The following is a 134,280-nucleotide window of genomic DNA, read 5'->3' as shown; positions in this document are numbered from 1 at the left end:
TCTGAACACTTATGAACAACAACCTACTCGACTCCTTTCAGTCTGGTTTCAGATGTGACCACTCCACTGAGACTGCACTCCTGTCAGTCACTGAGTCACTGAGACTGGCTCGGTCAATCCTCTGTCCTACTGCTGCTGGACCTGTCTGCTGCCTTTGACGCGGTGAACCATCAAATCCTCCTCTCCACACTCTCTGAGCTCGGCATCTCAGGTTCTGTCCTATTGTGGTTCAAGTCCTACCTCACAGGCAGATCCTTCAGAGTGTCATGGCGAGGAGAGGTGTCTAGGTCACATGGCCTATCGACAGGGGTTCCTCAGGGGTCGGTGCTTGGTCCCCTACTCTTCTCTCTGTACACCACCTCACTCGGTGCAGTGATCCGCTCCCACGGTTTCTCCTACCACTGCTATGCTGATGACACTCAGCTCTTCCTCTCCTTTCCACCTGATGACAGAACGGTCTCAGCTCGGATATCAGCGTGTCTGGCTGATATCTCCACATGAATGAAGGAAGGCCACCTTCAGCTAAATCTGTCTAAGACCGAACTCATGGTCTTTCCAGCTTGTCCATCTGTTCAGCCTCGGATCAGTGTCCAACTAGACTCGAGCCTACTTGTGCCCACAAACTCAGCCAGAAACCTGGGTGTCGTGATCGATGACCAGCTGACCTTTAAGGTTCATGTGGCCTCAGTTTCTCGGTCCTGCCGTTATGCCCTCTACAACATCAGGAAGATCAGACCCTTCCTGACCCAACGGGCCACACAGCTTCTGGTTCAGGCTCTTGTGATCTCACGCATTGACTACTGCAACTCTCTTCTGGCAGGCCTCCCTGCATGCTCATTCAAACCTCTTCAGATGATCCAGAATGCAGCAGCACGTCTGGTCTTCAACCAGCCCAAAACAGCACATGTCACCCCGCTGCTAATTTCTCTTCACTGGCTTCCAGTGGCAGCCAGGATCAAATTCAAAGCACTTCTCTTGGCTTCAAAACAATCACAAGAACTGCTCCAGCCTACCTGGAATCCCCGATCCAGGTCTACTCTCCTTCTCGCCCACTACGCTCTGCATGCGAAAGACGCCCGGTGCTTCCAGCCCAGCACGGCTCTAAATCTCTAGCCAGACTCTTCTCTTCTGTTGTTCCCAAATGGTGGAACAAACTTCCAAACTCTGTGCGATCTGCTGAGTCCCTTTCTACTTTTAAGAGACAACCGAAAACTCAATTGTTCCGAGAACACCTCGGCACTTAACCCGACTCTTCTCCTCTTCGACCTTTGGGGTAAATTAAGTCAGAAGGTCCAAAACCCAGCACCTAATGATTATCTAGCACTGACAAAGTTGTGTGATGTTGTATGTTGACTGTCATCGTAAGTAGTGATACTGAGATTGTTGAATCTCAGATGCTGAGATCGCTACTGGTTATTACTTTGGTTTCAACAAAAAGGGGGCGGCACTTCTTCTGCGACTAGACAGCAATACCTGTGACCAATCACACCTGAAGCACTTTTTGCACTTACTAAGGGTTTTTTTCCTTAAGTCTAAATTCTTGCTTGTGTTGTACGTCGCTTTGGATAAAAGCGTCTGCTAAATGAAACTGTAGAATTGTAGAATTGTAGACTCTGTGATGATGTTGTAGGTGATGATAAGAGTCTCGTGCACATGTTGATACGGAGGCGTCCAAAGGCAGGATCGCAGCATTGGCGCAGCTATCGCCACGGTCAGGCGCGGCCGAGGTTACGGCCAGGATCCGGGAAAACTAGGAAACAGGAATCAGGAGCCCAGGTAGTGACAGTACCACATGACTATCACAGGTGTAAGGCTAAGCTAAACTACTGAGGCTAAACTACTGAGGCTAAGCTAAACTTGTTTCTGAGGTATTTGGGGCCAAAAACAATAACTTCAGTTTTGACTGAATTTAACATCATTCAATCACACACTCACACACACACTCACACACACTCACACACACACACACACACACACACACACACACACACACACACACACACACACACACACACACACACACACACACACACACACACACACACACACACACACACTCACACACACACACACACACACACACACACACACACACACACACACACACACACACACACACACACACACACACACACACACACTCACACTCGCTCATACACTCACACACACACACATACACACATTCGCTCATACACACACACACACACACACACACACTCACGCACACACACACACTCACACACACACACTCGCTCATACACACACACTCGCTCATACACACACACTCGCTCATACACACACACACACTCACACGCTCATACACACACACGCACACACACACACACACACACACTCGCTCATACACACACACTCACACGCTCATACACACACACACACTCACGCACACACACACTCGCTCATACACACACACACACACACACTCACTCATACACACGCACACACACACTCACACGCTCATACACACACACTCACACACACACACACACTTGCTCATACACACACACTCACACACACACACTCGCTCATACACACACACTCACACTCACACACTCGCTCATACACACACACTCACACTCACACACACACGCTGAGGTTGTGTTCTGCCGCGTCATCACTTCCGTCTTCCTGTTGAGTCAGCATAAACTCGGGAACTGTCTTTGCTGATTCAGCTGAAAAACACAGATTGAAGTTTCTGGAACTGAAGACGTTTTTCATAAAAACCTTCAAACGGTCGTTCAGGTCAAATATAACGCTGAAATAACGCTCATGTAACGTCTGCTGACGTCGCTTAATGTCACACACATTCGTATCGCTCTGCACACACCTTTCAAAAACGAGCTTTAAATTAAATTTTACATTAATATTATTTTCTGCTTTCATTGAGTTTATTTTTAACCAACATCAGTCCTAATCATAAATATCAAATATTCATTCATTTTCAGAATTTTAACCCTTAAATGTCAGGTTTTTGTCATGATGCCGCTATGTAATACTTTTCTATGTTTTGCACCAAATCACTGATTCCTGTGTGAAACCAGCATACAGGATCCAGGTGACCCTTTTTTGTCAAATTAAATGAATTCACTTTTTTCTTTTTTTTGCACCAATCAGATGTTTGTGAAATGTCAGTGACATATTTGTGTTGTTGTTGTTGTTGTTGTTGTTTAGAGGTGGAGGCCAAAGCGCTGATCAAAGAGAGACAAAAGAAAGACAACCACAACCTGAGTGAGTACGGCAGGATGTCAAACACTCAGAGACACACTGAGACATACTGAGACACACAGAGACATACTGGGACACTCAGAGACATACTGGGACATACCAAGACACACAGAGACATACTGGGACACACAGAGACACACTGAGTTGTATAATAATAATGATAAGAATAATAATGGTAATGTTTCCGTTGTGTTTCAGTCGAGAGGAGGAGGAGATTCAACATCAACGACCGCATCAAAGAGCTCGGAGCTCTCATCCCCAAATCCTCCGACCCGTCAGTAAACACACCATCACCTACCGCACTACTGCAGTACTAATACTGCACTATCACGGCACTGTAGTACTTATACTGCACTGTACTATCATAGCACTGCAGTGCTAATACTGCACCATCACAGTGATGCTCATTGAGATATTATTGATTATTATCAGTTATTATAAACAGAATATCAGCTCACATCACACTGGAGGCTTTTCATGTGAAACATCCTGCAGGAAGTGGTTAGTTAAACCTCGTTAGTGCTGTGTGTGTTAACGAGGCGCTGCCTGTGATTGGTCGATCAGGGAGTCGCGGTGGAATAAAGGGACCATCCTGAAGGCGTCGGTGGATTACATCCGAAAACTGCAGAAGGAGCAACAGAGAGCTCGAGAGATGGAGGAGAGACAGAAGAGGCTGGAGAGCACCAACCACTCCCTGCTGCTCCGCATACAGGTGAGGCCAGGTGATGCTGGATCCTGATTGGTGCAGGATGTCTGTGTCTTTTTAAACTCTGACCTTGTGTGTGTGTGTGTGCGTGCGTGTGTGTGCATGCATGTGTGTGTGTGTGCATGCATGTGTGTGTGCGCGCATGCATGCGTGTGTGTTGCAGGAGTTGGAGCTTCAGGCTCGTCTCAACGGCCTGTCTGCCTCCCCCTCCTCCTCCTGCTCCTCCTCTGTGGACCCCCGGACCCTGCTGTCCCCCCCGCTGCCTCCCCCGTCCTCCCCCCTGCCCTCTACCTCCCTGGGCCTGGACGCTCTGAACTTCGTGGATCTGGACGAGCCTCAGGGAGCGTCGGCCGTCTTCTCCCCGGACCTGATGACTGACGTTGTGCTGACGGAGCTGCATGTCCTCGGGGACATCCTGATGGACGAGGGGGGAGGAAGAGGGGGGAGGTCAGACCCCCTGCTGTCCTGCGGAGCGTCAAAGACGAGTAGCAGGAGGAGCAGCTTCAGCATGGACGAGGACCTCTGATGACATCATCTAACGCCTGGACCCTTTGTGTCAGACGGTGACATCATCCAAACAAACCCCCATACAGGTGATGTCACAGGGAGTAACCATGGCAACCACTGTGAGTCTACAGCGTTGCCATGTCAACCAGTGTCTTCCAGAGTAACCACGGTAACTGCTGTGTTTCATAGTGTGATGTCAGAGTTCAGTGTCGTCAACTAATCGTTTACGACAGCAGACTGTAAGATTATTGGCTGATAAAGATCAGAGTCACGGCTGATTGGCTGATAAAGATCAGAGTCACGGCTGATTGGCTGATAAAGATCAGAGTCACGGCTGATTGGCTGATAAAGATCAGAGTCACGGCTGATTGGCTGATAAAGATCAGAGTCACGGCTGATTGGCTGGTAGAGACTTTTTTGTAATAATTAGAAAATATGAGACAGTTATTCAGAAATCTGAATTCTTGTTTCAGAAGAGTTTTCTTCTCTTCCTGTCGTCGACGACACTAAAGTTATATTTCTGTAAAATGTCCCAGAAAAACGTCTGTCTACAAAATGTCTTTAAATCAGTGAATCAGTCTGTTCACCTGCGGCTGGCCACGCTCCCAGCAGTGACGTCACAGCAGGTGTATCTCCCGCAGCAGCGTCATCTTAGTCAGAAACCCGGCCGCCTTCACGAACATCCTGAGCGTCCAATCAGAGAGCTCCAAATCCCCCGAAAGCTTCTTTAGGAGACTCACAGCCACGGAGAGATTCACTGAGGCGTTTTTGGCACGCCGCTCGGAGTGAAGCCTCCCACAGATGTGATTGGTTGGTCATCGGTCTCAGTTAACAGCTTTAAAATAAAATACCCACATCAGCCTGAAATGGACATTTCAGTCGATATGACGACCGACAAGAAGAAAAATTATTTAAATTTTGATGCTTGCGGGTTTGGAAGGCATGTTTTCCTAAAAAATCACTAAAAAAAACATTTTCCAAATTGCCCAAAAGGAAGCCAGATTTTTTTCTTTAAAAATCACAAAAAGAAAAAAATCTGCCAAAACCTTTTTCTTTATAAATTACCTTTTTTTAAAAAAAAATTGAAATCATAATTTTTCAGAGAATGAAACAGAACTGGAAAAGTCCTGGAAAGTTAAAAATGTGTATGAACAGAGGAGTATCTCTAATGATGACATTTTGTCCTCCACTTCAGAGACTCTTCAGTCGTCCCTGAGGACAGTTTGTCTCAGTCAGAGCTCTCTGAGGTTGCTCTGAACTTTAAGAGGGAATTCTCAGAAATCGCCACATTTCTCAATTTTCTTCGGATTTTATCACTTGGAGCAGCTCTCTGTGCAATGAAGCGTGGTGAATGCGGCCCCGGTGAAGCGCGGTGAATGCGGCCCCGGTGAAGCGCGGTGAATGCAGCCCCGGTGTTTTATCTTTTCTGGTGGGAGCAGCAGGTGGCAGCAGGACTCTAATCTGTTCATGAATCTATAATCTATAATCACTATGTGCTGGAAACAAACTGATTGATCTGATCAGGTTCATTATTGATCGTTAGTATTGATCTGTGTGTGTGAGCCTCAGAGGAAACAGAAGGGAAACTCATTTAAAGGACTATTACACTGTTTACTCAAATCTTAACTAATTGAATGATCCATCAGTTTTGTATCAATTTCCTTCCTTCAGCCAACTTTATTAATTTGTCATAATTTTAATATCTCAGAGTCCGTTTGTTTGATGGTAAACTCACAGGTCATAAACAGCTGCTGAGTTCGCTGTTAGCTGTTAGCTGTCATCTCCAGGTCATACAGTGAGCTAGTTAAAAGCTAACTGTTAGCCATGTTGTCGTTCTGTATGAATAGAGGTGTGGAACCAGCGCTATGTTAGCTAACAATTGGCTATAACTGGCTTCTATCTCTGGACTCTATTAATTATTAGCTAAAGTTAGCTTTGGATTAATAGCTAGGTTAGCTAGTCAAAAACTGAAAAGTTAGTTAGCTGTTAGCTGTAAATCTGTTATCTACAAATTCTTGCGTTAACAGGTTAACTGCTTGCTAGCTAACTAACTTCTGGCTCATGTCGTGTCAACTCATTTTTATCTACAAACATTCATGCAGTCAGCTTTAGTTACGGCTAACTGTTAGCTGTGGTTGCACAGTATGAATAGTGGTGCGAAGTTAGCTAACAATTAACTGGCTTTTATTTCTGCACTGTACAATTCCATTGCTAACAGCTAACTCACGTCACTGCTAACTCATTATTATGTATACACATGCATACAGTCAGTCATAGTTTTATAGAGCGAGCTAACTGTTAGCTGTAGTCGCTTTTTTTTAAGACTCTATTAGTTCATCGCTAAGAGCTAGCTGATTAGTTTAGTGGCAACTGCTGAGTCAGCTAACAATTAGCTATAGATGGCTTTATCTCTGTGCTCTTTTAGTTTATAGTTAACTGCTAAGTTATCAAATTATTAGCCATAGCTCGCTTTGGCCCTGGACTCTACTAGTTCATAGCTAACAGCTAGGTTAGCTGGCCAAAATCGTACAAGCTCAGTGTTAGCTGTTGCGCTGTTAAACTCTAGAGTTTGTGGGGTTAACCGCTAGCTAAGGTTAGGTATGAACTAATAGCCAAGTAAACTCTCAAACAAAGGCCAGCTAGCCAAATACTGACAAGCAAACTCATAGCTGTAGCTCTGTTATCTACATCTCTCAAGTTCAACAATTTAACTGCTAGCTAGCTGCTAGCTACTGTCATCTCACTGCTAACAAAGTTTTCATTATGAACATTCGTACAGTTATAGTTCTGTAAAAAAAAGCTAACTGTTAGCTAAGGCTGGCTTTTATGTGTTCACCCTACTGTATTAGTCCACAGCTAACAGTTAGGTGAGCTAGCCAAAAACTGACGCTCACTGTTAGCGAGAGTCATTTGTTAACTTTAGACTCTGTTCATAGCTAACAGCTCAGTGAGCTAGTGTAGTTTAGTGCCAACTGCTAACTTAACTAGCTGTTAGCTGTTTGACAAACTGTGGTTGATACCAGATACTAGTTAACTAGCTAACAAGTGAACGTTAGTTTGGATCCAGCAGTTAGCCAGTTAGCGTAGCTTCATACGCTACAGTTCATGTTAGCATCAGTTAGCTTTGTCCAGTCTGACAGATTGAATGAAGTCCGATAAAAAAGAATCAGGTCAGAAGTAATCAGATTACTCATAAAGGGAACTCTGTTTTCATTCATGTTGTTTATTGTTTACGTGGAGCTTTTTGTCTGAAAATGATATGTATGTTTGTTTTAGCATCATGTTTGTTTTTTTAGATTTAAACTTTTATATAGAAATAAAGTCATTAAACAGAAACAGATTTCATGTGTTTTGTTTCCTCACAAACAAAATCAAAACAAACAAAAATCAGTTTCCCCGCAGAGTAGTGACAGGTGAGTGACAGGCGAGTGAAAGGTGAGTGACTGGTGAGTGAAAGGTGAGTGACAGGTGAGTGACAGGTGAGTGAAAGGTGAGTGACAGGTGAGTGAAAGGTGAGTGACAGGTGAGTGACAGGTGAGTGAAAGGTGAGTGACTGGTGAGTGATAGGTGAGTGACAGGTGAGTGAAAGGTGAGTGACAGGTGAGTGACAAGTGAGTGAAAGGTGAGTGACAGGTGAGTGACAGGTGAGTGAAAGGTGAGTGACTGGTGAGTGAAAGGTGAGTGACAGGTGAGTGACAGGTGAGTGAAAGGTGAGTGAAGGGTGAGTGACAGGTGAGTGAAAGGTGAGTGACTGGTGAGTGAAAGGTGAGTGACAGGTGAGTGACGGGTGAGTGAGAGGTGAGTGACAGGTGAGTGAAAGGTGAGTGACAGGTGAGTGAGAGGTGAGTGACAGGTGAGTGACAGGTGAGTGAAAGGTGAGTGACTGGTGAGTGAAAGGTGAGTGACAGGTGAGTGACGGGTGAGTGAGAGGTAAGTGACAGGTGAATGAAAGGTGAGTGACTGGTGAGTGAGAGGTAAGTGACAGGTGAGTGAAAGGTGAGTGACGGGTGAGTGAGAGGTAAGTGACAGGTGAGTGAAAGGTGAGTGACTGGTGAGTGACAGGTGAGTGACGGGTGAGTGACAGGTGAGTGACAGGTGAGTGAGGGGTGAGTGACAGGTGAGTGAAAGGTGAGTGACGGGTGAGTGACAGGTGAGTGAAAGGTGAGTGACAGGTGAGTGACAGGTGAGTGACTGGTGAGTGACAGGTGAGTGACAGGTGAGTGAGTGGTGAGTGAAGGGTGAGGGAAGGGTGAGTGACAGGTGAGTGACAGGTGAGTGAAAGGTGAGTGACAGGAGAGTGAGAGGTGAGTGACAGGTGAGTGAAAGGTGAGTGAATGGTGAGTGACAGGTGAGTGATAGGTGAGTGAAGGTGAGTGAAGGGTGAGGGACAGGTGAGTGACAGGTGAGTGAAAGGTGAGTGACAGGTGAGTGAAAGGTGAGTGACTGGTGAGTGACTGGTGAGTGACAGGTGAGTGACTGGTGAGTGAGAGGTGAGTGAAAGGGGAGAGATAGGGGAGTGACAGGTGAGTGGAAAGTGAGTGAGAGGTGAGAGATGGGTGAGTGGTAGGTGAGTGGTAGGTGAGTGAGTGGTGGGTGACAGGTGAGTGACTGGTGAGTGAAAGGTGAGTGACAGGTGAGTGAAAGGTGAGTGACAGGTGAGTGAAAGGTGAGTGGAGGGTGACAGGTGAGTGACGGGTGAGTGAAAGGTGAGTGACAGGTGAGTGAAAGGTGAGTGAAGGGTGAGTGATGGGTGAGTGACAGGTGAGTGACAGGTGAGTGACGGGTGAGTGACAGGTGAGTGACAGGTGAGTGAAAGGTGAGTGACGGGTGAGTGAGAGGTAAGTGACAGGTGAGTGACTGGTGAGTGACAGGTGAGTGACTGGTGGATAACAGGTGAGGGACAGGTGAGTGACGGGTGATGGAGAGGTAAGTGACAGGTGAGTGAAAGGTGAGTGACGGGTGAGTGAGAGGTGAGTGACAGGTGAGTGAAAGGTGAGTGACAGGTGAGTGGCAGGTGAGTGACAGGTGGATGACAGGTGAGTGAAAGGTGAGTGACTGGTGAGTGACAGGTGAGTGAAGGTGAGTGACAGGTGAGTGACAGGTGAGTGAAAGGTGAGTGACTGGTGAGTGAAAGGTGAGTGACAGGTGAGTGACAGGTGAGTGAAAGGTGAGTGAAGGGTGAGTGACAGGTGAGTGAAAGGTGAGTGACTGGTGAGTGAAGGTGAGTGACAGGTGAGTGTGGGTGAGTGAGGAGGTAAGTGACAGGTGAGTGAAAGGTGAGTGTGGTGAGTGACGGGTGAGTGACTGGTGAGTGACAGGTGAGTGACAGGTGAGTGACGGGTGAGTGAGAGGTGAGTGACAGGTGAGTGACGGGTGAGTGAGAGGTAAGTGACAGGTGAGTGAAAGGTGAGTGTGGTGAGTGAGAGGTAAGTGACAGGTGAGTGAAAGGTGAGTGTGGTGAGTGAGAGGTAAGTGACAGGTGAGTGAAAGGTGAGTGACTGGTGAGTGTCAGGTGAGTGACAGGTGGATAACAGGTGAGTGACAGGTGAGTGAGAGGTAAGTGACAGGTGAGTGAAAGGTGAGTGACGGGTGAGTGACAGGTGAGTGAAAGGTGAGTGACAGGTGAGTGACAGGTGAGTGGCAGGTGAGTGACTGGTGAGTGACAGGTGAGTGATTGGTGAGTGAAAGGTGAGTGAAGGGTGAGTGACAGGTGAGTGACAGGCGAGTGAAAGGTGAGTGACAGGTGAGTGACAGGTGAGTGAAGGGTGAGTGACAGGTGAGTGAAAGGTGAGTGACTGGTGAGTGAAAGGTGAGTGACAGGAGAGTGACGGGTGGTGAGTGAGAGGTAAGTGACAGGTGAGTGAAAGGTGAGTGTGGTGAGTGACTGGTGAGTGAAAGGTGAGTGACAGGTGAGTGAAAGGTGAGTGACAGGTGAGTGAAAGGTGAGTGACAGGTGAGTGACGGTGAGTGAGAGGTAAGTGACAGGTGAGTGAAAGGTGAGTGACGGGTGAGTGAGAGGTAAGTGACAGGTGAGTGAAAGGTGAGTGTGACGGTGAGTGAGAGGTAAGTGACAGGTGAGTGAAAGGTGAGTGACTGGTGAGTGACAGGTGAGTGACTGGTGGATAACAGGTGAGTGACAGGTGAGTGAGAGGTAAGTGACAGGTGAGTGAAAGGTGAGGACGGGTGAGTGACAGGTGAGTGAAAGGTGAGTGACAGGTGAGTGACAGGTGAGTGGCTGGTGAGTGACTGGTGAGTGACAGGTGAGTGACTGGTGAGTGAAAGGTGAGTGAAGGGTGGGTGACAGGAGAGCGACAGGGGAGTGAAGGGTGAGTGACAGTTGAGTGACAGGTGAGTGACTGGTGAGTGACAGGTGAGTGAAAGGTGAGTGACTGGTGAGTGAAAGGTGAGTGACAGGTGAGTGACGGGTGAGTGAGAGGTAAGTGACAGGTGAGTGAAAGGTGAGTGACGGGTGAGTGAGAGGTGAGTGACAGGTGAGTGACAGGTGAGTGAAAGGTGAGTGACTGGTGAGTGAAAGGTGAGTGACAGGTGAGTGACGGGTGAGTGAGAGGTAAGTGACAGGTGAGTGACGGGTGAGTGACGGGTGAGTGAGAGGTAAGTGACAGGTGAGTGAAAGGTGAGTGACGGGTGAGTGAGAGGTAAGTGATAGGTGAGTGAAAGGTGAGTGACTGGTGAGTGACAGGTGAGTGACTGGTGGATAACAGGTGAGTGACAGGTGAGTGAGAGGTAAGTGACAGGTGAGTGAAAGGTGGTGTGACGGGTGAGTGACAGGTGAGTGAAAGGTGAGTGACAGGTGAGTGACAGGTGAGTGGCTGGTGAGTGACTGGTGAGTGACAGGTGAGTGACGGGTGAGTGAAAGGTGAGTGACGGGTGAGTGACAGGTGAGTGACAGGTGAGTGAAAGGTGAGTGGCAGGTGAGTGACAGGTGAGTGAGAGGTGAGTGACAGGTGAGTGACAGGTGAGTGACTGGTGAGTGACAGGTGAGTGATTGGTGAGTGAAAGGTTAGTGATGGGTGAGTTACAGGTGAGTGACAGGCGAGTGAAGGGTGAGTGTCAGGTGAGTAAAAAGTGAGATACTGGGGAGTGACTGGTGAGTGACAGGTGAGTGACTGGTGAGTGAAAGGTGAGTGAAGGGTGAGTGACAGGTGAGTGACAGGTGAGTGAAAGGTGAGTGACAGGTGAGTGAAAGGTGAGTGACAGGTGAGTGACTGGTGAGTGAAAGGTGAGTGACAGGTGAGTGAAAGGTGAGTGACAGGTGAGTGAAAGGTGAGTGAAGGGTGAGAGATGAGTGAGTGATGGGTGAGAGGTGAGTGACAGGTGAGTGAAAGGTGAGTGACGGGTGAGTGATGGGTGAGTGACAGGTGAGTGACAGGTGAGTGACCGGTGAGGGAGAGGTGAGTGACAGGTGAGTGAAAGGTGAGTGTGTGGTGAGTGAGAGGTAAGTGACAGGTGAGTGACTGGTGAGTGACAGGTGAGTGACAGGTGGGTGACAGGTGAGTGACAGGTGAGTGACGGGTGAGTGAGAGGTAAGTGACAGGTGAGTGAAAGGTGAGTGACGGGTGAGTGACAGGTGAGTGACAGGTGAGTGAAAGGTGAGTGACAGGTGAGTGACTGGTGAGTGACAGGTGAGTGACAGGTGAGTGACAGGTGAGTGACAGGTGAGTGACAGGTGAGTGAAAGGTGAGTGACAGGTGAGTGACAGGTGAGTGAAAGGTGAGTGACTGGTGAGTGAAAGGTGAGTGACAGGTGAGTGACAGGTGAGTGAAAGGTGAGTGAAAGGTGAGTGACAGGTGAGTGAAAGGTGAGTGAAGGATGACAGGTGAGTGACAGGTGAGTGAAAGGTGAGTGACAGGTGAGTGACAGGTGAGTGACTGGTGGATAACAGGTGAGTGACAGGTGAGTGACGGGTGAGTGAGAGGTAAGTGACAGGTGAGTGACGGGTGAGTGAGAGGTAAGTGACAGGTGAGTGAAAGGTGAGTGACTGGTGAGTGACAGGTGAGTGACTGGTGGATAACAGGTGAGTGACAGGTGAGTGACGGGTGAGTGAGAGGTAAGTGACAGGTGAGTGAAAGGTGAGTGACGGGTGAGTAAGCGGTAAGTGACAGGTGAGTGACAGGTGAGTGAAAGGTGAGTGACTGGTGAGTGACAGGTGAGTGACTGGTGGATAACAGGTGCGTGACAGGTGAGTGACAGGTGAGTGAGAGGTAAGTGACAGGTGAGTGAAAGGTGAGTGACGGGTGAGTGAGAGGTAAGTGACAGGTGAGTGACAGGCGAGTGAAAGGTGAGTGACTGGTGAGTGACAGGTGAGTGACAGGTGGATAACAGGTGAGTGACAGGTGAGTGGCGGGTGAGTGAGAGGTAAGTGACAGGTGAGTGAAAGAAATGGTCTGTCTCAGTCATCTGTCTCTCAGTTGTCTGTCTCTCAGCTTTCTATCAGTCGTCTCTCAGCTGATAGACAGTTGTCTTTTTGTCCAGCAGGTGTCAGTATCTGATGAGGATCTGTCTTCTGTCCTCTGTCTGAATGTTAATCAGCTGTCTGACTTGTTTTTCTGATCAGATTTAATCAAATTTTAGAAATACAGAAAAATATTTTTAATCATTTTAGGCGCATGAAACTACACACGCACATAAATTGACCCACACACACACATACTGACACACACGCACACAGACACATACTGACCCCCCCCCACACACACACACACACACACACACACACACACACACACACACACACACACACACACACACACACACACACACACACACACACACACACACACACACACACATACTGACACACACACACACACACATACTGACCCACACACACACACACACACACACACACACACACACACACACACACACACACACACACACACACACACACACACACACACACATACTGACACACACACACACACACACATACTGACCCACACACACACACACACACACATACTGACCCACACTCACACTGACATACAGTGTGTGTGTATGGGTGTGTGTGTGTGTGTGTGTCAGTATGTGTGTTTGTGTGTGTGTCAGTATATGTGTGTGTGTCAGTATGTGTGTGTGTGAGTGGGTCAGTATGTGTGTGTGTGTGTCAGTATGTGTGTGTGTGAGTGGGTTAGTATATGTGTGTGTGTGAGTGGGTCAGTGTGTGTGTGTGTGTGTGTGTGTGTGTGTCAGTATATGTGTGTATGTGTGTGTGTGTGTGTCTCTCTGTGTTTGATGTCGGCGTCCCGGGGGGTCAGAGGTCAGGTCGAGTTGTCTTTTCAGTGCTTTCCTGTTTCCTGTTTGGACGTCCTGGCATGTCTCTTCCACAAACACACACTTCCTGTCCCAGCAGGACGCACCCCTCCCAAGCTGTCAATCACATACACACACACACACACACACACACACACACAGTCTCACTCAGAGTCTCACTGTCTCTTTACATGAACTTTAGTGTCCTCTTTGGACGAGTGGACAGAAACTCACTGAGACTCCATGAATGTGTCCTTTAATATCTCACAGCTGGACATCAGACTGATGGACACTGAGACGGACAGGTGGACTGATGGACAGGTAGGCAGACAGTGTTCATGTGTCTTAACTGAAAGCTTCATCAGGTCAGAACTTGAACTCTTTTGGGACAGATGTTGGACGCTGTAATGATGTTGGACGCCTCGCAGAGACGTTGATTAAAAGCTGAACTTTAACTGTCCCTCTGTGACAGGAAGTGAACCCGTCCCCGCCCTCCACAGACAGGAAACACTGCTCCCTGAACGTCCATCTGTTTGTCCAGCTGAGAGACAGATCTGTGGACAGACGAGCAGAAAGACAAAAACAATCCAAACATTTCAAATGAAAAAGAAAAAGCAAAAAAAATATTGATTTTTTAAAAATGTTTTCTGAATAAAATTTTTAAAAAAATAGAGACAACAACACAGTTTTTATTTTTCATGCTGCCATCGCCACTTTACTGCTTCCTGTTTACCTATCACAATAAAAGACCAACAGAAATGACTGAACATTTTGAAGCTCAACAGAAAATCGGACAGAGACACAGAGTTTTTCAGACGTGTCCACGTCATCCTGTCCAGTTTGTCTCTGGACATCACGGAGCTCCGGACGCCACAGACGGCAATTTGTCTCCACTTGTGATGCCAACTCGGCGCCACTTTAAACTTTTCAGCTCATGCAGACACGATTTCACCTTTTTTACGATTTTATGTTTTCATGTTTTCACGATTTCACGCTCTCACGTTTTGTGTGGCGGGAACGTTTGGGTGTGAGCTCGCCTGGAGGACCCGTGATCAGCTGATCAGGGTCTCCGTGTCGTCAGCTCGTCGTTAAAATTAGAGAAGTGTTACGGGACACGGAGCGCTGCGTGCCGCTCCCGTGACATCGTCCGATCGTCCCTCTGTGATCGGGCGCTCTACGCGGGGAAGCAGATGGAGCAGCACTCCAGGCAGATCTCCAGGCAGTCGGACGAGCCGCAGCAGTCCTCCAGGATCCCGCAGTCCAGCGCGGCCTGACACGCCTCCTCCGTGCACGCCGCCTCCACGCAGCAGCAGCAGCCCGCCGCCGCCTCGCAACAGCCGGCCCCGCCCACGCCGCACGCCAGACACTCCCCAACCGCCGAACACATGGACAGCAGCTCACAGAAGAGACACGCCAGGAGACAGTGGACACAGCAGTCTGTGGGGACAGAGACAGTCAGGACAAAGAGAGACAATCGGGACAAAAATTGCCAACAAAAACCCAAATATTTTCTTTGAAAACTGCCAAGAAAATCAAAAAATAGAAAAAGAAAAACACTAAAAATGTTTAAAGAAAAAAAAAGCCTAAATGTTTCTTTCAAACTCGCAAAACCAAATTTGAAGGAAAAAAAAGCCTCCGCATGTTTTTAAAGAAGAAAAAGTTTGAATAAAAAATTTGTTTAAGAACAAAATAAAATCAAAAACTTTTCAAGAAAACCTTTTTGTCTTTAAAAACAAAAGATTTTTTCAGGAAAGAAAAAATGCTTGAAATTAAAAAAAAAAACAAAAAACAATTTTTAAAAAAAATAAAAATCAAACCGCGGGACACGTTTTCTTACAAAATCCTCAGTAACATCAAAACATCCTTTGAAAGTCGAGTGGCAAAATAAAAACCACAGTGATCCGGTCCAGCGCCTAAACCGAGTCCACACGCCCCCATTTTTACACCCCCCCTCATAAATAACTAACAGTCCCTAAATGTTTCATCTGACAGACTGAAACTGGACTGTAACTTTATTAACAAACTGGACTGTAACTTTATTAACAAACTCAACTGTAACTTTATTAACAAACTGGACTGTAACTTTATTAACAAACTCAACTGTAACTTTATTAACAAACTGGACTGTAACTTTATTAACAAACTCAACTGTAACTTTATTAACAAACTCAACTGTAACTTTATTAACAAACTCAACTGTAACTTTATTAACAAACTCAACTGTAACTTTATTAACAAACTCAACTGTAACTTTATTAACAAACTCAACTGTAACTTTATTAACAAACTGGACTGTAACTTTATTAACAAACTCAACTGTAACTTTATTAACAAACTCAACTGTAACTTTATTAACAAACTGGACTGTAACTTTATTAACAAACTCAACTGTAACTTTATTAACAAACTCAACTGTAACTTTATTAACAAACTGGACTGTAACTTTATTAACAAACTGGACTGTAACTTTATTAACAAACTCAACTGTAACTTTATTAACAAACTGGACTGTAACTTTATTAACAAACTCAACTGTAACTTTATTAACAAACTCGACTGTAACTTTATTAACAAACTGGACTGTAACTTTATTAACAAACTCAACTGTAACTTTATTAACAAACTCAACTGTAACTTTATTAACAAACTCAACTGTAACTTTATTAACAAACTGGACTGTAACTTTATTAACAAACTCAACTGTAACTTTATTAACAAACTCAACTGTAACTTTATTAACAAACTGGACTGTAACTTTATTAACAAACTCGACTGTAACTTTATTAACCAACTTCACTGTAACTTTATTAACAAACTCAACTGTAACTTTATTAACAAACTCAACTGTAACTTTATTAACAAACTGGACTGTAACTTTATTAACAAACTCGACTGTAACTTTATTAACAAACTTGACTGTAACTTTATTGATAAACTCGACTGTAACTTTATTGATAAACGCGACTGTAACTTTATTAACAAACTCGACTGTAACTTTATTAACAAACTCAACTGTAACTTTATTAACAAACTGGACTGTAACTTTATTGACAAACTCGACTGTAACTTTATTGACAAACTGGACTGTAACTTTATTAACAAACTCAACTGTAACTTTATTAACAAACTCAACTGTAACTTTATTAACAAATTCGACTGTAACTTTATTAACAAACTTGACTGTAACTTTAGTGATCAATAAAACTGAATCTTGAATTTTAACTGATGCTGCTGGGAACCAGGGAGGGGTTAACTCTGTGTGTGTGTGTGTGTGTGTGTGTGTCTGTGTGTGTGTGTGTGTGTGTGTGTGTGTGTCTATGTGTCTGTGTGTGTGTCTGTGTGTCTGTGTGTGTGTGTGTGTGTGTGTGTGTCTGTGTGTGTGTGCATAGCAGTGATAAGCAGAGCTGTGTGTGTCTGTGTGTGTGTGTCTGTGTGTGTGTGTGTGTGTGTGTGTGTGTGTGTCTGTGTGTGTGTCTGTGTGTGTCTGTGTGTGTGTGTGTCTGTGTGTGTGTGTGCACAGCAGAGATAAGCAGAGCTGTGTGTGTCTGTGTGTGTGTGTGTGTGTGTGTCTGTGTGTGTGTGTGTGTGTGTGTCTATGTGTCTGTGTGTGTGTCTGTGTGTCTGTGTGTGTGTGTGTGTGTGTGTGTGTGTGTGTCTGTGTGTGTGTGTGTGTGTGTGTGTGTGTCTGTGTGTGTGTGCACAGCAGTGATAAGCAGAGCTGTGTGTTTGTGTGTGTGTGCGTGTGTGTGTGTGTGTGCTGATAAACAGTCGGTTGGGACTGAACTCGTCTTTCTGCTTCCTGTCAGACTGAAACACAGTATTTCAGTAAAATGCTTAACGAGTCGAGTCGAGTCAGGACGAGTCGAGTCAGGTCGAGTCAGGACGACTCAGGACGAGTCGAGTCAGGACGACTCAGGACGAGTTGAGTCAGGACGAGTCAGGTCAAGTCAGGACGAGTCAGGACGACTCAGGACGAGTCGAGTCAGGACGAGTCAGGTCAAGTCAGGACGAGTCAGGACGACTCAGGACGAGTCGAGTCAGGACGAGTCGAGTCAGGTCGAGTCAGGACGAGTCGAGTCTCCATGTTTTGATGAAATTTTAATTAATCCATTGGAGTCACATTTGGTGTAGCCCCGCCCCCCCCCAGGTCAAACTCACCATCTCCGGCGACCTCCTTAATGTGGGAGGCGTCTGTCTTAATGGAGGCGTGGCTTTTAGAGGAGGAGCGACGCTTCTGATTGGTTCTGCAGGTGTGTCTGTTACAGTTGGACGAGCGAAGCGCAAGAGGAGGAGGAGGAGGAGGGGTGATGGAGGAGGAGGGAGGAGCACAGACAGGAGGAGGAGACGCCGCTGACGTGTCCACATCTGAGGAGCAGAGAGATGATAAGAGGTGACATCACAGGTGACATCACACTCAGGTGTTCAGCAGGTACCTTTGTGTTTTCGGAGAGCGGAGGCGGGCTGAGCAGGCAGGAGGCGAGCGATGTCACTGGTGGAGGAGCTGTCTGTCACCGAGTCATTGCCGCTGTCCTCTGACCTATCAGAGAGAGGGGGCGGGGCCTCTGCAGGATCTGAAACATCAGAGAAACTCAGCCGTCATCAGGAGGCGGAGTCACTGAGGTCACAGGTGAGGCTTTCATGACCACAACATGTTTGTGTTTTTACTTTTTCTATAAAAAACAAACAAACAAACAAACAAACAAACAAACAAACAAACGGCTCGTGGACAGAAAATCAGAAATCTGAAAATCAAACGATCATTCTGAAATGGGGTCATTTTGACGTTTCTTATTTTGACGGGGAAAGCATGTTTTCTTTTTAAAATCACCAAAAGATTTCAAACTTTTTTCAAGAAAAAAACCCTGAAGACATTGTAATTTTTTGATATGACAAAAACAGTTCAAAGAAAGAAAAATGTTTTAAAAGAAAATCAAATTTAAAATTTTAGAACAAAATAACTTTATTTAAATCACCAAACATAAAAAAAACAAATATGTTTTTAAAGAAGAAAAATGCGAAAAAGTTATTATGAATCATATTGACACTTTGATCCATGACGTCTTTTTGAAGCTCATTTCTGCGTCTCTCAGGCGTCTCTGAGGAAGCCTGTCAGTCTGAGCTCGGGGTAAAAACACCTCAACTGTCCCTGAGAGACTTCCTGAAACAGGAAGTGGCCTCACAGCGTCCTCCAGTCCACAGGAAGTCCAGATGTGAGACGTGACATCATCAGTCACAGAAAAACAACAACAACAACAACAACAACAACAACACAGAGACGAATCCTCTTATGTCATTGTGTTATGTCATTAAACCAGCTGATCACACAGGAAGTGAAAACGTGGTTTCTGTCTCACCTGGGTTGTGATGCGGGAGCGTCCCATTGGCTGTCGGCTGAGTCATGATGCATTCTGATTGGACCACGTTCTTGTTGACTCCGCCCTCCGTGATGTCACAGGCAGTGCAGTGTGATGTCACATCCATCCTGCTGACGTCATGACATCGTTACAACCGTTAAAAACCGCCACCGCCATGACCCGTGAACTTTTTTAAACAACAATAACAATAATAATAATAACTATTATTGTAATTCTATTAATGCTGATAATACAATTTATTCATAGATCAACTTGACATGAAACAAAAAATAAAAGAGGAAAAATGTTTTAAAAATTGCTCAAATATAAAAACATTCAAAAATATAAAGAGAAGGAAAATCTGTTCTGACTCAGTGACGTAATTATTTTTCACTGAAGCCTCTGCAGAGACGTCAGAAGTTTTAAAGACAAAAACTGCCCAAACAAATAAAGGAAAACAGAGCATTTTTTTTAGATTTTCTTTGAAAAAAAATGCCAAAAATTATGAAAGAAAAATTAAATCCCGTCTTTGTCCCTCATTTCCTGTCAGTCTGTCGCTGTGCTGTCATCAGAGGGAGAAATCCCCCTAAAAAATCTTTTAAAAAAACATAAAAGAAAAAAAAAGAAAAAACTGCTAAAATGTTTGTTTAAAAATTGCCAAAAAAAAGAAAGAAAATACACTAACATAAAATATACACTAAAATAAAAATATACACTGTAAAATACACAAACTATTTTGAAAAAAAAAGCGTTTCTTTGAAAATTGCCCAAAAAATTAAAGAAAAAAAATCACCTAAAATGTTTAAAACTGCAGTGAAATAAAAATGAGATCCAGCCGTTTAAAGTGAGTGTTTCTGTGAAAACGACTTCAGTTCAACAGTTATGGTAAAAAGTGGGAAAAGAGTGAAAATAAACGACTCTAAAGAATAAAAGTCATCAATAAAAGACGGAAACAAAAAGCTGAGGGCTCATTTCTGTTTATGACTCAAACTGCTTTCATTATTATATTGTTTTTATAAAAATCATCAGAAACAGAAATAAGGTGTGACTCACCTGCACACGCACGCACACGCACACAGTCCTCTTCTTCTTCTTCTTCTTCTTCTTCTTCTTCTTCTTTCTCTCTTCTGTCGGTTTCTGCTTTGAAACTTTTCTCGTCACGTTTCTCAAAAAACAGGTTGCCGCTGTGTCGGGAGCGCGCGCATGAGTGTGACCGCCTCCCTCTCCGTCACACGCGCGCGCGCGCGCGCACACACACACACACACACACACAGAGCATCAGTAATAATTTTCCCATCATTTGAAATCTATAATAATTATCTACTGTTGTTTGAACTCTTAAAGTTTATTTTACTGTCAGTACTTTAATACTTTTACTTCAGAGAGCTGTTGACTGTAGTGTTTTCTCAGAGCAGTGTGTGTTCTTTTACTGCAGTAAACATCAGAGTCACTGCTGCCACCTGCTGGATAATTTATTTATTTCTTCATTTATTTGAAGTTATTCATCTTTATTGATGTTTGTGTATTTTAATCGTGTTTTTTTGTATATTTATTTAGCGATCTAAGTATTTATTAATCTTTATTAATATATTTATCTATATGCATTTAGCTATATATTTATTTATTTATTTGTGTTATTATATTTGAGGTTTTATCTATTTTCATCACTGTGTTTATGTATTTCATTTGTGTATTTCTTTTTTCTCTATGCATTTCTATGTGTATTTATTCATTTCTTTGTCTATTTATTATTCTATGTATTTGTTCATTTATCTATATATTTGTTTGTGTATTTATATATTTGTGTTTTTTAATTTATTTGTTGTTGTCCGTTTGTATTTATTTGTTTGTGTATTTTATTCATGTATTTATTTTTGTCATTTATTTTATTTATTTATTTATCTGTCCATTAATTGACCTATTTATTAATCTATTCATTCATTTATTTATTTGCCTATTTATTTATAGATTTATGGACTGAATATCCCGGATGTAGTGGTGTCTCCGGCCTGCAGGTGTCGCTGCTGCAGCTTTGTATCTCCGCACTGAAGAAGAAGAGAGAGCAGCAGGAGCAGCAGGAGGAGGAGGTGCAGGAGGAGGTGCAGGAGGTGACTTAGGAGGAAACAAAGGGACTGTGCAGATTTAGGAGAAAATGAAAAACCAATAAAGTATAAACGGAGCTCCGTTTCTTCTTCTGTGGTGGAAGCAGCAGCTGCATCATGGTGAGCCCGACTCTTCTTCGACTCTTAAATGACCCGCAGCATCACAGACAGACAGAGACACACAGAGACAGAGACACACTGAGACACCCAGAGACACACTGAGACACACAGAGATGTACAGAGACACAAACACACACTGAGACACAGAGATGCACAGAGACACACTGAGAGAGAGGCACAGACACTGAGACACAGACACACAGAGATGCACAGAGACATTCAGACACACAGAGACACACTGAGACATTCAGACACACAGAGACACACTGAGACAAACAGAGTCAAACAGCAGCAGTGTGAGAATCAGCAGAAAAGTGAACCGGGTTTGGTTTGTCTATGGAGAAATGAACTGACTGACCAGAGTCAAGCTGAAAAACAAACTAATATAAAAACTGAACACAGGAAGCATCGATCTCTGTTCTCCAGCAAGACACACTGACAGTCTGCAGGTCTATCGAGTCTGGGTCCATCAGGGACCCAGGACTACAATGTGGACCTGATCTGATGGGGTCTGATGGGTCTGATATGGTCTGGTGTGGTTTGATGCAGGGCTAGGGCGACGCGTCGACGTAATCGATTACGTGAATACGTCGATTCACGTAACGCGCGTCGACGCGTCGCACCGTTTCACACTGCGCGCGTCATGAGAGCGTGAGCGGCGCCGAGTGTGTTGTTTTTGTTTCAGCGCTCATGTCATCAGGTTAAAGCGCGCACGCTGCACCCCTGAGCAGCGCCTGTCAGGCGCGTCTGAGCCGCGCGTCAGCTGCAGAACATCCACAGAAACGGTGGCTCGCCGTTTTTTTCGCGTTAGTTGACTCTGTACCGCTTTATACTGCAGTTTAGTCTCTCTGTCACAGAGATGAGGAAAAACTAAGATGTTTGTTTTACCTCGACTTCCTTGCTTCCCTTTCAGAACAAAAGCCCCCTGACTGCGTCTCTGTGGACAGAAGGCCATCAGCTCCTAATACATAATGCATTTTATTTTGAAACATTGACAGGATGCGGTTGTCAGCTGTGCAGGAGCTTGTATAACTTCATAAATGAGAGGAACGTGCTTATAAATATGAAAACACAGCAGTCACATCAGCAGGCAGCGGCGCCTTAAGGCAGTTCAGGCTGGACTGTTGTGATGCAGAAAGAACGGACGAGTTATAATTATTTCTGTTAGAGAAAAGTTTGAGTGTTATTCAAACTGCAGTAATTTTACTGTCAGATGTTTTGTTGTGCTGCTAGATTTGAGGTTTGTAACTGAAAGAGGAACTTTTGTTACTCCTGTTGGATTGTTAAATGTAGATTACACTACATTCCTTTGACTTGAGTGGAACAAGCTCGCATTAGTTTTATTTTGGAGAGACTTTATATCAGACTGTCAAACACAGATTAGCAGTTAAGTCTGGGCTGGTTTTTGTTGGGGAATAATGCCCTGCAGTGTGTAACAAGTTTTAAAATGTTATTTTCAGTAAATTCGTTGTTATATTAATTGAGTAATAAAAAAATAATAGGTCAATAAAAAAAATCAACAGATTAAGACATTAATCGAAAAAATAATGAATAGATTAATTGATTAAAAGGTGCAGGTGCAAGTTAGGTGCAACCCTAGTTTGATGTGGTCTTATATGATCTGGTGTGGTCTGATGGGGTCTGCTGTGATTTGATGTACTCTGATATGGTCTGATGGAGTCTGATGGGGTCTGGTGTGGTCTGGTGTAGTCTGATGTGGTCTGGTGTGGTCTGGTGTAGTCTGATGTGGTCTGGTGTGGTCTGGTGTGGTCTGATGGGATCTGGTGAAATTTGATGTGCTCTGATATGGTCTAATGGAGTCTGATGGGATCTGGTTCAGTTTAAGTCAATTTATGTATAAAGCCCATTATCACAAATCACAGTTTGCCTCAGAGGCCTTTACAGCAGGCACCATCCCTCTGTCCTTAGATCCTCACATCACTTAAGGAACCCCCCCCCCCCCCCAAAAAAAAACCCTGTAGATGGTAGAAACCTCAGGAAGAGCGGCTGAGGAGGGATCCCTCTTCAGGATGGACAGACGTGCAATAGTATGTAATGTAAATAACAATTAAATTACCATAACGACAAGAAGGAAAGAGAAAGAGAGAGGGGGAGAGAAGCACAGCAATGATGGTAACAATAACGTGTCATATAACAATAGTGATAGACGTAAAATTAATAAATGCTATTTATTTTAGCATGTGATGTTACATGTAAATATAAGTGTTGATAAGAGTCACGTGTATATCGATAGCGGAGGCATGACTCATAATAATGGCAGTAGAAGGTTGCGTCCAGCACGATTTCGGTATTGGCGCAACCAAGGCCATGACATAGGCACAGCCACGGACAGGACCACAGCAACGGCAAAACCAAGACCACGATCCAGGTTGAGCTGGAGGTGAAGCCACAGCACAAGCACGACCAAAGGCAGGGTCACAGCATCAGCACAGCCATCGCCACGATCAGGCGCAGCCAAGATTGCAGCTAGGATCCGGGAAAATTAGGAAGCAAGGGAGCAGGAACGCTTCGGAGAGCCAACAGAGTTAGTGTAATGCAGTAAAAAGACATGAGCGTTTGCAGATGGAGGGAGCAAGAGAAGGAAAGAGGAGCTCAGTATATCTTGGAAAGTCCCCCAAATGTTTAAACCTATGTCAGCCTTACTAGGGGCTGGTCCAGGCATCCTGAGCCAGCCCTATTTATAAGCTATGTCTAATTTTTGCAATGGTACGCAAGTGAAAGAAAGCAGTTTATTTTTTTTATGGGAGGTAAAAGATAAAGCTTGATCAAATAGATCTTTGATGTTCCTTACAGTTGTGCTAGAGGCCGAGGTAATGCCATCTAGAGAAATTACATTGTTCGAGAGGGAGTTTCTGACGTGTTTGGAGCCAAGAACAACAACTTCAGTTTTGTCTGAATGTAACATCAAGAAATTATGGCTCATCCAGGCTTTTACGTCCTTAAGACATGTTTGAAGTCTAGATAGCTGACCAGTTTCATCTGGTTTCATAGATAGATATAATTGTGTATCGTCAGCATAACAATGGAAATTTGTGTTTTCTAATTACGTTGCCTCGGGGAAGCATATATAAAGTAAAAAGGATTGGTCCAAGCACAGAACCCTGTGGAACTCCGAAGCAGACCTTAGTATGTGCGGAGGGTTGATCACTGATGTGAACAAACTGTGGTGGGGACTGGGGGGGTCTGATGTGGTCTTTAAAGTGTTTTTGCTTGTTGTTTGTTTGTTTGTTTGTTTCAGTCGGAGGAGGCTGCAGGAGGAGTAGAGCCAGGTCCAGAGGAGGAAGAAGGAGGAGGAGGAGGTGAAGAGGGAGGAGGAGATAAGGCTGCCATAGAGACGCACAGATGTCCCGTCTACTGTGTCTGCAGGAAACCAGACATCAACTGTTTCATGATGTAAACAAACAAATAAACAAACAAAAACCTCAGAAATAATTTAAGAGCCAAGATTCAACAACTGACACTGACCTGTCTGTCTCTGTCTCCTGTCTGTCTCCTGTCTGTCTCCCTGCCTCCTGTCTGTCTCCTGTCTGTCTCTCTGCCTCCTGTCTGTCTCTCTGCCTCCTGTCTGTCTCCTGTCTGTCTCTCTGCCTCTTGTCTGTCTCCTGTCTGTCTCTCTGTCTCCTGTCTGTCTCTCTGCCTCCTGTCTGTCTCCTGTCTGTCTCTCTGCCTCCTGTCTGCCTCCTGTCTGTCTCCCCGCCTCCTGTCTGCCTCCTGTCTGTCTCTCTGTCTCCTGTCTGTCTCTCTGTCTCCTGTCTGTCTCCTGTCTGTCTCCTGTCTGTCTCCCTGCCTCCTGTCTGTCTCCTGTCTGTCTCTCTGCCTCCTGTCTGTCTCCTGTCTGTCTCTCTGCCTCCTGTCTGTCTCTCTGCCTCCTGTCTGTCTCCTGTCTGTCTCTCTGTCTCCTGTCTGTCTCTCTGCCTCCTGTCTGCCTCCTGTCTGTCTCCCCGCCTCCTGTCTGTCTCCTGTCTGTCTCTCTGCCTCCTGTCTGCCTCCTGTCTGTCTCTCTGTCTCCTGTCTGTCTCTCTGTCTCCTGTCTGTCTCCTGTCTGTCTCCCTGCCTCCTGTCTGTCTCCTGTCTGTCTCTCTGCCTCCTGTTTGTCTCCTGTCTGTCTCTCTGCCTCCTGTCTGTCTCTCTGCCTCCTGTCTGCCTCCTGTCTGTCTCTCTGTCTCCTGTCTGTCTCCTGTCTGTCTCTCTGCCTCCTGTCTGTCTCCTGTCTGTCTCCCTGCCTCCTGTCTGTCTCCTGTCTGTCTCTCTGCCTCCTGTCTGTCTCCTGTCTGTCTCTCTGTCTCCTGTCTGTCTCTCTGCCTCCTGTCTGTCTCCTGTCTGTCTCTCTGCCTCCTGTCTGTCTCCTGTCTGTCTCTCTGCCTCCTGTCTGTCTCCTGTCTGTCTCTCTGCCTCCTGTCTGTCTCTCAGAGGGTGTGACAGCTGCACTGAGTGGTTTCATGGAAACTGTGTTGGAGTTTCAGAAAAAGCAGCTAAAGCCATCAGAGTTTGGTTCTGTCCGTCCTGCCGAGGTCAGTCTGATCACATGATGACATCATCACATGATTTCATCGTCACATGATGACACGGACAAATGTATCACATACAACTGTTAGTTGTTAGCTCTGGGTTAGATGTTAGCTGTGTATTAGCTGTTAGGTGTTTGTAAGCTGTTAGCTGTGTTGTTGCAGACAAAGACTTGTCTCTGGAGATTAAATACCGTCCTAAGAAGAAGGAGGACAAAGAATCGGACCCTGACGGAGATGGTAGCTCCACTCCTCAGCCCAAGACTGACAGGAGGCGGGGCTCACAGGTAACTTAGCAACAAGATCGACAGGAGGCTGGGCTAACAGTTAACCTGGCAACCAGACTGACAGGAGGCGGGGCTCAAAGGTTACCTAGCAACCAGACTGACCAGAGGCGGGGCTCAAAGGTTACCTAGCAACTTGAATGACAGGATGTATGAATGTTTTGTTTTATGATATTAGTATATGAATACTTTATTTTTTTAGGATTTTAATGTATGAATACTTTCTGTGAATACTTTCGTGTTTGAGATCAAGCGTTCAGCACGGATGTGTGGCGAGTGCGACGCCTGTCTGCGGACAGAGGACTGCGCTCAGTGCGACTTCTGCAAAGACATGAAGAAGTTTGGAGGTCCAAACAAAATCCGTCAGAAGTGTCGTCTGAGGCAGTGCGAGGTCCGAGCACGGGTGAGTCTCAGCGAAGAGAACCAGAGAACCAGAGAACCACAGAACCACAGAACCACAGAACCACAGAACAGGAGAACAGATTCAAACATTCTCTAACTTTGTTCTGCTGATCTGAGCTCTGTCACAACAAACAGACGGTTGGGACGGACGTTTTCAGCAGAACATTTTCTTTTAGTTTTCAGAACGTTGTTCTTACAGTTCTGGTAACATTCTCTATAAACATTAAAAAATGTTTCTTTGTGAACATTTTACGTCACATTTTCATTATAAACAGATGATGATGTCACTGATGATGTCATTGTTATGGATTTATTGATCTGCAAGTAGAAGATGATGTCGCTGATGCTGTCATTATTAATTTATTTATCCGTGAGCAGAAGATGCTTCGTGTCAAAGACGAGGAGGTGAGCCACAGCGGCAGCAGAGGGCGGGGCCTGTCTCGCAGAGGGGCGGAGCATCAGACGGAGGAGGAGGACGAGGAGGACGAGGAGGAGCTGTTCAGTGAGAGCGAGCTGGAGCTGTTCGAGCAGTACAGAGCCGCCGGATTCAGAGACCTGGTCAGTATCATTCAACGGTTCTGACCAATAAGCTGCCAAACAGCTACTTCCTGTGCTGTGATGCATCTTCCTGTTGCAGGTGTGGCACAGCGAGGAGGAGGACGCTCAGTCGGACTCTCTGAGGAAGAAGGCGGTGAAGGTGAAACACGTCAAGAGACGAGAGAAGAAGCCGGAGAAGAAGGTGAGGATGGAGGAAACCACTGATGATGTCACTGGTGATGTCACTGACACACCTGTGCTGTCACCAGCACACCTGTGTTGTCACTGATGATGTCACCAGCACACCTGTGTTGTCACTGATGATGTCATCAGCACACCTGTGATGTCACGGATGATGTCACCAACACACCTGTGCTCCTCTGCAGAAGTCCGTCTCCACTCCTAAAGAGGAGGTGAAGCCTCGCCGCCACAAAGCCAAGCAGCGCCACCGGGAGCGAGGGGGCGGGGGCGGAGCTAAAGATTTGGGCGGGGCTCTTAGGCAGTGTCTGGGACCAGGATGTGTCCAGCCGGCAAGGACCAACTCCAAGTACTGCTCTGACGACTGCGGCATGAAGCTCGCCGCCAAGTGAGTCCCACGAGTCAACGCACAGGGGTCGATACCGTACTGTCAATACTGTAATACTGTAATACTACAATACTGTATAATATTGTGCTGCAGGGTCAGTTTAATACTGTTTGTTTTAAGTGCGATCAGCGACGCTCTCCAGCGTGTGGCGCTCTAGGCGACCTCCTATATCTCCTCTGCCAAGAGCCTGGACAGTATATTTCCTCCGTATTCACTGATGATCTAAATAAGTCGCTGAATGTTTCTCCTTTTCGTTTTTTTGTGAAACATCGCCGCTGAGAGGCTCCGAAAAGCCGCTAAATAGCGATAAAGTCGGCACGTTAGCAGTCCTCTCCTCCGTCACCCTGGGACCTTAGATCGTCTTGTTCCTTTGTTTTTGGACGTGGAAATGTTGTTTTATTGCGTAACATCCGTAACAGTGTCCTGTCCCCTACACTACAGAGAAAACACCAACTGACGGAAAACCTTGTCACTGGCAGGGAAAGAGTTAAAAAAAGAGAAAGAAACAATGGGTTAAACCCTGCTGCTGACTGATCGAGCAGCAGCAGTTTGACACGCAGCGTAATGCAGTGTGTGCAGGACTGACGGAGTGAAACCATGGCAACACGGGACAAATCAACGCAGTTTATGCTCATTATTATCGTTTCTATTTATCGGCCAAAAAATGTATTTTGGAATTATTGATATGACATCATAAGTCCCATTATCGGGCCAATAATTATCGTGCATCCTTAATTTTATGCACTCTGGCACCTTATGGACACTGAAAGGACAAAAACTATTCCCGGTGTCGATCACTTTATTTTCATTGTGACTCAGATAACGGTTCGGGGGCCACGTGGGGCCCTGTCAGGGGCCAGATTTGGCCCGTGGGCTGCAGGCTGTGTATCAGAGGTCTATACTCTGAGTTTATCTTTAGAGACCTTTACAGGTAAGCATGGACACACACCTGTCAATGTGTCTGTCTCTGTGTGTCCCTCTGTGTCCTCAGTCGTATCTATGAGATCCTGCCTCAGAGGATCCAGCAGTGGCAGCAGAGTCCCTGCGTTGCCGAGGAGATGGGACGGAGACAGCTGGAGCGAATCAGGAAGGAGCAGCAGGCGGCGAGACTCCGCCTCACGCTGATGGAGAAACGCTTCCACGAGCTCGAAGGCATCATCGCCAACGCCAAGCAGCAGCAGGTCCAACACCACGAGGAGGTGAGACTGAGGGACGGACAGACAGAGAGACTGAGGGACAGATGGTTAGCTTTTACTTTGATTTGTCTATTTTCTGATTTTTCTCTGTCTTTCTGTCCCTCTGTCCCTCTGTCTCTGTCTCTGTCTCTGTCTCTCTCTATCTCTGTCTCTGTCTCTCTCTATCTCTGTCTCTGTCTCTCTGTCTCGGTCTCTGTCTCGGTCTCTGTCTCTCTCTCTCTCCGTCCCTCTCTGTCTCTGTGTCCCACAGCTACTAGGGGGGTTAGAGTGGAGTAGGGAGGGACTGAAGGTGTTAGGGGTGTACCTGGGCTCGGAGGACTGGGTCTGCAGGAACTGGGAGGGACCTTGTCTCTCATGACCACCTGGTTGGTGAGGTGGAGGTGGATCAGGTCTCCTACAGAGGCCGGACTCTGATCTTCAAGTTGGGTGGTGTCTTCACGGTGGCACAAGCTGGCAGGTCTTAACCCACCTGGGGGCCTTTTGGAAAAGCCACAGAGGACTCTGGTGGATTTCTTCTGGTCCGGTTGATGAGGTTGGCCAAGAACTGGTTGATTTGGGGAGCAGAGTGGTGGTCTTCAGGTTCCAGGCAGCCCGGCTGCTGTACCGTGCTGATGCTTGCTGGGGAGACCCAGCACGGGCGCTGCTGCAAAGGGCTCGCGGTACTGGGCTGGACCGTCAGCTCTTCCTGTTGAGGCCGGGGGCTGTGGACATCATGAGACCGCTGCCGTTCTACGGTACAGTCCTAAAGTACTGGTGGACACTCGGACACTCTCGAGATGGGGGAGTGGGGCCTGGACCGTGGGTGTGGGAAAAAAACATCTTCTGCTACCCTTTGATCTGGCTCGGCAGCAGCTCCTCTGGGACCCTGCAGAGCTGCTTCGTGAGGGCTGGCACTGTGAAGCTGCGGCACCTGAGACGGGCGGACGGACGGGCTGGACTGGAAGACGCCGCGGCGACTGTCAGAGGAGTCAGGTGTCAAATCTCTGAGATGTCTGGAGAGGTTTAGAGGACAGGGCTCGCTGTGTCCGTCAGACCGGGCTCCCTCAGTAGGATTAGGGGGGAGGAGCCTCCACTTTTCCCGGCTCTGAGGTTGGCGGCAGGTCCAGAGGACGGCAGGAGGAAGGAAGCTGCTGTCCTTTGCTTCTCCGAGCCCGGGTCGCTCTGAGGGTGTCAGGGGGAGACCTGTACGCAGCACTGAAGGGGGTCAGGGACCATCGGCGGCAGCGCTGCTCTAAGGGACAGACGATGACAGGGTTCGGGGGGGGGGGGGTATAAGCTCCCTCTACCTAAGAGGTCAGGACATCTGGACTGGAGATCTGTCTGTCTGTTTTTGTGACGGGAATATTTTATTTTATTTAAATAAACAGGTACAGGACCGGGTTTATACAGGTACAGGACCGGGTTTATACAGGTACAGGACCGGGTTTATACAGGTACAGGACCGGGTTTATATTGTACAGGTACAGGACTTGGTTTATACAGGTACAGGACCGGGTTTATACAGGTACAGGACCGGGTTTATACTGTACAGGTACAGGACTTGGTTTATACAGGTACAGGACCGGGTTTATACAGGTACAGGACCGGGTTTATACAGGTACAGGACCGGGTTTATACTGTACAGGTACAGGACTTGGTTTATACAGGTACAGGACCGGGTTTATACAGGTACAGGACCGGGTTTATACAGGTACAGGACCGGGTTTATACAGATACAGGACGGGGTTTATACAGATACAGGACTGGGTTTATACTGTACAGGTACAGGACCGGGTTTATACAGGTACAGGACCGGGTTTATACAGTTACAGGACCGGGTTTATACAGGTACAGGACCGGGTTTATACAGATACAGGACGGGGTTTATATAGATACAGGACTGGGTTTATACTGTACAGGTACAGGACCGGGTTTATACAGGTACAGGACCGGGTTTATACAGGTACAGGACCGGGTTTATACAGATACAGGACTGGGTTTATACTGTACAGGTACAGGACCGGGTTTATACAGGTACAGGACCGGGTTTATACAGGTACAGGACCGGGTTTATACAGGTACAGGACTGGGTTTATACTGTACAGGTACAGGACCGGGTTTATACAGGTACAGGACCGGGTTTGTACAGGTACAGGACCGGGTTTATACAGGTACAGGACTGGGTTTGTACAGGTACAGGACTGTGTTTATACAGGTACAGGACTGGGTTTGTACAGGTACAGGACCGGGTTTATACAGGTACAGGACTGGGTTTGTACAGGTACAGGACTGTGTTTATACAGGTACAGGACTGGGTTTGTACAGGTACAGGACTGGGTTTGTACAGATACAGGACCGGGTTTATACAGGTACAGGACCGGGTTTATACAGGTACAGGACTGGGTTTGTACAGGTATAGGACTGGGTTCTGGCCATCTGGAGAACAAGGAGGAGTTGTGTGAGAGGTGAGGGGTCACAGGACATGGGTCAGGTGCTAAAGGGGACGCTGGCAGCTCGGCTCAGGGAGAAATTTGGTTTTTACAGCTGGACTAACAGGACTGAGACTTTGGTTGACATCTGGGGGTGCAGGAGGTTCAGGAGAACTCATTATAGGTCAGCTTCTGATGTCTTTTGGTGTCTTTCTGATGTCTTTCTGATGTCTTTTGGCTTTGTGTGTCTTTGCTGGACTTTGCTGCTGTGGTTTTTAATCTCTTTCTGGTTTGTAACTTTTCTTGAGACGATAACGATGTAAGCAGGAGGCACCTTGAAATGAAGGTCCTTTTAAAAAACAAAATATCTGTCCCTCTCTCTCTGTCCCTCTTTCTCTCTATCTGTCCCTCTGTGTGTCCCTCTACAGGTGACTGAAGGGGACGGGGACGACACAGACCTTCAGATCTTCTGTGTGTCCTGCAGTCATCCTGTGAACCCGAAGGTGGCGCTGAGACACATGGAGCGATGCTACGCTAAAGTCAGTGTGTCTCTGTCAACAGGAAGTCTCTGTTTACTCTGAGAGAGGAAGCTACAGTGGCCCCGAGGGTCAAAACACTTCACACAAAACAAAACAACATTTCACAAACAAACAAAACAACATTTCACAAACAAAACAACATTTCACAAACAAAACAACATTTCACAAACAAAACAACATTTCACAAACAAAACAACATTTCACAAACAAACAAAACAACATTTCACAAACAAAACAACATTTCAAAACAAAATATTTAACAAAACAAAACAACATTAAACAAAAAACATTTCACAAACACAGCAGCATTCCACAAAACTAAGCAACATTTCAGAAAAAAGCGATATTTATAGATATTTATAGATATTTATAAAACATTTGACGACACAAAGCCACATTTCAGAAAACACAGAAATATTTGAGAACATTTTCTCTGAAGTGTTGTTGTGTTTTGACCCACAGGGCCACCGTAGAAAAAATTTAATTTGTTTTTCTAACCAGATCCTCAGCTGATGGTTTCTTTTAAAAACACGTGGAAACGCTGCGAGACGCTCTTTAACCAGTTTTTCTCTCTGTGCCTCTGTCCCTCTGTCTCTGTCTCTCTGTCTCTGTCCCTCTGTCTCTGTCTCTGTCTCTCTGTCTCTGTCTCTCTGTCTCTGTCCCTCTGTCTCTGTCCCTCTGTCTCTGTCTCTCTGTCTCTGTCTCTGTCCCTCTGTCTCTGTCTCTCTGTCTCTGTCTCTCTGTCTCTGTCCCTCTGTCTCTGTCTCTCTGTCTCTGTCTCTCTGTCTCTGTCTCTCTGTTCAACAGTATGAGAGTCAGACATCATTTGGTTCCATGTACCCAACACGAATAGAGGGGTAAGATCACCTGTCTGTCTCTCATGTGTCTCTGTCTGTCTCTCATGTGTCTCTGTCTGTCTCTCATGTGTCTCTGTTTGTCTCTCATGTGTCTCTGTCTCTCATGTCTCTGTCTGTCTCTCAAACCTCTGTCTGTCTCTGTCTGTCTCTTATCTTCCTGTCTCTCATGTGTCTGTGTGTCTCTCATGTCTGTCTGTCTTTCACGTGTCTCTGTCTGTCTCGCATGTCTTTTTCTGTCTCGCATGTGTCTCTATCTGTCTCTCATCTCCCTGTCTCTCATGTGTCTCTGTCTGTCTCGCATGTGTCTCTGTCTGTCTCGCATGTGTCTCTGTGTGTCTCTCATGTCTGTCTCTGGTGTTTCAGGGCGACCCGGTTGTTCTGTGACGTGTATAATCCTCAGAGTAAGACGTACTGTAAGAGACTGCAGGTTCTCTGTCCAGAACACTCCAGAGATCCAAAGGTACCACAGAACAGAACCACATGGAACCACAACACAACAATAACAGAACAGAACCACATGGAACCACAACACAACAATAACAGAACAGAACCACATGGAACCACAACACAACAACAACAGAACAGAACCACATGGAACCACAACACAACAATAACAGAACAGAACCACATGGAACCACAACAATAACAGAACAGAACCACATGGAACCACAACAATAACAGAACAGAACCACATGGAACCACAACACAACAATAACAGAACAGAACCACATGGAACCACAACAATAACAGAACAGAACCACATGGAACCACAACAATAACAGAACAGAACCACATGGAACCACAACACAACAATAACAGAACAGAACCACATGGAACCACAACACAACAACAACAGAACAGAACCACATGGAACCACAACAATAACAGAACAGAACCACATGGAACCACAACAATAACAGAACAGAACCACATGGAACCACAACAATAACAGAACAGAACCACATGGAACCACAACACAACAATAACAGAACAGAACCACATGGAACCACAACACAACAATAACAGAACAGAACCACATGGAACCACAACACAACAACAACAGAACAGAACCACATGGAACCACAACAATAACAGAACAGAACCACATGGAACCACAACAATAACAGAACAGAACCACATGGAACCACAACACAACAATAACAGAACAGAACCACATGGAACCACAACACAACAATAACAGAACAGAACCACATGGAACCACAACAATAACACAACAGAACAGAACCACATGGAACCACAACAATAACAGAACAGAACCACATGGAACCACAACACAACAATAACAGAACAGAACCACATGGAACCACAACAATAACAGAACAGAACCACATGGAACCACAACACAACAATAACAGAACAGAACCACATGGAACCACAACAATAACAGAACAGAACCACATGGAACCACAACACAACAATAACAGAACAGAACAGAACCACATGGAACCACAACAATAACAGAACAGAACCACATGGAACCACAACAATAACAGAACAGAACCACATGGAACCACAACACAACAATAACAGAACAGAACCACATGGAACCACAACAATAACAGAACAGAACCACATGGAACCACAACACAACAATAACAGAACAGAACCACATGGAACCACAACAATAACAGAACAGAACCACATGGAACCACAACAATAACAGAACAGAACCACATGGAACCACAACACAACAATAACAGAACAGAACCACATGGAACCACAACACAACAACAACAGAACAGAACCACATGGAACCACAACAATAACAGAACAGAACCACATGGAACCACAACACAACAATAACAGAACAGAACCACATGGAACCACAACAATAACAGAACAGAACCACATGGAACCACAACAATAACAGAACAGAACCACATGGAACCACAACACAACAATAACAGAACAGAACCACATGGAACCACAACAATAACAGAACAGAACCACATGGAACCACAACAATAACAGAACATAACCACATGGAACCACAACACAACAATAACAGAACAGAACCACATGGAACCACAACACAACAACAACAGAACAGAACCACATGGAACCACAACACAACAATAACAGAACAGAACCACATGGAACCACAACACAACAACAACAGAACATATAAACATAAAAATGTTCCACAGTGCAAAACGTGCACTTATGATTTAAACTGTCATCAAGAGTTCATGTCTTTGTCCCTGTGTGTCTCCCTTGGTGTCTCTGTGTCTCCCTGTCTGTCTCTATGTGTCTCCTTGTCTGTCTCTGTGTGTCCCTGTGTGTCTCCCTGTCGGTCTCTGTGTGTCTCCCTGACGGTCCCTGTCTGTCTCCCTGTCCGTCTCTGTGTGTCTTCCTGTGTGTCTCCCTGTCTGTCTCTGTCTGTCTCCCTGTCTGTCTCTGTGTGTCTTCCTGTGTGTCTCCCTGTTTGTCTCTGTGTCTCCCTGTCTGTCTCTGTGTCTCCGTGTCGGTCTCTGCGTGTCTCCCTGTCTGTCTCTGTGTGTCCCTGTGTGTCTCCCTGTCTGTCTCTGTGTGTCCCTGTGTGTGTCCCTGTCTGTCTCTGTGTGTCCCTGTGTGTGTCCCTGTCTGTCTCTGTGTGTCCCTGTGTGTCTCCCTGTCTGTCTCTGTGTGTCCCTGTGTGTGTCCCTGTCTGTCTCTGTGTGTCCCTGTGTGTGTCCCTGTCTGTCTCTGTGTGTCCCTGTGTGTGTCCCTGTCTGTCTCTGTATCTCCCTGTACCCGTCAGGTCCCTGCAGACGAGGTGTGCGGTTGTCCTCTGGTGAAGGACGTCTTTGAGCCGACAGGAGAGTTCTGTCGAGTGTCCAAGAGGAAGTGCAACAAACATTACTGCTGGGAGAAACTGCGCCGCGCCGAGGTCGACCTGGAGAGAGTCCGAGTGGTAAAGAACTACAAAAAACTTTATTCACCAAATAACAAAAAAAACTTGAACTTGAGCTGGAGAGAGTCCGAGTGGTAAAGAACTACAAAAAACTTTATTCACTGAACTACAAAAAAAAGTAATTGAATAATAAACTTTATTTACTAAACTATAAAAACTTCATTCTGTCAAGAAAACTCACAAGAGCTTTACTGGACTACAAAACTGAACTACAAAAAAACTTTATGCACTGTTGACAAATCTTTACTAACTGAGCTACAAAACTTTATCGACAACAGCTTTCATTAACATTGCAGCTATGACTGTAGTCCAGATCATCACGCCGTCTGTCTCTGTCTCTCTGTCCCTGTCTGTCTCTCTCTCTCTCTCCATCTGTCTCTCTGTCCCTGTCTGTCTCTCTCTATCTCTGTCTTTCTGTCCCTGTGTGTCTCTTTCTCTCTCTGTCTCTGTCTCTCTGTCCCTGTCTGTCTCTCTCTCTCTCTCCATCTGTCTCTCTGTCCCTGTCTGTCTCTCTCTATCTCTGTCTTTCTGTCCCTGTGTGTCTCTTTCTCTCTCTGTCTATGTCTCTCTGTCCCTGTCTGTCCCTCAGTGGTATAAGCTGGACGAGCTGTTTGAGCAGGAGAGGAACTTGAGGACGGCGATGACGAATCGAGCCGGTTTATTGGCTCTGATGCTGCACCAGACCATCCAGCACGACCCAATCACAACAGACCTGCGCTCCGCCAAGGACAGGTAGACAGACAGGGAGACAGAGAGACAGGGAGACTTGCGACGGTCAGCTCGTCATTTTCAGCTCAGAAACCGTTTTGCGTCAGTTTTGTCGTGAATCGTTTTCTCATCATTTTAACGTAAAAATCTTCGTCACGTGACGGAGAATCACAGATGTTGTTTTCTGACAGTTTCTGTGGAGGTGATCGGATCATTGATAATAACGATATTGATGACGGTCATCTTTCGTGTTTTATACAGTTTTATTCCCAAAGTGCGACACTACCACTGTTGCTATGGAAACGTATGTCACGTGAAGTGTATGATGTTTCGGAAATGTAAGAAATATATGATCGCACGGATGAATACAGACAGAATATGGAATGTTGATTCGATGCAATACGTGTTTCAAAGTTTCATTTAACAAATCGTTTCACGATACCAGCAAAAGAAAAAAAGACAAAATGTTTTGTATAAAAATCAACAAAAAATGTCTTGAAAAAAAGAATAGCAAAATTCGAAATGAATTTAAAAAAAAACAAAATTGGCAAAATAATTTCTTTCAAAACTGGCGAAAATTGTATAGAAATAAAAACCCCAAATGTTTTCTTGAAAAATCGTCAAAAGATTTATGGAAATTTTTAAATTCCATTAAAGGTTTTCTTGGAAAATCGATTTTACTGAAATTTATTTTAAAATTGGCAAGAGTTTTAAAAGAAATAAAAAAGGGAAATGTTTTCTTTTAAGATTGAAAATTTTAATAAAGTAAAAAAAAAATCTGCAAAATGTTTTCGTTAAAAATGTATTTTTAAAGAAATAAAAAAGGTCACATTTTTCTTTAAAAATAAATCAAATAAATCCATAATGCAACCATTAAAAGTTGTAAGTTTCTCCCTTTTTTGATCCAAAAATAAAAAAAAACATCCCTTTTATTGTGAAGAGCAGCTGAACAAAATTTCATTTTATATTTCTTCTGTATTCATTCATATGATTATGTATTTATTTAATACTGAACACTGTGTTTTATGAATGTGTGTAAAAAGAACTCGACATGCAGCTAAACTTTAAACTTTTTATCCTGATGTTGTTTTTGTGTCATTTTATATCTCAGTATTTAACTACAGTCGATATTTTATATTCTTTCTTCATATTGTTTCATATTGTTGTATCAAACTGATGTTTCATTAAAAACACTCTTCTTTTGTTATTTTGCTTTTGCTTTTTTAATTCAAATATTATTTTGTGAAGATGAAATTTTGCTTAAATGATTTCAAACATGTTTTCATGGATTTAAACACTGTGTCTTTAAATATTCACAAAATATTCACAGAAATATCACTTTTTGTTTTCACGTCTTTGAGTTTTAGTTTGTAAATAGTAACTTTCATATCTGAGACAAATCTCCATTATTGCTTATTAAATATGAAATCTTTTGCTCCAGATGTTTAAAAATAAAAACAAAAATATTCAGTCTGAAACATTCAAAACTTTATATGACATTAATAAAAGGCTTCTGTTAGGACTATAGACGAAATCATAGCATATGTTTTTATTAATATTAATATTAATATTTTAAAAAATGACACTTTATATGAATAAATAAATAATAATATTTCATTACAGAATAAAAATCCTGCATCAGCTTCACTGTTTCATCTTCAGAGTTCAGAGCTGATTTCATGAATATTTTCAGATTTTTTAAAGAATAATTAAAGCAGATTTATTAAGTTTGATTACAAATTGAATCAAATTGATGATAAATATTGATGTTTTTTTTCGAAGAGAAACTAAAAAAAGCCAAACAAATAAGAAAGAGAAAAAATAAAAATCAATATATCGGAAAACAGAAGAACAATCAATAATTCAATCAGTTTATTGGTTAACCGTTTTAGGTCCGGGCGCGCGCGCCGACGCCCGCGATGACGTCACATGTATGCGACAGCGTTCAGTTGGCGCTCAGAGAAAAACAGAAGAAGAAGAAACAGAAACTGCGGTGAGTTTATCCTTTAATATCGATTATTATCGATTATTAATCATTGATTATCACATACCGTCATCATGATAATGTGACAGAGAAGACAACTCGACCGACAGACAATATTTATACACACAGAGACACTAATACTGCAGTATTAATACATAGACATACACACGCACACACACACAGACACAAATACTGCAGTACTAATACACAGTGAAGTAATGATAAATGGGAAGAAGTCAATGAGCCACAAACAGTTAAATGTGAGATCTGAGCTGGTGTTAAAATATATAATAAAATGATGATGATGATGATTTTTTAATCGCTGTCCAAAAAATCAACAAACGTTTCGTCAAAATGTTTTTTTCACCAAAAAAACGAAAATTAAAGAAAATGTCTTTGAAGTCATTCAGATTAATTATTGATTTTATCGCCCACTCAGCGTCCCCCACTGTCCCCCGCTGTCCCCTGCTGTCCCCCGCTGTCCCCTGCTGTCCCCCACTGTCCCCTGCTGTCCCCAGCTGTCCCCTGCTGTCCCCCACTGACCGCCGCTGTCCCCTGCTGTCCCCTTCTCTACCCTGCTCTACTCTGCTGTCCTCTGCTGTCCCCTGCTGTCCTCAGCTGTCCCCTGCCTCAGTGAACTGTTTGGACTCATTGATGATTTATCAGTTGATTAAAGAAGCGATCAGCTGATTGATGAATGATGTAAACAGCTGTTGTTGTTGTTGTTGTTGTTGTTGTTGTTGATGATGATGTTGATGTTTTTGTTGTTGTTGTTGATGTTGATGTTGATGTTGATGTTGTTGTTGTTATTGTTGATGTTTTTGTTATTGTTGATGATGTTGATGTTGTTTTTGTTATTGTTGATGTTGTTGATGTTGATGTTGTTTTTGTTGTTGTTGATGTTGTTGATGTTTTTGTTATTGTTGATGTTGTTGATGTTGATGTTGTTGATGTTGTTTTTGTTATTGTTGATGTTGTTGATGTTGATGTTGTTGATGTTGTTTTTGTTATTGTTGATGTTGTTTTTGTTGTTGTTGATGTTGATGATGTTGTTGTTATTGTTGATGTTGCTGTTGTTGATGTTGATGTTGTTTTTGTTGTTGTTGTTGTTGTTGATGTTGTTGATGATGATGTTGCTGTTGTTGTTGTTGCTGTTGTTGTTGATGTTGTTTTTGATGTTGTTGATGTTTTTGTTGTTTTTGTTGTTGTTGATGTTGATGTTTTTGTTGTTGTTGTTGATGTTGTTTTTGTTATTGTTGATGTTGTTGTTGTTGTTGATGTTGTTTTTGTTATTGTTGATGTTGATGTTTTTGTTATTGTTGATGTTGATGTTGACGTTGTTGCTGTTGTTGTTTTTGTTATTGTTGGTGTTGTTGTTGTTGATGTTGATGTTGTTTTTGTTATTGTTGATGTTGTTTTTGTTGATGTTGATGTTGTTGATGTTGTTTTTGTTGTTGTTGATGTTGATGTTGTTTTTGTTGTTTTTGTTGATGTTGTCGTTGTTGTTGTTGTTGATGTTGTTTTTGTTATTGTTGATGTTGTTGATGTTGATGTTGTTTTTGTTGTTATTGTTGATGTTGATGTTGTTTTTGTTATTGTTGATGTTGTTGATGTTGATGTTGATGTTTTTGTTATTGTTTATGTTGATGTTGATGTTTTTGTTATTGTTGTTGATGTTGTTGTTTTTGTTATTGTTGATGTTGATGTTGTTGTTGATGTTGATGTTTTTGTTATTGCTGATGTTGTTGATGTTGTTTTTGTTGTTGTTGATGTTGATGTTTTTGTTATTGTTGATGTTGTTGATGTTGATGTTTTTGTTATTGTTGATGTTGACGTTGCTGTTGTTGATGTTGTTTTTGTTATTGTTGATGTTGATGATGTTGTTGATGTTGTTGTTGATGTTGTTTTTTGTTATTGTTGATGATGTTGATGTTGATGATGTTGTTTTTGTTATTGTTGATGTTGTTGATGTTGATGTTTTTGTTATTGTTGATGTTGATGTTGATGTTGTTGTTGCTGTTGTTGATGTTGTTGTTTTTGTTATTGTTGGTGTTTTTGTTGTTGATGTTGATGTTGTTTTTGTTATTGTTGATGTTGATGTTGTCGTTGTTGTTGTTGTTGATGTTGTTTTTGTTATTGTTGATGTTGTTGATGTTGATGTTGTTTTTGTTGTTATTGTTGATGTTGTTGATGTTGTTGATGTTGATGTTGTTTTTGTTATTGTTGATGTTGTTGATGTTGATGTTGATGTTGATGTTTTTGTTATTGTTGATGTTGATGTTGATGTTTTTGTTATTGTTGTTGATGTTGTTTTTGTTATTGTTGATGTTGTTGATGTTGATGTTTTTGTTATTGTTGATGTTGTTGATGTTGTTTTTGTTGTTGTTGATGTTTTTGTTATTGTTGATGTTGTTGATGTTGATGTTTTTGTTATTGTTGATGTTGACGTTGTTGCTGTTGTTTTTGTTATTGTTGATGTTGATGATGTTGATGTTTTTGTTATTGTTGATGTTGACGTTGTTGCTGTTGTTTTTGTTATTGTTGATGTTGATGATGTTGTTGATGTTGTTTTTTGTTATTGTTAATGTTGATGATGTTGTTTTTGTTATTGTTGATGTTGTTGATGTTGATGTTGATGTTGATGTTTTTGTTATTGTTGATGTTGATGTTGACGTTGTTGTTGCTGTTGTTGATGTTGTTGTTTTTGTTATTGTTGGTGTTGTTGTTGTTGTTGATGTTGATGTTGTTTTTGTTATTGTTGATGTTGTTGATGTTGATGTTTTTGTTATTGTTGATGTTGATGTTGACGTTGTTGTTGCTGTTGTTGATGTTGTTGTTTTTGTTATTGTTGGTGTTGTTGTTGTTGTTGATGTTGATGTTGTTTTTGTTATTGTTGATGTTGTTGTTGTTGATGTTGTTTTTGTTGATGTTGTTGTTGATGATGTTGTTTTTGTTGTTGTTGATGTTGTTGATGTTGTTGATGTTGATGTTGTTGATGTTGTTTTTGTTATTGTTGATGTTGTTGTTGTTGTTGATGTTGTTTTTGTTATTGTTGATGTTGATGTTGATGTTGATCAGGTCGGTCAGAGATGTCGTCTGGATCAGACTCTTCAGGATCTGGACTGAAGTCCATCAGGAGGTCCCCTCGTCTGTCTCCTCGTCCGTCCCCTCGTCCGTCCCCTCAGGTCAGTCAGCCGACTGCAGGACTGGAGTGATCAGACAGGAAATGACTCATTTACAAACTTTATTCATTATTTTGTTTTAATTATTATTATTTATGTAGAAATGTGATCATTTTGTTGTTGGTCAGAGTGACTGAGCCTGATACTTGAGCACAGATTACAGATTTATCAGAATTAGGAGATTTGAGGACGATACTTTCAAAACTGATGTTTTGTCCTTTTTCTCATCAAATCATCCTGAATTATTAACTCCGCCTTTTATCACCAACGTTTGAAAACACTCCGATTATTTTCCTGTTTTTAACTTTAATATTTCACAGACCAGAGATTAATTCATAAAATAACAGATAACACACACACACACACACTGAACACACACACACACACACACACTCTGAACACACACACACACACACACACACACTCTGAACACACACACACTGTTCATCAGGAGCAGAGAGGAGTAAAGAGGAGCAGAGGAGTAAGGAGGAGCAGAGAGGAGTAAAGAGGAGCAGAGGAGAAAAAAGAAGAGCAGAGAGGAGTAAAGAGGAGCAGAGGAGTAAGGAGGAGCAGAGAGGAGTAAAGAGGAGCAGAGGAGTAAAGAGGAGCAGAGAGGAGTAAAGAGGAGCAGAGGAGTGAAGAGGAGCAGAGAGGAGTAGAAAGGAGCTTTAAATGTTCCTGTTTGTGCTTTCAGAGCAGCGGCAGCAGTAAAGAGAAGGAGGAGAGGAGAGGAGGAGGTGCTCTGCAGGAGGTGAAGAGAAGAGGGAGGATGGAGAGGAGCAGAGAGGAGGAGCAGCTGAGCGACAGACTGAACACGCTGGTGAGAAAACAGTGACACACTTTCATTGATTGTTGGGAGGTTTGAGGTTTGTCCGTCGCTCTGATGCTGCAGACCGAAGTATAATTGTAATATAAAGTAAATGTGTGTGTGTGTGTGTGTGTGTGTGTGTGTGTGTGTGCGTGTGTCTGTGTGTGTCTGTGTGTGTGTGTGTGTGTGTGTGTGTGTGTGTGTGTGTGTGTGTGTGTTAGGATCTGAGCAGCAGGTCCTGGGTCAGTGGAACAGGTCTGGTTTACTCAGAAATCTTCACTCGTCATAAGAACCTGTGGGACGACAGGTAACCAGCTGACACCTGTCTGTCTGTCTCACACACACACACACACACACACACACACACACACACACACACACCTGTTTGATGATCACAGACTAGGCAACGACACCTGACACCTGTCTGTTGTTGTTGTTGTTGTTTCAGTCATGCAGAGAGTCCTGACAGAGTGACGTCCATCATGGAGGAGCTGCAGAGACAGGAGCTGCTGTCTCACTGCGTCACAGTGGAGGTCTGTCCACCTGTCTGTCTCTGTCCACCTGTCTGTCTGTCCTCATTTTCTTGTGCACATGTTGAAGTGTGTGATGATGTGAAGAACAGATGAACCAGTCGAACAGTAACTGTGAGGCTGAAGCCGGACGTGTTGTTTCCACCAGGTGAAGGTCTCCGTCAGTGCCTCTGATCACTGACACACCACAGACTGTCAGCAGCAAAGGAACATCTACCGAGCATGGAGGATATTTAAAATAGTTCTCCTTTTTTTCCATATGAAAACATAGTGGCATCATCACAAAAACCTGACATTTAAAGGGTTAAAATTCTGAAAAATAATGAATATTTGATATTTATGATTAGGACTGATGTTAGTTAAAACATAAACTCAATGAAAGTAGAAATCATGTAAATGTATAATATTTTTTAAAGCTTGATTTTGAAAAGTGCATTTTTTGTGCAGAGTGAAAGGAATGTGTGTGACATTAAAGCGGGCAGTAAAGGGTTAAATATCATTATTACTGTAGATTTATTTGTTCTCTCCGTTCGGCTTCACACAGCAGTTTGTTTCTGAGACAGAAATCTTAAAAGTGTCTGAAAACCTGATGAGACTTTGCTGTGTTTCAGCCTCGAGACGCTGCAGAGGAAGAGCTGCTGCTCGCTCACACGTATGTCTCTACTGTCCTCTAACACTCTCACATTATTCTACTGCACTCTGCTGCACTCTACTGCACTCTGCTGCACTCTACTGCACTCTACTGCACTCTGCTGCGCTCTGCTGCACTCTACTGCGCTCTACTGCGCTCTGCTGCACTCTACTGCACTCTGCTGTGCTCTACTGCACTCTACTGCGCTCTATTGCTCTCTACTGCAGTCTGCTGCGCTCTACTGCACTCTGCTGCACTCTGCTGTGCTCTACTGCACTCTACTGCATTCTGCTGCGCTCTACTGCACTCTACTGCATTCTGCTGCGCTCTACTGCACTCTACTGCACTCTGCTGCACTCTGCTGCACTCTGCTGGGTTCTACTCTGATGTTCTGTGTGTGTTTGTAGGAAACAGTATGTGGATCTGATGAGGTCAACTCAGACAATGACACAAAGTGAACTTCAGGCTCTCTCTGAGAAATACGACTCTGTTTACCTCCATCCTGTAAGAACACGCACTCACGCACACAGACAGACAGACACACACACACACACACACACACACTCACGCACACAGACAGACACACACACATACTTGCTGACCAAAAGGAGGGACCAGTCAGTTCAAACACAAGACAACATCTGTTAATGTTTCTGTGTGTGTGTGTGTGTGTGTGTGTGTGTGTGTGTGCGCGTGTGTGTCAGGAGTCCTTCCAGGTGTGTGTGTCAGCGGTGGGTTCAGTCCTCCAGCTCGTGGATCAGGTGATGACCTACGACCTCAGGAACGGGTTCGCTGTTGTCAGGTAACTGCAGCCTCTGGTGGTGTGCTCAGACGCTGCTCGTAAAAACATCATGCTGGAACAAACAGGGTTAAACTGGGACCAGCCACACATACACACACGCACACACACACACACACACACACAGAGCGTCCCATTAATCTGCGCGTTTACCCCAGCTGTTAAATCATTTCCTGCTGCTCCTGTTCACATTAAAAGCATTTTTAGGGAAATTGAATGAAGACTGTTATTGTTGTTGAACTAATAGTTTCTGTCTCTGTCTCTCTGTCCATCTGTCTCTGTCCCTCTGTCTCTGTCTCTGTCCCTCTGTCTCTGTCCCTCTGTCCCTCTGTCTCTGTCACTCTGTCTGTCTCTCAGACCTCCGGGTCATCACGCTCAGTCTAACGAGTCTAACGGTTTCTGTGTTTTCAACAACGTGGCGATCGCAGCTCGATACGCTCAGAAGAGACACTCAGTCAGCAGGTAGGTGTGACCGTACGCTGCTCTGATTGGCTGACGGCCACTCCGACACCCAATACTAATCTGTGTGTGTGTGTGTGTGTGTGTGTGTGTGTGTGTGTGTGTGTGTGTGTGTGTGTGTGTGTGTGTGTGTGTGTGTGTCAGGGTGTTGATAGTGGACTGGGATGTCCATCATGGTCAGGGGATCCAGTACCTGTTCCAAGACGACCCCAGGTGACCTCCTGATCCTCCATCCTGCTCACACATTCTGCTCTCTGTGTCCCAAATACACCCAGTTAAAACTCTGTGTGTGTATGTGTGTGTGTGTGTGTGTGTGTGTGTGTGTGTGTGTGTTACCTGTGTGTGTGTCAGTGTGCTGTACTTTAGTGTCCACAGGTACGAGCAAGGGTCGTTCTGGCCTCACCTGTCGGAGTCAGACAGTCAGTTTATTGGCAGCGGCCGTGCTGAAGGCAAAAACATCAACCTGCCCTGGAACAAGGTCACCGTTCACACTGTTTACACCATTCACAGTGATAACACTCTCTCTTCTCACACTGTTAACACCATTCACACTGTTTACACCATTCACACTGATAACACTCTCTCTTCTCACACTGTTAACACCATTCACACTGTTTACACCATTCACACTGATAACACTCTCTCTTCTCACACTGTTAACACCATTCACACTGTTTACACCATTCACACTGATAACACTCTCTCTTCTCACACTTAACACCATTCACATTGTTTACACCATTCACACTGATAACACTCTCTTCTCACAGTTAACACCATTCACACTGTTTACACCATTCACACTGATAACACTCTCTCTTCTCACACTTTAACACTGTTCACACTGTTAACACTCTCTTCTCATACTGTTTACACCATTCACACTGTTAACACTGTTCACACTGTTAACACTCTCTTCTCATACTGTTTACACCATTCACACTGTTAACACTGTTCACACTGTTTACACTCTTTCTTCTCATACTGTTCAGGCTGTTCACACTTTTCACACTTTTCACACTTGTAACTTTTCACACTGTTTAGACTGTTCACACTTCTCACAGTTGGCACTACTCACACTTCATTTTTTTACACTGTTTATGCTGGTCAGGCTTTTCACACTTTTTTCCGTTAACAATGCTCACATTTTTTCACACTTTTTAAGTTCTTTCACACACGCAGCAGAACGTCAGACGCATTCAAAGTGAAAATGTGAAACTTTGCTTTCACTTACAAACACCATTGAACTGATCTGATCAGCTGTGAACAGATCGACAGATCAATAATCCACCCTGCCAGTGACAAACTGCTGCTGAGGAAAAAAAATGAGCTCATGCTGCGTTCAGGGACCTACAAAAACCTCTGACCTCAAAGCGAGTCCACAGAATGATACGATCACACCATCCGGCACACCGACACTGTTCAGAGGGAGAGTTCACAGTTTTGTCTGTTGGTTGAAAATCAAATTCATCATATATTGATCCAGAACAGATCACTGATTGGTTTGATGTGTTATTGATCCCTCAGACGGGGATGACGGACGCTGATTACATCGCAGCTTTTCAACAGCTGCTGCTGCCTGTAGCCTACGAGGTAATACACGCACACACACACACACAGAGTGACTGCTGTCAGATGATGATGTAATGATATAAGTGTGTGTGTGTGTGTGTGTGTGTGTGTGTGTGTGTGTCAGTTTGGGCCTCAGCTGGTTCTGGTCTCTGCTGGATTTGATGCTGCAGTCGGAGATCCGAAGGTAAAAATCTGCAGACCTCAGATCAGATACAGAGAGTTCAGTATGTTTATCTATGTTCAGATATCTGACGCCGTGTGTGTGTGTGTGTGTGTGTGTGTGTGTGTCAGGGGGAGATGTGTGTGAGTCCTCAGTGTTTCCATGTTCTGACTCACATGTTGATGAGTTTGGCTGAAGGTCGACTCGTTCTGGCTCTGGAGGTAAAAACCTGTTTCAAGACGTTTTATGAAGAATAACAGTTTAAATTTATATTTTTTGGGTGTTGAATTGTGATTCCTTTGGCATGTTATCTAATCAATGAAGCAATTATTTTTTCGTCACATGATTTCTTTGCTTCTGTCATTACACGGAGACATTTCACTGAGGTGCTATTCTCTGAATCCTGTTAAAAACATCTAATAGCTTTTTTAAATTCCAAAATAAATTTCACATGATAAACAAAAGTAAAATGTTAAAATGTATTTCACTTTTAAGTTTTGAGTGCTTAAAAACCTGTTTTACATCTTTCACACACACACACACACGCACGCACGCAGTATATGTACATGAGTGTAAATACTAAATACTTTGTAAATATATATATATATATATATATATATATATATATATATATATATATTTATAATTTTTATTTTAAATATATATATATATACACGTATATATATATATATATACATATATATAAGTGTACACGTACAGGTACAGACTTCGGCAGTGTTTTATGTAAAGTAAATAACTACGCACACATGCAGTATATGTACATGAGTGTAAATACTGTATATATCCTGTATGTATATGAGTATGGCCTGTGTGCTGGTACAGGGAGGTTATAACCTGCAGTCGACAGCAGAGGGCGCTGCAGCCTGTGTCAGAGCTCTGCTAGGAGGAGCCTGTCCTCCTCTGACTCCGCCCACCGCTCCATCTGACAGGTAACAGGTGAAACACACCTGAGACACACCTGAAACACCCGAGACACTCCTAAGACAACCTTGAGACACTCCTGAAACACCTAAGACACACCTGAAACATGTGAGACACACCTGAAACACCTGAGACACTCCTGAAACACGTGAGACACTCCTGAAACACCTGAGACACACCTGAAACACACCTGAAACACGTGAGACACACCTGAAACACCTGAGACACACCTGAGACACACCTAAAACACCTGAGACACACCTGAGACACACCTGAAACACACCTGAAACACGTGAGACACACCTGAAACACCTGAGACACACCTGAGACACACCTAAAACACCTGAGACACACCTGAAACACACCTGAAACACGTGAGACACACCTGAAACACCTGAGACACTCCTAAGACAACCTTGAGACACTCCTGAAACACCTAAGACACACCTGAAACACCTGAGACACTCCTGAAACACGTGAGACACTCCTGAAACACCTGAGACACACCTGAAACACACCTGAAACACGTGAGACACACCTGAAACACCTGAGACACACCTGAGACACACCTGAAACACACCTGAAACACGTGAGACACACCTGAAACACCTGAGACACACCTGAGACACACCTAAAACACCTGAGACACACCTGAAACACACCTGAAACACGTGAGACACACCTGAAACACCTGAGACACTCCTAAGACAACCTTGAGACACTCCTGAAACACCTAAGACACACCTGAAACACCTGAGACACTCCTGAAACACGTGAGACACTCCTGAAACACCTGAGACACACCTGAAACACGTGAGACACACCTGAAACACCTGAGACATACCTGAAACACACCTGAAACACGTGAGACACACCTGAAACACCTGAGACACACCTGAGACACACCTAAAACACCTGAGACACACCTGAAACACGTGAGACACACCTGAAACACCTGAGACACTCCTGAAACACGTGAGACACTCCTGAAACACCTGAGACATACCTGAAACACACCTGAAACATGTGAGACACACCTGAAACACCTGAGACATACCTGAGACACACCTAAAACACCTGAGACACACCTGAAACACACCTGAAACACGTGAGACACACCTGAAACACCTGAGACACACCTGAGACACACCTAAAACACCTGAGACACACCTGAAACACGTGAGACACACCTGAAACACCTGAGACACACCTGAAACACACCAAACACACCTGAGACACACCTGAAACACCTGAGACACACCTGAAACACGTGAGACACACCTGAAACACCTGAGACACACCTGAGACACACCTAAAACACCTGAGACACACCTGAAACACACCTGAAACACGTGAGACACACCTGAAACACCTGAGACACTCCTAAGACAACCTTGAGACACTCCTGAAACACCTAAGACACACCTGAAACACCTGAGACACTCCTGAAACACGTGAGACACTCCTGAAACACCTGAGACACACCTGAAACACACCTGAAACACGTGAGACACACCTGAAACACCTGAGACACACCTAAAACACCTGAGACACACCTGAGACACACCTGAAACACACCTGAAACACGTGAGACACACCTGAAACACCTGAGACACACCTGAGACACACCTAAAACACCTGAGACACACCTGAAACACACCTGAAACACGTGAGACACACCTGAAACACCTGAGACACTCCTAAGACAACCTTGAGACACTCCTGAAACACCTAAGACACACCTGAAACACCTGAGACACTCCTGAAACACGTGAGACACTCCTGAAACACCTGAGACACACCTGAAACATGTGAGACACACCTGAAACACCTGAGACATACCTGAAACACACCTGAAACACGTGAGACACACCTGAAACACCTGAGACACACCTGAGACACACCTAAAACACCTGAGACGCACCTGAAACACGTGAGACACACCTGAAACACCTGAGACACTCCTGAAACACGTGAGACACTCCTGAAACACCTGAGACACACCTGAAACACACCTGAAACATGTGAGACACACCTGAAACACCTGAGACATACCTGAGACACACCTAAAACACCTGAGACACACCTGAAACACACCTGAAACACGTGAGACACACCTGAAACACCTGAGACACACCTGAGACACACCTGAAACACCTGAGACACACCTGAAACACGTGAGACACACCTGAAACACCTGAGACACACCTGACACACACCTAAAACACCTGAGACACACCTTAAACACCTGAGACACACCTGAAACACGTGAGACACACCTGAAACACCTGAGACACACCTGAGACACACCTAAAACACCTGAGACACACCTGAAACACCTGAGACACTCCTAAGACAACCTTGAGACACTCCTGAAACACCTAAGACACACCTGAAACACCTGAGACACTCCTGAAACACGTGAGACACTCCTGAAACACCTGAGACACACCTGAAACACACCTGAAACACGTGAGACACACCTGAAACACCTGAGACACACCTAAAACACCTGAGACACACCTGAGACACACCTGAAACACACCTGAAACACGTGAGACACACCTGAAACACCTGAGACACACCTGAGACACACCTGAAACACACCTGAAACACGTGAGACACACCTGAAACACCTGAGACACTCCTAAGACAACCTTGAGACACTCCTGAAACACCTAAGACACACCTGAAACACCTGAGACACTCCTGAAACACGTGAGACACTCCTGAAACACCTGAGACACACCTGAAACATGTGAGACACACCTGAAACACCTGAGACATACCTGAAACACACCTGAAACACGTGAGACACACCTGAAACACCTGAGACACACCTGAGACACACCTAAAACACCTGAGACACACCTGAAACACGTGAGACACACCTGAGACACCTGAGACACTCCTGAAACACGTGAGACACTCCTGAAACACCTGAGACATACCTGAAACACACCTGAAACACGTGAGACACACCTGAAACACCTGAGACACACCTAAAACACCTGAGACACACCTGAAACACGTGAGACACACCTGAAACACCTGAGACACTCCTGAAACACGTGAGACACTCCTGAAACACCTGAGACACACCTGAAACACACCTGAAACATGTGAGACACACCTGAAACACCTGAGACATACCTGAGACACACCTAAAACACCTGAGACACACCTGAAACACACCTGAAACACGTGAGACACACCTGAAACACCTGAGACACACCTGAGACACACCTAAAACACCTGAGACACACCTGAAACACGTGAGACACACCTAAAACACCTGAGACACACCTAAAACACCTGAGACACACCTGAAACATGTGAGACACACCTGAAACACCTGAGACACACCTGAGACACACCTAAAACACCTGAGACACACCTGAAACACGTGAGACACACCTGAAACACCTGAGACACACCTGAGACACATCTAACCCTAATGACAGATGGAACCAGAATAAACACTCGACAGTTGTCGAGCAAAATTCAGACTCAACTAACACACATACAGCATACACTAAAAATACTTACACCAAATACACCAAACTAATTTAATACATGGGAAATTCCAGTAATGATATAGTAAAAGCACATCACAGGCTGTGGTGTGGAGAGTACAGTGTGTGTGTGTGTGTGTGTGTGTGTGTGTGTGTGTGTGTGTGTGTGTGTGTGTGTGTGTGTGTTGTCCAGCAGGTGGCAGCAGTGATATTTACTGCTGTACAAGTACTCACACTGATCACTGATCACTGATGCTGTGTGTGTGTGTGTGTGTGTGTGTGTGTGTGTGTGTGTGTGTGTGTGTGTGTGTGTGTGTGTTTTAGCGCCCTGCAATCAATCTCTCAGGCGCTCTCTGCTCTGTATCCTCACTGGGCCGCTCTGCAGACACTCGGTGAGACTTCAGTTACAGCTTTTATTGTGAAAGGTCCAACACACAACATAACAATGCTCAACATTAACTTCCTGTTTTCCTCCTGTTTACTTCCTGTTTCCTGTGCAGAGGGCGGCCTCTTGGCTGAGGGGCGTGTCAACAGAGCAACAACCAATAAGCACAGCGCAAAACAGAGCGACCCCGCCCCCTCTGTTTCCACGACAACAGGTCTGGTTTATGATGAGAGGATGATGGAGCACTTGAACCTGTGGGACAGGTGAGAGACAAACTGTGTGTCATGCCGTGTGTATTTCCTCTGTGTGTGTGTGTGATAACACAGCGTGACTGTGTGTGTGTGTGTGTGTGTGTGTGTGTGTGTGTGTGTGTGTTTGTGCAGACATCACCCTGAGCAGCCTCAGAGGATCTTTAAAATCTTCTCCAAACATCAGCAGCTGGGCTTGGTCGATCGTTGCAAACGGATACCGGTGCGCTTAGCAACAGAGGAGGAGCTGTCCAGGTGTCACAGGTACGTCGGCGTGGTGCGTTGGCGTGTTCTCAGATCGTCCTGCTTCACTGGTTAGGAAGTCGTGATGTGGAAACTAAAGAGTAGATGTGCTTGTTTTCTCTAGCGTTTAAACATGTTATTAATTTTCTGTTTAATTATTTATTATTGTTAATTATTTTTATTTCTTTTTTTTTCTATCACAGAGACTTTTTCAGATGTTTTTTTATTCTGAAAAGGAAACAGGAAACATCCCATTTATCAAATTTAGGGGAAAAATTATTAAACATTAAGAAACAGCCCAAAATGTTAAAGAAAAAAATGGTCCATTGTAAACCCCCCCCCCCCGCCTCATAAATAACCAACAGTCCCTTAACAACCATCATGTGTTCCTGTTTAAAGAGTGAAGCATGCACCTGCTACATATCTATATATAATATATCACTCTGAGCAGATTGTGTGTGTGTGTGCGTGCGTGTGTGTGTATGTGTGTGTGCGCGTGTGCAGTGTGCAGCACATAGAGCAGATAAAGGCCACAGCAGGGATGAAGCCCAGAGATCTGCACAAACTGGGAAACGAGTTCAACTCCATCTACATCAACAACCAGAGCTTCCAGTGCGCCAAGCTGGCTGCAGGGTGCTGCTTCAGCGCCGTGGAGACCATCCTGTCGGGACAGGTAACACGCACAGAAACACACAGGTAACATACAGAGAAACACACAGGTAACATACAGAGAAACACACAGAGAAACACACAGGTAACACACAGAGAAACACACAGGTAACACACAGAGAAACACACAGGTAACACGCAGGTAACACACAGAAAAACACACAGGTAACATACAGAGAAACACACAGGTAACACACAGGTAACATACAGAGAAACACACAGGTAACATACAGAGAAACACACAGGTAACATACAGAGAAACACACAGGTAACACACAGGTAACATACAGAGAAACACACAGGTAACATACAGAGAAACACAGGTACCATACAGAGAAACACACAGGTAACATACAGGTAACATACAGAGAAACACACAGGTAACATACAGAGAAACACACAGGTAACACACAGGTAACATACAGAGAAACACACAGAGAAACACACAGGTAACATACAGAGAAACACAGGTACCATACAGAGAAACACACAGGTAACATACAGGTAACATACAGAGAAACACACAGGTAACATACAGAGAAACACACAGGTAACACACAGGTAACATACAGAGAAACACACAGGTAACACACAGGTAACATACAGAGAAACACACAGGTAACACACAGGTAACATACAGAGAAACACACAGGTAACATACAGAGATACACACAGGTAACACAAAGAGAAACACACAGGTAACACGCAGGTAACACACAGAGAAACACACAGGTAACACACAGAGAAACACACAGGTAACACGCAGGTAACACACAGAGAAACACACAAGTAACACACAGAGAAACACACAGGTAACATACAGAGAAACACACAGAGAAACACACAGGTAACATACAGAGAAACACAGGTAACATACAGAGAAACACACAGAGAAACACACAGGTAACATACAGAAAAACACACAGGTAACATACAGAGAAACACACAGGTAACATACAGAGAAACACACAGGTAACATACAGAGAAACACAGGTACCATACAGAGAAACACACAGGTAACATACAGGTAACATACAGAGAAACACACAGGTAACATACAGAGAAACACACAGAGAAACATACAGAGAAACACACAGGTAACACACAGGTAACATACAGAGAAACACACAGGTAACACACAGGTAACATACAGAGAAACACACAGGTAACACACAGGTAACATACAGAGAAACACACAGGTAACATACAGAGAAACACACAGAGAAACACACAGGTAACACACAGAGAAACACACAAGTAACACACAGAGAAACACACAGGTAACATACAGAGAAACACACACAGAAACACACAGGTAACATACAGAGATACACACAGGTAACACACAGAGAAACACACAGAGAAACACACAGGTAACACACAGAGAAACACACACAGAAACACACAGGTAACATACAGAGAAACACACAGGTAACACACAGAGAAACACACAGGTAACACACAGAGAAACACACAGGTAACATACAGAGAAACACACAGAGAAACACACAGGTAACACACAGAGAAACACACAGGAAACACGCAGAGAAACACACAGGTAACACGCAGAGAAACACACAGGTAACACACAGAGAAACACACAGGTAACACACAGAGAAACACACAGAGAAACACACAGGTAACACACAGAGAAACACACAAGTAACACACAGAGAAACACACAGGTAACATACAGAGAAACACACAGAGAAACACACAGGTAACATACAGAGAAACACAGGTAACATACAGAGAAACACACAGAGAAACACACAGGTAACATACAGAAAAACACACAGGTAACATACAGAGAAACACACAGGTAACATACAGAGAAACACACAGGTAACATACAGAGAAACACAGGTACCATACAGAGAAACACACAGGTAACATACAGGTAACATACAGAGAAACACACAGGTAACATACAGAGAAACACACAGAGAAACACACAGGTAACATACAGAGAAACACACAGGTAACACACAGGTAACATACAGAGAAACACACAGGTAACACACAGGTAACATACAGAGAAACACACAGGTAACACACAGGTAACATACAGAGAAACACACAGGTAACATACAGAGAAACACACAGAGAAACACACAGGTAACACACAGAGAAACACACAAGTAACACACAGAGAAACACACAGGTAACATACAGAGAAACACACACAGAAACACACAGGTAACATACAGAGATACACACAGGTAACACACAGAGAAACACACAGAGAAACACACAGGTAACACACAGAGAAACACACACAGAAACACACAGGTAACATACAGAGATACACACAGGTAACACACAGAGAAACACACAGAGAAACACACAGGTAACACACAGAGAAACACACACAGAAACACACAGGTAACATACAGAGATACACACAGGTAACACACAGAGAAACACACAGGTAACACACAGAGAAACACACAGGTAACATACAGAGAAACACACAGAGAAACACACAGGTAACACACAGAGAAACACACAGGTAACACGCAGAGAAACACACAGGTAACACGCAGAGAAACACACAGGTAACACACAGAGAAACACACAGGTAACACACAGAGAAACACACAGAGAAACACACAGGTACTTTGTTTTGCTGTTTTATGTCTCTGACACCTTCTGGGCACTAAAAGGACAAAAACTATTCACAGTCACTTTATTTTCATGGTCAGTTAACCAGGGGCCTATCAGGGGCCAGATGTGGCCCGCGGGCCGTCTGTTGGGCGTCAGTGTCCTGTATGATGGCACGTGTCCCTGTGCGTCTCTGCAGGTGAGTAACGGCGTGGCGATCGTGCGCCCGCCGGGTCATCACGCAGAGAGAGATTCTCCGTGCGGTTTCTGTTTCTTCAACACGGCAGCGCTCGCTGCTCGCCACGCTCAGAAAATCTCCCAAGATGCACCGCTGCGAGTCCTCATCCTGGACTGGGACGTTCACCACGGCAACGGGACGCAGCACATATTTGAAGACGATGAAAGGTGAGGAGGAACGTCATGTGACAGGAAGTATGTTACAGTGAACTGAACTGATGGTGTTTCTCTCCGTCTGCAGCGTCCTCTACGTCTCACTCCATCGCTATGACAACGGGACGTTCTTCCCGTCTTCAGAGGACGCTGCCCCCGACAGGGTGGGCGTGTCCAAGGGGGTGGGCTTTAATGTGAACGTGGCGTGGAGTGGCGGGCGAATGGGCGACTCCGACTACCTGGCTGCCTTTCACAGGGTCGTCATGCCAATTGCCACTGAGGTGACACACACACACACACACACACTCACACTCACAATCACACACACACACACAAACACAATCATACACAAACACACACATACACACACACAATCATACACAAACACACACACACAATCATAGACATACACACACACACACACACACAATCATAGACAAACACATACACACACAATGACACAAACACACACACAATCACATACACACAATCATACACAAACACACACACACACACAATCATACACAAACACACACACAATCATAGACAAGCACACACATACACACACAATCACACTGAGAAACACACTTACACACTCACACTGAAACACAAACACACACTTAAACACACACCCACACCTATACACTGAAACGCACACGGTTGGTGTCCTCTCCTCTGATTGGTCGGTGTCCTCTCCTCTGATTGGTGGACGTCCTCTCCTCTGATTTGGTGGACGTCCTCACCTCTGATTGGTCGGTGTCCTCTCCTCTGATTGGTGGACGTCCTCTCCTCTGATTGGTGGACGTCCTCTCCTCTGATTGGTGGACGTCCTCTCCTCTGATTGGTCGGTGTTGCAGTTTAACCCTGGGCTCGTTCTGGTGTCGGCCGGGTTCGATGCAGCTCGAGGGGATCCTCTGGGTGGATATCATGTGACCCCAGAGGGATACGCCCACCTTACACACCTGCTGATGTCACTGGCCGGGGGGCGGGTCCTTCTCATACTGGAGGTACAAACACACACACACACACACACACACACACACAATCACACACAAACACTGTGTGTGAACTGATGTGTAGAAATGTGTGAAACTGAGAGTTTGTGTGAATTCAACTGAAGTGAGTTAAAGTGAAGTGAATGGACATCAAGTGAAGTGAATGGTTGTGAGATTATGTGAATGTCAGAAATACAGAAGAGTGACCTGACATGAAGTCAATAGATATGAAGTGAAGTGAATAGATGTGAAGTGAATTCAAGTAAAGTGAAGTGAATAGATGTGAAGTGAAGTGAATTTAATATAAGTGAAGTGAACAGATGTGAAGTGAAGTGAATTTAGGTAAAGTGAAGTGAATAGATGTGAAGTGAAGTGAACAGATGTGAAGTGAATAGATGTGAAGTGAATTTAATATAAGTGAAGTGAATAGATGTGAAGTTAAGTGAATTTAAGTAAAGTGAAGTGAACAGATGTGAAGTGAAGTGAATTTAGGTAAAGTGAAGTGAATAGATATGAAGTGAAGTGAATTTAGGTAAAGTGAAGTGAACAGATGTGAAGTGAAGTGAGTTTAAGTAAAGTGAAGTGAACAGATGTGAAGTGAATAGATGTGAAGTGAATTTAGGTAAAGCGAAGTGAACAGATGTGAAGTGAGTTTAAGTAAAGTGAAGTGAACAGATGTGAAGTGAAGTGAATTTAGGTAAAGTGAAGTGAACAGATGTGAAGTGAAGTGAATTTAGGTAAAGTGAAGTGGACAGATGTGAAGTGAAGTGAATAGATGTGAAGTGAGTTTAGGTAAAGTGAAGTTAACAGATGTGAAGTGAAGTGAATTCAATAGAAGTGAATAGTGGTGTCATGGTTCCTGCATTCTCCTCCTCCCCCTCACTGCCAGTGTTTTTCCACTCACCTCACTCTGACCTGCTCTACCTGCCAGCCACGCCCACTGCTGCAGCCCGCTCTCCCTCAGCTGCAGCTCATCATCAATCAGTCCAGTATTTAAGACACTCCAACACGTTCACTCACTGCCAGATTGTTCCTCTGCTACTGTGCACGACTCTCCAGCGTTTTTCTGCCTGATTTCCTGTTGCCGACCCAGCCTGTTCCCGACCAGCTCTCTTCGCCTGCCTCCCCGTGTACCTACCTGCCTTCTGTCCCCGACCATGTGTTCCGATTCGGCGTTCCGGAAATCTGACGGCTCCACTGGCAAAGACCTCCCCGCTCGACCACGACGATCCTCCTGCCTGCTCCTCGACGGTACCGTTATTCTTTCGGACTGTTTTCCCGGCTACGGATCCTCTGCCTGTCCCCGACCACGACTCAGCGCTATCCCCGACAACGTTCCCACATGTGTTGTCGGCTCGTCGAGCTACGGGGTTTCCTGCTCTCCAGCCACAGTAGGTTCATGCTTCGTGTCTTCGCTTCGTGGGATTCCCAGAGACATTGTTTGGGCTAACCGCCAGAAGAACGAACTGAATATCTGTGAGCTGATCTTCGTTTGTGTTGGTCTTAATAAAAGTCATTACCAACTGACTCTGAGTTTTGGCGTACTGCATCTGGGTTCAAACACACCCCGTTTCAAGTGGTGAGATGAAGTGCATCATTCTAAACTGAAGTTAACGGAAGCGATCTCTCTCTCTCTCAGGGAGGTTATAACTTGACGTCGATATCCGATTCCATGGCGATGTGCACCAGCGTGTTGCTAGGTGACCCCCCTCCCTCCTTGGTGACGCCCCTCCCCCCTCCGCATCACTGCGCCGTGGCAACAATCAACGGGGTCATCCGACACCACGCCCCCTTCTGGAGGTCGCTGAGGATACACAGTGAGTGCAGCACTTCCTGTTTTATCTGATTTTGTTTTTGTTTTGAATATGTTTTTGTTTCATCTGATTTTATTTTGTTGTTGATAACTTCCTGTCTCCTTGTTCAGTCCCAGAGTCTGTGCGGGCGTCTCTTCCCTCCCCGAGGCATCGTGGGAAACGTAGTTCTAAAGGCAAAGGCAGGAAGTCAGAGCCGAGCAGCAGGGACAGACCGCCGCTGCCCCATGCAGGACCGGAGGACGCAGCGGTAAATTATTTCAAATTAAAATCTGGGTGGAGACAGATGACAAAATCTGAATCTCATGTTTCCTATTGGTCGATTTTCCTCCAATCAGACGGAGAGCGGGCTGGAGCAGCTCACACAGGGATTGGCCAGTTTGGACATCAGTGAAATCTCAGCCAATCACTCTCCTGCTACGTCCACGTGGGTGGGCGGGGCCAGGCCGAAGGTCCGCCTCAGTTCGGAGAAGGTCATCTGTGAAGGTGACGTGGCGGCGGAGTCAGGTGAAGTCAGACCTGAGCAGAGCCAATCAGAGAGGAGCACTCAGCCTCAGGTGAGCAGGAAGTCAATCAGCAATCTGCAGTCATCTATTTATTTATAGATATAAGATATGTAGATTCATCATGTATAGATCATAGATATATAGATTTTTATGTATAGATCATAGATATATAGATTTTTATGTATAGATCATAGATATATAGATTTTTATGTATAGGTCATAGATATATAGATTTTTATGTATAGATCATAGATATATAGATTTTTATGTATAGATCATAGATATATAGATTTTTATGTATATGTCATAGATATATAGATTTTTATGTATAGATCATAGATATATAGATTTTTATGTATAGGTCATAGATATATAGATTTTTATGTATAGGTCATAGATATATAGATTTTTATGTATAGGTCATAGATATATAGATTTTTATGTATAGGTCATAGATATATAGATTTTTATGTATAGGTCATAGATATATAGATTTTTATGTATAGATTATAGATATATAGACTCACTATGTCTAGCATGATCATGGTTATTTCATTATAGATAGATATGTAGATTTATATATAGATTATAGCCACATTAATTAAGTATTGATTATTTTATTTATACTGTAGATGTTTACATTAGATTATATATAGATTATGGATACATAGAATAATTAAATCAAGATTATATCCTTAGATAAAGATTATTAACCCTTCACAGGCTGTTGCCGTGGCAGCCACAGAGTCTGTTGCCCATGGAGACAAGGCTGCAGGGGGAGCAGGGGCGGAGTCAGAGACAGAGGGAGCGTGTGGTTGGTCGAAGCCTGAGACGTCTCTGGAGCTGATCTGTGGAGGACAGACTGACGTGGGACAATAATTTAGCTATCATAAAGTCTGTTTGTCTGTCTCTGTGTGTCCCCATGTCTCTGACCTGTCCCTCTGTCTCTGTCCTCAGACTCTGTACATGGTTGACCCCCTGTCCTGGTGTCCTCACCTGGACGCTGTCAAGCCCCCCCCCCCCTCAGGTATAGATGTCCTCCAGTCATGTCAGGACTGCGGCTCGGATGCTGAGAACTGGACCTGTCTCACCTGCTACCAGGTGACCTGTCCCACCTGTCCATCACACTCTGTCCCACCTGTTAATGATGTGTCTCACCTATTGATGTATCTTTTCACCTGTTGTTCCAGCTGTCTCACCTGTTGTCCTTGCTGTCTCACCTGTTGTGTCTGCCCTATTGTCCCTGCTCTCTCACCTGTTGTCCCTGCCGTCTCACCTGTCGTCCCTGCTGTCTCAGGTGTGCTGCGGTCGTTATGTTAATGAGCACATGGTGTGTCACGGTGTTGTGTCTGAACACCCGCTGGTGCTGAGCTTCAGTGACCTGTCCGTGTGGTGTTACCTGTGTGAGGCCTACGTCCACCACCAGGTGAGACCTTGTAGTAATTATTATTATTATTATTATTATTACGTCATGTATTTATTATCAATAACACTTACGTCCACCAGCAAGTGATCATCAGAATCATCATTATTATTATTATTATTATTATGAAAATCACGTCTTTAAACGTCAAACTGAAACTTTCTCCTCCTTCAGATTCTGTTTGAAGCCAAAAATGCTGCTCACTGCGCCAAGTTTGGAGAGGAGATCCCCCCATGGAGCTGAGAGGAGGAGGAGGAGGAGGAGCAGGAGGAGCTGAGAGGAGGAGGAGCAGGAGCTGAGAGGAGGGGGAGCAGGAGCTGAGAGGAGGGGGAGCAGGAGGAGCTGAGAGGAGGAGGAGCAGGAGCTGAGAGGAGGAGCAGGAGGAGCTGAGAGGAGGAGGAGCAGGAGGAGGAGAGAGGAGGAGGAGGAGGAGGAGGAGGAGGAGGAGCTGAGAGGAGGAGCAGGAGGAGCAGGAGGAGCTGAGAGGAGGAGGAGGAGGAGGAGCAGGAGGAGCAGAGAGGAGGAGGAGGAGGAGGAGGAGCAGGAGGAGCTGAGAGGAGGAGGAGCAGGAGCTGAGAGGAGGAGCAGGAGGAGGAGGAGGAGGAGCAGGAGGAGGAGGAGGAGGAGGAGGAGGAGGAGCAGTGTGACGGTGAAGAAGCCTGACAGCTGTTCTCGTCTCTTCTGATCGATGTGATTGGACCGCTGCGTTGCCGTGGAGTCCAACAGCAGCTTCGGTGCTTCCTGTCTGTCAGCTGCCAAAAAACAAACAAAAGATGTGTTTTTATTTTTTTAATGCAGATCGGTGCTCTTCATCATCATCTTCATCATCAGCAGGTCGTCGGTTCGATTCCCTGAAAATGTGAACGAAATCACCAGCGACTCTGGGTGCTTTTATTTTGAAAATCCTGCACAGAAACAAGAAGACTCGTTGATTTTTGAGAAGAGAAGAGGAAGAGGCGCAGGGATGATGTCACCAGGAAGCCCTGCCCACAAACAACAACACAGAAATCTGCAGATTTTTTTATTTGTTTGTTTATTTTTCATAAATTCTTCTTCGGTGGCTGCAGGAAGTGTCACATGTGATCAGCTGGAGCCAGGACAGGAAGTGTTAAAATAAGAGTTTGTTCATTCAGCTCCCTCCTTCACTTGTTAAAAAAAAAAGCAAAAACAAACAAACAAACACAGCGGCGGAGGAAGAGGGGGAGCGTTTGTGCCACTGAACGTCGCTCTGATGGCTTTAAAAACAAAAAGTAAAAAGTTTGTTTGCAGCAGAAAGAAAAGAATGAAAATGAGATTTGACTGAAACAGATTGACACTTTTGTCTTGTGATTTCCACAGTTTGAACGTCTGAAAGGTTCCTGCAGACACCTTTGACTTTTTATTCTTTAATTGAAAAGTTGTGTCGGTTTTATTATTCAGCTTTAATTTGAAAAGTCTGAAGCTGTGGTTTCCTGGGTGCGTTTGATCGTGAACGCTGCAGACGGAGGTTTGAGAGTCAGCGGGCGGGTTTGATCTGAGGCGCGTTCGTTTTGTGGACTGTCGGTGTTCAGGTGGAGATTAGAGGTCTGAGTGCAATATTGTGTTTGTAAATGTTTTATTACCAATAAAATGTTTGTTTGTATTTGTGTTTCCTGGATCTTTAAGAGTTAATTAACAATAAGGAGAATGATAGTTAATAATCAGTTTCATCAAACAGATCAATGACTGAAAACTCAAACTGATTATTTCTCCTTTAGTTTGATTGTTTAGGATTTAACTTTTATTTTTATTATGATTTTCCCACTGCAGGAAGTTCATCCTCAGGTCTGGATCTGGTCTGGTCCGATCTGATCTGATCTGAGATCTGGTCTGGTCTGATATCTGGTCTGGTCTGAGATCTGATCTAATCTGGTCTGGTCTGAGATCTGATCTAATCTGGTCTGATCTGATCTGAGATCTGAAAGCTCCAGAAACAGGAAATTGAAAGTCTTCCTGTCCGTCTGTCCAGCGGTGGGACGCAGGACATTTATGCGAGACATGTAGAGTATTTTCTCTTCAGTTGTACTTCACCTGGTAGTGTAGAAGTATTTATCACGGAACATTAAAATGTTTCCTCTATCTGTCTATCTGTTTATATATGTCTGTGTATTATATATATATATATATATATATATATATATATATATATATATATATATATATATATATATATATATAATACAGTTTTATTGAATATATACTATATTTTACTGTATTACTGTATTAAAAATAAATCAATGATTATATATACTGTGTATATATATATATATATATATATATACAGTATATACACACACACACAGTACATGATTCTGTATCAGTCTGTTTACTCCCAGTACTTTGGTATACTTTAATGCTGATACTTTTGTAAAGACAGAGAGATCCGGTGTGTGTGTGTGTGTGTGTGTGTGTGTGTGTGTGTGTGTGTGTGTGTGTGTGATCTCATGTAACTGTTGTTGCTGTTGCTGTTGCTGTTGTTACTGTTGTTGTTGCTGTTGTTGTTGTTGCTGTTGTTACTGTTGTTGTTGCTGTTGTTGTTGTTGCTGTTGTTACTGTTGTTGTTGCTGTTGTTGTTGTTGCTGTTGTTACTGTTGTTGTTGCTGTTGTTGTTGTTGCTGTTGTTACTGTTGTTGTTGCTGTTGTTGTTGCTGTTGTTACTGTTGTTGTTGCTGTTGTTGTTGCTGTTGTTGTTGTTGCTGTTGTTACTGTTGTTGTTGCTGTTGCTGTTGTTGTTGCTGCTGTTGTTGTTGCTGTTGTTGCTGCTGTTGTTGTTGTCCAGCTGCTGTCTGATCCCGGGTCAGCCTGCAGGCGGCGCTGTGACGGAACTGTGACGTCATGTGAAGGTGCCCCCCCCCGCAGAGACAGACGGTCGGTCCTTCTGTAGCTCATCATCAGCTGATCGATCTGCGTCGCAGTCAGGTATAGATTATCGATCGGCGCAGCTGCACACAGAGACACATCCGGGGACGTAGCGCTGCACCTCCCCCTCCTCCTCTCTCCATCCTCCTCCTCCTCCTGCATCCTCTCATCATCCTGCAGACAAACACGGGCAGGTCAGTTTCCGGGTTTCATCTTTTATCTGATCATGTTTCAGATTACTGCTGATTGTAAATCACGACGGACTGTGGTGGTGCGTGTGCGCGTGCGTGTATGTGTCGATTAATAACGGGAGGTGATGATGTAACCGTCGGACTGTGCGCATGTTGATCTTGACGCTGATTGGCCGTCAGGCTCAGATTGACGCTGCTGCTGATGAAACCTGAACATTAATGAACCTGAAAAACGTGTCAGTGTTTACAGAACGTCACGTTAGAGCATTACGTCATGTTTGTCGTCATGTGTATCGTCACCTTAGATCATCACGTCATGTTTGTCGTCATGTTTGTCGTCACCTGTTGGATTGAAAGCGTTCCATCTTGGCGTACAGTCTCTAGTTATTATTACACATCTATGATTTCAAACTCCCATGTTTATCATAAATTATACATATAAAATAATAATTGTGTGTGTGTGTGTGTGTGTGTGTGTGTGTGTGTGTGTAGTACATACATATATGTACGTACCCTAATATTCATTTTCACTGTCTCTTTAAATCTGTCTGTCAGTGATGTCAGTGTCTCCCGCCCTCGCCGACCTCTCCCGACTCTATCAGACGGAGTTCGTGCGAAGTGCCCGGGCGGTCGGCGTCCTCTGGGCCGTCTGCACGCTGTGCTTCGCCATCATCCAAGTGGTCGTCCTGGTGCAGCCGTCCTGGATCGGCACCGCAGACACCCGCCACCAGGGGGCGGGGCCTGTCCCGCCTAGCGGCACCCTGGGGCTGTTTGAGGTGAGACTGTGGCTGTCCAATCACAGCTCAGCAACAGTTACTGTCCAATCACAGCTTAAAAAATATTGTCTCTTTGTGTCCTTGTGCGTTCCCCGTGTTTCTGTGTGTCCCCTCGTGTCCTCAGGTGTGTGTGGAGTCGGACTGGCCCGTCCCAGACTGTCGTGGCGGTCTGTCCACGCTGTCCCCTCTGCCGTCCTTCCAGTCGGTGGCGGTGTTGGTGGGAGTGTCTCTGTGGGCTGTGTGGACCAGCGTCCTCTGTCTCTGTCTCTTCAGGTTCTGCAGTGCCACCACTGTCTACAAGATCTGCGCCTGGCTGCAGCTCACCGCAGGTCAGGACCTGGCTTTACTGGTTCTACTGGTTCTACTGGTTCTACTGGTTCTACTGGTCCTCTGCTGGTCTCAGTATGATTGCACTGGATGTGATGGACTGAGCTGTCTCTGTCTGTCCCTGTGTGTCCCTGTCTGTCCCTCAGGTTTCTGCCTGGCGTTGGCTTGTCTTCTGTTTCCAGACTCGTGGGAGAGTCCAGAGATGAGAGCTCTGTGTGGAGACTCTGTGAGTGCACAAAAATATTTTTATTTTTTACAGTGAATATCAAAATGTTTCTTTAAAAAAATAATCTTTGATCATCACAGAAAATTAAATTAAATGAAAAGTTATTTCTGTATATATTTATTTTAATTGATCTATTTGCCAAATTCATTTATTTGATTTATTACATTTATTTATTTTGTTACATTTATTTATTTATTTATTTTATTTATATATGTTTTCTTTTTATTTATTTATTTTAAAATTTAACCCATGTTTAACCAGGTTAGTAAGAATTTGCAAAAAGTAATTTCAAGACCTGGAAAAGTTTTGGAAAACACAAAAGGTTTTCAAGGACTGTTGAAAAAATTTAAAATCAAACAATAATTTCAATTTTTACACTAACTGGCTAATAAATGGGTAATTTTATTGGAAAAATCACCTAAAAATTTAAAGGAAACATAAAACTGTCCTTTTTGCCATTTTTTAAATAAAATAAAATCGCCTTTTTTTCCTTTAAAAATCGCCAACATTTTAGTAAATGGATGTGACTCTGTGTCCTGACTCTGACTCCTGTATCTGAGTCCTGACTCTGAGTCCTGCGGTGTGTTGTCAGGTGGGCAGCTTCTCTCCAGGTAACTGTTCGGTACACTGGGCCTACATCCTCGCCATCCTGGGCATTCTGGATGCCGCCATCTTGGCCACACTGGCCTTCGTCCTCGCCAACAGACAGGACGCCCTGCTGCCGCCGGACGCCAAGGACGGTGAGCAGGGGGGTTGTTAACGTAGCATTAGCACAGCTTTAATAAGACAGGTCAATAATGACAGTGTGTGTGTGTGTGTGTGTGTGTGTGTGTGTGTGTGTGTGCGTGCAGTGACCACAGGTCTGCTGATGTCAGCGTAGAGTCACCAGGTGAGTCTCGTCTTCTTCTGTGTTTATTATTATTATTGTGTTTTTGGAGGAAATGGAAACATGTTGCTGAGGTTTCTAAAGGGTTAATGATGTCTGACTCTCTTCAGGGTCGGCGGCTCTTCCTCCTGATCTCTCCATCATCATCATCATCTCCATCATCGTCAGCTGCTTTCAGTCAGAGTCCGGCGCCGTGTGAGGCGCGTGTGTGCAGAGAGGTTGGCCATCTTTGACAGCAAGCTACGGCAACACCGCGTGGTCAAACCCCACGGTTACCGTGGCAACAGGAGGCCACAAAGAGATGCAGATGTCACACAGACTCATTTTCATCACGTTTGGTTTGGTATAAACAGAGAAAGTTAAACGTGACAATGGTGACATGAAGGAGTTAAATTCAGTCAGAGCAAATCACATCGTCTCCATGGCAACAGAGTTTAACCCCAAACACTGTTTCACACTCTGATAACGACCGTGTTTATCTGAGGGTTAACTTTCCACGAGACGTCAAACTGCAGTTAACAGCTGAAATCATCAGCCGGCTTTTAATCTCTGTGACGTCAGACTGTGTATTTAACCCTTTGAGACCTGGGCAGGTTGGTTTCGTTTTATTCAAAAAGCAACAAAAGAAGAAATGAGCCACAGGTCATCGGGATATCTGTGAAAAGGACAAACAAAATATATACTAAAAAGAAATTAAGAAAGAAAGTAAAACAAAAATATAAAGCAAGAAGCAATAATAATTATACATTTTATTTAAAGAGTGCTTTTCACAATATTCAAAGATGCTTAACAAAGAAAACAAAAGTCAATTAAAGTCAATAAAACATGCTCGAAAATGATAATAATTCTGTAAAATAATTTCAAATAGATAATTATGAATATAGTTCAATGGACTTTTTTGCTTTGCTTTTGTAAATAGTCTCATATGTCCACTAATCTGCGGTTACCGCCTCTCGTTTACTCCACAGTATAATCACGTCTTCGTCTTTGGTGTTTGTGGTTTCAGTAAAATAAAGTGATGATGAATTATCTCACCGAGCTGACAATGTGAGTCCATCGCCATAAAAGTTTAAACATATAAACATCTCAGCAGCTAACTAATGTTATCTCCAGCAGGTCGCCAACAATTCATCATTTATTCATCCAAACAACTTGTACAGAAATACTGCATGGTAACCATGGTAACCAGAGCCGGTCTCTAATAGAGTGGTGGAGGGTTGACGTATTTTTGTAGGCCAACCGGGAAGTAAGCACGCTAAAACACGATCGAAAAATATTATAAACAGATAAATGTACAAGTCTGAGTGCGACTCTGTGGCGCTGTGAAAGCGTAAGAGTGTGTTTACTGAGTTTCTGTCCGCTGTGAGGACGTCCGACGTCCCTGACAAACACTGTCGTCCCATTTAGCCACTTGTTAGTAACTGCCTTTTTTAAGACGAGTAAAACCTTAAAAGTTCAAAAATCGGGTTTTAGCGGACGTATTTTATGTTGCAGAACAAAACATCTTCAAATATCTTTAGCCTGCGTTAACCACGGACCTTATTTAAGGCATTTTACCGAAAACCCATTCAGGCCTTTATCAGTCAGAGTGGAGCCACAGCGGGGCAGTGAAAGGGGCCATTATTTGGGACCAGGCTTAATTTGAAGTTTAACGATAGAAATATATTTTTTATATCATTATATTTTGGGGGGCATTTTGAGAATATGAGCATGTATGTATTCTAACATGTATTATATATTATAACGTATTATCAGCTCTGTCTGTGGTCATTTTGTGTTTTATTTAGAGCTAATGCTGCATCAGACAGACAGTTTGAAGCATGAAGACAACAGAACAGAGGTACTTTTACTCAAGTACAAACTCCAGGTACTTTATTCAAGTTTTCTTTTGAGGATAAAACTCATTTTTACAGCTCCGAGATGCTCGGAGGCCGTTTTAGAAATTTGTGCTTTAAATCAAATATTGAATCTATAAAATGACGTAACTGTGAAGACATTAAACGTCCTGTTCAGCAGGGACACATGTTGCCATGGTTTCAGTGGACATCATGGGACTTTGTTTATCAGACTTGATCTGATCAGTGAAAATTGTCCCTCATGTGTCTCCGTATGGTTCAGCCTCAAAATCATAAAACCAGGATTTTATTAAGTCGATTATTAAATAAAAATAAAAGTCTGTTGTTTATTGTACAAGACCTCAAAATCCGTTTGTTCATGTTTTTATCCTCATCAATAAACGATCGATTTGATCAGTTTTCTCTCTATCGCTGAAGGATGACATCATTTGTTGACAGCCAATCAGAGGCTGCTGCTCAGCTCATGTGACTGCTATGTTTCCTGGTTGCTGCTGCAGAGAACATGAGGACGACAAACTGCAGAGCAGGTGAGTGACCTGCACAGGTGAGAAAGTGACCTGCACAGGTGAGAAAGTGACCTGCACAGGTGACACAGAGGCAGGTGGACAGGCAGTTTGACAGAGGGACAGAGGTCAGGTTGTGGTGTATACTGACTTTATTTCAGATTGTGAGATAAATAAAGGTTTGTTTGAACCGCAGATGGACGCCGCTGCACACGAGCTGAAGAACATAAACACAACAGAACCAACCAATCACAGAGCTGCTGAGCTGTCGCCACGGTTACCATCACCTGTCTGGAGGGAGGGCGGAGTCAGAGCAATTGTGTTTGTAAAGGTAAAAATTTCAAATTTCACTACAAATCCCAGAATGCACTGCTGTCTGAAACAACCAATCAGAGACCTGCGGGCGAAGATGTCACAGGTGGAACCATGCAGACGTTCAAAAGGATTATTTTTGGAACTACTAAGGATTGTGGGTAGTGTAGTGTTTGAGACCGAGGCCAACTTTTCATTTCTGACAAATTAATCAATAAACCAATAAATGAGTAATTTCAAATTTCAAATTAGAGTTCAAATTAGTAAACTCTGCTCTCTGATTGGTCGTCACAGGCGGTTTCAGGTTTCATCATCCTGAATGATGACTCAGCTATTTCTGTTTTTGAAATAATGAGGTCATGATTCTGTCACGCAGGAAATGACATCATTCATAAATTAAATAAACCTCCTTCAGTTTTCATCTAAAAATAAACAAACAAACAAACAAACAGACAGTCAGAGACGAGATCACCAGAAGCTGCTGGACACCAAAATACACCAAAGACAAGCTAAATACACCTGCTCCTCTCCTCCTCCTCCTCCTTTCCTCTCCTCTCCTTCTTTCCTCTCCTCTACTCCTCCTCCTCCTCCTTCTCCTCTCCTCCTCCTTTTCTTCTTTACTCTCCTCTACTCCTCCTCCTCCTCCTTTCCTCCTTTCCTCTTCCTCTTCCTCCTCCTCTTCCTCCTCCTTCTTCTCTTCCTGCTCCTCCTGCTCCTCCTCCTACTCCCTCATGTACTCCAGGATCTGATCAAGGAGTATTTGGGGGTCATAATTTAGGGCGGCTCTCCTTCGGCGCCTACGACTCCCATGATTCAGTTCCTCCAGGCCGGCAGTTGCCATGGCGTTGATGCGTTTCATTCTCTGTAGCACGGTGGCTGGTGGGTGGAGCTTCTCGTCCTCCTGCTCCTCCTCCTCCAGCCTCTTGACTCGCAGCAGAGGGGGGTCGCTGCTTGGAGGAGGAGCCTCGTCATCCAAGGAGCGGCGGGTTCTCCTGTGGGCGGAGCTGACAGGTTCAGGTGCAGCGGCGGACAGGTCCCACCTCACGTGGCGACCAGAGGAGATCACCGGGGCATTTTCAGGGCCGATGCTGGACAGTAACCTAGCAACCAGGCGTCTGAGGAGGAGGACACGGTGTTGTTAGAAAACGCCAAAAGTATCAAAAGAAAAAAAAAATCCCCAAAACACTTTAAAAACTACCCCAAAATTTTAAAGAGAAGAAAAATCACAAATAAAATTTAAAAAAAAAAAAAAATCAAAAAAATCTTTGAAGAAAAAAAATCCCTTTAAAGATTTAAAGAAAAAATGCCTTTTTTAATCACCAAAAAAAATTAAAAGATAAAGATAATGCAGAAAACTTTTAGGAAAAAAATATTTTTTAATCATCAAAAAACTTAAAAGTGCGAAAAGAAATCACCACAAAGCTTTGATGAAAAAGGCCATTATTTAACTTTAAGAAAAGAAAAAAAAATCAGAAGAACAATCCCCAACAATTTAAAAAGGAAAATAAAGCATTTTTTAAATAAATAAAATTACTATAAAGTCTTAAAGAAATGTTTTTTAGCCTATTTCAAATCACTAAAACTTTTAAAAGAAAAAGAATTGCCAAACATTTTAAAAGAAACGAAAAAGAATCAGCATTTTTAATAGATAACATGCATGTTATATTTTAATATGCACCTGCTGTACCTTACACAATCACTCACAGTGATAGTGAAGCTCCAGCATCGTGTGAATGATGATGATCGATAAAATGATATATTTTATGGAGTCTGGTGGTTTTCAGATAACAGCTTCAGCTGCGCGTCACCGAAAACACCTGAAACAACTGAAACTAATGTTTGGCGGCTCAGAGGTTTCCTGCCCTGTGACAGTGTTTTTTTATTGTATATATATAGACATATATGGATATATATGTCTATATATATATATGTGTAAATATACATGTGTTGATGCGTGCGGCGTCTGTGAGACCTGAGGGCGTCCTGGTCTCGTCCTCGGCTCCGTGCTGCTGAGACTCGTCCAGCCTGCTGGAGTCTCTCCTGTCTCGCTCTCTCCAGCAGAGTCTGAGCCAGCTGAGGCTCCATCCTGTCAATCACACGTCACGTTATCATCAATAACTCTGATCAGCCCCCCCCCCACCACAGGTGTGCTCACCTGTCCAGCAGAGCCTGAGCCAGCTGGGGCTCCAGGAGGCCCCACCAAGCGGCCGGGGGCCTCCCCATGTCCAGCCCCCGTCCTCCCGTCTCATCGTAGTCAGGAGGGGCCGGCCCGTGGAAGTCTGCCGGGGGCCCCCAATCGTCCTCCTCGTTGTCCTCTTCCTCCACCACCTCCACGTCGCCTGGTCCGACCAATCCCGTGCTTTCTGCCTCACTCAGGAGGCGGAGCAAAGCGGCCAGGTAGGCTGTGAAGGTTTAATTGGTCGATTTATTGATCAAGTTTTCTATTTATTCACATAAACGTGCTGATGATTAATTCACAGAACAGACTTTAAAAACCCAACCGAAGAATCACACCACGAAACTACAGACTTCTGACAAAAAAAGGCAATATTTCGAGAACAAGGATGTTTGTTTTTTTCAATAAATATCACAGAATTAAGCAAGTCTTACTTTTTCAAGTGATGCAAAAATGAAATGTGTTGAAGAAAAAAGTCGAAATATCTTGAGAGAAAAGTCTTTGTACTTTTAGAGAAAAGTCGTGATATATTGAGTAAAAATTGTAAAATGCTGAGAAAAAAGTGGTAATGTGTTGAGAGAAAAGTCGTGATATATTGGGCAAAAATTGTATTGTGTTGAAAAAATAAGTTGTAATATCTTAAGAAAAAGTTGTTTAGAGAAAACGTAATGAGTTAAGAGAAAGGGTAATGTTTGTGTTGAGAAAAAAGTCATAATATGTTGAGAAAATAGTCGTGATAGGTTGAGAAAAGTCGTAATACGTTGAAAAAATTGTAATGTGTTGAGAGAAAAGTCTCAACATGCTTACAGAAAAGTCATAGTGTGTTGAAAGAAAGGTCGTTCGACGTTGAGGAAAAAGTCCTAATACATTTAGAGAAAAGTCCTACTATGGTGAGGAAAAAGTTGTCATGTTTAAAGAAAATAGTTGTAAAATATGCTCACAATGATTTGAGAAAAATAGTTGAAAATGATGTTGAGAAAAAGTAGTTATATAATTCGAGAGAAAAGTCATAAAATGCGTTGAGAGAAAAAGCTCCACCTGCTCGCTGCTCCTCCTCTTGCTCCCGCCTCTGGTCTCTTTCCACCAATTGCTGCAGAGCCTGGTCCAGGCCCCGCCTCCTCCAGTTGTCTGATTGGTAGTAGAGATCTTTGGTCCCGCCTTCCACCTCGGCAGCAGGATATGACATCATCTGGTCCTCGTAAGGCAGCAGGTTACGGAGGTCTCTGCGCTGGCGTCTGGCCCCGCCCACTGACACATCCAGGCCACGCCCCCCATCGCGAGCTGCAGACAGAGGCTGAGAGAGGGGTCAGAGGTCAGAGGTCAGGTCATGTTTCTTTAACACTTGGATCCACATCGTCTTTTCTCTGCTGAAACAACAAAAAAAGGTTTTATTTCTTTAAAAGTCACAAGAAAACATAATGAGGAACTTGACGAGAAATGTCCCGTAAACTGCCACCAAAAGAGTAAAAAATGACCAAAAGATAATCTGAAAATTAGCTGGGAAGGAAAAATACACAGAAAACTGTGTAAAGTTCCTTTAATAATGTATTTAAACTAAAAAGATTTTAACAGCTAAAACAAAGCGCATGTATTCACGTTTCACTGCTGATTTATTTATTTCATTTTTTCTGCTCTGAGAGTTTGAGCCGTTTTCATTGGCTGATTCTGAAGGGACGCTGTACGCAGACGGGACGTCATCATAACAGGAAGTTGAACAGGTGAGCAGAGAGGCGCGAGCTGCTGCCGCGGCTGCAGGTATGCGCACGAAGGCCGAGCTGTTTGATTCAGAGGGACGTTATGAAGACACGAGGACACGGAGACTGTCCTCCCCTCCACAGGTGAGCTCAGTCTGGTCGAACCTGCGCGTGAACAGCCGCTCACCCCGTGGACGGAGTGATGTCAGCCTCAGGTAAGAGTCTACCTGCTTACATATGAACACATGAAATACAGAGCAGAGGGCAGATGTCTCTGTACTGATCAGCTGTTTTATTTTATTTTATTTTTTGTAATATTTCTATTTTATACCAAAGTCTGACTGTGAGATTTCAAACTAACGAAGGCTGTTTTTGTTCAGATTTCACGAAATATTTCCAAACTGTTCAAACATAAACTTGTTCCATTACAAGTTTATGTTATTAAAATGAATAACAAATTAAAATATTATAAATTAGAAAAACATTTAATAATTAATGATGAAATGTATTAATTAAAAAATTATTTAAACATATTTTCCCTCAATATTTCATCACCTCGAATATCCTGAAAATATGTGAGGAACAAATCAACAACAGAGCGTGTGTGTGTGTGTGACTGTGTGTGTGTGTGTGTGTGTGTGTGTGTGTGTGTGTGTGTGTGTGTGTGTGTGTGACTGTGTGACTGTGTGTGTGTGTGTGTGTGTCTGTGTGACTGTGTGACTGTGTGTGTGTGTGTGTGTGTGTGTGTGTGTGTGTGTGTGTGTGTGTGTGTGTGTGTGTGTGTGTGTGTGTGTGTGTGTGTGTGTGTGTGTGACTGTGTGACTGTGTGTGTGTGTGTGTGTGTGTGTGTGTGTGTGACTGTGTGTGTGTGTGTGTGTGTGTGTGTGGGTGTGTGACTGTGTGTGTGTGTGTGTGTGTGTGTGTGTGTGTGTGTGTGTGTGTGTGAGTGTGTGACTGTGTGTGTGTGTGTGTGTGTGACTGTGTGACTGTGTGTGTGTGTGTGTGACTGTGTGTGTGTGTGTGTGTGTGTGTGTGTGTGTGTGTGTGTGTGTGTGTGTGTGTGTGTGTGTGTGTGTGTGTGTGTGTGTGTGTGTGTGTGTGTGTGTGACTGTGTGTGTGTGTGTGTGTGTGTGTGTGTGTGTGTGTGTGTGTGTGTGTGTGTGTGTGTGTGTGTGTGTGTGTGTGTGTGTGTGTGTGTGTGTGTGTGTGTGTGTGTGTGTGTGTGTGTGTGTGTGTGTGTGTGTGTGTGTGTGTGTGTGTGTGTGTGTGTGTGTGTGTGTGTGTGTGTGTGTGTGTGTGTGTGTGTGTGTGTGTGTGTGTGTGTGTGTGTGTGTGTGTCGGTGTGTGTGTCGGTGTGTGTGTGTGTGTGTGTGTGTGTGTGTGTGTGTGTGTGTGTGTGTGTGTGTGTGTGTGTGTGTGTGTGTGTGTGTGTCGGTGTGTGTGCGTGTGTGTGTCGGTGTGTGTGTCGGTGTGTGTGTGTCTGACGCTGATTTTAATCGATTGAATGATGGCAATAATGACTCTGCAGTCTCAAATAGCGTAGATGATGATGATGATGATGATGAAGATGATGATCGTGATGGCAGTGACTCAGCAGTTTGAACAGTGACTCAGCAGTTTGATGATGTGTGTTTGGTGTCTGGAGGAGGACTGAAATATCTGAGACTGCTTCAGATTTATGCTCAGGAGGAGGCTCATCTCTGAGGAGGAGGAGGAGCAGGACGGCCAGCAGGAGGGGGAAGAGGAGGAGAAGCAGGAGGAGCAGGAGCAGCAGGAGGAGGAGGAGCAGGAGGAAGAGGAGGGGCAGGAGGAAGAGGAGGGGCAGGAGGAAGAGGATGAGCAGGTGGAGGAGGAGGTATTGAGTCCTCTGAGGAGCATCGCTCTGCTTCAGTCTTTATTTTTGGAGGATCAAAAATGTTTTTAATCTTCATCCAACAAAAGAGCCCTCACCCCTGAACGCCGTCTGAGAGAACTGAACCACAGATCTGTTAAAGTTCAGGAACCGAAACACGGAGAGTTTCTCCTGCAGCCGCTCGTCGGTGTTCAACAGGTTTTTTTCTTTTTAAAAAGCTCAAACATTAACTCTTTGATGCCTGAGAAAAATGGTTAAATTTATTTCAAAAACACGGAAAGAAGGTAATAAGCAACTTTACAACAAATGGCCCCAAAATTGGGAAGAAATTTGTAAAAGGGTAAAATCACCCAAAACTTGGAAACAAATAAGTAGAAAACAACTGCAACAGCAAAAAGAGGAAATGAACTCAAGCAAGCACGAAAAAAATAATTTTTTTCTGGACATTTTTGTTTTTGATCATATCTAATTAACCCCAGCTAATTTTCAGACCATATTGGTGTCACCTTTTACTCGCTGTTTTTTTGCAGTCTGCAGGACATTTCCTGATTTTTTTCCCTGCATAAGATGGAGGCATTAATGGGTTAATCACACACTTCCACCTCATGATGCATAAAAACTGTTGAGTCCTTCGTGTCCCTTCGTGTCCTCACTGTGTCCGCTGCTGACTGTGGTCTCTGCAAGGATCCATAACCATGGTTAAACATGCACAGAGTGATATACGCCCTGTTGCTGTGGGTTACCGTCTCCTGTCGCTATGGTGACAGAAACAAAATGTTCCTGCAGTCACACACACACACACACACACACACACACACACACACACACAGTCTGCATCTCTCTGCACTGATTCACCTGATCAATTTATAATAACTCATACGTCACACACACACACACACACACACACACACACACACACACACACAGTAACACACATACAGGCAGTGATGTATCGGCGTTGACAGACAGCTGAAGATAAACAGCAGTGACATCATTCTACATTAGTATCAGGTTACTGTGACGACGATAAATGAGTACATATATCTGATCGTCCTTTCAGAGTGTGTGGCTGTGTGTGGCTGTGTGTGTGTGTGTGTGTGTGGTCCTTACCTGAGCGGTGTGGATCAGAGCAGCGGTGAGCAGCAGGAAGCTGAGAGACGCCATCGTGCTCCTGACTGAACACACACACACACTGAGTCATCTGATAACACACACACACACACACACACACAGGGAGGGGAGGGGAGGAGGGGGGAGGAGTGAGGAAAACACATCATATGGGGGGGGGGAGGGGGGCATTGAGGAGGTGAAGGGGAGGAGAAAGAGAGAGGGAGGAGGAGCCCAGGGAAAGAGGAGGAGAGAGGGAGAGCAATGACTAAGACACACACACACACTGACTTTACACAGAGTGTGTGTGTTTTCCTCCATTTTCTTCTTCTTTGTTATGTTTATCTGTTGTAGTGAATTTAACCCTTTAGAGACCGTTTGTCTCATTTTGGTCTCTTTTCTTCTTCCTGTTGTGATAACTGTGTGTGTGTTGATGCATGTGTCCTAAATGTAGTCCAGATTGTGTATTTGAGTGTAATCAGTGAATTTGCAGCTCAGCTCCTACAATAAGTCTAAAATACACTGTGGAAACTAAATAGTTACAACACTGAGCTGAAGGAGGCTGAACATCATTCTTTATTGTAGTTTTTCATCTAAAAACATCGTGGCATCATGACGAAAAATGGCGAAAAATTCTGAAAATTTTTGATATTTATGTTCAGGACTGATGTTGGTTAGAAACGAACTCAATGAAAGTAGAAAATGATATAAATGTGTAATATTTTTTAACCCTTGGTTCTGAAAAATGCATTTTGTGCGCAGAGCGTGTGTGATATTAAACCAGCACTAAGGGGTTAATGACTGGACAGTAACACAATGTTTACAGTATCTGTGTGTGTGTGTGTGTGTGTGTGTGTGTGTGTGTGTGTGTGTGTGTGTGTGTTTATGCATTCATGCGTCTCGACAAACAGACTCAGATTCAGACGAGTTTTTACTTTATTGAAACTTTCCATTGAATAAACACAGTGGGGTGGGGGGGGGTCTCCATAGCAACAAGTCACACACACATCATCATCACTGTCAACACAGTCGCCATGGTTACTGATGCTGAATAGATAATCACACAGGAAGTTACATCACAGAGAGGAGAGTCACGAAGAAGAAAGACAGAGAGGAGGAGGAGGAGGAGAGGAGAGGAGGAGAGGAGGAGGAGGAGGAGGAGGAGGAGAGAGGAGGAGGAGGAGAGGAGAAAAAGAGTGAAAAAAAATTAAAAGCAAGAAGAAAAGATGGAGGAAGAAAAAGAGAACACACACAGACACACATGCACACACACACACAGACACACACACACACACACACAGACGGGAAGTAGAATGACGGGATCATCAGTTACTGAACATCACGAGCAGGAAACACGTCACCATGCGGAGCAGGAAGCAGGAAGCAGGAAGTCACCGACGCTAAAAAACGCTTCACTTTAAAAAAACAAAAACAACCGAAGACTGACGGCTGCTGCTGATTGGCTGAGAGTTCAGGAAACAAAAAAACAAACAAACAAACAAACAAACAAACAAACGTCCATCTGAAGGCTGGAGATCAAAATCTGTCACATGTATCCAGATACTTTACAGATTATTGATCCCGTATTGATCTGATCAGGAATCAATCAGCATTAAAGGTTAAAGATTATTAAAAATAAAGTCAACAGACGGAGCTCCGCCCCTAAACTGATCAATAATATCAGATTTCTCTCTGACTGCTGCACTTTATGTATCATTGTTGGTACTTTTGTACTTAAGCACAGCTGTGAATGCAGTACTTTTACTTCACAGAGCCTGTCAGCACTGCAGTATCAGTACTTTTACTTCACAGAGAGTGTCAGCACTGCAGTATCAGTACTTTTACTTCACAGAGTGTCAGCACTGCAGTATCAGTACTTTTACTTCACAGAGAGTGTCAGCACTGCAGTATCAGTACTTTTACTTTAATTTCATCATAAATGTGATTAAATCTGTGCAGAGCTAACATGCTAAGCTAACCACAGATTGTTATTTAAATTGAATTGAATTGAATTGAATTTGAATTTAGGACAACACTGTTGCTAAGCAACAAAATGGCTGTAACAAAGACTCCAGATGGTCGACTTCATCAGAGCGCTGCATGCCTCAAATAATAATAATAAAGCATTATTATTATTATTATTATTATTATTATTATTTTTAAAGAAAACACGTCTTGTAAACCCTCAGGACCTCAGCTTTGTGAGGATTTTTTTCTTTAAAAATCACCAAAAATTCTTGAAGAAATAAAGAAAAATGCCAAAATGTTTTCTTTAAATACGGCCAACTTTTTTTAAAAAAGTGAATAATAATAATAATAATAATAATAATAATAATAATAATAATAATAATGATAATAATAATGATAATGATAATAATAATAATAATGATAATAACCTTCAGACAGACGTTTGTCTCTGATCTGAAAGCGTCAGCAGGAAGTGACCCAACAGACTGTAGTGACCAGGAGCCGTCGCCATGGAGACCAGACTGTCTCAGAGTGTCAAGGCCATGCTCCTTCCTGTCAGACAGGAAACAGTCCTGCAGATTGCCGTTAAATAAAGTGATGATCACATGAGCTTTGATCGCCGCCGTGTCACATCCTGTCTTCCGTCAGAAGGGGGTGTGGCCTTGGTGGTGACGTGATGGTGGTCTGGTCCTTTTCAGGCGGGGTTCAGACTGGGTGACTGCGTCCTCAGTGACATCACTTCCTGTGTTGATATTTACATGCAGCAAGACAAACAGGAAACAGCTGGGAGGTGATGTCACTGCAGGACGCAGGCGTGTCACTTTGATCCGGTCTGGTTCTGCTTTCTGATTGGTCGGAGTGTGAACCCAGTCTGAGCAGCTTCCTGATTGGCTGATGTGACTGTGATCATGTGACGGGGGGCGGGGTCAAATCATCAACAGGAAACAGGAAACATCTTCAGTCGATACTCAGAGAGAAATCTAAACACACAGAGACGTTCTGTCCACACATTACATCATTCACATCTTCACTGCTTCAGCAGCAGCAAGCCACCGCCGCCACCAACGCCAACGCCACCGCCACCGCCACCGCCACCAACGCCACCGCCACTTCTGTTGCCATTACCGCTGCTGCTGTCTTTGTCGTTTGTTGTTGTTTATTGTTTTGGTGCTTTTTGTTCAAGTTGTGGATTCAGGAATTTAAACTCTCTTGTTTACACATCGATTCATTATAGTAAACATTTAACCCCCCCCCCACCCCCCAACCCGTAAGCTCTGCAGACAGACAGGAGTGTTGCATTGTGGGTAAGTTGCAGGCGACCCACTGGTTTCTCGCTGCGACGCTTCCTGTCAAACAAACACAAACACCTTTCAAGTTTTGCTGCTGATTTCATTGAGAATATCTGTGAAACTTTTGAGCCGAAGCCTGTAAGGGCCCCTTTAGGGGCCGCTTGTTATTAACCCCTTAGAGACCGTTTGTCTCATTTTAGTCTCTTTTCTTCTTCCTGTTGTGATAATTGTGTGTGTGTTGATGCATGTGTCCTAAATGTAGTCCAGATTGTGTATTTGAGTGTAATCAGTGAATTTGCAGCTCAGCTCCTACAATAAGTCTAAAATACACTGTGGAAACTAAATAGTTAACTTCAGACTGTTCAGGTCCAAAAATGCTCCATTGAAACCCATTCAAACTGACATTTTTGATCCCACAGCCATCAGAGCAGAAAAACAGGACTTGTATTATTTCTGGGTGTCATTCTGGGCTTTTGACTCTGAATTTGTCATTTTGACTATTTTCCTCCTGATGAGGTCATTTTGACCATATTTGGCATATGGAGGAAATACATGCTATTTCCACTAGGTGACCTGTCACAGTCAATGTAGCTGCTGATCACTGACATATCCCAGACTGTCAGCAGCTACACTCACACACTGACATATCCCAGACTGTCAGCAGCTACACTCACACACTGACATATCCCAGACTGTCAGCAGCTACACTCACACACTGACATATCCCAGACTGTCAGCAGCTACACTCACACACTGACATATCCCAGACTGTCAGCAGCTACACTCACACACTGACATATCCCAGACTGTCAGCAGCTACACTCACACACTGACATATCCCAGACTGTCAGCAGCTACAATTAGATACTTTTTTTTATCCAAAAACATAGTTGCATCATGACCAAAACCTGACATTTAAAGGGTTAAAATTCTGAAAATTAATGAGTATTTGATATTTATGATTAGGACTGAACATAATAAAAGTAGAAAATCATATTAATGTGTAATATTTTTTTATAGCCTGATTTTGAAATTCACATTTTGTGCAGAGCGGTGTGAGTGTGTGATATTAAAGCAGGCATTAAGGGGTTAAATAGAATGACATGTGTTCATACTCAGAATGATGGAGGAATATCACTGTGTGTGTGCGTGTGTGTGTGTGTGTGTGTGTGTGTGTGTGACTGCAGCCCCGATTAGTCTCAACATGAGCACAAATATCAGCTCTTATTGTTTAATCTAATGGACCAATCAGGGAGTGACCTCAGCTTCCACTTCCTGTCTGACTCACCTGCTTCCTGTCAGCTCACATCTGATTGGAGAAGGAGGTGGGTGCCCCCTGCTGGCCGTAACTCTGACCGTACTCTGCATCCTGCAGGAAACACAGCAGATAACAAAAATAAATACTGCAGTACACCGTGTGAAAATACAGCAGTACATAAAGTACAAAGGCTGCAGGGCACCAAGTGTAAATGCTGCAGTGCACCGAGTGTAAATACTGCAGTGCACCGTATGTGAAAACTGCAGTACACTGAGTATAAATACTGCAGATGGATTTCTAAATAATTCCATCTGGTGTTTGACGGTGTTTTAATGGTGTTTGGCGGTGTTTTGATGGTGTTTGAAGGTGTTTTGAAGGTGTTTGAAGGTGTTTTGATGGTGTTTGAAGGTGTTTTGACGGTGTTTTGATGGTGTTTGACGGTGTTTGGCGGTGTTTTGACGGTGTTTTGATGGTGTTTGACGGTGTTTGGCGGTGTTTTGACGGTGTTTTGATGGTGTTTGACGGTGTTTGGCGGTGTTTTGATGGTGTTTGACGGTGTTTGACGGTGTTTTGACGGTGTTTTGATGGTGTTTGAAGGTGTTTTGATGGTGTTTTGACGGTGTTTTGATGGTGTTTGATGGTGTTTGAAGGTGTTTTGATGGTGTTTGATGGTGTTTTGATGGTGTTACATATGTCTGAGAAAACAAAAAGGAGAGAAATTAAATCTTCAGAAAACATCAGTATGAAGGGTGCCTGTGGATTCTTTGGTCCGGTATAGGTACACCGTCTGACAGACACAGGACTTTCTCTGTAGAAGACTCTCTTCATCAGAGGCGGAAAACTGAATCTACCTGAAAACACACCTGATCAGGTACAGAAACCAGGAATGTGCAGAATGTGATGTGTGCCATGTTTTTAGATCTGTTAGAATGAGGATACGTGAAGAAGTTTGCTCAAATATTGGTGGGGAAATTTCTGTGTCTCCGGTATGTCCCCAGTGTGTCCCCACCGTCCACATCCAGACCTGGTTCCATTAACCAATCACAACCCTCCTGTGTGACCTCACAACTCCTCACCTGATTGTATCCCTGCTGGTTGTACTCGGGCTGGTACCCCCCCTGGTTGCTGGCGTACGGGTCCTGTTCGTACGCCCCCTGCTGGCCGTACGCGTCCCCCGCTGCAGGCTTCTCCTGAGGAGGTGGAGCTCGCATGAAGGGAGCAATGATGCCCGTCTCCTTGAAGACGAACCACAAGTTCCCCACCCACAGGATCAGGTTAATGAAGCCAAAGGCCTGAGGAGGAGGAAGAGGAGGAGGATGAAGAGCTTTCTTATTTCTCTGTTGAGACAAACACTTTGAGTCCTAATGAGAAATCTGAGTTTCAGTCAAAATTCCAAAATACAACAAACAAATTTTTCTCAAAACTCTTTTTTCGTCTGACTTCAAGCTGTCAAAGTGACAGTTCAGATTTTTGCTTTTGGTTTGTTTGAGTTTCTTCTCCACAGACTCTCAATCTGTTTCCATCATGGTAGAAAAAGTGGAATTTAAGATCCACGTAAAGTTGAATTTCTCAAAGTGGGACTAAAACATCCAGATAATGTGGTTGGGGATCAATTAACTCTTTAATGTTAACGCCTCAGTCGGACCTGAACTGGCTGAAGTGTTCTGAGCGTGCTCAATAATCCCCGCATGGGGCCAAGTCCAATAGCATCGATTCAAAGAAGAAAATCAAAAAAACAAACAAAAGAAAAACCAAAGAAACAAGACAAAGGTACCAGGTAAAGTGTAGAGATTGTACGAAATGTTCCGCGCTGACAAGTTATTCATGTTTTTAATGTTTAGCCTGTTTGTGGCTCGCTAATTTTTTTGGTGTATGACTGAGTCACACAGACTTCATCAATAAATGGATTCTCCCACTGATCAGATACTGGGACAAGGAAAGGAGACCAGATCCAACTGGAACCAGAGCGCTGTTAAACTGGAACCAGAGCTCTGTTAAACTGGAACCAGAGCTCCACTAAACTGGAACCAGAGCTCCACTAAACTGGAACCAGAGCTCCGTTAAACTGGAACCAGAGCTCAGTTAAACTGGAACCAGAGCTCCACTAAACTGGAACCAGAGCTCCGTTAAACTGGAACCAGAGCTCCACTAAACTGGAACCAGAGCTCAGTTAAACTGGAACCAGAGCTCCATTAAACTGGAACCAGAGCTCCACTAAACTGGAACCAGAACTCAGTTAAACTGGAACCAGAGCTCCACTAAACTGGAACCAGAGCTCAGTTAAACTGGAACCAGAGCTCCATTAAACTGGAATCAGAGCTCCACTAAACTGGAACCAGAGCTCCGTTAAACTGGAACCAGAGCTCCGTTAAACTGGAACCAGAGCTCCACTAAACTGGAACCAGAGCTCCACTAAACTAGAACCAGAGCTCCGTTAAACTGGAACCAGAGCTCCACTAAACTGGAACCAGAGCTCCACTAAACTGGAACCAGAGCTCCGTTAAACTGGAACCAGAGCTCCACTAAACTGGAACCAGAGCTCCGTCAAACTGGAACCAGAGCTCCACTAAACTGGAACCAGAGCTCCACTAAACTGGAACCAGAGCTCCGTCAAACTGGAACCAGAGCTCCACTAAACTGGAACCAGAGCTCCGTTAAACTGGAACCAGAGCTCCGTCAAACTGGAACCAGAGCTCCACTAAACTGGAACCAGAGCTCCGTTAAACTGGAACCAGAGCTCCGTCAAACTGGAACCAGAGCTCCACTAAACTGGAACCAGAGCTCCACTAAACTGGAACCAGAGCTCCGTTAAACTGGAACCAGAGCTCCACTAAACTGGAACCAGAGCTCCGTTAAACTGGAACCAGAGCTCCGTTAAACTGGAACCAGAGCTCCACTAAACTGGAACCAGAGCTCCACTAAACTGGAACCAGAGCTCCGTTAAACTGGAACCAGAGCTCCACTAAACTGGAACCAGAGCTCCACTAAACTGGAACCAGAGCTTCGTTAAACTGGAACCAGAGCTCCACTAAACTGGAACCAGCGCTCCATTAAACTGGAACCAGAGCTCCATTAAACTGGAACTGGAGTATCATCACCTCTGTTCTATTTAGTTCAGTATTTCAGGCCACGTTTAGATGAAAATGAAAGAAAAAACTATCAACAGAACAGTCCTTCCTTTGCGTTTAAAGAAAAATTGCGGTTCATATGATAACACTGTGAAAACCATCCTCGTGCACACTGATCCACAAAAACAACCAAAAATGCTGTAGTCTGCACGCCAGTGAGGGTCTGAGGACAGAGGGATGTCATATGCTGTAAAGCCCTCTGAGGCAAACTGTGATTTGTGTAAGTCTGACTTGAAGCTGGCCAGTCCAGTAGCTGGCAGTGTATCTTTGTAATGACACACCACAGCAGAAAACCACACGTCTGTGCGCACAGGCCCTCTTCTACAGAGCAGTGAGTAGAAACAGACAAAAAGATGCTGGTGAAAGCACGAGAAGTGACAGAATGAAGTGGGACTGTTTCTTTGAGCGACACTGGATCATACAGTCCGCCGTTGTTGTTATTGTCGTCCTCCTGTTCGCCATGGCTGTTTGTCTGAAACGTGAAGTGTCGTCTCCGACAAGATCTGCGTGTCGCCAGTTTCCACAGGGACAGAAGGGATGCCGTTTTCAAAAGATGACACTCTGGTTCAGCCCTGACCTGCACTGATGCTCTTACCACCGAGGTGTTGAGTCCGGACACCACCGGGTCGTGGACTTCACGGCAGTGGTTCCCTTCAGCCTCACAGGCGGGAATCATGGTGATCACTTTGTCCGGGTCGGTCGCCGTCTTCACATCAGACAGACCTTTAGCCCACGCCGCTGAGCTCACCAGCCACATAAAGGCGAACACTCCTGTCACACCCAGGTCCTGATCACACACACACACACACACACACACACACACACACACACACACACACACACACACACACACAGAGGTCAGCTGTCAGGTCAGCTGTCAGGTCAGCTGTCAGCAATGGCGTTAGGTGTGTAAACTCACGATCAGCGGGCCCTTGTTGTTCTCCTTGTACTTGTCGAAGAAGAAGACGTAGATGCTGAGTGCCGCTGTAGAGTAGAGGAAGGCGAAGACGCCAATGGTGACGAAGAACTCAGCCGAGGAGGAGTAGTCACCGACCAGGAAGACCTGCTGTTTTTCGGGGCCCATACAGGTGGGGGCCTCAAAGTACACCTGGTGGAGTCTGAGACAGAGACGGAAAGTTGACCTGAGCTGCTGTGATGATGGAGAGCAGCGTGACCTCTACAGTCCCTGTCACACCTGAGAACCTGAACCCAGCCAGACGCCACCTGCAGGAGCCGTGTGGGAGAACATACATGTTGGAGTCAGCCAGACCGGACGTGAACCGGACTTCACCCTGCAGCTCCGGTACAGAGCTCAGGTGTGACCGGTCCTGGTTGCACTGATGATGCACTCGATGCCAACTTCTACTGTCGTTATTAAGAGTCATGCCTCTAATATTAATATACACACGTGACTCTTGCATGTAACATCACATGCTATCATGAATAACATTTATATCTATCACTATTATTATATGTTATGTTATTTTTACTGTTGTTGCTGTGCACACCCCCCCCCCCTCCCCATTCTTATGTATCACTTTGTCATTACTGTAATTCAATCGTTATTTACGACATCTATTGCACGTCTGTCCGTCCTGAAGAGGGATCCCTCCTCAGCCACTCTTCCTGAGGTTTCTACCATGTTTCCCCTGTTGCAGGGTTTTTGGGGGGAGTTTTTCTGTAGATGATGTGAGGGTCTAAGGGCAGAGGGATGTCGTACGCAAAGACCGTCAGAGTCTGTGAGTTCAAGCTGAAGCCAAAATCTTCAGACAAATTCAAACAACAACAGAAACTCTGACGTTTATGACCAAATTATGAACCGGCTACGGGGCAGTGGTGCAACCCCTGTCACACCCTGACTCCTACCGAGGCTCCGCCCCTCACCCACAGCACACCTGCACTACGTCCTGCAGGTGAAAACGCCTCTTACACAGACTGTCTGCTGCTGTGTGACAGAAACACTGTGGACAGTGTCCCCAGGTCATGTGAGCGGTTAGTGCACTGACCTGAAGGGATACTCAAACTCCACCTCTATCCTCAGGTCGCTGTATGTCTTATTCTTACAATCCACCGCTATCCGGAACATCCCAGAGTAACTGCCACAGGTGGAGAAGGCAAAGATGGCGAAGAACTGCAGGAAGAGGAACAAAACAAAGACAGAAACTGGATTTAATGCAGAGATCCTTCAGTTTCTGCTCCAACAGCACAGTGACTCACCATCATCATTATCACCATCACCACCATCATCATCATCATCATCACCATCATCACCATCACCATCATCACCATCACCATCATCACCATCATCATCATCATCACCATCATCACCATCACCATCATCACATCATCATCATCATCACCATCATCACCATCACCATTATCACCATCACCATCATCACCATCATCATCATCATCATCATCACCATCACCATCATCATCATCATCATCATCACCACCATCACCATCATCATCATCATCATCATCATCATCATCATCACCACCATCACCATCACCATCACCATCACCATCATCATCATCATCACCATCATCACCATCATCATCATCACCATTATCATCATCATCATCATCATCATCATCATCATCATCACCATCATCACCATCATCATCATCACCATTATCATCATCATCATCATCATCATCACCATCACCATCACCATCACCACCATCACCATCATCACCATCATCATCATCATCATCACCACCATCACCATCACCATCACCATCATCATCATCATCATCACCATCATCACCATCATCACCATCATCACCATTATCATCATCATCATCATCATCATCATCATCACCATCATCATCACCATCATCATCATCAACTTGTTTGTTTGATTGTTTTTTTTATTTTGTCTAAGCAGTTTTCACGATCTAAAGTCTTAAATTTGGGCATATGTCAGGGCGGGACTGCTGTCATTAGCAGGTTGTCAGTGAGGCGTTGCTTCAGTCTGAGTCAGATCCTGTCCTCACGCCTCCACAGCTCCAGCCCTCTTCTCACTCCTGCCTCCCAAACCACAGGTTGGCTGAAGGCTGAAATGCCAAACTGGAGGCTTCAGACTGGGAGTCCACAAACCAGAGGATGACCTCCTGGTAGCTGGATCTGGTGTTATTTACAGTCTGCGCTCCTGACCTTTCCTCTAGTGTCACCATAAGGACGACATTTGTGATTTTTAGAGATAAAGCTCGACTCCTATTGGACTGGTCGGCATGAAGTTTGATTCAGATATTCAGGATCACTGTGATCACTTCAGGATAACTTCAGCAGAAGACAAGTCTGACTCCTCAGATACTTTGATCTGTGACTAATACTAACACTTAAACATTACAAACCAAAACATTTCAGTAATTTGGTAAACATCTTCAGAATGTTTCACAGTGTTTGGGGAACATTATGGGAACACTGACAGCAGAAACTTTTCTGTAGTGTGGGTACATTTTCATTATGTTTTAGAGTGTTTTGGGAACATTTTGGGAACATTGACAACAGAAACATTTTAGTGGTATGGTTACATTTTCAGAATGTTTTAGAGTTTTGGGGGAACATTGACAACAGAAACATTTCTATAATATGGTTAAATTTTCAGGTTGTTTTAGAGTGTTTGGGAACATTTTGGGAATATGGACTGCAGAAACATTTCTGTAGTATGGTTGAATTATCTTTACGTTTTAGAATGTTTTGGGAACATTTTGGGAACATGGGCAGCAGAAACATTGCTGTAGTTTGGTTAAATTTTCTGCATATTCTGGAACATTTTGAGAATGTTTTTTAAAGAAGTTTTTTTTGCAGCTTTCTTAGGACATATTTGGACATATTAGGACATATTGTTGAAAACATTTTTAGAACATTTGAGAAATGTTTCCAGATGACTAGGAAACATTTTCACGATGCTTCCGGGACGTGTTGTGAGGGGCGATGAGGTGTTTGTGCAGCAGAGAGATGCTGATGTTGTTGGACGTGTCGCTGTGATGAACTCACCCACTGTAAGGCCTTAATGAAGCCCAGAGGAACCTTCAGCACCCTGAACTGACCCTGGGCCACCAGCTGCACACAGACACAGCAGATGGTGTTCATTATTATTCATTCATGAATCCTCAGAGCTCCCCTCCAACCAGCACGCAGAGCATCTCATCACAAAACAAACAACATTAACATTGATTTTAATAATAATACAAAAAATACAAACATAAAACAATAATTCATAAAACACCAAAATATTTAATTATCACATTCAAAACAGAAACAAAACTTTGTGCGAGCATTATTTTAAAGATATTTTGAGAAGAGAGTAATATGTTCATATATAATATTCACACAGTAAAACGGAAACAGTTATAGAAATACATAATGTTCCACATGTGACAATAACGCTGTGAGTAAGACAACAAAAAACAAAACTAACCATTGGCACCGGCCTGCGGGTTTGAAGGGATGTTTTCTTTAAAAACCACCAGAAAATAACAAAATAATCGGCAAAACTTTATCAAGAAAAAAAAATTCCCCCAAATTTTTAAAGAAAACAAAAAGTCAAAGAAAAAGCCAAAACATTGAAAGAACAAAACAAGGTCGGCCCAGAAACATTGAATCTGTGGAACCGGATCAGACAGACCCGCAACATAAACAACATCAGCATCAGCAGGAAACCCTCCTCCTCCTCCTCCTCCTCCTCCTCCTCCTCATGCTGCCATTTCACACACACACACACACACACACACACACACACACACACACACACACACACACACAAACAGACACACTCACACACACACACACTGACACAGGGAGTATCACGTCATCACGCGACATAAAAGGTTGAGCGTTTTATTTCAGGTCTCCGGCAGCGCCACACACACACACACACACACACACACACACACACACACACACACTGACATCCCATAATAATCTGAAAATTACCTTAACTCATCACATATATTTCTCATGGATGACGACAGAAACCGAAATAGTGATTGATAATAATAATACCCGGCTGCCTGATGTTTCTGGTTATTGATAATAATAATAATAATAATAATAATAATAATAATAATAATAATAATAATAATAACAATTATAATAATAATTGCGGTTGTTATTACTGTTATTGTTAATGGGCGGTGTGTCGGTGCAGCCGCCGGGATGCGGCCCGGCTCTCTGATGATGCTTCACCGGGAGACAAACACAAACACGGATCCCGGCGGGCCGCCCCGAAACACGACACCGACACACCCGAGAACCGAGCGCGAGACACGAGACACGAGACACGAGACACGGTGATGCAGATAATCCCCAAAAATCAAATGTGATGTTTGTACCTGATTTACGACGTCCATCCTTCCGCCTGACGAGAGCCGAGAGAGGAGAGATGGAGGAGGAGGAGGAGGAGGAGGAGGGTTACTGCCTCATCATGTAGTGGGAGGTGTCCTGATGATGATGATGATGATGATGATGAAAAAATGTAAATCCATCATAAATATTTTTAAAACGTGAGAAAACTGCAATGACTTATTTTAAAAACATGGACAGAAAGCAATGAGGCCAAATTATATGTATATATGTATATGTATACATATGCTGTATATGTATGTGTGTATATATGTATATGTATACATATGCTGTATATGTATGTGTGTATATATGTATATGTATACATATGCTGTATATGTATGTGTGTATATATGTATATGTATACATATGCTGTATATGTGTGTGTGTATATATGTATATGTGTATATATGTATATGTATATGTATATGTATACATATACTGTATATGTATGTGTGTATATATGTATATGTATACATATACTGTATATCTGTGTGTGTGTGTGTGTGTGTGTGTGTGTGTGTATATATATATATATTTATATACACACACATATACTTATGCATACATACAAACATACATACATATATGAATATATACATATAATACCCGCCCCCCCCCCCCTATTTTTTAAAATCTCTTTTTCAGGTTATTGTTTTTTGTCACCGTTTACTGATTTCTTGCAATGTTGCTTTTTGCCTTTTTCCGCATGATTTCCAAAACAAACAAATTACAAAAAAGGTACATAAAAACAATAATTTATCAAATAATATATTTATTAATTTTCTGTAAAATATTTTTAAATATAGAAATTGTACTCAATATTTCTATCCACCTATCTATCTATCTATACATCTATCTATCTATACATCTATTTATCTAATAAATGTGGGTCCAGAGGTTCGTTCAGGTTCAACAAACCACAACATCAAAGAGGAAGCTCTGTGTGTGTGTGTGTGTGTGTGTGTGTGTGTGTGTGTGTGCGCGAAAGAGAGAGAGTGACGTCAGATGAGAGCAGACACTTCACGCTTGCCGTAGTTCAAACAGGGAAATGAGAAAGTCAGCGCAGAGAAACTCTTCACTCAGCACTTCAAACCAAAAATAAAAGTCACAGACTGAACTTAAACATTTAGGCTACCACAACCATTCTTCTTCTTCTTCTTCTTCTTCTTCTTCTTCTTATTATTATTATTATTATTGTTGTTTTACAGTAATTAATAATACATTATCCTGTGCATCTAATAAATGATGAACATATAGTATCTGTATAAGTGAAAGATGTATATATAGTACTTATATATTTTACACGATTTTGTGTGGTGTAATTTGTATTTTTGCATGATGTCATCCTTTTTTGGCACTCTGCTGTAATGTGAGTTTCTCCGCTCTGTGCAGCGTCTCTCTCGCTTCATCAGGTGTGTCTGTTTTCAGAGATTTGTCCTCCTCTTCTTCTGTCTCCTCTGAATAAATAAATAAAGTCTTAAATAGAGAAATAATCTTTAATAAATAGACGAAACGTTAGACATGGTATATAAAGTGCCAAATAACTAGCGGTAAATAAAAACATTAAAAAAACAAAACAAGAGGATCTCTATTATTGTGGTTTAGAGCTGAGTAGTGTATTTTATTTTGGTGGCGCATTGACCGGAAGCGACTCTTATTGCAGTGAGCTTGAGCTCGCGGAGGGCGGAAGCAGCAGAGGAGCAGAAACTTTGGAGATTGCAAAGTTTTTATTAAAATTTTTTAAAGTTCTTGTTGATTCTCGTTGGTTCCGGTTCTGTTATGATCCGGATCGAGCCGGTGCCGGTGTGAGCGGTGTTAGCTGTTTGCCTGTTAACTCCGGTTAGTGTCCAGAAGAGACATGTCTTCAGGTAGGGACATGTCTTCAGGAGACCTGAGGGGACAGTTTCTCTACGATCTGCCGTCCCCCGTCCTCTGGGACTTCTGCCGACTCATGGACGGACTGTCCGACCGGGACTGGACCCGCTTCGGTGAGTCTCGACCCAGAATGACACCGGCTGGTACCGGCTAACTGATGCTAACAGGTGCTAACCATAGACTGTACATAACAGATGCTAACAGATGCTAACCATAGACTGTATATAACAGATGCTAACAGATGCTAACCATAGACTGTATATAACAGATGCTAACAGGTGCTAACCATAGACTGTATATAACAGATGCTAACAGATGCTAACCATAGACTGTATATAACAGATGCTAACAGGTGCTAACCATAGACTGTACATAACAGATGCTAACAGATGCTAACCATAGACTGTATATAACAGATGCTAACAGGTGCTAACCATAGACTGTATATAACAGATGCTAACAGGTGCTAACCATAGACTGTATATAACAGATGCTAACAGATGCTAACCATAGCCTGTATATAACAGGTGCTAACCATAGACTGTATATAACAGATGCTAACAGATGCTAACCATAGACTGTATATAACAGATGCTAACAGGTGCTAACCATAGACTGTATATAACAGATGCTAACAGATGCTAACCATAGACTGTATATAACAGATGCTAACAGGTGCTAACCATAGACTGTATATGACAGAAGCTAACAGGCACTAACCATAGACTGTATATAGAGAGAAGCTAGCATGTGCTAACCATAGACTGTATATAAAGAGATGCTAACGGGTTCTAAACATAGACTGTATATAATATATGCTAACATGTGCTAATCATAGACTGTATATGAAGAGATGCTAACTGAGATGATTGTTTTTTTAAAATATTTTTTACTTCGTTTACTACTTTTCTAATATTTTTTTATTTTTTACTTTTTTTTGTTATTTGTCAAGAAAAAAGTAGGGGAACGTTTTCTTTTTCAAATCTTTGGTGATGTTTTTTTATCCAAGGTTTTCGGTAATTCTGCTGTCTTAAAAAAAACATTCTCCCACATTTTGGGTGATCTTTCAAGAAAACATTATATGGGTTTTTTTTTGCTTTAAAACGTTTGACTTTTTTTTCTTACGTAAATTGTTTTGGTAATTTTAAGGAAAACATGTATGCAATTTTTTTATGCAACTTTTTTTTTGGCAGTTACTTCGGAAGAAATTGGTAATTTTACACAGCATCCCAACTTTTCTGGACTTGGTGTTGTTACATGAAGCCTCTGATCTTTTACTGCAGTAAAAGTACTAATAACACCATGTGGAAATACTGTGTTGTGAGTAAAAATCCTGCATTCAAAATATAAAAGTGCAAAAGCATAAGCATCAAATCTACTTAAAGTGCCAAAGAATAATCTATGATATTATTGATCATGAATGTGTTGATCAGTTTAAAGGTGGCGCTCACTTTAATGACCTTATTCATTTGTAATAATAATAATACATCATCACTGATTATTAATTATATTTTGAATCAATAATGTGAATGTGTGAAGCTGTCAGATCAATGTCGAGCAGCAGAAACTGAATTCTGAGGTAAAGCAGCTCAGACTGGGAAACAGAAACTGATCGATGATCAATAAATGTGTGTGTTGAAGCGTCGGAGGTGCTCGGTGATCAGACCGCCGTCCGATTGGCCGAGAGGAGGGAGAGGCGGACCGACTGTGTGATGGACCAATGGGGGAACAGGAAGGGGAGAGTCGGGGAGCTGATCGACCTGCTGGAGCGCCTGCAGCTGCTCCGCCCCCGTGATGTCATCCTGGGCTGTGAGTTCGATGAACTCTTATGACCTCTGTGGGGTCAAAGGTCAAATTCTGCAGCTGATCTGTCTCTCTCTGCAGGGGCGTCCAGACTGAAGCCTCCCTCCCCACCTCCTGCTGCACCTCCTGCTCCTACTCCTTCTGCTTCTCCTGCTCCCTTTGACCCTCCCCCAAAACAGTCTGGGGCCCCACCCACACTGCGCACCTGTAGACTATGCACCACAGGTAACACACACACACACACACACACACACACACACACACACACACACATACACACACACACACACACACACACACACACACACACACACACACACACACACACACACACACACACACACACACACACACACACACACACACACACACACACACACACACACACACACACACACACACACACACACACACACACACACACACACACACACACACACACACACACACACACACACACACACACACACACACACACACACACACACACACACACACACACACACACACACACACACACACACACACACACACACACACACACACACACACACACACACACACACACAGACACACACACACACACACACACACACACACACACACACAGACACACACACACACACACACACACACACACACACACACACACACACACACACACACACACACACACACACACACACACACACACACACACACACACACACACACACACACACACACACACACACACACATACACACATACACACACACACACACACACACACACACACACACACACACACACACACACACACACACAGACAGTGATGTGTTCTAAAATCGGAGAACAGCAGTTCTGATCTACTACAGTAAATAAAACAATGTCACTTTAAAACCAATGAACAGAAAGTCCAAATGTTTGACATGGTTAAATTTGTTTGATATGCGTGTCCGTCTGCACCTCTGGTAATTTCGGCAAACAGAGCTGATGGGATAATTTGCAGGTGATTTGGGGTAGCTCTGGGTTTTTTTGTTTGTTTTTCCTCGTCATGTGCGCACCACAGTAACCGGATTAGGTGCTCGGTGTGCGCTCCTTGTTCATTATTTCTTCAAGGGAAAGGGGTGCTGCAAAACAGGTTAGGCATTTTTCAAAAACCTTTTTTTAAAAAGAGCACCGGGATGGACTTGTGTTTTTAATTTTGGCTCAGGTGAGGGACATATAACTTGAAAAGGTAGTGTTTTATATTTATTTTAAATATAAACAGTTTTTAAAAAATGAATAAATGGAAATGGCTTGAAAAAAAGCAAAACATGTAAATGCAATTAACTTTAAATATATCATATAATTAAATAATTATTTTCTAATAATTATTTCTAATATTTTTCTGTCTCTCTCTGTGTCTCTTTTTTTCTGTCTTCTAAAAAAATATTTTCAGTTTATTTCTTGTCAACTTTTCCTTATTTTCAAACCAATTTGCTCAGGTTTCAAAGGGTTAACCGCACATTAAAGGCATCCAAACACAGCAAAAGAAACTGATGTGGCTCCAGGTTTCAAGAGGGGGCACAAAATGATCCACCAAGGGGACACAGTGATACACAGAGTGATTCACGGAGGGGACACAGTGATACACAGAGTGATTCACGGAGGGGACACAGTGATACACAGAGTGATTCACGGAGGGGACACACAAAGACCAGACAGTAAAGAATCATCCAGTCTGATCTCGTGGTTCTTCTTCTTGTGTGTTTTTTTTCAGTAGATGAAGGAGGAGGAGGGGCCCTCCCCAGGCCGGCCCCGCCCCCTCTGAATATGCAGTCTGGCCTCCAGCGACCCCCCCAGGTAACAGATGCACCTGTCGGCCCTCAGCGCCCCCTGGTGGTGGCGAGCGGTAGCAGCGGGGGGGTGATGTGCTGGTCGTATGAAGAGGTGCATGCTGGGACAGCGGGGTTCTCCCCCTCCCTGCAGGTGGGGGAGGGGGGGTTTGGCGTGGTGTACAGAGCGACACTGAGGAACACGGACTGCGCCGTCAAGAGACTCAAACAGGTCAGCCAGTCAGAGCACAGCATGCACCCTCAGGGTCACATGACACGCAGGATGTGATCAATTCGTATTAATCAGATTCTGTGATTGATCAGATCCCGTGATTGATCAGATCCCGTGATTGATCAGATCCCGTGATTGATCTGAGCTGCTGTGTTTGCAGGACTGTCTGCTGGACTGGACGCTGCTGAGGGAGAGCTTCCAAACTGAGGTGGACAAACTGACCAAGTGAGGACACCACATCATTTGTGTCTGTGTGTGCTCACTGGGACACACACTGACATAGGTCTCTGTGTGTGTGTGTGTGTGTGTGTGTGTGTGTGTGTGTGTGTGTGTGTGTGTGTGTGTGTGTGTGTGTGTGTTCAGGTTCAGACATCCAAACATTGTGGAACTACTGGGCATCAGTGAAGGTCCAGGATCAGTGTGTCTCATCTACAGCTACATGGAGCTTCGATCACTGGAGGACCAGCTGCACAACGTAACACACACACACACACACACACACACACACACACAGTCTTTTAGTCCACAGAGAGTCTCTACGGAGTCTTTCTGAAGTCCCGTCTTTATGCCAACTTTGCATTTTACACAGAACCAAACAACAAGCTCCTGGACCTCAGGAGTATTTGGGAAAAAAATAGGACGCACATTTTTAAAAAATTGTTGGCTTTTTGTTTTGTCTTCCAAAAAGTTTGATGATTTTTTTTCTTTAAGTATTTCTTGCATTTTCCGGATGATTATTATTATTTTTTTTTTTTAAACATTTTTTATACAAAGAATTGATCTTTTTTTTAAATTCAAAACTTTGAGCGACTTTCTTTCTTTAAATCATTTGGCATTTTATATAGAAAAAAAACATGTTTATTTTTTTCCTCTCAAAATGAAATGGATGATTTTTTGTCTGTATTCTCGTCTGTTAGCATGCTGCAGTAACCTTTCCTCCACAGAGCTGTCTTTACTGAACCAATCAGGTAGCATCGTGTGTGATTTTAGACAGCATGCCGGCATCACAGAAACCATAGAGGTTTGACACAACAGCGTAGGCCTCTAGTGTGACATATAACATACGTGTCAGCGGCTCTTTTTAAACAATAACAATGACATCACATTTTAATAACAGTCATTGATCGATATTGTGTCTTCAATAATGTTTGTCAGGTTTTGTTTTTTTTTTCTTTAAAAAAATCTTTTTTATAAGAGAATGTTATCCTACTTTTTTTCTTTGATTTTTTTTTTTTTTACCTCAAAAGTTTTTGGGTGAATATTTAAATGTTTTTGACATTTTGTTTTATCAGAGTTTTTGGGCAGTTTTTTTTCTTTAAAAATCAACAGAAGTTATCTCCATTTACCAGCCAGAAAGTGAAAAAACAGAAATTATAATTTTCAAACAGTCAACAGTTTGTGGACATTTACAGCTTGTTTGTCTTCTGTGAGTCAGGTGCTGTCCTGTTTACAAACGTTGTTTCAGTGTTTCTTCCTCTGTGATCGAACCTTTAAAACACAACAGCGACATGTTCCCACATACACACACACACACTGACACGCACGCACGCATGCACACACACACACACACGCACGCACGCACACACACACAGAGGCTGTAGAAGTTTCCATGCTGATATGATGTCATCTCTGTGTGTGTGTGTGTGTGTGTGTGTGTGTGTGTTGTCAGGGCTGTGCGTCTCTCTCATGGTCTCAGAGACTCGGTGTTGTTAAAGGAGCGTCGGCCGCTCTGCAGTTCCTCCACTCGCCACCTGACGGTCACTCGGTGCTGATCCATGGAGATGTCAAGAGGTTGTTTAGTCACTTCCTGTCTTCACATGTTGAGGTGCACCTGCTGACGCTCACTTTGTGTCCGTCTGTGTCCCTCTTTGTCCCTCTGTGTCTCTCTGTGTCCCTCTTTGTCTCTCTTTGTCCCTCCATGTCTCTCTCTGTGTCCCTCTGTGTCTCTCTGTGTCCCTCTGTGTCTCTCTGTGTCCCTCTTTGTCTCTCTGTGTCCCTCTGTGTCTCTCTGTGTCCCTCTTTGTCTCTCTTTGGCCCTCCATGTCTCTCCCTGTGTCCCTCTTTGTCTCTGCAGCTCAAACATCCTGTTGGACTGTCACCTAGTGGCGAAGCTGGCAGACTTCGGTCTGGCTCGGTTTGCGTGTCGGGCCCCGTCGGGGCGCTCGGCGGCTCAGACGGTGTCCGTCGGGAAAACGGCGACGGTCAGAGGAACGCTGGCGTACCTGCCAGACGAGTACGTGAGGAATGGAGAGCTGGGGACCGCCGTGGACGTGTTCAGCTTCGGAGTGGTGAGACACAGCAGGGGCTGATGGGAAATGTTGTGTGTGAAAATCAGCTGAGTGACACCTCTGATATCGTCACATGATGTGACATCATCACATGTTTTAGGCGTGTGCTGTGTGTCTCAGGTCCTGCTGGAGGTCCTGACAGGGCGGCGAGCTCTGGAGAAAGACAGGAAGTCAGGAGACAGATACCTGGTCAGGGCACACGCACGCACACAGACACACGCACGCACACATACACATGCACGCACGCAGACACACGCACGCATACATACACACGCAGACACATGCACACACGCACACAGACACATGCACGCACACAGACACATGCACGCACACAGACACACGCACGCACACAGACACATGCACGCACGCACACACGCACGCACACAGACACATGTACGCACACGCACGCACACAGACACATGCACAAACATGCACGCACGCACACAGACACGCACGCATACACACAGGCACACAGACACACGCACACAGACACACACAGACACACGCACGCACACAGACACACGCACACAGACACACACAGACACACACAGACACACACAGACACACGCACGCACACAGACACGCACGCATACACACAGGCACACAGACACACGCACGCACACAGACACGCACACAGACACACACAGACACACGCACGCACACAGACACGCACACAGACACACGCAGACACGCACACAGACACACGCACACACATACAGGCACACAGACACACGCACGCACACAGACACATGCACGCACGCAGATGCACACACACACACGCACGCACACAGACACATGCAGACACGCACGCACACAGACACATGCAGACACGCACGCACACAGACACATGCAGACACGCACGCACACAGACACACGCATGCACACAGACACACATGCACGCACACAGACACACACACGCACATAGACGCACGCACGCAGATGCACACACACGCACGCAGACACACGCACACACACAGACACACACGCACACAGACACACGCACGCACACAGACACACACGCACATAGACACACGCACACACGCGGATGCACACACACAGACACATGCACACACACAGACGCACGCACGCACACAGACACACACACGCACATAGACGCACGCACGCAGATGCACACAGACACACGCACGCACGCAGACACACGCACGTACACAGACACACGCACGCACACAGACACACACGCACATAGACACACGCACACACGCGGATGCACACACACAGACACATGCGCATGCACAGACACATGCACACACATGCACACAGACACATGCAGACACATGCACACAGACACATGCACACAGACACATGCAGACACATGCACACAGACACATGCACACAGACATGCACACAGACACATGCAGACACATGCACACAGACACATGCAGACACATGCACACAGACACATGCACACAGACACATGCAGACACATGCACACAGACACATGCACACAGACACATGCAGACACATGCACACAGACACATGCAGACACATGCACACAGACACATGCACACAAACACACGCAGAAATGTTGAAATGTAGCTGTGGAGTTTGGTTGAGTGATGTTCTTCTGACCCGGTATCTGGTCCTGGTCCTGATCCTGATCCTGATCCTGGTCCTGGTCCTGGTCCTGGTCCTGGTCCTGGTCCTGGTCTTGGTCCTGGTCCTGGTCCTGATCCTGATCCTGATCCTGATCCTGATTCTGGTCATGGTCCTGGTCCTGGTCCTGGTTTTGTGGTCCTGGTGGAGCAGAAGGACTTGGTGGAGGAGGTGGAGGACGGTCCAGGGGGGTCGTGTGCAGCAGTCTGGAGGAAACATGTGGACCAGCGGCTGATCTCAGGTCAGTGTGTTTGTTTGTGTGTGTGTATGTTGTGTGTTTGTGTGTTTGTGTCACATGGTGTTTCCTGTTTCCTGCGGCTGCTGTACTGTGGCGGTGTCTTCAGGGGGCGCTGTGGAGCCGGCGGGCTGTTTGGAGGCGGTTGCTCTGGCGTGCAGGTGTCTGGACAGGAAGAGGAAGAAGAGACCGTCCATGACGGAGGTCAGTAAGCGGGCGGCCGAGGGCTTTTAAAAACTCCTAAAGTGTCTTCAGCTCCGATTGGGTCCTAAATGTTTCACGTCCAGATGAGACATTTTTTTGTCGTCATAAATTTTGGCAATCTATTTTTCTAAAGAGATTTCTGGCAAACTATTTTTTTCAATAAAAATGTTTTTCTTTTTTTCAAAACATGTTTTGCATGTGCTTTTTTATTTTTGGCAAATCCTTTTTTGATTTCATCTTTGGCAATGTTATTTTTTTCTTGAAAAAGTACTTTGAGAATTTTCTTTTCTTTTTTCAAAAGTTTTTGGGTGGTTTTTAAAGAGGACATCCTTCTGTAAAACATTTAGTGTTTCTCTCTCTTTTTTCTTGAAATGCTTGGTTTGCAAGGCATGTTTTATGTATTAAACACCAAAACTGACAACATATGATGCTTTTTTCCTTATCATTTTTTGGCCTTATTTTCCCTTCGACATTTTATTATTATCATTATTCTTAAAAAAAAGTTTTGGTGATTTTTTTTTTCCCTTAACACTTAAGCTTTTTTTTCTTCAGAATGTTTGGCAGTTTTTTTGTTAAAAAATGGCGATTTTTAAGGAAAACATTTTTTTTTCCTTTAAAATTGTTCATATTTTTGTCAATTTCTTTTCTTGAAGTGTTTTTGTTTTTTTTTGTGATCACCATTTATCAGCTGGAAACTCTAAAAAAAATAAATTATGGTTGGATTTTCAAACAATCTAGTTTGTGGACATTTACAGTCGCTTTTCTTCTCTGAGTAAACTGTTAGCAGCGGCTGTTTAAATTTCCCGTGTTGGTGCAGCAGGAGGCGTCGTTCGATGAGGAGGTGAAGCTGCTGACGTCTCCTGCGGCTGCAGCAGCTCATTATTTATTTGAAAGCCGCAGTTGAAGTGCTGTTGGTGTTCCTCAGGGCTCCTGCTGGGATCCTCCGCTGTTCCTCACATCATGTTCTCCTCGCAGGTGTTTGACAAACTTCAGGACATCCACATCATCGTGAGGAGGACCTCCTCCTCCTCCTCACCCCTCCATCATCTTCAGCCCCCCTCCCTGTCCCTCCTCAGACCCCCCCGACCTTTGGACTCCACTGTAGGAGCTCTTTCTGACCAGCTGTCCAAACTGGGACCACTGGAGGACACCTACCAGCCCTCCCCGTCCTCCCAGCTCTCCTCATTGTGCTCCTTCACCCCTCCTCATCCGCTGCACTCCTGCGCCTCCCTCCCCTCCTCCTCCTCCTCCTCGTTGGCTGGTCCGTGTGAAACAGATGAGAGTCGAGGCTTCTCCCAGTACGACCTGCGCTCCCAGTGCAGGTTTAATGGGACCAGCTCCAGGTGTCTGTCTCCGTCCAGCAGAGACCACAGTGCAGCTGTCCCCCCAGAGTGCCAGCTCAGCCAGCCCTCTGTCCCCACTGAGGACCAGTACAGCTTCTCTCTGCAGCCCAGCACTCCCAGTGAGCTGACAGGGGGCCCCTCTCCTGGGGGGTCCCTGCAGGCGGCGTCTCCGGGGCCCTCAGGTACGTCAGCAGCTCATTAACCCTTTAACAGACACCGGAGCCACACGGCTGACAAACTTTTTTTGATCCGATTACTGCAGTGAAAGAGCCAAGTTTATGAGTTTGTTGGCTGAGCGGAGCATTGACGAGTTTGTCCACCGAGAGACAACGTTTAAAAAGAGAGACAGTGTTTCAAAAGAGACAGCGTTTAAAAGAGAGACGCCATTGAAAAAGAGACACAGCGGTTAAAAGAGACACGGCGTTTAAAAAGAGACACGGCGTTTAAAAAGAGACACAGCGTTTAAAAGAAAGACGGCGTTTTAAAAAGAGACATGGTGCTTAAAAAGACATCGATGTCCTAAAGCTGAAAAAAAAACGGAAGCTAATCGTGGGAAAGTTTCTCTTCTCTGGACTTCAGTCTCGCTCAGTCGGTTTCCATGGTGATAGAAAAAGCTGAGTTATTGTGTCAGTGTAACTAAATCTTGGACTCCTGTAAACATGTTCGTCCCTCACATCTAACACGCCCAGATCATGTGACAGGAAGTGGATTTCCTCCATCATGTAAACACCTGAGTCTGACTTTAAGTGGACCCAGCGTTCTGAGCGTGCTCCTCGGTGCCGGCCTCCCTCAGTGGTCAGAGATAGGGACTGTTTGTTATTTATGGGGGGGGGGGCTGCAGAACGGGTCAGACATTAAACAATGTCAGCACTGAGGAGGGACTTCAGATTTTTGCTCAGCTGACAGTCATATTTCATATTTATTCAAAATAAAATACTCTTTTGTTTTGGAAACAAAGTAATCTGATTACTCTGAATTTAATCTTTAAATAACAGACTAAAGAAAGTACTTGTTAAGATGTAGATCAGTGATGGAGTGAGTAACTGGTGTCCTGTGTGTCCTCAGTCCACATGAATCCCAGTAAGCTGCGATTCCTGCAGAAGAAACGTCTGTACGAGGACGGACAGATTCAAACCCCCGAGCTGCTGTCGTCCGACGACCTCTGTACGTTCAGCCCCTTTAATCTCTCTGACGTTTCCTTCAGTCCTCGTAATGTTTTTCATCTCATCATCATCTGCTCTTTCTTTGTCCTCAAATATCTTTTTTTAAAAAAAAAAAATTTGTATGAAAAATAATAAAATCTACCAAAAATTATAAAGATAATAAATTGCCAAAAATTTCAAAGAAAAAAGATTCCAAAATTGTGTAAAGAAATGACAAAAAAATGATGAGTGTCTCGTTTGATCTTGTTTGATCTCATTAAATCTCGTGTCTCGTTTGATCTCGTATCTCGTTTGATCTCGTATCTCGTTTGATTCTCGTATCTCGTTTGATCTCGGATCTTGTTTGATCTCGTTCTCCTCGTGTCTCATCTCATGTTTCCTGTGTGACATCAGACGGCGGGAGGAGTTCTGTCAGAGGACCCGAGGAGAGCGACGAGCTCGATTATCTTCATCATTACTGACACAAACTGATCCAAAGTCAGACTTCATCTTCCGGCATGTCTCATGGACTGCTGGACTCTGTCCTGGACCTCCCACAGAGAGACATCGAGTCTCCACGTCACCCTTCACTTATTCAGTTTCTACAAATCAATAATCTCACAAAGCCAAAGCCGCACATGATGGTACGACTTCACCACCACCACCACCATCATCATCATCATCACTATCACTGCAGTTACATCATGTGATCTGAGACGTGATGTGAGACATGATGGACTGAACACGTGTGTTTACAGAAACTTTTCTTTCTCATAAAACGCTGAAGTACAAACACACAGTATTTGTGACTGATTTATTTTAATGCTCTCTAATGTAATTATTTTACATTTTTATATATTTTTTAGATTTTACACCATCTGACAACAACACACACACACACACACACGTATATATACATCATGTTAAAATGATGGAGCTGATGTTTCACTGCTGGTGGGTGTGACTAAACTGAGATGTTTTTTCCTAGTTTTGGTTTGCCTGGATTCTTTTTGTAGTAATTCATTTATAACCTCAGTCCCTCGATGCACAATCAGTCTATATACATCTTTTTTTTTTCAGGACAACCTGGACTATCAGAATATTTGGGCTGCAGTGATGCTACCTGAATGTACAAATAGTTAAGAGACCATAAAGACAAAAGAAAAAGGAAAACAGAAATTGAATTTTACAGATCTTGAGTGATAAATCACCCAAAAGTATTATGTAAAAGCTTTTTTGCTGTAGAAAACCTTTCTCCTAAGCGTTGGGAATCAGAAAGTGGAAAAAAACATTATAACTATTGTAGTTAAAAAAATGGACACAGTTTTCCAAAAAAAGTCCCATGTTTTTTGTTTTACAGTTGTTTGTGTGTCCCATTATCATTATTGTGCAGAGCAGCTCCTCTCTGTGCTGCTGTAGAGGGCCACATCACAGTCCTGACGCTTCAGAGAGGGCCCTGATCCTCCTGCCTGCTCTGCCTGCAGTCAACACAGGGTTAACATCCATATGAGGCCCTGCTGCCTGTGACTCTGCCTCCTGATTTACCCTTCTCTCATCACTATTACTATTATTATTATAATTGTAGGGGCTACCAGAGTTTATTCTAATGCACTGGGTGCAGTTTGCTCCAGATGATGACGTACTGACATACATAAGCGGTGACAAAGCGTTGGATCGTCTTCCAGTTGGTGGACGAGACCAAAACAAACCTCTGATTGGTCGAAATGCTATCTAATATGGCGTTCAGCATCAATGCTAATGTACGTTCATCATCAAAATATGATTAAAATATGGACGGAGTCTATCATTATGGATTTATTGAACAAGGTCCCCTAAAAACACCCGAATTCTCAGACTGGATTCTGAGGCTTCTGAAAGAACTACGATGCATCAGAGACATCCGTCTGCACGGCAAAGCCGACAGCTTTCACAGGGAAAAAAAGTTAGGCGATCCAACAAACGGTCTCAAAGTTATTTACACTTTTGCAAATGATACCGATTATGGTCATCAGCGACCATGCCGGCCTCAGAGGGTTAATAGAAAAGGTGCCGTGCACCATCGCAGGCCAGGCGAGGCCACTTCCTGTCTGTGAACGTGTAAACAAACTGGGTCAGTCCCATCACAACCAGTGAGCTCCAGGTTCCTCATTGCTGCTCTGAGGCAGCCAGCTGGGTTACCATGGAAACACCATCACTGTGATGTCATGGAGCTGAGCAACCAGCAGGGGGAGACAAACGCCAGTCTAGATCAATATACAACTATATTGACATTGATCCAACAGACTGCCACTCTACATTAATATATATCTACACTATATTACCAAAAGTATTCGCTCACCTGCCTTTACTCATACTATGAACTGAAGTGCCATCCCATTCCTAACCCATAGAGTTCAATATGATGTCGGTCCACCTTTTGCAGCTATTACAGCTTCAACTCTTCTGGGAAGACTGTCCACAAGGTTGAGGAGAGTGTTTATAGGAATTTTTGACCATTCTTCCAAAAGCGCATTGGTGAGGTCACACACTGATGTTGGTCGAGAAGGCCTGGCTCTCAGTCTCCGCTCTAATTCATCCCAAAGGTGTTCTATCGGGTTCAGGTCAGGACTCTGTGCAGGCCAGTCAAGTTCATCCACACCAGACTCTGTCATCCATGTCTTTATGGACCTTGCTTTGTGCACTGGTGCACAGTCATGTTGAAAGAGGAAGGGGCCCGCTCCAAACTGTTCCCACAAGGTTGGGAGCATGGAATTGTCCAAAATGTTTTGGTATCCTGAAGCATTCAAAGTTCCTTTCACTGGAACTAAGGGGCCAAGCCCAGCTCCTGAAAAACAACCCCACACCATAATTCCTCCTCCACCAAATTTCACAGTCGGCACAATGCGGTCTGAAATGTACCGTTCTCCTGGCAACCTCCAAACCCAGACTCGTCCATCAGATTGCCAGATGGAAAAGCGTGAATCATCACTCCAGAGAACGCGTCTCCACTGCTCTAGAGGCCAGTGGCGGCGTGCTTTACACCATTGCATCCGACGCTTTGCATTGCACTTGGTGATGTGTGGCTTGGCTGCAGCTGCTCGGCCATGGAAACCCATTCCATGAAGCTCTCTGCGTACTGTACTTGGGCTAATCTGAAGGTCACATGAAGTTTGTAGCTCTGTAGCAATTGACTGTGCAGAAAGTCGGCGACCTCTTTGCACTATGCGCTTCAGCATCCGCTGACCCCTCTCCGTCACTTTACGTGGCCTACCACTTCGTGGCTGAGTTGCTGTTGTTCCCAAACGCTTCCATTTTGTTATAATAGAGCTGACAGTTGACTGTGGAATATTTAGGAGCGAGGAAATTTTACGACTGGATTTGTTGCACAGGTGGCATCCTATGACAGTTCCACGCTGGAATTCACTGAGCTCCTGAGAGCGGCCCATTCTTTCACAAATGTCTTGTTTCACAGTCTGCATGCCTGAGTGCTTGATTTTATACACCTGTGGCCAGGCCAAGTGATTAGGACACCTGATTCTGATCATTTGAATGGGTGAGCGAATACTTTTGGTAATATAGTGTATATCGACATTGATCCAACAGACTGTCACTCTACATTAATATATATCTATGACAGCATAGATCCAACAGACCGTATGAACATAGATATTGATCAGATAGATATATCAGTTGTTGTCAGTCTGTGTGCGTAGCCTGCTGGAGCGTGCGCGTGCCCGCGGAGCAGTGAGCGCGCCTGCTGGTGCTGATGGAGCGGAGCCTCGTGCAGAGGGAGCAGCTCAGCGTGAGGAGGAGGAGGAGGAGGAGCGGGGACCCTCCGTCCGATCAGATCATCGATCCGTGATGATCGATCCGCGGTCGCGCTGATCAGCTGATCTCCGAGCGGCTGCACGAGGCGACAATCAGCAGCACCAATCAGTGATCAATCGATCACACCTTCTGGGGTGACACGCGGCGGGAGACAATCAGCTGGTCCCGGACCCTGCTGGACCCTGCTGGATCTGGGGTCCCTCCGGAGGATGTGAGCGGCGGTCCGCAGGCCGGAGCCCCGCCGGAGCCGCAGGAAGCCCCGCAGGTAGTAGAGCCTCCACCCGCAGACACCTCCATACACCAGACTCCCATTGACGGCTGCTGGATTTTAGGTTTGTTGGCGCGTCAGAGACCGATCACTGACACCAGGACGGGCGCGAGCGCTTAATCCGAACCGTCCCGACCTACTCTTTCATTCGGCTCACGGTTTATAAACATAGGACCGATAATCAAATCAATAATCAGCGGAACATCCGGTGTGTTTGTTGTTGCGCGGTATGACGCTGCAGGGTGGCAGGAAGCAGCTCAGTCTCCTCCTCACCCCCTCCTCTTCACCTGCACCTCCTCCTCACCTCCCCCACCTCCTGCTCTTCACCTCCTCCTCCTCCTCTACCTGCATCAAAACTACGGCTGTGATGTCACTGGGGTTAATTTATGACGTCGAACAAAAAAGGTGTTTGTCAGCGTTGTTTTGTTATTATGGTCTGTCTCCACCCAGAGCCACGTGCCTGTGTGTGTGTGTGTGTCTGTGTGATTGTTTTTTAATTATTCTTATTGTTGTTGTGATTGTTATTGTTGTTCTGATTATTATTATTGTTGTGGCTGTGATTTTTATTGTTGTGGTTGTGATTGTTATTATTGTTGTTGTGATTGTTGTTGTTGTTGTTCTGATTATTATTATTGTGGTTGTGATTTTTATTGTTGTTCTGATTATTGTGGTTGTGATTGTGATTATTATTGTTGTTGTTGTGATTGTTATTGTTGTTGTTCTGATTATTATTGTTGTTGTGGTTGTGATTTTTATTGCTGTTGTTCTGATTATATTAGTATTATTGTGGTTGTGATTATTATTGTTCTGATTATTGTTGTGATTGTGGTTGTTGCGATTGTTGTTGTTAGTCGTCTCAGATGATTTCAACATTGATCAGTGAATCTGTTGATGATGTTTTTGAGTAATTGATAAATTTGCTGATAAAATGACGACATGAAGATGAAAATTTGAGAGAACAAAGAAAGTTTGAACTTTATGAATTTTCATGGGAAAAGTTGAAACAGTGAACAGATTATAAACACAGGAGGACATGCAGAGAGGGTTTACTGCCTGTGATGACATCACATGTTGACTGTTGTCTGCATCCGCTGTAAACAACAAACTGTCTCCATGACAGCGGAGGGGAATCATGTGATGTGACCAAAAGCAAAGTGTGAGATCATATCAGCAACACATAAAACTGTAAAATATGTTAACCCTGGGATGAGGAAAACTCTGTTATCTTTTCCTGAAAGAGTTAAGTCAAACTCTGAATCAGTTACCATGGTAACAGACTCTGAGTCAGTCCCCATGGTAACTGACTCTGTGAACATAACCTGCTCACTAGCAGGTTTTCTAGAAGAAACACAGAGTTTCTACCTGTCTCCACCCACCTGCTTTACAGATTTCGATTGGATTTACAGATCTCGATTTGCAGATTTCGATTTACAGATCTCGATTGGATGTGCTTTCATTCCCAGATGAATATTTGTTATAATGACACAGTTTCATTACTGTGAGACAGTGTTTAAAGATTTGAAAGTGAAACTGTCTGGTTCTGTCTTGATGTTTGACAGTTTATGGCTGATAAACGTGACATTTTGGGGATTAGTTTGTTTCTTGCAGGTTTGAGGCGCATGTTTAAAAAAAATAAATTAAAAAAAGAAAAGAAAAAGTTTTGAAGATAAATTTTCACCAAAGTTTTTAAATGAAAACATGCCTCCCGTACCCACAGCGTGCGCCCTGTAAAATGCCAAAAAGTTCTAAATATAAAATGAATAATCACCAAAATGTTTTCTTTAAAAATCTTAAGAGAAAAAAGTAAAGATCACAAAAATGTTTAAAGAAGAAAAAATGTCTAATCCTTAATATTATATTTTCTTTAAAAAGGGCCAATAAATGTTTTCCATAATTTCCAAAAATACTACAAAATGTTCTACAGACATATAGCCGACTTCACCTGTATAAATAACGATGGTAACCATGGTGATGGTTGAGACTCCAGTGATGACAGATTCAGCTGTTGGGTTAGCACACTCTTCACAGTTTGTGTCTGTTCAGGCCAGATGCCTTTTACTGACGACGCGTCACGGTCTGTGGAAAGGAGACTCGTGATTGGCGATGCACGCTGTGGGCAGGGCTGCGTGCCGGCCAGGTGGGGCAGACCCTCTGAACAGTGACGTCACCTGCTGGTTTGAGGACTCAGTCTGCAGCCGTCAGTTCAGGACTTCGGTTGTCGCCATCTTGTTTTGTTGGAGCCAGAAGTGACCATATTTGGAGATGACCCTGAAGCTGGTTGCAGCGTGTGAATGTTAACAGCTGAGCAGCAGGAGGAGGACACCGCTGTGTGTGTGAGTGTGTGTGAGTGTGTGTGTGTGTATCATATATATATGATATGTTATAAAAATTTGTGATGATGTGCTTTGTGTGAGTTTGGCAGAATGTTTCTTAATTAACACTACAGTGCCCATGATGCTCAGCATCTGTTGCCATGGAGACACCTCTGTCCAGAGCAGTGACATCACAGTGACATCATACTCAGAGATGAGTATCAGCTGCCCGGCAACACAATCTGCAGCTCTCTGATTGGACGGTTCGTGCTGCAATGCCTTCTGGGACTCGTAGTTTGATCTTGTGGGGATTAAGGACTGTGACTCCGCCCACTCTGCTGCTGTTCCTGTGATGTCATTCTGATGTCACCCAAACGCCATGTTTCGGTCTGTGAGAGGGTGTACTGAAACACAGACACACACACACACTGAAACACACACACACACACACACACACACACACACAGACACACGCTGAAACACACACACGGCGCGCCCCAGGGTTGAAAGGTTATTGGCTGCCTGCTGGAGCTCTCAACCAATCATATTTGAGTATTTTGAGTTGGGATTTTCTACATTGTTGCCATGCGGAGAATCCACTGCTGACCTACATTCATCCTCCACACACACACACACACACACACACACACACACACACACACACACACAGTAACACACACAGTAACACACACACACACACACACACACACACAGTCTCACTTGGCTCAAAGGCACGGAGGCAGCTTCATCTCTTCTTCATGTGTTTCCTCTTCGGAGGACCACAGTGTGTGTGTGTGTGCGCGTGCGTGCATGTGTGTGGGTGTGTGTTTCTATCTCTGTGAGGACGTCTCGAGGCTTCAGTTAGATGTTTGTCACAGAGGAGGAGAAACAGGAGCAGCGGGAGGAGGAGGAGGAGGAGAGAGGAGCAGCAGGAAGAGGAGTAAGAGGATAGGAGAGAGGAGGACGAGGAGCAGGAGGAGGAGCAGGAAGACGAGGAGAGAGGGGCAGCAGAAGGTGGAGGAGGAGAGAGGAGTAACAGCAGAAGGAGGAGGAGGATGAGAAAGGAGGAGCAGCATGAGGAGGATGAGAAAGGAGGAGCAGCAGGAGGAGGATGAGAAAGGAGGAGCAGCAGGAGGAGGATGAAGGTGTTTCTCATTCAGACAAAGCATTGAAGAATTAACCCTTTAAAGCTGACACAGGAAGAAACAACGAGCAACAAAAAAAATCCAAAAATCTGCAAAAACAACAACTATAACAACCAAGGCTGTGGTTCAGTATTATTATGGGATGCAGCCTGATGACCTCAGTGCATTGCGTGTGTGTGTGTGTGTGTGTGTGTGTGTGTGTGTGTGTGTGTGTGTGTGTGTGTGTGTGTGTGTGTGTGTGTGTGTGTGAGAGAGAATCCTTCATGATGGGATTGTTGTTGATTTTGAAGATGTGTTTTTTGTTGTTTGTGGTTGTTTTTATGTTGTGGTTTTTTGTTCTTGTTTTTGTAGTTGTTTGTGGTTGTTTTTGTTCTTGTTTTCAAAGTTATTATTGTTGTTGTTTGTGGTTGTTTTTGTTGTTTTCAAAGTTGTTGTTGCTGGTTTTGCTGTAGTTGTTTTTGTTGTAGGTGTTTGTGGTTGTTGTTTTTGTTGCTGTTTTTAAAGTTTTTGTTGCAGTTGTTGTTTGTGTTGTTGTGTTGTTGTTTTTAAAACTGTTGTTGTTTGTGTGAATCAGTGAGCGATGTGTTCACTGACCTGCTGTCAGTCAGAGCAGCACCGGGATGAAAATCTAAATTTATATCAAATTTAATATTCGGCTCTGCCCCCCCCACTTACATCCTTTACTTTATTGACACAGATCATGCAGACAGTCCAGGCAGCCAATCAGAGTGCAGGACCGAATGTTTATTATTTCAGTTAGGTCACTTCCTGTGGTTAATTTTCACAGTAAAAGCATCATGCGATGTAAATGATGTCATTTGATCCATAATATCTGTTTGATTAGAGCGATCAGTTCTTAGCCATAATTGATCAGTCCTTCTAGGATTTTACCATGCTGCCATGGCAACAAGTCACACAAACTGCACCTCCTCCTAACTTTGTCCAATCACTGCAGCTGTGACTCATAGAGCTGCTGACAGAGTATTGATCCGCTCAGCCTCTCCAGGCAGGTTTCCATTATCCCTCAAACTGAAACTGTGACTATAAAATAAGTCTCATGGAAACACGGAAATTTTAAAACAGCTCCCATTTATCATGAAGTGTTTCTCTGGCATGAGGCACTGAGCTGATTAAAAAAATCCATATTTGTCCAAACTGCAGCGGAAACTTTGTAGTCTTTTCTAGGTCACATGACACTGTGAGGTCACATGACACTGTGAGGTCACATGACGCTGTGAGGTCACATGATGCTGTGAGGTCACATGATGCTGTGAGGTCACAGGAACTGGCTCCCTCATGATGCAGCAGGAGCTACAAGAGCTGTAATTGCGTCACATAACTCTGAGAAAGTTTTTCACCCACAATTCCTCTGTGAAATCGTGGACTACATCTCCCAGAAATCCCTCATACATGTCCGCTCCCGTGTGTGTGTGTGTGTGTGTGTGTATTCCTGTCTCTCTGTAATCAGAAGTGTCTTTGGTCCTGAATTACAGGCTGACTCTCAGTGGCTGCTCTGATTGGTCAGCACGGTGTTCATGTTCCCAGCATGCACCAGTTTAACCACCTGTCCCCAAAAACCACTTTGGCCAAACTGTGGAGGGTCACATCTCCCAGTTTCCTCTGAGCGGCTGCAGCGAGGATGTGTCGCTCTGTGATTCGTCCTCTGCAGAAAGCATCGATATGAGCGCAGAGAGGAAGAAACACGGAAACACACGTGACATTTAGGTGGCGTGACGTGACGTGTGTGAAAGTCACCACGGGAGATTTAGAAATGTGGAAGATCATTTCTATTTTTGCACTTTGTGGATGATCGTTTTGATGTTTTTAAAGAAAACATGCCCTCCAAACCCACAGGCCTGCAGGTTTTAGAGAAAAAAAATCCAAAATATTTTGAAGGAAAACAAATTTGCCAAAAATTTTAAGGAAAAAAATTGCCAAAAGATTTTGAGACAAAAAGAAATTGCCAAAAATGTAAAGGAAAAATATGGGAGAGCTTCTCACCAACAAGACACAGAAATGAAAACAGAGAAACAGATTTTTGTCTGTCGCCTGATTGATCTCTGCTGGATTCATGTTATATTCTTGTTGTTGTTGTTGTTGTTGTTGTTGATAGCAGAGACACATGGAGGGACGCAAACTTCCTGCCGCTGCAGAAGCTGAACAGGATCTGAACTTTTCGGATCTGAAAGAGGACAGAGATCAGCAGGAAAATGTAAACACAGGAGGTGAATGAAAGAGAGAAAACTTTATTTAGAAGCAGTCAGAGAACAAATGTTCGGAGACAGCAGACAGACGAGCAGAGCAGCAGGAAATGACGCTTCAATACGAAACACTCGAGGCGGAAAATCAACAGAGAAACGCAGACTTTCAAACTTAAAGATGACAACAAACAAAAAGGAGAAAAATTAAAAAATGTTATACATTAATATGATTTTCTGCTTTCATTGAGTTTATTTTTTGAATCAACATCAGTCTTAATCATATCAAATGTTCATTAACATTTTGAATTTTAACCCTTTAAATGTCAGGTTTTTCTCATGATGCCACTACGTTTTACATGAAATAATGAATGATGTTGAATCTCCTCCGTGCTCAGTGTGTGAGTGTAGCTGCTGACAGTCTGGGATATGTCAGTGTGTGAGTGTAGCTGCTGACAGTCTGGGATATGTCAGTGTGTGAGTGTAGCTGCTGACAGTCTGGGATATGTCAGTGTGTGAGTGTAGCTGCTGACAGTCTGGGATATGTCAGTGTGTGAGTGTAGCTGCTGACAGTCTGGGATATGTCAGTGTGTGAGTGTAGCTGCTGACAGTCTGGGATATGTCAGTGATCAGCAGCTACATTGACTGTGACAGGTCACCTAGTGGAAATAGCATGTATTTCCTCCATATGCCAAATATGGTCAAAATGACCTCATCAGGTGGAAAATAGTCAAAATGACAAATTCAGAGTCAAAAGCCCAGAATGACACCCAGAAATAATACAAGTCCTGTTTTTCTGCTCTGATGGCTGTGGGATCAAAAATGTCAGTTTGAATGGGTTTCAATGGAGCATTTTTGGACCTGAACAGTCTGAATGTAACTATTTAGTTTCCACAGTGTATTTTAGACTTATTGTAGGAGCTGAGCTGCAAATTCACTGATTACACTCAAATACACAATCTGGACTACATTTAGGACACATGCATCAACACACACACAGTTATCACAACAGGAAGAAGAAAAGAGACTAAAATGAGACAAACTGTCACTAAAGGGTTAATGTTCAGTCTGTTTGTACCAAACAGCTGATCTGTGTGTCAGCCTCTATTTAAGAATGCAGAGCTGCTTCAGTACTCATGCGCTTTTACTTTGAAATGCCAGAGCGGAAGTGACGAGTGTGGGCAGGTAGGCTGGCGGCGGACTCTCAGCTGAGATTAGAGCGAGCGCGTGAGAGCTGAGAGCAGGACTGCCGTCTCTGCACCACCGAAGAACAAGTTTCAAGAGTTTAAATCGGTTTCTATGGAGCTTTAATCCGGAGTGACTCCGAGTTTGTTGATGAAGGTATTTACATGTCTGTTTACATCTGCTGACGTCACGGGACGTTTACCTGTTTAATTTTCGGCATCATGTCTGATTAGTGTTCTTCCATCGTGTGTGTGTGTGTGTGTGTGTGTGTGTGTGTGTGTGATTAGTTACAACTGATTAATATTTGTGTGAATTAAAGAACAACAACATGTGTTCAAACAAACAAACAAACAAACAAACAAATATAAACAGAAAAAACATAGATGTCTTGTATTTGTCCTGAAGGACATTTGTGCGGTCAGCTGCTCACATTCATTCAAACAAAAAAACATAATAATGATAAAATATAGGATTAATTTAGAAAAGAAAGTGGAAGTGACATCACATCTGGTGACTCTGTGCTCTGATTGGCTCACAGACCACTGGCCACATCAATAATCAATAATCAGTCCGTGTGGGGTTTCACAGCGGCTTTTCTAAAATATTACGATGCAAGTTGTGATATTTTTAGGTGTTTTTTTTTTTTAAGAATCAGAGTTTGTATTTAAGTTAAATCCTCAGGATGACATCGCGACATGACGCTTTTTAGAGCCAAAACTGCAGAAAAACAAAACAAATATTTTAAAAATATCTTTGTCGGTCCAAAGTTTTCTTTGTGTTCAGACTCAGGACGTTCAGACGAGAAGAACTGACGACAGAAAGTCTTTTCCTTGTGTTTTGTGTTTTTTGCGTTCATGTGAAACATCATGCGAACGATCCACAAAAACAACCGAATAGCTGCAGTCAGACGCCAGGCCAGCAGCTGCCGGTGTACCTCTGTAATGACACACCACAGAAGAAGACCACGTGGCCGTGACGTCGCCGCTCTCACAGGATCATCGCCAGTTTCCATGGTGACTGAAGGTGTGCATTTTCTAAAGATTGCGCTCTGGAGCCCGGTTTGAAAAGTTTGTTTTCAGGCCCCAAAAGGCTGTTGTCATGGGAACAAAACGCCAAACAACGACAAAAGTTTAAAGTTTCATGTAGGAGCTGTTGCCGTGGAAACGGGCCCTGATTTTCTGTTTCTGTCCTCAGATGTTTTCAGAAACACGTTTCGTTGTTTAACTGGAAAACGATATCGTCAGCAGCCGGACGCCACTGTGACAGACGACTTCACGTCACGTCACCCAGTGGGAGTGTTTATTGGTCCACCGCAGCGCAGTGCATTCTGGTAGTTGTAGTTTTTCAGCCACGGTCCTTTACCTCTGTTCTCTCTGCTCATGTAGGAGACGTTTTAAAGTGTCTCTGTGCTGCAGAGACGGAGACGTTTTAAAGTGTCTCTGTGCTGCAGAAACAGAGCAGTTTGTCTCAGTGAGAGACGAGTTTTGAGCTGCTGAGTTTAACTCTCCTCAGTTTGTGGTCAAAGAAACGATTTGCTGCGTTTTGTTGGAGCGCAACGCCCTAAACACACACACACACACACACACACACACACACACACACACACACACACGTTGGTGTGTGTGGTGATCTGCTGCATCTGTGTTTTGGTTTGAGGGCAGAGAGAGGACACACACACACACACACACACACACACACACATTGTGTAACTGTGTTGAATATTTAAATCCTGTATTTGCATCTCTTTGTCTGCAGCTGCAGCCTTTCATCACCCACTGAGAATGTGTGTGTGTATTACTGTGTGTGTGTGTGTGTGTGTGTTACTGTGTGTGTGTGTGTGTTAAAATGTGTGTGTGTTGTAAGTGTTTGTGTGCGTGAGATGCACATCTTCAGTCTGTTTGATGTTAACTGTCTCATGTTTTAATGTCATGTTTGTTTTAAAATCCTGTCTCTTCTGTGTCCCCTCTGTGCATCACTCTGTGTCCCCTCTGTGCATCACTCTGTGTCCCCTCTGTGCATCACTCTGTGTCCCCTCTGTGCATCACTCTGTGTCCCCTCTGTGCATCACTCTGTGTCCCCTCTGTGCATCACTCTGTGTCTCTGGGAGGAGAATTGATCAGCTGATCAGACTGATGTATGAGAGGAGCAGCTACTGTAGAGCAAACCTCTGTGCCCAGAGTACTCTCTGCTGCTCCGTCTGTGCCCAGAGTACTCTCTGCTGCTCCGTCTGTGCCCAGAGTACTCTCTGCTGCTCCGTCTGTGCCCAGAGTACTCTCTGCTGCTCTGTCTGTGCCCAGAGTACAGCTAATATATTCCAGCAGCTCCTGAAATATAAACTCAGATGTTTTGATGACTGTGAGGGAATGTCACTGTTTGTTTACGTCTGATCGTGTGACCTGTAGTTTGTTTACGTCTGATCGTGTGACCTGTAGTTTGTTTACATCTGATCGTGTGACCTGTAGTTTGTTTACGTCTGATCGTGTGACCTGTAGTTTGTTTACGTCTGATCGTGTGACCTGTAGTTTGTTTACGTCTGATCGTGTGACCTGTAGTTTGTTTACGTCTGATCGTGTGACCTGTAGTTTGTTTACGTCTGATCGTGTGACCTGTAGTTTGTTTCCTGTGTGTGTCCAGATCTTTGTCTCTGTTGTGTCTCTGTAGAAACTCTCATCTGTTTTTGACTCTGTTACATAACGATCATGTGACCTCACCTTCACCTGTCTGTCTCTCTGTCTCTGTCTGTCTCTCTGTCTTTGTCTCTGGTTTCCCCCTTTTATGGCTAATTTCCTGCTTCCTGTTTCCTGTTGGGCTCCACTTCCTGTTCCCAGGGACATTGAATGTGTCGTCCTGCAGTCAGAGGACGTCTTGTTCTCTGGGTGAAGAGTTCACAGATGACAGAGGACAGAAGACCGACAAAAGAGACAGACGACAGTTTACAGAGCACAAAGATGGACGACAGACGATAGAGGACAGTTGACAGAGGACAGAGGGAACAGTGGACCTCTGTCTTTGTTTGAACTGATGATAGTTGAGGTAGATCGCGTTGATTCTCGGTGGAGGCTGAACTCTCAAGTCGCTCTAAAACCCTGAAAAGGGCTCGATTGTCTCATTTCACTGATCTGAGCTGAAATACAAGACATGTGAGCGCTCTGTGCTTGTGGAGACGTGTGAGTGAGCGCTCTGTCCTTGTGGAGACGTGTGAGTGAGCGCTCTGTCCTTGTGGAGACGTGTGAGCGCTCTGTCCTCGTGGAGACGTGTGAGCGCTCTGTCCTCGTGGAGACGAGTGTCCTTTTCAGTATCTAAACCCATTGATGGTTTCCATCAGCCAATCAGAGCACAGATGCTGATCTTCGTTCAGCAGCCTGCTGAAAAAACTAAGTCAGAGATTCATGATCTAAAATATATTAAATACTTCTAACAAGTACTTTGATCTGAGTGCAGTACATAAACCTGCAATATAAATACACACAGACAGCTAAGTGTCTTTATCACCTCGTGTCTGCAGATAACTCTGTGTTTAGTCTACACACACACACACACACACACACACACACACACACACTCATTCACCCCTGTGTGTGTGTGTGTGTGTGTGTGTGTGTGTGTGTGTGTGTGTGTCTCTGTCGTGTCAGGACTCGTTGGTGTGTGTGTGTGTGTGTGTGTGTGTCTCTGTCGTATCAGGACTCGTTGGTGTGTGTGTGTGTGTGTCTCTGTCGTGTCAGGACTCGTTGGTGTGTGTGTGTGTGTGTGTCTCTGTCGTGTCAGGACTCGTTGGTGTGTGTGTGTGTGTGTGTGTGTGTGTGTGTCTCTGTCGTGTCAGGACTCGTTGGTGTGTGTGTGTGTGTGTGTGTGTGTCTTTGTCATGTCAGGACTCGGTGTGTGTGTGTGTGTGTCTGTCGTGTCAGGACTCGTTGGTGTGTGTGTGTGTGTGTGTGTGTGTGTGTGTGTGTGTCTCTGTCGTGTCAGGACTCGTTGGTGTGTGTGTGTGTGTGTGTGTGTGTGTGTGTGTGTGTGTCTCTGTCGTGTCAGGACTCGTTGGTGTGTGTGTGTGTGTGTGTGTGTGTGTGTGTCTTTGTCGTGTCAGGACTCGGTGTGTGTATGTGTGTGTGTGTGTGTGTGTGTGTGTGTGTCTTTGTCGTGTCAGGACTCGGTGTGTGTATGTGTGTGTGTGTGTGTGTGTGTGTCTTTGTCGTGTCAGGACTCGTTGGTGTGTGTGTGTGTGTGTGTGTGTGTGTGTGTCTTTGTCGTGTCAGGACTCGTTGGTGTGTGTGTGTGTGTGTGTGTGTGTCTTTGTCGTGTCAGGACTCGTTGGTGTGTGTATGTGTGTGTGTGTGTGTGTGTGTGTGTGTGTGTGTGTCTTTGTCGTGTCAGGACTCGTTGGTGTGTGTGTGTCTCAGGTCTGATCGTTGACTAGATGCTCCTGAACGTCAGCGTATCGTCTCTCGTTCAGCTCGTTATCTGCGTGTTCACAGCAGCGTCTCCTGACCGGCCAATAGAAACGCAGCGCGAAGCGACGACCTGATCAGCGCCGCTCTGATAAACGCTTATAAATACTTCCAGCTCTCGTTGCCAAGTCGTCCTCTTTTCCCGCCACAACCGTGTCCACATCTTCCTCCCCTTCACGTATTTTTCAACATACATGCACGCCGCCACCGCAAGGGCTCGATGTTTTTTACGTTCCCCTCTGTCCACTACAGCGCCGTAGACGGACGACGCGCAATGATGACGTTTTGCCCCTGCGTGTTGGCGTTGATGAACGCCGGTCGCAGCTCTAGAAAATTGCTAAAAATTTTAGACCAAAGACAAAAGCCATTTTTTTAATTGCCAAAAAGTTAAAGAAAAAATAATGGCTGGAATGTTTTCATAAAAAATTGCCAAAAAACTTTAATGGAAAAAACCCCAAAACAAAACACCAAAAAACTGTAAACATGTTCTCTTTTAAAATAAAAAATAAAATAAGATAAGATGTACTTTTATTGTCCCCAAAGGGAAATTTGCTTTGGACTCTGTCCCGCTACAATGCAACATAAAAAAAACCGCACACATTGATCACCAACACACAAACATCAGATGAGAGCCGCCGTCGCAGCCGCGCCGTGCCACCGGGGGTCAAAAGTACAGCGGTTTAAAGTTGTATGCCCCGCCCCTAAGTCAGAGTAAAATCATAAGTCGTCTTCTTTTCCCCCCACGGCCGCGTGCACATCCTCCTCCACATCCTCCCTCTCTTCACTTGACACACGTAATCGCCGCCGCAGCCTTCATGTTTGTTTACGTTTGTCATCTCTGACTTGATCAGATCCACATCTCAGAGCGGCTGCAGGACGCTGAGGTCACACGGCTGTTGGTCTGACGTTTCTGCTCTCGTCAGCAAACGCTCAGCTCTTCTTTTCTCTGTTTGAAATTAAACTCAGTGGGACGTTAGTTCCTGCAGCGTCCTCACTTCTTCTTCTGTGGTTGTTTCAGCAGGTCAGAAGACCTAAAGACGGTTTAACCCCCTCTACAGGCCGGCCGAGGAAGTGGACCTCTAACAGCTAGCAGCTAAGGGCTAACGGTTAGCAGGTCCCTGGAGTGGCGTCCTGCTGCGTTGAGGCTGTTGATGGCCGCAGGAGTGAACTACTGGAGCTCTTATGAACCCAGTTACAAGGTGAGTGTCGGAGCCGCATCCTCACGAATCTCAGATCTGGTGAAAATGTTAATGTTGGTTTATGACTCATCATGTTTTTTTCACGTTTTTACTCAAAGTTTCTGTTAATTTTGAAAATTGTAGAGCAGCAGAGGACAGTTCTGTTTATATTTGCATCACATATTATTTCTGTCAGGATAAGTTATGAACCATAGTTACGGACCACAGGACGAGAAGTCTGCATCGGTGTGGATCGATGGGTTTTGATCGATCGGTTATTCGACGCCGCTTTATGATCGTAGGAACGTGCTGTATTTGAGAGAGGATCAGGACTTCAGGTCTTTAGTGGACCAGACGAGATGATGGAAGGACTGTGGCTGCTGGATTGTTCAATATTCCAAAAAAACCTTGTTAAAGTTTTTTCGTGCCTCATGTGAATACTTTGATTGAACAAACTGAAGCTGGAACACAAGTCCAAACCGAGTCACCGCAGACCTGGGAGCGACAGTCTGTTAAAACAGCTGCTGCAGCGACTCAGTGGTGTGCCCCAGGGTGCTGTTTTAGGCCCGCTGTTATTTTCAGTTTATATTATTAGTTTAGGTCTCTGCAGCACCTTCGGTTGTGTTGGGTGGAATCGAACCTGCGGCCGCCACAGCGAGGACTCTGCGTCTGTTTGTGGGGCGCTGCTCCAACAGGTGAGCTCCTGGGCGCCCCCTGTTGTTGTCCTTGATAATACAGTTTTTGTTGAATGCGCCCTGCAGGTGAGTGAGAGCGTGTGGGGCGGCGAACACGAGTCCTGCAGTAGTGAGGAGGGAGGAGGCGGGGTCACATGGGACACACACGCCATGGAGGTCAAAGGTCAACTCATCTCAGCACCTGGTGAGAAACATGCATGTGTCCAAGAACTGGATACGCCGCCGCAAATGGCAAATAGCATTTTCAAGGCCTGAAAAAGTTTCAGATAACCAAATATATTGTGAAAAGTTTTAAAAAGTCATGGAAATCTGTTTCAAGGACCACCAGAAATTTAAAAATCACACAATGAGTTCCATCTTTTAGAGTTCAGCTTTGCCAATATTTTTCTTTAAAGCTTACCAACATTTAAGAGAAAAAAAATTCCCAAATTTTTCTTTAAAAATCCGAAAAAGATTTTGAAAGCAGTTGAATAGCAAATATCTCCAAAATGTTTTCTTCAAAAATCACAGAATTTTTTCTTTAAAATTCTCTTTTTTTAAAGAAAAAAAATCACCAGATTTCAAAAGAATTGAGTGAAAGGGCGCGCCCCGGTTTGAGAACCGCTGTGCTGATTTAACATACTGAAAAGTAAACTTTTTACAGAAAGTTTTATTGAAAAAAATAAAAGCTTCAGTTTCAGTGATGAAACGTTTGTTTCATTCAGACTGAAAATAAGAAGTCTGTGAAACTGAGAAATATTTTTGACAGTCTTTACGCTCTGAAACGACTCGTGTGGAAGATTTGTGACATCACAACCTGACAGACGTCCTGACGGCTCGTTCACACCGCGTGACGCGCCAAGTCATACAGGAAGTCTGATTGACAACAACACATCACGTTTTAGAACAACAGCTGTTACTGTGTGTGTGTGTGTGTGTGTGTGTGTGTGTGTGTGTGTGTGTGCAGACCCCCTCAGCTATCCCGACAGGAAGCAGCGGGAGCGAATGGCGGAGCTGCAGGAGAGGAGGCGGGGCCTGCAGGCGCTGCTGAGCACCCGATTGGCTGAGCTCAGACGCATCTGTCTGCAGGAGGCAGTGAGTGATGATGTCATCAGTGAGTATCCAATCAGAATGGACCTTCCTGTTTGAATATGATGTCATGTGTGCTGTGTCTTGATTGGTAAGGAGCTGACGGGGGCGGTGCCAAGTGACTTTCCCCTGGAGGTGGGAGAGAAGCTGCCATGTGTCCGCCGGAGAGGGGGTGTGACTCGCCAAGCAAACAGGAAGTGCAGAATAGAGGTCAGAAAACCATGTAATTTGCCAACAGCAGTTGGCTGAAAAATTGTGTCTTTTTATTTTTTTTATTTTTAAAGAAAAGATGTTTTCTTTAAATATTAGCAAAAAAAAAAAAAAAGAAAAAAACAGTGACAATTTTTTTTCTTTAAAAACGGCAAATTTTAAAATTAAAATTTTACAAAAACATTTGTAAGGACAAAAACGGTCACCAAACATTTTCTTAAAAAAAGGCCACAAATTTAAAAACAAAAAATGCAAATTGTGTTTCTTTAAAAGTTGCCAAAACTTTTTCTTCAAAATTTCTTCACCAAATTTTTTAAAACAAAAACATGCTCTAAATCTGCTGGCAGCTGATTTGAAGCTGAGGCTGGTCAGCCTGCAGCATCAGTCACCATGGTGACGCAGCCCGCAGCATCAGTCACCATGGTGACGCAGCCCGCAGCATCAGTCACCATGGTGATCTGACAGGTAACAGAGAGACCCTGATGTGAGGTTCAGCCGTCTGCATCACACCGAAATTTAACCTCAGTCACCAAACAACACAACATCTGTGTGTGTGTGTGTGTGTGTGTGTGTTACTGTGTGTGTGTGTGTGTGTTTTACTGTGTGTGTGTGTTACTGTGTGTGTATGTGTGTGTGTGTGTGTTTTACTGTGTGTGTTACTGTGTGTGTGTGTGTTACTGTGTGTGTGTATGTGTGTGTGTGTTACTGTGCGTGTGTGTTACTGTGTGTGTGTGTGTGTTACTGTGTGTGTGTGGATGTGTGTGTGTGTTACTGTGTGTGTGGGTGTGTGTGTGTTACTGTGTGTGTTACTGTGTGTGTGGATGTGTGTGTGGGTGTGTGTGTGTGCGTGTGTGTGTGGATGTGTGTGTGGATGTGTGCAGGAGGAAGACTCTCAGCGTTCAAAGCCTAAGAAAACTTTATTCAGTGGAGCTCTGAGGAAACACAGTGACCATGAACACAACACACACACACACCACGGCAAGAGGACTGTCCACAGAGGCTGCCACACAGGTAACACACACACACATACACACACACATACACACACACACAGTAGCACACTCACACACACACACACACACACACACACACATCCACACACACATCCACACACACAGTAACACACACACACAGCTGGCAGTAGATGAGAAGCTGCTTTGTTTCATTGTTTCAGGAAGACGAGGAAACTGTTTCTTCCTGCTTTTATCCTGATCTCACTCTGTGTGTGTGTGTGTGTGTGTGCAGACGACACAGTGAGGTCAGAGAGCAGCTCAACGTCAGACTCGACAGGACTTGATAATGGTACCTCCTCCTGCAGACAAACTGTGGAAACACACTTTATTATTCTGCTCTTATTTTGGTAGTTTTGGCCAGGAAGTGACAAGAGTGTCCGTCTCTCTCTGTCTGTCTGCGTCTGTCTGTCTGTCTGTCTGTCTGTCTCTCAGATGACGGTGTGTCTCAGTGTCGCCCCCCGCTGGTCTCTGCTGGTTCTCCAGTTGAAGTTTTCTACCAGAACAAAACCAGAAGAAACTCACTGCACAACAGGTACACACACACACACACACACACACACACACACACACACACACACACACACACACACACACACACACACACACATACACACACATACACACACACACACACACAGACACACACACATACATATTATTGTTATTGTTATTATTATTGTTATTTTTGTTGTTATTATTGTTGTTATTGTTATTATTGTTATTATTATTGTTATTATTAATGTTATTATTGTTGTTATATTATTGTTATATTATTGTTATTATTATTGTTATTATTATTGTTGTTATTATTATCACAGATTCTCTGCTGAACTCTGACTGTAAATTGTCAGCAGCTGTCTTTGTGCTTCAGTCTCTGTCTGTCTCTGTCTGTCTCTCTGTCCATCTCTCTGTCCGTCTGGTCCCTCAGGTCGGACTATCCGAGACTCTTCAAAGCCCTCCCCTGCCCCCTCCCACCCTCCTGCCCCCCACCCATTCTCAGGACTCGTCCTCGTGCCCCTCTGATCCTGGTCCTGGGGGATGGCAGGGTCCGTGTGAATGTTGCTCGCCACAGTAACAGCTCGGATGGCCTCCTGGACCATAGCGACCCCCAGAGGAGGAGGCGGGGCCTCAGCAGGGAGTTTGTGGGTAAACGGCCTGCAGGGGTCCAGAGGCACGACGGCAGTGTTCAGGAGCTCCGAGACTCTGACGGACGGACGCATGAGGGCGAGGGCGAGGACAAATAATGGGCTTCCAGAGGGTGGGGGGCAGGGCGGGGCGAGGGGTGGGGCCAGAGGAGGTGGGTACAGTGAGGTGCTGCTGGACTACGTTTGGGGAAGCAGCAGCAGTTGCAGCGCAGCAGTCCCAGTCCAGCAGCCGGCAGCCAATCACGGCGCACCACCAGCCGCTCTACAACGGGTACTCCGCCCAGCACCCTCTGCTGCCCGCCCACCTACCGCAGTCAACCCGGAGACCAGCGGCGAGTCAAAGTGACCCGAACCAAGTCCTGGGCCCTTCCTGCCGGTGCAGCAGAGCCAGACCGATACCCATAGTCCTCCTCTGACCGCCATCCAGCCAGACCCCACCCCCACCTGCTGCCCCTCGCCCCCACAGCTGCCCCCCGCCCAGGATGCCCAGCTGGAGGAGGCTACCAGGAGCCTGCACAAGGCCTTGGCCCTGGAAGGTAAGAGTCCAAGTCCAGGTCCACAGGCAGACCTGCTGCCAGCTCTGAGGGTGCTATTGAGACCCCCTCAGACCCCCTCAGACCCCCCAGGTCCCCTCAGACTCCCTAAGGTCCCCTTAGACCCCCTCAGACCCTCTCAGACTCCCTTAGGTTCCCTCAGAACCCCTTTGGTCCCCTCAGACCCCCTCAGGTCCCCTTAGACCCCCTCAGACCCCCTCAGGTTTCGTAAGACCCCTCAGACTCGCTCAGGTTCCCTCAGAACCCCTTTGGTCCTCTCAGATCCCCTCAGGTCCCCTTAGATTGCCTCAGACCCCCTTTAGACTGCCCCTTAGACTCAGGGTCCTGGTCTTCGTGCTGCTCTGATAGAAACAGGTTTATTCTGCAGTTTTCAGTGTGGAGATAAAATCTGCTGTGAATGTTTGATGAATCTGGATCTGAATCTGGGTCACTGCAGCAGAGACTGTCTGCAGTGTGGGGGCGCCACCTGCTGGACTACAACCAGACTCACCTGGACCAGCATGAAGGAAGACAACAAACAACAAGAAATAACCCAAAAATTAGCAAGAAATTAGTCAAAAACTCAAGAAAAAGACCTGAACTTTCAAATGTATAAACATAATCTTTTTTTTCTTTTTTTTTTAATTGTCCTTTTAGGGCAATAACAGATCAAATCAACTAGTTACAAGCATTGTGCATTTCTCAAATTGTAACAAGAAGATGTAATAAAATGTAAGGGAAAAGAAAAAATAAAAACAGACACAAAAAGACAAATGCAGGTAAACCAAAAAAATATATATAGATTAAGTGAATAGATAGTAGTAATAATAATAATAGTAATAGTAATGATGGTAGTAGTAATCATAGTCAGAAACAAATAAATAGGTAAGTAAAATTTAACCAAAGAAATGAAAAGAAGAAGAAAAAGTGAATAAATGAGTGACATTAAAAGATGTATATGCATGTACACATAAATAAGTATAAAAGAATAAGTAAATAAATAAAATAAAAAATAATAATGACAGCAATAATAATAATAATACATATAAGAAGAAAAAGAAAAAAAAATACTCAGGAGGTCTATATGAGCTATATGCAAAATGCAACAGAGACAGAAGGATACATGTTTAACAGTAAACATGTATTTACTTAGGAAGGCAGAGGATTTCTCTCTTTTGTGTACTTTATGCCATATGGTTTTGGTATGTAGCATAATCGGGTTGTCTGTCTGACAGCTCTGGCTCAGGTAATCGGCTGCATTAAACGGTTTATTCAACTCCTCCTCTATCCGAACCCACAGCGGTCTGTTGTTACTTTCCAGCCTGAGTGAGCATATTTGAGTCATTAGAAATGCCTCTTGATAGAATTGCATGTTGGTTAGTTTAAGGCCCCCCTTACGCGCTGTGGCCTGTAATCTACCAAGTCTCATTCTAGCTCTTTTCCCTGCCCATATAAATTCTGAGAACACATGGTCAGTTTTCACATTTTTCTGAGATTTTTAGAAATCATTTTCTGAGTCTGCTCATTTCTTGCCAAGGTGCTCGTTGCTTCGGCATTGAAAGGGTTGGCGTGTGAACGGCGTGTGAATGCAGTGATGTCGCTCTGCGATTCAAAGGGTAAACTTGCGTGTGCTCGACAGGTCTGAGGGACTGGTACCTGCGGAACACGATAGGCTCAGCCCACCAAAACCAGCCCAACAGCAAGGTCAACGCCGGGGTCAACACCAAGGTCAATGGGGGGGTCAAAGGTCAGGCTGGAGGGGGCGGAGCTCTGCAGGACAGACGGAGGACGACTCACGGGGTCCTCCAGCCGTCAACCTTTAAGACGGAGACAAGTCATCACCAAGCTGCAACGCATCAAAAGAAGACGCTGCCGCATTCTGCCACCTTCCACGGACACCCACTGCACGGCAGGTAGGAGTCACCACACCTGAACATTTACACCTCTGTCACCACACCTGTACAGGTACACCTCTGTCACCACCACACCTGTACAGGTACACCTCTGTCACCACACCTGTACAGGTACACCTCTGTCACCACCACACCTGTACAGGTACACCTCTGTCACCACACCTGTACAGGTACACCTCTGTCACCACCACACCTGTACAGGTACACCTCTGTCACCATACCTGTACAGGTACACCTCTGTCACCACACCTGTACAGGTACACCTCTGTCACCACCACACCTGTACAGGTACACCTCTGTCACCACACCTGTACAGGTACACCTCTGTCACCACCACACCTGTACAGGTACACCTCTGTCACCACACCTGTACAGGTACACCTCTGTCACCACCACACCTGTACAGGTACACCTCTGTCACCACCACACCTGTACAGGTACACCTCTGTCACCACACCTGTACAGGTACACCTTTGTCACCACCACACCTGTACAGGTACACCTCTGTCACCACCACACCTGTACAGGTACACCTCTGTCACCACACCTGTACAGGTACACCTCTGTCACCATCACACCTGTACAGGTACACCTCTGTCACCACACCTGTACAGGTACACCTCTGTCACCACACCTGTACAGGTACACCTCTGTGAGAACATCTGTGCAGGTACACCTCTGTCACCACACCTGTACAGGTACACCTCTGTGAGAACATCTGTACAGGTACACCTCTGTCACCAGTGCAGGTACACCTCTGTGAGAACATCTGTACAGGTACACTTCTGTCACCACACCTGTACAGGTACACCTCTGTGAGAACATCTGTACAGGTACACCTCTGTCACCAGTGCAGGTACACCTCTGTGAGAACATCTGTACAGGTACACCTCTGTCACCAGTGCAGGTACATCTCTGTGAGAACACCTGTACAGGTACACCTCTGTCACCACCACACCTGTACAGGTACACCTCTGTGAGAACATCTGTACAGGTACACCTCTGTCACCTGTGCAGGTACATCTCTGTGAGAACACCTGTACAGGTACACCTCTGTCACCACCACACCTGTACAGATACACCTCTGTGAGAACATCTGTACAGGTACACCTCTGTCACCTGTGCAGGTACATCTCTGTGAGAACATCTGTACAGGTACACCTCTGTCACCTGTGCAGGTAGAGCTCCTGCAGATACCTGACTGTGTCTCTGTCTTTCAGGTCGGTGGAAGGCTCGCTGTATCCCGACATCCCTCAGAAACAGGAAGACCAGCCGTCTCCTGGGACTCTGGTCTGATTCTCCGACCAATCAGGATGCCGATGGACAGACAGGAGGACCAATCCCGGGCTGGATCCCTGGGATCAGCAGGGACCTGGAGGACAATCAGGAGAGCCTGGAGAACCTGGAGAACCTGGAGAACCAGGTCCTCGGTGATTCTCCTTGGGTTGAGTTTCACCTGAACCCCACCCCCACGCCCACCATGATGTCACTCAGAGGGGGATGATGTCACTGTCCTGTGGAGGGCGGGGTCTGGCCTCAGGACTTACCGCCCAGAGGGATTCTGGGTAAAAAGCGGCTGTCATGTGACACGTTTCAAACTGAGCGTCAGGTGTTTTTTTTACTGTCGGATGTTTTTTACATTTTCTACAAGGACGTCTGCGGTCTGACTCTGCGCCGACAATCAGAACACGCCCACCTTTTATAGCAGCCTTTCATAAAGAGACAATGATATCACCAGCTGACATCAGTAGCTCCGCCCACAGATGGCGACCTGTGTGACCCTCAGGTGAGTCCAGACACCAGCAGGTGACCCTCTTCAGGTATTCTCACATCTCTACACTACGTGTGACCAGGTCTCCGCTCTGAGAGCAATAAGAGGGGCGGGGCCTCCGCGGCGTGCGGCGTGGATGAACCGTGGACTGTTCAGGATGAAAATGGTTTGCAGCGACAATCAGATGATGATGTCAGAGTGTTGAAGCGTCAGTAAAACTGTCTTTTACAGACGCCCATGAACTCACCGCGAATGAAACCAGCATCGGATGATCATCAGCGAGTTGATTATTAATTATTGATTACTGATCAATGACATGTCTCTCTGTGTGTTGTGATTAACGTGTGTGCTTTTTACTCTGAGTCCACTTTCTGTCTCTCCTTCATGGAAACCAGTCCGACCTCCAGCTGCCTCTCACAGGAAGCCACGGTCACATGACATGGTCACATGAGGCGGTCACATGACATGGTCACATGACGCGGTCACACATGACACTGCAGTCGCGCGCCGAGTTTCTCTGCAGCAGAAATGTTTCCTGATGGTTGTTTTTGTTCTTTCATCAGATCGTGTTGTTGTTGTCATAGCGTCATGGCGCTCTTCCTGTTTCCTGACGCAGGGCGGACGAGCTGATTGGCTGTCGGTTTGGTGTGTTCAGGTGAACTTTCAGGTGGTTTCGGGGCCTGACCGAGTGCTGCCGTCTGGTTGGCTGCAGACACTGTCATGTGACTGCAGCTTCTGAGGAGCAGGAAGAGTCCCAGCATGCACTTCTTCTAACTCACACCAAAGCAGGAAACAGAAATATGTAAATACCGTCTGATACTGCAGTACCAATACTTCACACCGGCAGGCTACTGCACAGTACAAATACTCTGCACACACCAACCAAACCCTGTTCACATGTCAGAGGATTTAAGGCCGTCTGTGTATCGCTCTGAGTTCTCTGACATGTCCTCAAAGTACTCTGACATGTCCTTGCAGTATTCTCTGATGCGTCCTTGCAGCATTTGTTCAGAGTACTTTTACTGCAGACTGCTGGTGTATTAGTAGTATTGGTACTGCCCGTGTTGTCCCAGTATTTGCTCCCTTCAGGTCCAGCTGTTGTCCCGCAGTGGACGGTCTGTCCTCAGCGATGCGTTCAGGTGCACTCTGTACAGTCAGGACTTTGTGTAAAAATAATTTTTTATCTTTGTGGCTCGTTTGTATTTTTTCACTCTTTCTGTCGGAGGAGAAAATAAATAAATGTGTAAATAAAGACGGACACGCTGTCAACAGGATGTTTTTAAATAAAGCTTTCTTCTTCTCTGTTTACGAGTTTCTGCCTGTCAGTAATCTAATATACTGTATCCAAAATAATGTAATATATTGCCGTATTTTGGTAAAAAGTTTGAATGTGACGTTTATTCTGTCGTCTGTCTGTCCCCCAGGGACAGCGTCCTCTGGCAAGTTTGTGGACAAAGTTCAAGGCAACTTTTCAGTTTTCAAAATGGTTTATCTATGGGGGGGTTAAAGAAAGCATGTCCTCCAAACCTGCGTGTTTTCTTTTAAAATATTGGCAATTTAAAGAAAAAAAAAATCTCTTTGAAATATTGGTGCGTTTTTTTTCTTTTAAAACTTTGGGCAATGTTAATATTTTGGCCATTTTTTCTTTTTTGTGATTTTTTTTCATCAAAATTTTTTTTGTTGATGTTTTTCCTCAAAATTTTTATGGGATTTTTTTTTCTAAAAAAATGTTTTTGCATTTTTTTTCTCTAAAGCTTTTTGACTTTTTTTTCATAATAATAATTTGGGGAAAAAAAATCTTAGTGACTTTCTGAAAATACTTTGTTGACTTTAAAAATGTTTTGATGTTTTTTCTTTTCTTTTAACATGTTTTTGGTGATTTTTCTTTTATTTAAAAAAGTCAGAGAAACCGTTTCAACAGAAGTTGTTGATTTTTTAAATTTCTGACCGTCCTTCAAACACATCAGAGGAAGAAGGAGGTAGGAGGGGTGAGAAAGAGAGGAGGATTGCAGTCAGTATTGGAACGCGGCCCGTGCTCTCAGGAGGAGTGCAGTCAGTATTGGGACGCGGCCTGTGCTCTCAGGAGGAGTGCAGTCAGTATTGGGACGCGGCCTGTGCTCTCAGGAGGAGTGCAGTCAGTATTGGGACGCGGCCTGTGCTCTCAGGAGGAGTGCAGTCAGTATTGGGACGCGGCCTGTGCTCTCAGGAGGAGTGCAGTCAGTATTGGGACGCGGCCTGTGCTCGCAGGTAAACAGAACTTTGTCCGCAGACAGTTTTCCGTGAAAATTTGTTAAAGCGGGATAAACCGGTGAGCTCCGGTGTGTGTGTGTGAGTGTGTGTGAGAGTCCCGGTGTGGTGTCCGCGCTGAGGCTGACCCGGGTCAGACCCGGGACTCGTGACGCGGGTCAAACTCTTTTCATGTTCAAAGTTCCTGTTAGCCGTTAGCTTCAGTTAGCATCGCTCCGCCAGCTGCCGGTTTAAACCCGGGTCTGACGGTTAGAACGGGCCGGGACCGGGACCGACGGGACCGGAGCAGTAGGGCACCGGTCATAAACAACGTGTGCTGATACGGAGATCAGTCGGTGCCGGTTAGCTGTGTGCTGCTAGCCGGCTGCTACAGTCAGGAGCTAACGGAGCTAACTGACCGGCGGGTCAGAGCCGCTGGTACCGGGACTTCCCCCGCTCTCCCCCGGGTCAGTGACCGGCTGAACTCAGAGTTTACTGACTTTACCGGACGGGCAGAGACTGTGAGTAACTCTTTACTGTTGTTGTTGTTGTTGTTGTTGTTGTTGTTGTTGTTGACTGTGAGTAACTCTTTACTGTTGTTGTTGACTGTGAGTAACTCTTTACTGTTGTTGTTGTTGTTGTTGTTGTTGTTGACTGTGAGTAACTCTTTACTGTTGTTGTTGTTGTTGTTGTTGTTGACTGTGAATAACTCTTTACTGTTGTTGTTGACTGTGAGTAACTCTTTACTGTTGTTGTTGTTGTTGTTGTTGACTGTGAGTAACTCTTTACTGTTGTTGTTGTTGACTGTGAGTAACTCTTTACTGTTGTTGTTGACTGTGAGTAACTCTTTACTGTTGTTGTTGTTGACTGTGAGTAACTCTTTACTGTTGTTGTTGTTGTTGACTGTGAGTAACTCTTTACTGTTGTTGTTGTTGTTGTTGACTGTGAATAACTCTTTACTGTTGTTGTTGTTGACTGTGAGTAACTCTTTACTGTTGTTGTTGTTGACTGTGAGTAACTCTTTACTGTTGTTGTTGACTGTGAATAACTCTTTACTGTTGTTGTTGTTGTTGACTGTGAATAACTCTTTACTGTTGTTGTTGTTGTTGACTGTGAATAACTCTTTACTGTTGTTGTTGTTGTTGACTGTGAGTAACTCTTTACTGTTGTTGTTGTTGTTGACTGTGAGTAACTCTTTACTGTTGTTGTTGTTGTTGACTGTGAGTAACTCTTTACTGTTGTTGTTGACTGTTGTTGTTGTTGTTGTTGTTGTTGTTGTTGTTGACAACATTTACCCAGTGGCCAGCTGTTTTCGTTGTTGTTATTTGTTTGTTTTCTACTTCTTTTTACTCTTTTTTTGGTGATTTCTTTTCTTTGTTAAAAAAAATCCTGAGAGGATTGAAACTTTTCTTTAAAAAAATCAAATCCAGAAACTGTAAAAACAGAAGTTATTGTGACGGTCTGTTCCTTCAAACATCCCGAACGCAGAAGAAGGAGGTCGGATGTCTGAGGAGGGATATCACTCCCGGCCACCCCCCTCCTCTGATAAATAAAGAACAGTCCCTTAAAAAGCCACAGGTCACACTCTTCCTTGTGGGGCTTTACAGCAGATCAGGAAAAACTCCCCAAAAATCACGGAAACATTTTCCCTCCAACTGTCCACAGATTTAAGGGACTGTTCTGTATTTGTCAGAGGAGGGGGATGACGTCATGTTTTCTATAGATCACCAACTTATTTCACAGAAAAAAAATCACCAAAAAAACTTTAAAGGTTAAAAAAATGGCAGAAAATCTTTCATGAAAAAAACGAAAAAAATACCAAAAATCTTTAAAGAGTAAAAAATTGACAAAAAAATTTGTTGAATGTGTTCATCATTTTGGTAATTAATTAATTTTTTGATTAATTAATTTATTGATTCATTTATTTTATATCTTGGGTTTTTTGTGTTTTTGAAGAAAACATGCCATTCAAACTCGGCAGCCTGCAATCAGTCAATACATTAATTAAATAATAAGTTTTGGCATTTTTTGTTTCTTTTGAAAAACATTTTAAACAACATGTTTTACTTACGAATCTTTGACTCAGAATAAATAATAATAAATAAATATGATTTATACTGTTGACATGATTCTGCTGAAACCCTAACCACCTGCTTTATAGAATATTAATGTAATTTATATCATCTATAATAAAATCAGCTTTTTATTTTTGCTGTGTTTAGTTTTAAAATCAGGTTTTTAACCCCTTGACACCTGAACAAACTGTGTCCAATTCTTAAAAAAAAACCAAAAAGTAATTCAAGCTTTTCAAACAGAGAATTCAAAAAAAAATATGAGAAAAACTTGACATCTTGAACACACTGATTTCCTAAAAATAAGTTGGACATATTTGTGAAAACATGAGAGACTTTTATGGACCTCTGACCTCTGACCTCTGACCCCACTGGCTCCAACTGATTCTGTTTTGTGACCAAAGCTGATCTATTGGTGTATTTTTATTTTGTTTTATTTATTTTTTCTTATTTACTGGTTTATTTTTAAATATTTGACTCATTTGTTTTGTTGTCCTTATGATCATTTTGTCTAATTATACTCCTTTTTTTAATATTATCTTTTAAATGTTTGTCAGTCTTTAAATGTTGAAACTTAAAAAACACAATTGGAAAAAAAACAAGGTGATGGAAAACTTAAGGAGAAATGGCCGAAAAGTTTGCAAGAAATTAGTAAAAATTTACAAGAAAATGACCTAAAAATAAGCAAAAATGACCCCAAGAAAGTGCTTTTTTTCTTTCTTCAAGATTTAAATATATAATATATATAACTGTAAAATATATGTACCAGTATAATATATTCATAGTATAATATAGATAACTGTGTGATATATATAACTGTAGTTTCTGGACCGTTTTTGGGATGTTTCTTTTTTTGTTGCTTGAGATGTTTTAAAGAATAAATTGGAGCCGTTTTCTGCGTCTGAACGCAGCACCAGAAATCTGACATCCATCCAGGTGTTAAAGGGTTAACCTGATACATTTTATTTTGAAAGTCACAGGATGTAATAAATAAAAGCAGACATGATGAAGGTTGGATAGAATGATCTCCGTTCTGTCGGTCACATGATGCAGGTGGAGCGCCGCTCTCTGACCTCGACATGCTGTCCGCGTGACGGCGGCGCCACAGCCCCCTGTGGAGCCTCTGCGACCCCCACTGTGCTATGATTGGTCGGCTGCCGCCTGTCAGCATGCAGCTGACCTATCAGACGCTGCCGGCTCAGCTGAGGCGGAGCTCTAGACTCCGGAAGCTGACGGCCGCGCTGCTCGCCACCTACGCCATCGGGAAGCTGTCGCCATACATCTGGAGGAGGATCCAGGTCACACACACACACACACACACACTCACACTCACACAGTAACACACACACACATTGTCACACACACACACACACACACACACACACTCACACAGTAACACACACACACGGTCGCACACACACACACACACACACACACACACACACACACACTCACACAGTAACACACACACACACACACACACACACTCACAGAGTAACACACACACACTCACACAGTAACACACACACACATTGTCACACACACACACACACACAGTAACACACACATTCACACACACACAGAAACACACACACACTCACACAGTAACACACACACACACACACACACACACACACACACACACACACACACACACACACACACACACACACACACACACACACACACACACACACACACACACACACACACACACAGTAACACACACACTCACACACACACAGTAACACACACACACACACACTCACACAGTAACACACACACACATTGTCACACACACACACACACAGTAACACACACATTCACACACACACACACACACACACACACAGTAACACACACACATTGTCACACACACACACACAGTAACACACACACATTCACACACACACACACACACACACACACACACACACACACACAGTAACACACACACATTGTCACACACACACAGAGTAACACACATGCATTCTATCACACACACACACACTCACAGTAACACACACACATTGTCACACACACACACACACACACACACACACACACAGTCACACACACACACACACACACACACTCACACAGTAACACACACACATTGTCACACACACATACACACACACACACACACACACACACACACTCACACACACAGTAACACACACACAGAGTAACACATATGCATTCTATCACACACACACACACACACACACACACACACACACACAGAGTAACACACATGCATTCTATCACACACACACACACACACACACAGAGTAACACACACACGATGTAATGATGATGTAATATGCTTGTTTATTTGTTTGTTTACAGAGGAGTGCAGCAGGTAAACAGCTGGGCGGGGCCAGCAGCTCCTCCTCAGTGGACAAGAAGAAGAGAGACAGCAGGTGTGTGTGTGTGTGTGTGTGTGTGTGTGTATTTGTGTGTTTGTTACTCTGCGTGTTACTCTGTGTGTTTTTGTAACTCTGTGTGTGTGTGTTCAGGGTTTCCACTGTCATGGAAAATCTGGAAAAGTCATGTATTTTCACAATCACATTTTGATGTTTTTGTTATTTTGTTATTGTGGTGTTGTTGTGGTTGTTGTTGATGTTGATGTTGTAGTTGTGGTTGTTGTTGTTGATTTTGTTATTGTTGTAGTTGTTGTTGATGTTTTTGTTTTGATGTAGTTATTGTTATAGTTGTAGATGTTGATGATGTTGATGTTTTGTTATTGTCATAGGTGATGATGTTGTTGATATTGATGTTGATGCTGTAGTTGTTGATGTTTTTGTCATTGTTGTAGTTGCTGATGTTGTAGATGTTGATGATATTGATGTTGTAGTTGTGGTTGTTATTGTTGTTGATGTTGTAGGTGTTGATGATCTTGATGTTTTGTTATTGTTGTAGTTGTAGATGTTGATGACATTGAAATAGTTGTGGTTGTTGTTGTTGTAGTTGTTGATGTTAATATTGATGTTGATATTGATGTTGATGCTGTAGTTTTGGTTGTTGTGTCTGATATAAGTTAACTGTATCTGAATGTGGTAAAAACATTGTAGGTTATGTAATTTTTTTTAAAGCTGTAGTTGTTATTGTTGTTATTGATGTTTTTGTTATTTTTGTAGTTGTTGATGATATTGATGTTGTAGTTGTGGTTCTTATTGTTGTTGATGTTGTAGGTGTTGATGATATTGATGTTGATGTTTTGTTATTGTTGTAGTTGATGATATTGATGTTGTTGATGTTGATATTGATGTTGATATTGATGTTGATGTTGATGCTGTAGTTTTGGTTGTTGTGTCTGATTTAAGTTCAGTGTATCAGAATGTGGTAAAAACATTGCAGGTTATGTTATTTTTTGATGCTGTAGTTGTTTTTGTTATTGTTGTAGTTGTTGTAGATGTTGATGATATTGATGTTGTAGTTGTGGTTGCTATTGTTGTTGATGACATTGATGTTAATATTGATGTTGATGCTGTAGTTGTGGTTGTTATTGTTGTAGGTGTAGTGGTTGTTTTTGATGATGTTGTTGAAGATATTGATGATATTGACGTTGTAGTTGTGGTTATTGTTGTCGTTGTGGTTGTTGATGTTGTAGGTGGTGATGATATTGATGTTGTAGCTGTGGTTGTTATTGCTGTTGATGTTGTAGTTGATGTTAATATTGATGTTGATGCTGTAGTTGTGGTTGTTGTTATTGTTGTAGGTGTTGATGTTGATGCTGTAGTGATGATGTTTTTGTTGATGTTGTTGAAGATGTTGATGATATTTACATTGTAGTTGTGGTTATTGTTGTAGTTGTGGTTGTTATTGTTGTTGATGATATTGATGTTTTTGATGTTGATGCTGTAGTTGTGGTTGTAGATGTTGATGTTGATGCTTTAGTTGTGGTTGTTATTGTTGTTGATGTTGTAGGTGTTGATGATATTGATGTTGTTGATGTTGATGTTGTAGTTGTGGTTGTTATTGTTGTTGATGTTGCAGTCGTTGATGACATTGATGTTGATGTTAATATTGATGTTGATATTGATGTTGATGTTGATGCTGTAGTTTTGGTTGTTGTGTCTGATTTAAGTGAATTGTATCTGAATGTGGTAAAAACATTGCAGGTTATGTTATTTTTTTTTGTAGCTGTTGACGTGTTTATCATAACGTCTGTGTCCTCAGTGTCCACCTGTCCTCTGCCTCCCTTCATTTTTTCATGTGGACATCTGTCTCAATTTGATATCGATTTGAAAAAGTTAAAAAAAAAAAAAAAAGTAATATTACAGGTTCTTGAAAAGTCCTGAAAAAGTTTTGAAACTGTATCCTTGAAAGTGTGTGTGAATGCGGGTGTGGCTGAGCAGCATCAGAGACAGCTGTGTGGACATGTTTTCCTGCTGCCTGTCCTCAGGTCTCCATCCGTGAACAGGGACTTTGTCCTCCGACTGTCTCGTCTGTTGAAGCTGTTGTTTCCACGGTTACTGTGTCCAGAAATCGGCCTGCTCGCCCTGCACTCCCTCACCCTGATGACCAGGACATTCCTGTCCATCTACGTGGCTGCTCTGGACGGTCTGTCCCTCTGTCTTTCCCTTCATCTGTCTTTTTTGATTCATTGATATATTGATGATCAGGTGTATGTATTGATCGGCAGGTGTGATCGT

At 44.1% G+C, this 134,280-nt stretch overlaps 10 protein-coding genes across 21 annotated transcripts in view; 7 read left to right on the top strand and 3 right to left on the bottom strand.

Moving 5' to 3' along the window:
- tfe3a (transcription factor binding to IGHM enhancer 3a) overlaps positions 1–7,792 on the top strand; it is a 21,133-nt gene extending 13,341 nt beyond the window's left edge. The window contains exons 8-11 of the mRNA XM_088081535.1: positions 3,190–3,246; positions 3,442–3,517; positions 3,808–3,955; positions 4,113–7,792. Of these exons, the coding sequence (XP_087937661.1) occupies positions 3,190–3,246; positions 3,442–3,517; positions 3,808–3,955; positions 4,113–4,475 (644 nt within the window). The 3' untranslated portion in view covers positions 4,476–7,792. The remainder of the gene's footprint in view (positions 1–3,189; positions 3,247–3,441; positions 3,518–3,807; positions 3,956–4,112) is intronic.
- A 6,606-nt stretch (positions 7,793–14,398) lies between these two features.
- On the bottom strand, positions 14,399–20,294 carry LOC121965328 (uncharacterized). Of its 2 annotated transcripts, none has more exons than XM_088081528.1 (5): positions 20,137–20,294; positions 19,084–19,211; positions 18,163–18,300; positions 17,888–18,094; positions 14,399–15,166 (listed from the first exon to the last, which is right to left on the bottom strand). In XM_088081528.1, exons 2-5 carry the CDS (start codon positions 19,208–19,210, stop codon positions 14,904–14,906), a joined length of 735 nt encoding a protein of 244 aa, XP_087937654.1. In that variant the 5' UTR covers position 19,211; positions 20,137–20,294; the 3' UTR covers positions 14,399–14,903. The 2 variants fall into 2 exon arrangements, with proteins under 2 accessions (XP_087937654.1, XP_087937655.1); XM_088081529.1 differs by having other exon boundaries at positions 19,084–19,214; positions 20,137–20,293.
- Positions 18,222–37,483, top strand: cxxc1a (CXXC finger protein 1a). Its single transcript, XM_088081527.1, has 15 exons — positions 18,222–18,356; positions 21,052–21,305; positions 24,565–24,719; positions 25,737–25,837; positions 25,997–26,118; positions 26,363–26,518; positions 26,896–27,075; positions 27,155–27,256; positions 27,441–27,640; positions 28,632–28,839; positions 31,673–31,783; positions 32,591–32,640; positions 33,004–33,100; positions 35,402–35,554; positions 36,144–37,483. Exons 2-15 carry the CDS (start codon positions 21,303–21,305, stop codon positions 36,288–36,290), a joined length of 1,785 nt encoding a protein of 594 aa, XP_087937653.1. The 5' UTR covers positions 18,222–18,356; positions 21,052–21,302; the 3' UTR covers positions 36,291–37,483.
- Positions 37,484–38,200: 717 nt separating this feature from the next.
- On the top strand, positions 38,201–61,739 carry hdac6 (histone deacetylase 6). 3 transcript variants are annotated; one of them, XM_088081524.1, is made up of 29 exons: positions 38,201–38,255; positions 41,325–41,431; positions 42,123–42,248; positions 42,458–42,543; positions 42,685–42,769; positions 43,378–43,418; positions 43,805–43,901; positions 44,102–44,199; positions 44,554–44,658; positions 44,800–44,868; positions 45,007–45,133; positions 46,183–46,248; positions 46,352–46,411; positions 46,519–46,608; positions 47,231–47,337; positions 51,169–51,236; positions 51,345–51,492; positions 51,613–51,741; positions 52,225–52,393; positions 55,193–55,398; positions 55,472–55,664; positions 56,241–56,390; positions 58,018–58,195; positions 58,303–58,439; positions 58,528–58,746; positions 59,419–59,562; positions 59,653–59,796; positions 59,993–60,121; positions 60,293–61,739. In XM_088081524.1, the coding sequence occupies exons 2-29, from the start codon at positions 41,336–41,338 to the stop codon at positions 60,359–60,361; spliced, it is 3,336 nt and encodes a 1,111-aa protein (XP_087937650.1). In that variant the 5' UTR covers positions 38,201–38,255; positions 41,325–41,335; the 3' UTR covers positions 60,362–61,739. The 3 variants fall into 3 exon arrangements, with proteins under 3 accessions (XP_087937650.1, XP_087937651.1, XP_087937652.1); XM_088081526.1 differs by lacking the exon at positions 38,201–38,255 and having other exon boundaries at positions 41,345–41,431; positions 42,128–42,248; XM_088081525.1 differs by lacking the exons at positions 46,352–46,411; positions 46,519–46,608.
- A 1,103-nt stretch (positions 61,740–62,842) lies between these two features.
- On the top strand, positions 62,843–67,594 carry lhfpl4b (LHFPL tetraspan subfamily member 4b). Its single transcript, XM_042482087.2, has 7 exons — positions 62,843–63,189; positions 63,742–63,962; positions 64,087–64,291; positions 64,436–64,515; positions 65,108–65,255; positions 65,367–65,404; positions 65,512–67,594. The coding sequence occupies exons 2-6, from the start codon at positions 63,744–63,746 to the stop codon at positions 65,393–65,395; spliced, it is 681 nt and encodes a 226-aa protein (XP_042338021.1). The 5' UTR covers positions 62,843–63,189; positions 63,742–63,743; the 3' UTR covers positions 65,396–65,404; positions 65,512–67,594.
- Positions 67,595–67,894: 300 nt separating this feature from the next.
- pcsk1nl (proprotein convertase subtilisin/kexin type 1 inhibitor, like) lies at positions 67,895–75,061 on the bottom strand. The gene is made up of 5 exons (XM_088081521.1): positions 74,905–75,061; positions 71,287–71,542; positions 70,228–70,474; positions 70,045–70,158; positions 67,895–69,187 (listed from the first exon to the last, which is right to left on the bottom strand). Exons 1-5 carry the CDS (start codon positions 74,956–74,958, stop codon positions 68,794–68,796), a joined length of 1,065 nt encoding a protein of 354 aa, XP_087937647.1. The 5' UTR covers positions 74,959–75,061; the 3' UTR covers positions 67,895–68,793.
- Positions 75,062–75,819: 758 nt separating this feature from the next.
- On the bottom strand, positions 75,820–87,992 carry sypa (synaptophysin a). The gene is made up of 8 exons (XM_088081522.1): positions 87,888–87,992; positions 86,551–86,616; positions 84,551–84,675; positions 83,464–83,662; positions 83,140–83,331; positions 80,493–80,708; positions 79,447–79,527; positions 75,820–78,215 (listed from the first exon to the last, which is right to left on the bottom strand). The coding sequence occupies exons 1-7, from the start codon at positions 87,903–87,905 to the stop codon at positions 79,462–79,464; spliced, it is 882 nt and encodes a 293-aa protein (XP_087937648.1). The 5' UTR covers positions 87,906–87,992; the 3' UTR covers positions 75,820–78,215; positions 79,447–79,461.
- Positions 87,993–89,557: 1,565 nt separating this feature from the next.
- Positions 89,558–101,422, top strand: irak1 (interleukin-1 receptor-associated kinase 1). 9 transcript variants are annotated; one of them, XM_088081519.1, is made up of 14 exons: positions 89,558–89,888; positions 91,417–91,584; positions 91,660–91,803; positions 93,326–93,609; positions 93,770–93,834; positions 93,973–94,084; positions 95,279–95,400; positions 95,684–95,897; positions 96,018–96,086; positions 97,665–97,752; positions 97,856–97,950; positions 98,926–99,475; positions 100,359–100,457; positions 100,850–101,422. In XM_088081519.1, exons 1-14 carry the CDS (start codon positions 89,759–89,761, stop codon positions 100,915–100,917), a joined length of 2,208 nt encoding a protein of 735 aa, XP_087937645.1. In that variant the 5' UTR covers positions 89,558–89,758; the 3' UTR covers positions 100,918–101,422. The 9 variants fall into 9 exon arrangements, with proteins under 9 accessions (XP_087937645.1, XP_087937644.1, XP_087937640.1 ...); XM_088081518.1 differs by having other exon boundaries at positions 93,323–93,609; XM_088081514.1 differs by having other exon boundaries at positions 93,323–93,609; positions 95,279–95,434; positions 98,876–99,475.
- A 2,742-nt stretch (positions 101,423–104,164) lies between these two features.
- On the top strand, positions 104,165–126,627 carry ccdc120a (coiled-coil domain containing 120a). Its single transcript, XM_088081520.1, is given in 17 exon segments — positions 104,165–104,507; positions 114,179–114,606; positions 116,814–116,994; positions 117,735–117,852; positions 118,615–118,742; positions 118,833–118,946; positions 119,828–119,957; positions 120,192–120,248; positions 120,392–120,501; positions 120,897–120,991; positions 120,993–121,055; positions 121,057–121,302; positions 121,304–121,396; positions 121,398–121,463; positions 121,465–121,640; positions 123,277–123,550; positions 124,771–126,627. Coding segments are annotated over 15 exon segments (1,794 nt in total). The 5' UTR covers positions 104,165–104,507; positions 114,179–114,606; positions 116,814–116,946; the 3' UTR covers positions 124,847–126,627.
- Positions 126,628–127,524: 897 nt separating this feature from the next.
- The window catches only part of abcd1 (ATP binding cassette subfamily D member 1), a 23,306-nt gene continuing 16,550 nt past the window's right edge, over positions 127,525–134,280 (top strand). The window contains exons 1-5 of the mRNA XM_088081509.1: positions 127,525–128,068; positions 130,673–130,917; positions 131,972–132,045; positions 134,031–134,188; positions 134,271–134,280. The exon at positions 134,271–134,280 is cut by the window's right edge and continues 178 nt beyond it. Coding sequence (XP_087937635.1) covers positions 130,762–130,917; positions 131,972–132,045; positions 134,031–134,188; positions 134,271–134,280 — 398 coding nt within the window. The 5' untranslated portion in view covers positions 127,525–128,068; positions 130,673–130,761. The remainder of the gene's footprint in view (positions 128,069–130,672; positions 130,918–131,971; positions 132,046–134,030; positions 134,189–134,270) is intronic.

The sequence above is a fragment of the Plectropomus leopardus genome, chromosome 9, assembly GCF_026936395.1.
Source record: "Plectropomus leopardus strain MGB_pleo_1.0 chromosome 9, ASM2693639v1, whole genome shotgun sequence".
NCBI classification, from domain to species: Eukaryota; Metazoa; Chordata; class Actinopteri; order Perciformes; family Serranidae; genus Plectropomus; species Plectropomus leopardus.
Note: the sequence above shows the minus strand (reverse complement) of the source record. Positions and strands in the feature narration are given on the sequence as shown.

Excerpts from the sequence above, each read along its gene's own strand:
- sypa (XM_088081522.1), bottom strand. Across the intron at positions 80,709-83,139 it reads CCGGACTCAACACCTCGGTG|GCCTTTGGCTTCATTAACCT; the intron begins GTAAGAGCATCA and ends CCTCCTCCTCAG. Across the intron at positions 79,528-80,492 it reads ACCAGCAGGGATACAATCAG|GATGCAGAGTACGGTCAGAG; the intron begins GTGAGGAGTTGT and ends TGTTTCCTGCAG.
- pcsk1nl (XM_088081521.1), bottom strand. The coding sequence starts at position 74,958 with ATGGCGTCTCTCAGCTTCCTGCTGCTCACCGCTGCTCTGATCCACACC. Across the intron at positions 70,475-71,286 it reads AGAGGAGGAGCAGCGAGCAG|CCTACCTGGCCGCTTTGCTC; the intron begins GTGGAGCTTTTT and ends AAACCTTCACAG. Across the intron at positions 69,188-70,044 it reads CGAGACCAGGACGCCCTCAG|ACGCCTGGTTGCTAGGTTAC; the intron begins GTCTCACAGACG and ends CCTCCTCCTCAG.
- hdac6 (XM_088081524.1), top strand. The coding sequence starts at position 41,336 with ATGTCGTCTGGATCAGACTCTTCAGGATCTGGACTGAAGTCCATCAGG. Across the intron at positions 42,544-42,684 it reads AAGAACCTGTGGGACGACAG|TCATGCAGAGAGTCCTGACA; the intron begins GTAACCAGCTGA and ends TTGTTGTTTCAG. Across the intron at positions 55,665-56,240 it reads TCATGCCAATTGCCACTGAG|TTTAACCCTGGGCTCGTTCT; the intron begins GTGACACACACA and ends TCGGTGTTGCAG.
- irak1 (XM_088081510.1), top strand. The coding sequence starts at position 89,759 with ATGTCTTCAGGTAGGGACATGTCTTCAGGAGACCTGAGGGGACAGTTT. Across the intron at positions 89,889-91,416 it reads CCGGGACTGGACCCGCTTCG|CGTCGGAGGTGCTCGGTGAT; the intron begins GTGAGTCTCGAC and ends TGTGTGTTGAAG. Across the intron at positions 95,435-95,683 it reads TCCTGTCTTCACATGTTGAG|CTCAAACATCCTGTTGGACT; the intron begins GTGCACCTGCTG and ends TTGTCTCTGCAG.
- cxxc1a (XM_088081527.1), top strand. Across the intron at positions 24,720-25,736 it reads GACATCAACTGTTTCATGAT|AGGGTGTGACAGCTGCACTG; the intron begins GTAAACAAACAA and ends TCTGTCTCTCAG. Across the intron at positions 28,840-31,672 it reads AGGTCCAACACCACGAGGAG|GTGACTGAAGGGGACGGGGA; the intron begins GTGAGACTGAGG and ends GTCCCTCTACAG.
- LOC121965328 (XM_088081528.1), bottom strand. The coding sequence starts at position 19,210 with ATGGATGTGACATCACACTGCACTGCCTGTGACATCACGGAGGGCGGA. Across the intron at positions 18,301-19,083 it reads GCTCCCGCATCACAACCCAG|ATCCTGCAGAGGCCCCGCCC; the intron begins GTGAGACAGAAA and ends CTGATGTTTCAG. Across the intron at positions 15,167-17,887 it reads TAAGGAGGTCGCCGGAGATG|ACTGCTGTGTCCACTGTCTC; the intron begins GTGAGTTTGACC and ends CTGTCCCCACAG.
- lhfpl4b (XM_042482087.2), top strand. The coding sequence starts at position 63,744 with ATGTCAGTGTCTCCCGCCCTCGCCGACCTCTCCCGACTCTATCAGACG. Across the intron at positions 64,292-64,435 it reads CTGGCTGCAGCTCACCGCAG|GTTTCTGCCTGGCGTTGGCT; the intron begins GTCAGGACCTGG and ends TCTGTCCCTCAG. Across the intron at positions 65,256-65,366 it reads GCCGCCGGACGCCAAGGACG|TGACCACAGGTCTGCTGATG; the intron begins GTGAGCAGGGGG and ends GTGTGCGTGCAG.